This window comes from Heteronotia binoei, chromosome 11, assembly GCF_032191835.1.
Source record: "Heteronotia binoei isolate CCM8104 ecotype False Entrance Well chromosome 11, APGP_CSIRO_Hbin_v1, whole genome shotgun sequence".
Classification (NCBI taxonomy): Eukaryota; Metazoa; Chordata; class Lepidosauria; order Squamata; family Gekkonidae; genus Heteronotia; species Heteronotia binoei.
In genome coordinates, this window is record NC_083233.1 from 81233987 (window position 1) to 81376326 (window position 142340).

Below are 142340 nucleotides of genomic sequence, written 5' to 3' on the forward strand. Positions count from 1 at the left end.
TCTGGGGTAGTGATGATGCTCTGTTTTCTTGGTGCTTGGGGGGCGGCAACGATGGGAGGGCTTCTAGTGTCCTGGCCCCACTTATGGACCTCTTGGTGGCACCTGGGTTTTTTTAGCCACTGTGTGACACAGAGTTTTGGACTGGATTGGGCCATTGGCCTAATCCAATATGGTTTCTCTCATGTTCTTATGTCTGGGGTGGTGATGCTCCATCTTCTTGTAGCTTGGGGAGGGCAACAGTGTGAGGACCTCTAGTGTCCTGGCCCCACTGTTGGACCTCCTGATGGTACCTGGGTTTTTTGGCCACTGACACAGAGTGTTGGACTGGATGGGCCACTGGCCTGATCCAACATGGCTTCTCTTATGTTCTTATGTGACACAGAGTGTTGGACTGGATGGGCCACTGGCCTGATCCAACATGGCTTCTCTTAGGTTCTTCAGTTTGAGGCAGTGATGCTTTGTATTCTTGGTGCTTGAGGGGTAAGAGTACGGAGGGTTTCTGGAGTTCTGGTCCCACTGGTGGACCTTTTGATGGCCCCTGGGTTTTGGTCACTGTGTGACACAGAGTATTGAACTAGATGGGCCATTGGCCTGATCCAACATGGCTTCTCTTAGGTCTGGGGTGGTGATGCTCCGTCTTCTTGTAGCTTGGGGAGGGCAACAGTGTGAGGACTTCTAGTGTCCTGGCCCCACTGTTGGACCTTCTGATGGTACCAGGGTTTTTGGCCACTGACACAGAGTGTTGGACTGGATGGGCCATTGGCGTGTTCCAACATGGCTTCTCTTATGTTCTTATGTGACACAGAGTGTTGGACTGGATGGGCCATTGGCCTGATCCAACATAGCTTCTCTTACGTTCTTATGTGACACAGAGTGTTGGACTGGATGGGCCATTAGCCGATCCAACATAGCTTCTCTTATGTTCTTATGTGACACAGAGTGTTGGACTGGATGGGCCATTAGCCTGATCCAACATGGCTTCTCTTATGTTCTTATGTGACACAGTGTGTTGGACTGGATGGGCCATTAGCCGATCCAACATGGCTTCTCTTATGTTCTTATGTGACACAGAGTGTTGGACTGGATGGGCCATTAGCCTGATCCAACATGGCTTCTCTTATGTTCTTATGTGACACAGAGTGTTGGACTGGATGGGCCATTAGCCGATCCAACATGGCTTCTCTTATGTTCTTATGTGAGACAGAGTGCTGGACTGGATGGGCCATTAGCCTGATCCAACATGGCTTCTCTTATGTTCTTATGTGACACAGAGTGTTGGACTGGATGGGCCATTAGCCGATCCAACATGGCTTCTCTTATGTTCTTATGTGAGACAGAGTGCTGGACTGGAGGGGCCACTGGCCTGATCCAACATGGCTTCTCTTATGTTCTTATGTGACACAGTGTGTTGGACTGGATGGGCCACTGGCCTGATCCAGCATGGCTTCTCTATGTCCTTATCAGGGGTATGTGGCCTAATATGCAAGTGAATTCCTGCTCCAATAAAAGCCCTGCTGAAATCAGTGGCGATCATGAGCTGGGGGTGTGAAGCGGGGGTCATGCATAAAGGTGCGATCCAGAGCCCCTCTGTCTTTCCCCTTGCTTTCCTGAGCAGCATCAAATGCACCAGTGAGTGGGAGAAGCAAAACTGTTTGATGTGTTTCTGGCTGGGGGTCCCAATAGGGTTGTAACGCAGAGCAAGGGCAGCCAAACTGTGGCTTGGCTCTTCCATAGAAATTGTGTGGCTCTTGAAGCCCCCACCACCCCGTTGGCTGGCTTGGAGAAGGCATTTGTCTCTTGACACTTCTCCAAGCCAAGCCATTTAAAGTTGAAGTTGCTTTCTTTCCACCTCTCTCTCGATCCTCCCTCCCCATCTATTTCCTTCCTTCCTTCCTTCTGCCTTCCTTCCTTCCTTCCTTCCTTCTTCCTTCCCTTCCTTCCTTCCTTCCTTCCTTCCTTCCTTCCTTCCTTCCTTCCTTCCTCCCTCCCTCCCTCCCTCCCTCTCCCTTCCTCCCTCCCCCTCCCTCCCTTCCTCCCTCCCTCCCTCCTTCCTTCCCTCCCTCCCTCCCTCCCTCCCTTCCTTCCTCCCCCTTCCTCCCTTCCTCCCTCCCTCCCCCTCCCTCCTTTCCTCCCTCCTTTCCTCCCTCCCTCCCTTCCTTCCTTCCTTCCTTCCCTCCTTCCTCCCTCCTTCCCTCCCTCCCTCCCTTCCTTCCTTCCTCCTTCCTTCCTTCCTTCCTTCCTTCCTTCCTTCCTTCCTTCCTTCCTTCCTTCCTTCCTTCCTTCCTTCCTTCCTTCGATGTTCATGTCTTGTGGCTCTCAAACATCTGACATTTATTCTATGTGGCTCTTAAGCAACTTTGGCCACCCCTGATCCAGAGCAAACCTCAGCTGTAGCTGAGTGGACCCTGCCAAATCAGAACAGTGTTTCAAACGGAATGATTCCCACTGACCGAGCCCCCCCCCCCCATAAAGTCTGCAGCTCTGGTCTTGCAGAGCCCTGCTGGATCAGGCCAGAGGCCCATCTAGCCCAGCTCGCACAGCGGCCAACCAGTTTCAAATCAGAGAATCTGTGCCGCTGCAAAGCTCAGTGGACCAGTTCTCCTCCTGACCTGTTCATGCCAAGAGCTGTAAAGAAGGGCTGTTGGTGTGTCCACCCTTCCTGCCATCACCCAAAGAGACCAGGGCTCAGCCTGCATCGGACGGGCAGTCTCTTCTTCTGACCATCAAGAGCAAAGAGGAAGGAATTTCTCTTTAATCTTCATACCCAGAGAGAGAGAGAGAGATGTCCAGTTTAATGGGCCTTGCTGACTGATGCCTTCTACATATATCCTGCTCTCTTGGTTTTTTTTGAGGAGAGAGCAAATGGAAAGTAGAGTAGCCTGGAACATACAGTGGAAAAAGAAACAAGTTTGCGCAAAGCAGCCAGGGTGTGTGTGTGGCAGGGTAGATGCAAATGTATGTGGGTTGTTTGGGAGGGGGGACTACTGTTTGCAGGCTAGCTGGGGTGGGGTGGGGTGAGGGACTTGTTCCAGCAATTTCTGAATAACAAGTCCCTAGCAATATTTATTTACATTAATTTTAGGCTGCCCTTCTCCAAGGGACACACAAGAACATAAGAGAAACCGCATAGGATCAGACCAATGGCTCCTCTAGTCCATCATTCTGTGTCACACAGTGGCCAAACCCCCCCCCCCCGCCCCCAGTGCTATCAGGAGGTCCACCAGTGGGCCAGGACACTAGAAGCCCTCCCACTGCTGCCCGCCCCCCAGCGCCAAGAATACAGAGCATCACTGCCCCAGATATAAGAACATAAGAGAAGCCATGTTGGATCAGGACAATGGCCCATCCAGTGTAACACTCTGTGTCACACAGTGGCCAACCTCCCCCCCCCCCAAGTGCCATCAGGTGGTCCACCAGTGGGGCCAGGACACTAGAAGCCCTCGCACTGCTGCCCCCCCCCCCATGTACCAAGAAAAAAAGAGCATCATGTGCTCCAGACAGAGAGTTCCATCCAAACCTTGTGACTAAGAGCCACTCAAGGTGCGTGACCTTCTTAAACTGTTCCCACTGCTCCAGGAAACCATTCCTAAAAAGCTCTTCTCCCCAGTCTGGGAATTTCTTACTATTTGGGGTGCATTTTCCCGGGGAGGAAAAGCTAAAAGAGCATTCAGCTTTTTTAATTTTAAAAAAGGCATCGAAGAAGGGTCTTGGCAGAAGGCTGTAGAGTTTGGCGTGATGGTGCAGAGAAAATGGAGAAAGAGCGAGAGAGACTTTTTCTTCCCTCTCGTGTTGTTATAGAATTTGAGTACCTAATAAAACAGACAGGGAGCGGATGAAGGAGAGGTGAAAGGAAGGGATTCTTTCTATGATGCAGAATCGATCTGTTTGACTCAATGCGACCTGATGTCAGATGTCCTCTAACAGCAATGAGGATCCTGTGCATTTAAGAACATAAGAGAAGCCATGTTAGATCAGGCCAATGGCCCATCCAGTCCAACATTCTGTGTCACACAGTGGCCAAATATATATACACACACACACACACACACAATATGGACCTCTGCTCCATATTTTTATCTAACCCCCTCTTGAAGGTGGCCATGCTTGCGGCCGCCACCACCTCCTGTGGCAGTGAATTCCACATGTTAATCACCCTTGGGGTGAAGAAGGACTTCCTTTTATCCGTTTTAACCTGTCTGCTCAGCAATTTCATCGAATGTAAAAGGTAAAGGTAAAGGCTTTCACAAAGTTTTCATGGCAGACTTTTTACGGAGTGGTTTGCCATTGCCTTCCCCAGTCATCTACACTCCCCCCCCCCCCCCAGCAAACTGGGTGCTCATTTTACCGACCTCGGAAGGATGGAAGGCTGAGTCAACCTTGAGCTGGCTACCTGAAAACCCAGCTTCTGCTGGGATCGAACTCAGGTCGTGAGCAGAGCTTAGGACTGCAGTACTGCAGCTTTACTACTCTGTGCCATGGGGCTCTTCCTGTGAATTTAGGGGGAGGTCTTTGTGAGTTTCCTGCATTGTGCAAGGGGTTGGACTAGATGACCCTGGAGGTCCCTTCCGACTCTATGATTCTATGTGTAGTGAGGGTCACTGGCTTAGGTGACTTTAAAAGGCGAGCAGACAAGTTCATGAAGGAAGAAGAAGAGGAGAAGAAGGAGAAGATTTGCACTCCACCATTTGGAATCTCAGAGTGGCTTACAGTCCTTTTCCCTTCCTTTCCCCACAACAGACACCCAGTCATCAGTGTTCCCTCTAAGCTGAGTTAGTGTGAGCTAGCTCAGATTTTTAGCCTCCAGCTCACACCTTTTGGTCTTAGCTCAGGAAAAATGCCTCCAGAGCACAATAATTTATGCTTTAATGCCAGTAGCTCACAAAGTAGCATTTTTGCTCACAAGACTCTGCAGCTTAGAGGGAACGTTGCCTGTGAGGTAGGTGAGGCTGAGAGAGCTCTTTCAAGGACTGCTCTTGAGAGGACAGCTCTGAGAGAGTTATGACTGTCCCAAAGTCACTCCAGCAGCTGCAAGCGGAGGAGTGGGGAATCAAACCTGGTTCTCCCAGATAAGAGCCTGCACACTTCACCACTACGCCAAACTGGAGGGGTCTGTCTGCAGGAATTTGTCAGGATGTCTCAACAGAAGAGCCCCGTGGCTCAGAGTGTTAAAGAGTGTTAACTGCAGTCCTAAGCTCTGCTCACAACCTGAGTTTGATTCCCGGCGGTAGCTGGGTTTTCAGATAGCCGGCTCGAGATTGATTCAGCCTTCCATCCTTCTGAGGTCGATCAAATGAGTCCCCAGCTTGTTGGGGGGAAAGTGTAGATGACTGGGGAAGGCAATGGCAAACCACCCCGTAAAAAGTCTGCTGTGAAAACGTTGTGAGAGCAACATCACCCCAGAGTCGGAAACGACTGGTGCTTGCACAGGGGACCTTTCCTTTCCTCAATAACCTCCATGTTCAGAGGCAGTGGGTGTGCCTCTGAAAGGGGCACCCGCCAGGGGTGGGGGAGGCTTTAGTCTTTAGCACCCCTGCTAGACAGTGCAGTTGGCCTCAGCAAGAAACAGGACAGTGGATTAGATGGATTGCAGAGAGCTGGCATCTACAGATCTGTTCTTGGCTCCCCCCCCCCCCCTCTCTCTCTCTCTCTTTCTCTTTCTTTTCCATTTCTGTTTGTTTTTTCCCCAAAGAGTGCTTAGCCTTTCCTTGAATGAGATTAATTACCTTTGGATTTGTCAATGTAAAAAAAGAAAAAGAAAACCAACAACCCAAGACCACAAGAAAGCAATCCAAAGCAGTTGCTGACTGCTGGAGAAGCCTTTGGTATTTAAGAACGCTGCATTGCAGAGCTGGGGAGAGAAGAGAGCTGGTGGGGGCGGAGATGGGGGGGGGGTAGGGAAGACCCAGCTCCGTGCTGTGCTATGTGCATTGGGCTGGAAGGCGCAGAGCAGCTTTCCCCCTCTGCAAGCCTCAAAGCACCTTTTTAGATTCTCTGTCGGGCCAGTTTTATGACGGCTGTTGCTGAACACTTCCCCTGCCGTACCAGAAATGTGAGAGCCAGTTTGGTGTAGTGGTGAAGTGCGCGGACTCTTAACTGGGAGAACCAGGTTTGATTCCCCACTCCTCCACTTGCAGCTGCTGGAATGGCCTTGGGTCAGCCAGAGCTCTCTTATCTGGGAGAACCGGGTTGGATTCCCCACTCCTCCACCTGCAGCTGCTGGAATGGCCTTGGGTCAGCCAGAGCTCTCTTATCTGGGAGAACCGGGTTTGATTCCCCACTCCTCCACTTGCAGCTGCTGGAATGGCCTTGGGTCAGCCAGAGCTCTCTTATCTGGGAGAACCGGGTTTGATTCCCCACTCCTCCACTTGCAGCTGCTGGAATGGCCTTGGGTCAGCCAGAGCTCTTATCTGGGAGAACCGGGTTTGATTCCCCACTCCTCCACTTGCAGCTGCTGGGATGGCCTTGGGTCAGCCAGAGCTCTCTTATCTGGGAGAACCGGGTTTGATTCCCCACTCCTCCACTTGCAGCTGCTGGGATGGCCTTGGGTCAGCCAGAGCTCTCTTATCTGGGAGAACCGGGTTTGATTCCCCACTCCTCCACTTGCAGCTGCTGGGATGGCCTTGGGTCAGCCAGAGCTCTCTTATCTGGGAGAACCGGGTTTGATTCCCCACTCCTCCACTTGCAGCTGCTGGAATGGCCTTGGGTCAGCCAGAGCTCTCTTATCTGGGAGAACCGGGTTTGATTCCCCACTCCTCCACTTGCAGCTGCTGGAATGGCCTTGGGTCAGCCAGAGCTCTTATCTGGGAGAACCGGGTTTGATTCCCCACTCCTCCACTTGCAGCTGCTGGGATGGCCTTGGGTCAGCCAGAGCTCTCTTATCTGGGAGAACCGGGTTTGATTCCCCACTCCTCCACTTGCAGCTGCTGGAATGGCCTTGGGTCAGCCAGAGCTCTCTTATCTGGGAGAACCGGGTTTGATTCCCCACTCCTCCACTTGCAGCTGCTGGAATGGCCTTGGGTCAGCCAGAGCTCTCTTATCTGGGAGAACCGGGTTTGATTCTCCACTCCTCCACTTGCAGCTGCTGGGATGGCCTTGGGTCAGCCAGAGCTCTCTTATCTGGGAGAACCGGGTTTGATTCCCCACTTCTCCACTTGCAGCTGCTGGAATGGCCTTGGGTCAGCCAGAGCTCTCTTATCTGGGAGAACCGGGTTTGATTCCCCACTCCTCCACTTGCAGCTGCTGGAATGGCCTTGGGTCAGCCAGAGCTCTTATCTGGGAGAACCGGGTTTGATTCCCCACTCCTCCACTTGCAGCTGCTGGAATGGCCTTGGGTCAGCCAGAGCTCTCTTATCTGGGAGAACCGGGTTTGATTCCCCACTCCTCCACTTGCAGCTGCTGGAATGGCCTTGGGTCAGCCAGAGCTCTCTTATCTGGGAGAACCGGGTTTGATTCCCCACTCCTCCACTTGCAGCTGCTGGGATGGCTTTGGGTCAGCCAGAGCTCTTATCTGGGAGAACCAGGTTTGATTCCCCACTCCTCCACTTGCAGCTGCTGGAATGGCCTTGGGTCAGCCAGAGCTCTCTTATCTGGGAGAACCGGGTTGGATTCCCCACTCCTCCACTTGCAGCTGCTGGAATGGCCTTGGGTCAGCCAGAGCTCTCTTATCTGGGAGAACCAGGTTGGATTCCCCACTCCTCCACTTGCAGCTGCTGGAATGGCCTTGGGTCAGCCAGAGCTATTGTAGGAGTTGTCCTTGAAAGGGCAGCTGCTGTGAGAGGCCTCTCAGCCCCACCCACAGGGTGTCTGTTGTGGGGGGAGAATATAAAGGAGATTGTAAGCCTCTCTGATTCAGAGAGAAGGGCGGGGTGTAAATCTGCAGTTCTTCTTCTCAGGCTCGCATCCCTGATGCATAGGGTTGCCAAGTTCAATTCAAGAAATATCTGGAGACTTTGGGGGTGGAGCCAGGAGACTTTAGGGGTGAAGCCAGGAGACATCAGCATGGAGCCAGAAGCAAGGTTGCAGCAAGTGTAATTGAACTCCAAAAAGAGTTCTGGCCATCACATTTAAAGGGACTGCACACCTTTTAAATGCCTTCTCTCCTTTGAAAATAATGGATAGGGGGCACCTTCTTTGGGGGCTCATAGAATTGGACCCCCTGGTCCAATCCTTTTGAAACTTGGAGGGTATTTTGGGGAGAGGCACTAGATGCTATGCTGCAAATGTGGTGCCTCTACCTCAAAAAACAGCCCCCCCTTAGCCCCAGATACCCGCAGATCAATTCTCCATTATACCCTAAGGGAATCGGTCTCCATAGGGGCCAATGGAGTGCCTAGCAGACATTTCCCTCCCCTGCTTTCTGATGACCCTGAAGTGGGAGCCTCCAAACCGGGGGATCCCCTGCCCCTACCTGGGGATTGGCAACCTTACCAGGGACGAGGTGTGTATGCTTTGGAATCCCTCGACAACTCAGTTCTCTGGCAGTTTGCAATTTCCTCTCTCCCTTAAGCAAACGGAACCCATGATTTTCTGCTCTTTCCTTGGCCCAGGAATTTCCCCATAAAATGTGCTTGTCGTTCAGTGCAATTTGTGCGTTGATAAATCAGTGTTTATTTCAGGGGCCACTGGTGTGCCAAAAAGCCTACACCCCAGAATGAAAACATGGAGGAGCACAGTCGTGGGCCAGGCAACAAGCAGCCCCCCGACCCAGAGCTGGTGACCCTCTTAGCTGAGCAGGCCGGGGTCTGGGAGCTTCTGTAGAGCTGCCATGTGGGGAAAGCTGGGGGCTGTCCAGGTGGTGTGGGGAAAGCTGGGGGCTGTCTCCTGGCTCCAGCCCCAAAATCCCCAGATATTTATTGAATTGGACTTGGCAACCCTAGAAGAAAGAGTCACTGCCCCAGACATAATAACATAAGAGAAGCCATATTGGATCAGGTCATTGGCAGGGCAGACCTGAACTATGAAGAAGAACTGTGAAGAAGAGAGCCAGTTTGGTGTAGTGGTGAAGTGCGCAGACTCTTATCTGGGAGGACCGAGTTTGATTCCCCACTCCTCCACTCGCACCTGCTAGAATGGCCTGGGGTCAGCCAAAGCTCTGGCAGAGGTTGTCCTCGAAAGGGCAGCTGCAGTGAGAGTCCTCTCAGCCCCACCCACCTCACAGGGTGGGAGAGGGAGATAAAGGAGATTGTGAGCCACTCTGAGATTTGGAGTGGAGGGCGGGATATAAATCCAATATCATCATCATCTTCATCTTCTTCCATCTAGCCCAACACTCTGTGTCACCCAGTGGAGAAAAACTAGGTGCCATCAGGAGGTCCACCAGAAGGGCCAGAACTCCAGAAGCTCTCCCACTGTTACCCCACAAGCACCAAGAAGACAGAACATCACTGCCCCAGACATAAGAACGTAAGAGAAGCCATGCTGGATCAGGCCAATGGCCCATCCAGTCCAACACTCTGTGTCACATAAGAACATAGGAGAAGCCATGTTGGATCAGGCCAATGGCCCATCCAGTCCAACACTCTGTCACACAGTGGCCAAAAAACTCAGGTGCCATCAGGCAGTCCACCAGTGAGGCTAGGACACCAGAAGCCCTCCCACTGTTGCCCCCCAAGCACAGAGAATATAGAATATTACTACCCCAGACATAAGATCATAAGAGAAGCCATGCTTGAGCAGGCCAATGGCCCATCTAGCCCAACACTGTGTAGCCCAGTGGCCAAAACCCAGGTGCCATCAGGAGGTCCACCAGTGGGGCCAGAACTCCAGAAGCCCTCCCACTGTGGCCCCCCAAAATAGAGCATCACTGCCCCCAGACAAATGGAACACCTGCATTTGTTGCAAGAGGGGTCCAAGTGTGGAGTTGGAGTTTGGAAGTCTGCAGAGATCTACTCGGGGGGGGGGGGGGGAGCCACTGAGCGAACTTTCTGCCTACCCATCCTTCTCAGGGTGGCCTCTGTGGTGTCCCCCCATTTTGTCTGTAAACTAAGTAAGGCTGAGACTCAAAGAGGGGGGTCTCAAAATGGACTGAAGGCTCCCTGTGAGACACAGAAGTCCAGAGTGTTCGGCAAGGTTTTGGAGGCTCAGGTGTGAGACTCTGCTCAGTGGCTCCAGGGCAGACGTGAACTATGAAGAAGAAGACTGCAGATTTATACCCCACCCTTCTCTCGGAAACAGAGACTCAGAGCGATCACAATCTCTTACATCGTCTCCCCCCACAACAAACACCCTGTGAGGTGGGTGGGGCTGAGAGGGCTCTCACAGCAGCTGCCCTTTCAAGGACAACCTCTGCCAGAGCTGTGGCTGACCCAAGGCCATTCCTGCAGCTGCAAGTTGAGGAATGGAGAAGAAGAAGACTGCAGATTTATACCCCACCCTTCTCTCTGAATCAGAGTCTCCGAGCAGTTTACAATCTCCTATATCTTTTCCCTCCACAACAGACACCCTGTGAGTTGGGTGGGGCTGAGAGGGCTCTCCCAGAAGCTGCCCTTTCAAGGACAACCTCTGCCAGAGCTATGGCTGACCCAAGGCCATTCCTGCAGCTGCAAGTGGAGGAGTGGAGAAGAAGACGACTGCAGATTTATACCCCGCCCTTCTCTCTGAATTGGAGACTCAGAGCAGCTTACAATCTCCTCTATCTTCTCCCTTCACAACAGACACACTGTGAGGTGGGTGGGGCTGAGAGAGCTCTCACAGCAGCTGCCCTTTCAAGGACAACCTCTGCCAGAGCTATGGCTGACCCAAGGCCATTCCTGCAGCTGCAAGTGGAGGAGTGGAGAAGACAACTGCAGATTTATACCCCGCCCTTCTCTCTGAATTGGAGACTCAGAGCCGCTTACAATTTCCTCTGTCTTCTCCCCCCACAACAGACACTCTGTGAGGTGGGTGGGGCTGAGAGAGCTCTCCCAGCAGCTGCCCTTTCAAGGACAACCTCTGCCAGAGCTGTGGCTGACCCAAGGTCATTCCAGCAGCTGCATGTGCAGGAGTGGGGAATCAAACCTGGTTCTCCCAGATAAGAGTCTGCTCACTTAACCCTTGACACCAAACTGGGAAGAACAGCATCTGGCCACCAGTGGCTCTCCAGAGCAGCAGCCCCCACCCCCCCGGAAATTGTCCAGGGATTTAAAGGGCCGCTCCAATCCTGGTCCCAAGTGCCGAATGACTCATCTGTTTCCTTGATGCAAAACTTCCAAGCTGTGCAGCTGGTGGAAAATGGTGTTGGATTGCGGGGTGGGGGGGGGGGGAGGTGGGAGGTGGCTGTGATTTGCAGAACTACTGGGGAGGAGGCAGGGGGAGGAGGAAGAAAATGGGATAGAGAGGGAAGCATCTTTTGTGTTGGGCTGGCGGGGGTGGCCGCACTTGCTCAAAGTAAGAGCCACAGAGAATAAATGTCAGATATTTGAGAGGCACAAGACATGAACATCAGATTTTTGAGAGCTGCAAAAGGGAAGGAAGGAAGTCAAATAACAGAGGGAAGCGAGGAGAGAGGTGGAAAGAAAGCAACTTTAAGAGAAGTAATTTAAAGAGATAAAAGCCTTCACCAAAATGGCCGATGTGGCACTGGGGTCTTCGAGAGCCACACAGTATGTGTGAAAGAGCCACATGTGACTCCCGAGACGTAGTTTGGCCACCCCTGTGTCGAACCTTTGGGCACGACTTGGCCTTGCTGAGCTGTTATGGAGGGTGAGAATATCACTCCTGGTTCCCCACTGATGGGGAACTTGGCTGCTCTTGTCAAAAGCTATCTTGAGGCGTCACCTAATTTCCACCTCCTCCATACCTGCCGATGTGGAGCCACAACCACATTAACTGGCTGCTTCACAAACTGTTCCGAGGAGCCCCTCGTTCATAAAAACCTTTGAGACAAACCGAGGAGAGATGTTCTCACCACGTCCCTCTGGATTCGCCCCCCAGTCAGTCAGTCAGTCAGTCAGTCATATTTATTACAATGTCAATCATCCATGTACAGAAGAAAAAAATACAAAACAAAAGTTAAAAATTAAGTTGAAAAGTATCCATTCTTAAATACAAGCAGAGAGAAGTGATGTAAAATATACCAATTATTCAGGTCCAGTATTCAAACGTGGCTAATTTACATCTTCCGCAGCCTCATAATCAGCATACAGAACCTGGCAACTTGATAGGTGATTTTAGGGTTTATGTCGGATAGGAGGTAGCCTAGCCTGGCTTTACTTGTAAGGCCCCCCTGTCTGATCCCTCCCCCTCCCTTCTCCCGGACTACTTATCTGCCTGGTCACTTCCTAATGCTTTTGTCTCCTTTTCCTCACAGGTAGCTGCAAGGCCAAGCCATGACCGACACGGTGGTCGGAACAGCACTGGCCAGTGGAGGTATCAGAACGAGCGGCAGATGGCCCATCGAACCGGGTAAGAAGGACTTGGAGGCTGGTTCGTAGCGTTGTATTGTTATGCCAGGGCCCAGAAAACTCAAAGAACATGATGTTTGTTGGGTGTAATGTTCAGTTTTTGAAGAATCCAAACATCCATTTTTTAAAAATGAAGTTTCTAGTCTTCAGGTTGTAATGATATGCCTGGAAGTTGAAATTGAATTGATAGAGTTTCCGGCTCAACATGAGGAAGAACTTCCTGACAGTTAGAGCGATTCCTCAGTGGAACAGGCTTCCTCTTCGGGAGGTGGTGGGCTCTCCTTCCTTGGAGGTTTTTCAACAGAGGCTAGATGGCCATCTGACAGCAATGAAGAGCCTGTGAATTTAGGGGGAGGTGTTGGTGAGTTTCCTGCATTGTCCAGGGAGTTGGACTAGATGACCCTTGAGGTCCCTTCCAACTCTGTGATTCTGTGAACTTCCTGACAGTTAGAGTGGTTCCTCAGTGGAACAGGCTTCCTCAGGAGGTGGTGGGCTCTCCTTCCTTGGAGGTTTTTCAACAGAGGCTAGATGGCCATCTGACAGCAATGAGGATCCTGTGAATTTAGGGGGAGGTAATTGTGAGTTTCCTGCATTGTGCAGGAGGTTGGACTAGATGACCCTGGGGGGTCCCTTCCAACTCGGGAAGTGGTGGGCTCTCCTTCCTTGGAGGTTTTTAAACAGAGGCTAGATGGCCATCTGACAGCAATGAAGATCCTGTGAATTTAGGGGGAGGTAATTGTGAGTTTCCTGCATTGTGCAGGGGGTTGGACTAGATGACCCTGGAGGTTCCTTCCAGTTCTATGATTCTAAGTGCCTGGCTGCTGAAACCCTGGAAACGAGAGACCTGCATGGATGAGTGTTCATGCAGTTTAAGGGTTGGGATTCTATATTCTAATTGGGCTTTGCCCTTTCCCAAGATGATCTGAGGCTGACTAAAGAATGCAAAACCATGCACAATTTTTCTCAATTTCCATAATTTATACAGGCTAGAGAACTGATCTAATCCCTATGGCAATTTTTTTAAAAAAAATTGCAAGTTGAATTGCACAATTTATACTGAGAAGAGGCAGCATTTTTGGCCTTGGAGAATGGAGGGGAAAGCAGGAAGCAATCAGTCTGGGGAAGATGGACCTCAGAGAGAGAGAGAGAGAGAGAAGAAGAAGAAGAAAAAAAAAGATATTAAGAAGGTATTGGATTTATATCCCGCCCTCCACTCCAAATCTCAGAGTCTCAAAGCAGCTCACAATCTCCTTTACCTTCCTCCCCCACAACAGACACCCTGTGAGGTGGGTGGGGCTGAGAGAGCTCTGACAGAAGCTACCCTTTCAAGGACAACTCCTACGAAAGCTACGGCTGACCCAAGGCCATTCCAGCAGGAGCAAGTGGAGGAGTGGGGAATCAAACCTTGTCCTCCCAGATAAGAATCCATGCACTTAACCACTACACCAAACTGAGAGAGAGAGAGCATAAAAAGTCCTGAGGTTGGGTGGCAGTGAGTAGGGTAGTCACTTTTGGCCTGAGGAATTCCTGGAGATTTGGGGGCATTGCCTGTGGGAAGGGGGCTGCAGGGAGGGATTAACCTAGAACAGGGGTGGCCAAACTTGCTTAATGTAATGGCCACATAGAATAAATGCCAGATGTCTGAGAGCCACAAGACCTGAATGTCAGATGTCTGAGAGCCGCAAGACTTGAGCGTCAGATGTCTGAGAGCTGCTAGACATGAACATCAGATGTTTGAGAGCCACAAGACAGGAAGGGAGGGTGGGAGGAAGCAAATAGATGGAGCAAGAGAGGTGAAAAGAAAGCAACTTTAACTTTAAATGCATTCTCCAAGCTGCCAACTGGCTTAGCTTGGAGAAGTGATTTAAAGAGAGAAATGCCTTCTCCAAGCCAACTGGCGGGGCTGTGGGAGCTTTGAGATATGTATGAAAGAGCCACATGTGGCTCCTGAGCCACAGTTTGGCCACGCCTGACCTAGAATCTCATATATTTTGCCTGCAAAAAGGCCATTTTCTTTAGGGGAACCGGACTCTGTGGTCTGGAGAGAACAGAAGTCGAGGAGCACCAAGAATTGGGTGGGCATAGATTTTGACTCTTGAAAGCTATCTTATTACCCATCTTATTACTCTCTCTGGTGCTCCACTCCATCTGTTCTACTGAAGACAGCGCAGCTCCTCTCTGAAACCAGCTTCGTAGAGATAAGATGTGATTCCAGGAGAAATCTTGGAAGCTGGCAACCATAGCAGTGAGATGTGTTTGGGAAGCAGCTGATCCCTTGAGGGTTGCCGGAATCCTGGAGATCTGAGGGTGGGGACTGGGGATTGAGAGGGGGGGGGGGCTTAAGTGGGGTAGAAGGCCAAAGCATCCACCCTCCAGAGCTGCAGTGCCTACAGAAAGCAGCAGGGAGACAAAAACACAGGGTGAAATGCTATATGCTCTGAATGGTCATATTATTATTAATAGATCCAAGTAGTCAGCCGTGTTGGTCTGTAGTAGAACAAAATAGGAGTCAAGTGGCACCTTTAAGACCAACTTAGTTTTATTAAGAACGTAAGCTTTTGTGTACTCTCTAAGCACATTTCATCAGACGAGGAATCCGGTACAGTGAACAAAGCCACATGTACCTGGTAGTCAATGGTAGCCAGTTTGCATTCTGAGCTACTGACTACCATCTTTGTGTGGCTTTGCTCACTGTACCGGATTCCTTGTCTGATGAAGCGTGCTTAGAGAGCACACGAAAGCTTACGTTCTGAATAAAACTGAGTTGGTCCTAAAGGTGCAACTTGACTCCTGTTTTGTTATATTATTATTAATGTTAGAAACATCTAGAACTACACAAAGCATGGCAAAAATACAAAATGCATAGCACAATTGCAAAAAAAAAAAAAACACTAATAACCAATTAATTCCATACTGCACAGGTAGTATGGAATTAATTGGCTATTAGTGCCTTTTCCCTCATGTTCCTCTCTTGTGTCCATGGTTGTCAACTTCCAGGTGGCACCTGGAGATCTCCTGGTAGTACAATTGAGCTCCAAACTACACCGATCGGCTCCCCTGGAGAAAATGGCTCCTTTTGGGGGTGGACTCTGTGGCTTTTATGGTCTGCTGAAGTCGACCCCACCTCCAGGCTCCACTCCCCCCCTCCCCAAATCTCCAGGTCTTTCCCAACCCAGATCTGGCAACCCTGCTTCTGGTCCTCAGAAAGGCAGTTCCAGGATGGGACCCGCACAGGAGAACTGCAATATGCGCGCGTGTGTGTAAGCGTGTGTGTGCAGCGGCACTCCTTCTCTTCTTGCAAACTCAGTTCTGTTGCGGTTTAATCCCCTTGCCTCTCCTTGTTCCAGCCCCCTAACCTGCTCTGCAGCAGCACTCTGAGTCAATGCAGAACGACTTTGTGTGGATACAGTCGGAAGCACCCCCCCACAAATGTCACTCATGCACAAAAGAGTCCCTTGTAAAATGGAGCCTTTCTAGCCACATTTCGGTTCCCTTTTCTTAATGAAAGCTTTTCCCCAATAAACAAGACATAGTGTCGAAGCCATTTTGATGCTACGCTTGGAAATCTCTCCGGGGAGAGAGAATCAGATCAGAGACAGGCAGAGAGATGGGGGAGACACCGCTGGTTGCCCTTTGCAGATTGCAGCCACAGCACCTCCCCAGTGAATCAGCGCTGCCTACGGTCCCTTAGCAACAGCCTCAGTCCCACAGTGAGCATCACCTGAGGAATGCAAATTCTCTTGAAGGCCCATGGCAGCCCCGTGGTGCAGAGTGGTAAAGCTGCAGTCCAAGCTCTGCTCACGACCTGAGTTCGATCCCAGTGGATGGGTTCAGGTAGCCGGCTCGAGGTTGACTCAGCCTTCCATCCTTCCCAGGTTGGTAAAATGAGCACCTGCCTTGCTGTGGGGAAAGGGTAGATGACTGGGGAAAAGGAAAGGAAAGGTCCCCTGTGCAAGCACCAGTCGTTTCCGACTCTGGGGTATCGTTGCTTTCACAACGTTTTCACGGCAGACTTTTTACGGGGTGGTTTGCCATTGCTTTAGCGGCCGCGTGGCGCAGAGTGGTAATGCAGCAGTACTGTGATCTGAACTCTCTGCTCACGACCTGAGTTCTGTAGCCGGCCCAAGGTTGACTCAGCCTTCCATCCTTCCGAGGTTGGTAAAATGAGTCCCCAGCTTGCTGGGGGGAAAGTGTAAAAGATTGGGGAAGGCAACTGCAAACCACCCTGCCGTCTGTTGTGAAAACGTTGTGAAAGCAACGTCACCCCAGAGTTGGAAGCGACTTGTGTTTGCACAGGGGACCTTTCCTTTCCTTGCCGCTGCTTTCCCCAGTCACCTATGCTTCCCCCCCAGCAAGCTGGGTACTAACACCACTAAAAAATGTCTGCTGTGAAAACATCGTGATGCCACGTCACCCCAGAGTCGGAAACGACTGGTGCTTGCACAGGGGACTACCTTGACCTGTTTTACCTTTACGGTCCCCTAGCAACAGCCCCACTCCTACAGTGATCATCACCTGAGGAACGCAGATTCTCCCAAAGGCCTACAGCCTCCCTGTGGGAGAACTATTCCATCTCTGATGGGCTCTCTGTAGCCCATTAGCAGAGCCGGGCAACCTGACAAGGAGCAAGCGCACTTCCCGATAGGGAAATCAACATATGCATTATTGAAACTATTTGCATTTCCTTCTGCCACCAAACTGGCTCGCGAGAGATGCAGGCGGAAGGGTAAGTGTTCTGTATGTGGGCTAATGATGCTGTCACCCGTGTTTCTGCCTGGCTCTTTGGAGCCTTTAAGTCGGAGCTTGGGGACTCCAAATCCCTGGTGCCCTGGACCAATCACGGGCCCCCTGCTGGTTTGAATGATCCAATGGCATCCTAGCCAAAGTTCCCTCTAAGCTGTGGAGTCTGGTGAGCAAAAATTCTACTTTGTGAGCTGCCGGCATTCACGCGGTGAGCTCCCGCAGAAATTTATTTGCTCTGGGGCCGTTTTTCCTGAGCTGAGACAAAAAGGTGTGAGCCAGAGCCTAAAAAATTGTGAGCTAGCTCACACTAACTCAGCTTAGAGGGAACACTGGTTCCCTTGGAGAAAATGGCTGCTTTTGGGGGTGGACTCTGTGGCTTTTACGCTCTGCTGAAGTCCTTCCCCACCTTCAGCCTCCACTCCCCCCCCCTCCCCAAATCTCCAGATCTTTCCCAACCCAGATCTGGCAACTCTGCTTCTGGTCCTTAGAAAGGCAGTTCCAGGATGGGACCCTCACAGGAGAACTGCGATATGCGTGTGTGTTTATACTTTATTCACTTTATATGCAGTTTACAAAAACCCCAAAACCTGTATTTCCATACACAAATCATAAAATATAAAACAGAGATCAGCAATTTTCCGTTCACCATTTTTCTTTCGTTTCAGACCCATTTTGTCATTCATTGATGATGTCTTGCTTCCATGTTCTTGTAACCATCTATATAGCCTATTCCACTTACCTTTGGCTGTTTGTTGTGATTTTCCATTCCACAGGGCTGTCAGTATATCTAACTCTGCAATGCTTCTCTAGATACTCTTCCATACTAGGAATTTTGAAGTAAGAGCATAAGAACATAAGAGAAGCCATGTTGGATCAGGCCAATGGCCCCTCCAGTCCAACACTCTGTGTCACATGAGAACATAAGAGAAGCCATGTTGGATCAGGCCAGTGGCCCATCCAGTTCAACACTCTGTGTCACATGAGAACATAAGAGAAGCCATGTTGGATCAGGCCAGTGGCCCATGCAGTCCAACTCTCTGTGTCACATGAGAACATAAGAGAAGCCGTGTTGGATCAGGCCAGTGGCCCATCCAGTCCAACACTCTGTGTCACATGAGAACATAAGAGAAGCCATGTTGGATCAGGCCAGTGGCCCCGCCAGTCCAACTCTCTGTGTCACATGAGAACATAAGAGAAGCCATGTTGGATCAGGCCAGTGGCCCATCCAGTCCAACACTCTGTGTCACATGAGAACATAAGAGAAGCCATGTTGGATCAGGCCAGTGGCCCATGCAGTGCAATTCTCTGTGTCAGATGAGAACATAAGAGAAGCCATGTTGGATCAGGCCAGTGGCCCCTCCAGTCCAACTCTCTGTGTCACATGAGAACATAAGAGAAGCCATGTTGGATCAGGCCAGTGGCCCATCCAGTCCAACACTCTGTGTCACATGAGAACATAAGAGAAGCCATGTTGGATCAGGCCAGTGGCCCATGCAGTCCAACTCTCTGTGTCACATGAGAACATCAGAGAAGCCATGTTGGATCAGGCCAGTGGCCCATCCAGTTCAACACTCTGTGAAGAAGGAACAGGAGCTGGGAAGGAACAGGAACTGTTCAGTTGAGGCGAAGGAAGTCTGGACTCACCGAAATCCTAGCGGCACCTTCAATCATTATCTGCTGGGGAAGGGAGAGAGTGCGGAGGAGTTGCAGAGGCCACGGCTCCAGGGCAAGTCTCCCAGCTCCTGGAAACCACCATGGCCCCCCTTCAGCACTCTGGGCTAATTGCTAGGCAGGTCTCCCGTAGGCTGGCTGGCAGAGCGGCAGGTGAACAGGTTGCCCGAGGCCCTGCTGCCTCCAAGGGCGGCTGAGACTGACAGGGGAGTGTTGACGTCAGGCACCGGCTTGGTCCTGGAGTGTCATGAAGCCTTCCGTGCCCAGGAGGGCTCTGGGCCTTGGCGTGGGTTCATTCTGCACTCCCTCACGTGCCTCTGCACTGCGCAGAGCGGAGCGTCCGATGCTTGCCGTGTCCCTTCCCACCCCAAACTCCATCCTCTTCAGGCTCCTCCCCAAATCCAGGAATTTCTCAAACTGGAGCTTCAAGGGGGGATTGGATAGACATCTGGAGCAGAGGCCCATGAGTGGGTATGAGCCACGAGGTATAAATGGGATACTCTGACTGGGAGGGCTTCTGGAGTTCCATCCCAGCTGGTGGACCTCTTGATGGCCCCTGTGTTTTGGCCACTCTAATTTGCTCCCCTCGCTCCCAACTAAGATCAGCATTGGAGGCAGGGGGCTTCGTGTGTCTCCATCTTCTGAAGGGCAGGGGGCTTCGTGTGTCTCCATCTTCTGAAGGGCAGGGGGCTTCGTGTGTCTCCATCTTCTGAAGGGCAGGGGGCTTCGTGTGTCTCCATCTTCTGAAGGGCAGGGGGCTTCGTGTGTCTCCATCTTCTGAAGGGCAGGGGGCTTCGTGTGTCTCCATCTTCTGAAGGGCAGGGGGCTTCGTGTGTCTCCATCTTCTGAAGGGCAGGGGGCTTCGTGTGTCTCCATCTTCTGAAGGGCAGGGGGCTTTGTGTGTCTCCATCTTCTGAAGGGCAGGGGGCTTCGTGTGTCTCCATCTTCTGACGGGAGGCAGGACTTGCTCTGTGGTGGCACCTTGGGCCCTCCCCACAGCAGTTCCCCTCTGACCTAATTTCCTGGAGCCAGGTGGGATTTCTGCTCTGTGCCCAGGCCTTTTGTTGACTTTCATCTCGTGCCCTCAAGTCTTCGCTGCTGCTTTGACTTTTTGGTTTCCATTGTTTTTCAAATTTTTATTTTGCTTTATGGATACCCTGCCTTCGTTCCCAGTGGGGTCCAAAAGTGGCTGTCAGCATTCTCCTCTTCTTCATGTCATCCCCGCAACAGCTCTGAGGAGAGTTGGGCTGAGAGTGAGGGAATGGAAATGTCTGCATTGTCTCCAGTGAGATTTCCATCAGGCTCCCGGAGCACCCCCTCCTTTGCCCTGGACACATTTCATGAACAAATTCATTAAAATCCATAGATTGACTCCTCAGGGACAGACAGAACTTGCAGGGAGAGCCGTTGCAACCTACTAGTTGTCCCACGATGAACCAAAAGGACAGAGTCATCAGCTGCCGCAGACAGAGTATCTCATATAGATGAGATACTCTGTCTGCGGCAGTGATGCTCTGTCTTTTGGTGCTCGTGGGACAATAGTGGGAGGGCTTCTGAAGTTCTGGCCCTGCTGGTGGACCTCCTGATGGCCCCTGGGTTTTGGCCACTATGTGACATAGAGTGTTAGACTAGATGGGCCATTGGCCTGATCCAACATGGCTTCTCTTATGTTCTTATGCCTGGGGCAGTGATGCTCTGTCTTCTTGGTTCTTGGGGTGGGGGCAAAAGAGGGAGGGCTTCTGGAGTTCTGGCCCCACTATGGACCTCTTGATGGCACCTGGGCTTTGGCCACTGTGTGACACAGAGTGTTGGGCTAGATGGGCCATTGACCTGATCCAACATGTCTTCTCTGATGTTATTATGCCTGGGGCAGTGATGCTCTGTCTTCTTGGTGCTTGGGGGGGCAGCAGTAGGAGGGCTTCTGAAGTTCTGGCCCCACCAGTGGACCTCCTGAAGGCACCTGGGTTTTGACCACTGGGCTACACAGAGTGTTGGACTGGGTGAGCCAATGACCTGATTCAACATGACTTCTCTCATGTTCTTCACTCTGAGGCAGTGATGCTCTGTATGCTTGGTGCTTGTGGGGTAACAGTGGGAGGCCTTCTGGAGTTCTGGCCCTGCTGGTGGACCTCCTGATGGCCCCTGACTTTTGGCCACTGTGTGACACAGAGTGTTGGGCTAGATGGGCCATTGACCTGATCCAACATGGCTTCTCTGATGTTCTTATTAAGCAACCCAAATGTTGGTATTTTGGTCCCATTTGTAAGTGCGCCCGGCTCAAAATCCCACTGAAGCTTTTAAGTACCTTTCCCCTCCTGCGGACATGTTCATCGAAGGCTTGCGTTTTTCTATGCTGACCTAATCTGGCTCTATAAAATACGAACTTTCCAAAGGTTTGGCATTTAGTCTGAATAGCCATTGGCAGGGGGTGGGGTGGGCGGAATGGAATAATATGTGTAAACACCGCAGGAGACAGGCAGCTTCTAACATCGCCTCATCTGGTGTCCCTCCCCCCCCCTCATTGTTTTGCATGCTGCTCCGCAGTAGAAAAGAACAGTAAGTACCTTTTCATCCTGCTGTGAATTGCATTTGTGAGTAAAAGGGCTCTACGGAGACGGAATGTGAAGCACTGGGCTGCTTGTGGTTTGGTTGCTGCAGCCGGGTTTGGGAGGAGGGGGCGGGATCGTAGAACAGCTCCTGTTGGGGTGCAAATTGGGATGTTAAAACTGCCCAGGAATATACACCGAGTTGCTGTGATTAGGGCTGCCAGTCTCCGACTGGTCTCCAGAATACAGAGATCAGTTACCCTGGAAAAAAATGGTTGATTTGGAGGGTGGACACGAGGGGATTATACTCCTCCTCGCTGAGTCCTTCCCCACTCCAAACTCCACCCTCTTCAGGCTCCATCCCCCTAAATCCAGGAATTTCCCAAACTGAAGATTCAAGAGGGGATTGGATAGCCATCTGGAGCAAGGGGCAACGAGTGGATATGAGCCGCGCGGTATGGATGGGATGCTCTGCCTGGGGCAGTGATGTTCTGTCTTCCTGGTGCTTGAGGAGCCACAAGCTTGAGGGGCTTGTGAAGATCTGGCCCCATTGGTAGACCTCCAATGGCACCTGGGTTTTAGCTACTCTGTGACACAGAGTGTTGGACTGGATGGGACACTGGCCTGATCCAACATGGCTTCTCTTATGTGACATAGAGTGTTGGACTGGATGGGCCACTGGCCTGATCCAACATGGTTTCTCTTATGTTCTTATGTGACACAGAGTGTTGGTCTGGATGGGGCATTGGCCTGATCCAACATGGCTTCTCTTATGTTCTTATGTGGCACAGAGTCTTGGACTGGATGGGTCATTGGCCTGATCCAACATGGCTTCTCTTATGTTCTTATGTGACACAGAGTGTTGGATTGGATGGGCCATTGACCTGATCCAACATGGCCTCTCTTATGTTCTTATGTGACCCAGAGTGTTGGTCTGGATGGGCCACTGGCCTGATCCAACATGGCTTCTCTTATGTTCTGATGTCTAGGGCAGTGATGCTCTGTCTTCTTGGTGCTTGGGGGGGGGGCAACAGTGTGAGGGCTTCTAGAGTTCTGGCCCTGCTGGTGGACCTCTTGATGGCACCCGTGTTTTGGCCACTCTGTGACAGAGAGCATTGGTCTGAATGGACCATTGGCCTTATCCAGCATGGCTTCTCTTACATTCTTATATCTGGGGCAGTGATGTTCTATCTTCTTGGCATAGGGGTCACGGTGGGAGGGCTTCTGGAGTTCTGGCCCCAATGGTGGACCTCCTGATGGCACCTGGGTTTTGGCACAGAGTGACGCAGAGTGTTGGACTGGATGGGCCATTGGCCTGATCCAGCATGGCTTCTCTTACGCTCTTATGTCTGGGGCAGTGATGCTGTCTCTTCTTGGTGCTTGAGGGGTCACGGTGGGAGGGCTTCTGGAGTTCTGGCCCCACTGGTAGACCTCCTGATGGCACCTGGGTTTTGGACACTGGGCTACACAGAATGTTGGGTTAGATGGGCCATTGGCTTGATCAAGCATGGCTTCTCTTATAATCTTATATCTGGGGTAGTAATATTCTATATTCTTTTTGCTTGGGGGCAACAGAGGAAGAGCTTCTGGGGTTCTGGCTCCACTGGTGGGCCTCCTGATGGCCCCTGGGTTTTGGCCACTGTGTGACACCTAGTGCTGGACTGGATGGACCAGTGGCCTGATCCAACATGGCTCCTCTTACATTCTTATGAGCTGGCAACCCTATGGCTTCCTCAGAGCTGGTTTAGGCCAGCTCCCCTGTCTGCCATAACAGGTCTACATTCCAGGGCTGTCGTAAGATTGACAAGAATGTGTGAGCTGGGAATTCTGTCTTTGGAGTACTTGGGACTTCTAAAAACCAAGTCCAGGTGCCTGGGGCTTTGTGGAAGCATAGTGCCCTCTCCACACAGTGCCTGTTGAAACAGAAAGTTCAGCCAATACTTGCTAGAGGCACACTCTTCTCCTGCATGCCTCAAACTCTTGTCCCAGTGAGAGTAGATTCATCTCAGCCTCTCTAGCCAAGTCTACCTTTTAGGGTTGTTGTGAAGCCGGAATAGAGATGGGGAGGACACACTAGTTGCCCTGAGTGCCTTGGAGAGCTTGTCTTAAAACGAGATGGGTTTTTTGCTTCATTGGTAAGAAGAAGATATTGAATTCATATTCCGCCCTCCACTCCAAATCTCAGAGTCTCAGAGCGGCTCACAATCTCCTTTATCTTCCTCCTCACAACAGACACCTTGTGAGGTGGGTGGGGCTGAGAGGGCTCTCACAGCAGCTGCCCTTTCAAGGACCACCTCTGCCAGAGCTATGGCTGACCCAAGGCCATTACAGCCGCTGCGAGGGGAGGAGTGGGGAATCAAACCCGGTTCTCCCAGATAAGAGTCCGCACACTTAACCACTACAACAAACGGGCTCTCAGAAGAAGGCTGTAGATTAGAATCAGACTCAGAGTGGCTTACAGTCTCCTCTACCTTCTTCCCCCACAACAGGCACCCTGTGAGGTAGGTGGGGCTGAGAGAACTCTGACAGAAGCTGCCCTTTCAAGGACAACTCCTGTGAGAGCTCTGGCTGATCCAAGGCCATTCCAGCAGGTGCAAGTGGAGGAGTGGGGAATCAAACCCGGTTCGCCCAGATAAGAATCCGTGCACTTCACCACTACACCAAACTGGCTCTCTGCCCCTTGGGCTTGGCTTAACAAACACCCCCCCACACACACCTTCAGCCATTCATGTTTTGCTCCAGTGCTGCAGGTGGTGTGCTTTTCTGTTGTGGAGCAGCCAGGATGTGTTCCAGAGGGGTGTGTGTGTGTGATTTCCCCAGAAGCCCACCTGCCCGGGAGGCGCTTGCCTGCCTCAACCTCCCTGCGAGGCGGCCTCCACCTCGGTTGTGCAGCAGAGGCCGGGATTGGCGGCGGAAGAATGGGGCGATGAGATCTCTGAAAAGCCCACCCCGATCCAGCGAGCGGAGCAGCGGGAAGAACAATCAGAGCTATTTTTACGTGCCCTAGTTAGCTCCCCTCACCGCGCCGGCGGCTTTGTTCCCTCCTCCAGCTGCGGATTTCTGCTTGTTCCCAACAGAACGGAGAGGCCGGCGGCAATTTCCCTTTCCCCAAGAAGCCTGCTGCTCACGTAGGAGCTGCTCAGTTGGATGGGCATCTGTTTGAGAGGCCCGCGAGGCGGATGGCCTGGGAGGAGAGCCCGATCTGGCCAGATCTCGGAAGCTAAGGAGGGTCGGCCCTGCCTCGTGTTTGGATGGGGAGACCATGCAGAAAGGCCAGGGTTAGGGTTGCCACTCTCCAGGTGGGTCAAAGCACAACCACCATGAAAACACAAAATGAATCAGCAATAATAGAATAAAGTGTCCAAATAATTTATAAAGATGCCCCAAGTACACAGGAAGTATAGTTCATGAGGGGATGGATTCCACAACAGTTTTCAAGAAGATTCCATGGAGAATGCAAAAGGTCCATTCAAAAGGCTCCTCCTGGAAATTCAATCACAGTCCCCCTCTTGAAGCTGGCTATGCTTGTGGCTGCCACCACCTCCTGTGGCAGTGAATTCCACATGTTAATCACCCTTTGGGTGAAGAAGGACTTCCTTTTATCCGTTCTAACCCGACTGCTCAGCAATTTCTTTGAATGCCCACGAGTTCTTGTATTGTGAGAAAGGGAGAAAAGGACTTCTTTCTCTACCTTCTCTATCCCATGCATAATCTTGTAAACCTCTATCACGTCACCCCGCAGTCGACGTTTCTCCAAGCTAAAGAGCCCCAAGCGTTTTAACCTTTCTTCATAGGGAAAGTGTTCCAAACCTTGAATCATTCTAGTTGCCCTTTTCTGCACTTTTTCCAATGCTATAATATCCTTTTTGAGTTGCGGTGACCAGAATTGCACACAGTATTCCAAATGAGACCGCACCATCGATTTATACAGGGGCATTATCCAGTCTCCCAAAATAAAGGCTCCGAAGGTACAAAGTTCCTTCCTTTACGTGTTTGTCGACTTGATACACCACGTTTCGCAAACAAGCTTCGTCCAAGAGCCATCCTGTAAACTCACAACAATGATGTCAAACTAAGACATATTCAATTTGCAAAAGGCAGAAGCTCAATGAAGTGTTTGTTGACTTGATATATGTGGTATATCAAGTCGACAAACACGTAAAGGAAGGCACTTTGTACCTTTGGAGCCTTTATTTTGGGAGTCTGAATCAACCACATGATGTGAAATGGACTGCGATTGAATTTCCAGGGGAAGCCTTTTGAATGGATCTTTTGCATTCTCCATGGAATCTTCTTGAAAATTGTTGTGGAATCCATTCCCTCATGAAATATACTTCCTGTGTACTTGGGGCATCTTTATAAATTATTTGGGACACTTTATTCTATTATTGTTGAATCATTTTGTGTTTACAAAGTGGTTTTGCTTTGATCTATTTACTGTGTAGCCGTTTTGTTTCCAATCCCCAGGTGGGGGCAGAAGAAAGAAGAATTGCAGATTTATACCCCGCCCTTCTCTCTGAATCAGAGTCTCAGAGCAGCTTACAATCTCCTTTATCTTCTCCTCCTACAATAGACACCCTGTGAGGTGGGTGGGGCTGAGAGAGCTCTGACAGAAGCTGCCCTTTCAAGGACAACTCCTGGGAAAGCTCTGGCTGACCCAAGGCCATTCCAACAGCTGCAAGTGGAGGAGTGGGGAATCAAACCCGGTTTTCCCAGATAAGAGTCTGCACACTTAACCACTACACCAAACTAGCTCTAGGGATATAGGTTGTAAAACCTCCGCGAAAACCAGCCTCCAATAATATACAAAATTATTTACTATAATTGTTGCTTATAAAGCTACTTCTGATGTTGATCATAGAATTATACAAAAATAAATATTAAAGGAACTTCACCCCATCAACCAAAGTCGCTCAAAAAAAACCAAATCAGTGTCCAATTCACATATCTGATGGGTGCAGGTAGAAATTCCAGTGGTGATGCTCTACATGGTAGTACTTAATCCCACGTTTCGCTTTTGTTTTGACGAACTTCCAGAAAAATATTTCATGTTTCCATTGCTGACGCTTGTAATCACTTTCCGACAGTATGGTCAATTTCCATCACAAGCGTCAGCAACTGAAACGTGAAATGTTTTCCTGGAAGCTCATCGAAGCAAAAGCGAAATGTGGGATTAAGTACAATCGCATAGAAGGTAGTCCAGTGGCCAACCGCGTGAAAAACCTCACCACTGATGCAGTGACTTTGTAGGGTTTTTCAAACAATACATGTTCCCTTGTCTTATTTTATTTTGCACTAAACAAGAACACATTTACACACTTACAGTGTGATAGTATTATCACTTCTGGTGGTTTTTGCAGCATTTTCTCCAGGGGGAGCTGATCTCTGCCAGCTGAAGATCAGTTGGAAAAACAGGTGATCTCCAGGCCCCACCTGGAGGTTGGCAACCGCACCCCATAGAGTTGTCAAGGCAAGTGAGAAGTTGTCTGCTATTGCCTTGGTGAAATTCAGTTTGGTGTAGGCGTTAAGTGTGCAGACTCTAATCTGGGAGAACCGGGTTTGGTTCTCCACTCCTCCTCCACATGCAGCTGCTGGTGTGACCTTGGGTCAGTCACAAGTTCTTAAAACGGAGGGCTCTTCAATCCATTGCTCGGCCTGCCGACAGTTCAGTAACCCCAGAGCGCACTTTAGCACACCTGACTGTGGCCCAGTGAATTCTAGGGTTGCCAAGTACAATTCAAGAAATATCTACGGACTTTGGAGGTGGAGTAGGGTTGCCAAGTCCAATTCAAGAAATATCTGGGGACTTTGGGGGTGGAGCCAGGAGACTTTGGGGGTGGAGCCAGGAGACATTGGGGGCGGAGCCAGGAGCCAGGGTGTGATAAGCAGAATTGAACTTCAAGGGAGTTCTGGCCATCACATTTAAAGGGACAGCACACCTTTTAAAATGCCTTCCTTCCATAGAAAATAATGAAAGAGAGGGGCACCTTCTTTTGGGGCTCATAGAATTGAACCCCCTGGTCCAATCCTTTTGAAACTTGGGGGGTATTTTGGGGAGAGGCACTAGATGCTATACTGAAAATTTGGCGCCTCTACCTCAAAAAACAGCCTCCCCAGAGCCCCCGATACCCGCAGATCAATTCCCCATCATTCCCTATGGAAATTGTTCATGGAGGTGCATAATGGCTGTGGGGGTGGGGCTTCCCCCGCCGGCCAGCTGGCTGGGGGAGGGGGGAAGCCTGTAAAACCGGGGGATCTCCCGCTGGGACCTGGGGATTGGGAAGCCTAAGGTGGAGCCAGGAGACTTTGGGAGTGGAGCCAGGAGCAAGGCTGTGACAAGCATAATTGACCTCCAAAGGAAGTTCTGGCGATCACATTTCAAGGGACTGCACATCTTTTAAATGCCTTCCCTCCACTGGAAATTATGAAGGATAGGGGAACCTTGGAGGGTGTTTTGGGAAGAGGCACCGGATGCTATGCTGAAAATTTGGTGTTTCTAACCTCAAAAAATAGCCCTCCCGAATCCCATTCTGCATTATTCTGCATTATTCCCTATTCTGCATTATTCCCTAAGGGAATGGGTCTCCACAGGGAATAATGGAGTGCCCAGCAGACATTTCCCTCCCCCCACCCCGTTTTCTGATGACCCCGAAGTGGGGGGAGGGTCTCCAAACCAGGAGATCCCCTGCCCCCACCTGGGGATTATACAACACACAGAGAGTAACACGGCAAGAAGACAAAAAAAAAAAAATCAAAGGTACATAACGCACCGTAGGTGTTCCTTCAAACATGCTGGCTGTTTGGCCTAATACTTAAGAGAAATTGCTAAGAGGATTATTGCAGCTTGAAGAGGCTTACTGCAGCTTGAAGAAGCCCATGTGAAACAAGGGTTCAGTACGACCTTGTCCTTGGAAATTTGGATTATTGGCCGCGTCTGTGGACAGACATTAAACATCTGGAGTACTACACGAGGATTTCTTGGAATGAGATGGGAAGTTTTACCATAGGATGAAAAGGAGGACCTTTGGGGCTAATGCTTCCTTTTCTATCAAAGTTATGACGGTAATTTATGACGGCGGAATTGTATACGAGTGTGTTTATTTTTGTTGACCTTGTATAATTTGATAATAGAAGCTGGTTTTCACGATGGGTTATGTACCTTTGATTTTTTGCCCACCTGGAGATTGGCAACCCTGGTGAATTCTAATGCGCTTTGAAAGGAGCCACGAAAGCACTGAGGCTGGCCCTGACTTTGGAAGTGGCGCTGCTGCTGCAGCTGCGTGGGCGGATCTCTGCTTCAAAACGGTTGTGGCCCGTTGCCCTTCTCTGGCTGGGTCTGATTTGTTATGATCACGGATGTTCAGTGGTGTGTTTTATTGCTTTTCTGAGGAGTACCTAATAAACTGAAGCATCCAAACGACGATGGTTTATTGATCGGAGGAGGAACAAAAAAAAAGACCTTAACGGGATTCTGCTGCTTCTCTAAGATCCGCCAGATCTAGTTCTGAGAGAGACCCCCAGAATAGCTGGAAAGTGATTTGTGGGAGGCTGCAGGGATAGAAGAAGATAGCCATTGGTGGACTGCTCCAAACGGGGCTTGTAGGTTCAGAGCAATGCAGGAAATCCATCTCTGTCGTCTCTTTTCCTCCTGTGAAGGTGCGCTCTAAACCAGGGATGGCCAAACTTGCTTAATATAAGAGCCACGTGGAATGAATGTCAGATGTTTGAGAGCTGCAAGGCATGAACATCAGATTTTGAGAGTTGGAATGAAGAAAGGAGGGAGGGAGGAAAGAAAGCAAATAGATGGGGAGGGAGAGGTGGAAAGATAGCAACTTAATAACTTTTAATGCATTCTCCAGGCTGCTGGCCAATGGGGCAGTGGGGCTTCTGGGAGAGCTCTCTCAGCCCCACCAGTTTGGGGTAGTGGTGAAGTGCGCGGACTCTTATCTGGGAGAACCGGGTTTGATTCCCCCTCCTCCACTTGCAGCAGCTGGAATGGCCTTGGGTCAGCCATAGCTCTGGCAGAGGTTGTCCTTGGAAGGGCAGCTGCTGTGAGAGCCCTCTCAGCCTCACCCACCTCATAGAGTGTTTTTTGTGTGTGGGGGTGAGGGAAGGTAGAGATTGTGACTGCTCTGAGATTCAGAGTATAGGGTGGGATATAAATCCAATATCTTCTTGGTGTAGTGGTTAAATGTGCAGACTCTTATCTTGGAGAACCGGGTTTGATTCCCCCCTCCTCCACTTGCACCTGCTGGAATGGCCTTCAGTCAGCCATAGGTCTGGCAGAGGTTGTCCTTGGAAGGGCAGCTGCTGTGAGAGCCCTCTCAGCCTCACCCACCTCATAGGGTGTTTTTTGTGTGTGGGGGTGGGGGAAGGTAGAGATTGTGACTGCTCTGAGATTCAGAGTATAGGGTGGGATATAAATCCAATATCTTCTTGGTGTAGTGGTTAAATCTTATCTTGGAGAACCGGGTTTGATTTCCCACTCCTCCACTTGCAGCTGCTGGAATGGCCTTGGGTTAGCCATGGCGCTCGTAGAGCTGTCCTTGAAAGAGCAGCTTTTGCCAGAGCTCTCTCAGCCCCACCCACCTCACAGGGTGACCATTGTCAGGGAAGAAGGGAAAGAAGATTGTAGGGCGCTCTGAGACTGTCCTTGAAAGGGCATCTACATCCCCATCTACCTCACAGGGTGTCTGTTGTGGGGGAGGAAGATAAAGGAGATTGTGAGCTGTTCTGAGACTCTGATTCAGAGAGAAGGGCAGGGTGTAAATCTACAGTTTTCTAGGACAGAACGGGACAAGAAGAGGGCAACTAAGATGGGACCCCAGGCCAGAGCACCTCTCACTTTAGGTTGGACTTTAGAAAGGCAAACTTCGATAAACTTAGAACTATGCTGGGTAAAATCCCATGGTCAGAAATACTTAGGAAGAAGGGGGTTCGGGAGGGGTGGAAGTTTCTTAAAAACGAAATACTGAAAGCACAATCGCAGACGATTCCTGTGAGAAGTAGGGTTGCCAAGTCCAATTCAAGAAATATCTGGGGACTTTGGGGGCAGAGCCAGGAGAACAAGGGTGTGACAAGCATAATTGAACTCCAAGGGAGTTCTGGCCATCACATTTAAAAGGACAGCACACCTTTTTAAATGCCTTTCTTCTATACGAAACAATGAAGGATAGGGGCACCATCTTTTGAAACTTGGGGGGTATTTTGGGGAGAGGCACTAGATGCTATACTAAAAATTTGGTGCCTCTACCTCAAAACATAGCCCCCCCAGAGCCCCCAATACCTGCGGATCAATTCCCCATTATTTCCTATGGGAATCGTTCTCCATAGGGAATAATAGAGAAGAAGAAGATATTGGATTTATATCCCGCCCTCCACTCCGAAGAGTCTCAGAGTGGCTCACAATCTCCTTTACCTTCCTCCCCCGCAACAGACACCCTGTGAGGCAGGTGAGGCTGAGAGGGCTCTCACAGCAGCTGCCCTTTCAAGGACAACCTCTGCCAGAGCTATGGCGGACCCAAGGCCATGCTAGCAGGTGCAAGTGGAGGAGTGGGGAATCAAACCCGGTTCTCCCAGATAAGAGTCCGCACACTTAACCACTACACCAGTAGACATTTCCCTCCCCTCCCACTTTCTAAAGTAGTGGGGGGAGGGCCTCCAAACCAGGGAATCCCCTGCCCCCTCCCTCTCTCTCACACTCAAATACTTACTGGGTCTTGTTCCTGCAGAACTTTACTTGATCTGAAAACGAAAGCAAAACAAAACAAAGGGAGGGGCCGTTCTCCGAAGCCCACGGAAGATCCCCTGCTGGGACCTGGGGATTGGGAAGCTTGTCTGGTGCTTATATCGTATATAGTTGTTTTGCTTCCGATAGCTTCAGAATTCTTACATTTTCTCCCACTTTGACTAGATCAGTTAAAGGCTAACCAGAAGAGTGTGGTTTTACGGGCCTTTCGAAAGGTTTTACGGGCCTTGCTTTCACTTTGTTTTGGTGGTGGGGATTGATTTTAATGGTTTTTAAATGTGGTTTTATCATGTACATTTTAATTTCTTAGCCGCCTTGGTGGCCCTTGTTAGGTCACAAAGACGGCATATCAATTTTGTAAATAAAATAAAAATTAAAAAAAAGAGGAGTGGGCTAGGCTAGAACTTTTCCCCCTGCAAGAAGAAAACAAGCACAACAGGAAGAAAGGGTCTAATCTGGCGCACTCCTTGTAGTGCTAGATCTCTACTTGCAAGGAATCTTTTGCATTCTGAAGTCCCATCTGTTACCAGTAGCTTCAGCTAAGTAGGAGCCTCCAAGTTTCAAAAACAGCAGCATTTTCTGCCCGACCGAGACTTGTATCCTCCCAGCTTGTTCAGCCAAGAGGCCCTTAGGTCAAGAGAAGGCTTTAGTTGGCTGCCAGAAGAGCTAAGGGTTGCCAGAGATTAAGATGCTACCCATTCAATTAATCTATCTGAAGTTTCTCTGGCTGAATAGAATGGAAAAATGCAGGGCTTTTTTGTACATAAACACCTAGTTTCTTTAAATGTAACTAAGTCTTCAGGGCCAAATGGATTGCATCCAAGGGATCTAAAAGAGCTTGCAGATACAATTTCTGAGCCTCTGGCTATTATTTTTGAGAATTCTTGGAGAACAGGAGAGGTGCTGGAAGATTGGAGGTGGGCGAATGTTGTCCCCATCCTCAAGAAGGGGAAAAAAGAGGATCCGGGTAACTACCGACCTGTCAGCTTGATGTCTATACCTGGAAAAGTTTTAGAACAAATCATCAAACAGTCAGTCCTGGAACATTTAGAAAGAATGGATGTGATTACTAAGAACAAGTCATGTCAGACTAACCTGATCTCTTTTTTTGAGAAAGTGACTATCTTGCTAGATCAGGGGAATGCTGTAGATGTCGTTTACCTTGATTTCAGTAAGGTTTTTGATAAGATTCCACATACTATCCTTGTTAACAAAGGATCCAAAGAGTGCTTGCGAATGGTTCCTCATCCTCTTGGAGAGGAGTGACAAGTGGAGTGCCTCAAGGATCTGTTCTGGGACCTGTTTTATTCAACGTCTTTATCAGTGATTTGGAAGAAAGAATAGAGGGAATGCTTATTAAATTTGCCGATGATACTAAATTGGGAGGGGTTGCAAATACAGTAGAAGTCAGAAACAGGATACAGGATGACCTTGACAGGCTGGGAAACTGGGCTAAATCAATCAAATGAATTTTAACTGGGATAAATGTAAAGTTCTGTATTTAGGTAGAAAAAATCCAATGCATGGTTATAGGATGGGGGAGACTTGTCTTGGCAGTAGTATGTGCGAAAGGGATCTAGGGGTCTTAGCAGATCATATGCTGAACATGAGTCAACAGTGTGATGTGGTGGCTAAAAAAGGCAAGTGCAATTTTGGGCTGTATCAACAGAAGTATAGTGTCCAGATCACGTGATGTGATGGTATCGCTTTACTCTGCTCTGGTAAGACCTCACCTGGAGTCATGTGTTCAGTTTTGGGCACCAAAATTTAAGAAGGATATAGACAAGCTGGAACGGGTCCAGAGGAGGGTGATGAAGATGGTGAGGGGTCTGGAGACCAAGTCCTATGAGGAAAGGTTGAAGGAGCTGGGCATGTTTAGCCTGGAGAGGAGGCAGTTGAGAGGTGATAGGATCCCCATCTTCAAGTCCTTGAAGGGCTGTCATAGAGAGGATGAGGGGTCTGGAGACCGTCCTATGAGGAAAGGTTGAAGGAGCTGGGCATGTTTAGCTGGAGAGGAGGTGGCTGAGAGGTGATAGGATCACCATCTTCAAATCCTTGAAGGGCTGTCCTATAGAGGATGGTGTGGAATTGTTTTCTGTGGCCCCGGAAGGTAGGACCAGAAAAAATGGGTTGAAATTAATTTTATTTTATTTTATTTATACCCGCCCTCCCTGCCAAAGCAGGCTCAGGGTGGCTTACAACATAAAATCCCAGTAACAATAAAATTAATAGGTATTAAAAATACACAGTCGGCAATAAAATAACAATGATTAAAACAGTTAAAACATTAAAACAGAAAAACAGACTATTAAGTTGGTGCTATTCTGATGGCGACGGCCTTCTTCCACAGCTCTTAAATACTGGTGCCAGTCAATTGTATGCCAGCCGGAAGAGGACAGTCTTGCAGGCCTTGTGGAACTGCACCAGGGATGGAGAAAGTAGAGAAAGAAGTACTTTTCTCCCTTTCTCACAATACAAGAACTCGTGGGCATTCGATGAAATTGCTGAGCAGACAGGTTAAAACGGATAAAAGGAAGTACTTCTTCACCCAAAGGGTGATTAACATGTGGAATTCACTGCCACAGGAGGTGGTGGCGTCCACAAGCATAGCCACCTTCAAGAAGGGGTTAGATAAAAATATGGAGCAGAGGTCCATCAGTGGCTATTAGCCACAGTGTGTGTGTGTGTGTGTGTGTGTGTGTGTGTATATATATATTTGGCCGCTGTGTGACACAGAATGTTGGACTGGATGGGCCATTGGCCTGATCTAACATGGCTTCTCTTATGTTCTTATGTTCCGCAAGGCCTTCACCTCATCTGGTAGGTGGTTTCAGCAGGGGGCTATGACTGAGAAGGCCCTGTCTCTAGTTGATTTCAATCGGGCCTCCTTCAGCCCGGGGTTACTAACAGATTTTGTGATCCCAATCTAAGTACTCTCTGGGGAACATGTGGGGAGAGACGGTCCCTAAGGTAGGCAGGTCCTTGACAATTAAATCAAAAGAGTTTCAGGCTCAACATTAGGAAGAACTTCCTGACCGTTAGAACGATTCCTCAGTGGAACAGGCTTCCTGGGAAGGTGGTGGGCTCTCCTTCCGTGGAGGTTTTTAAACAGAGGCTGGATGGCCATCTGACAGCGATAAAGATCCTGTGAATTTGGGGTAGGTATTTGTGGGTTTCTTGCACTGTGCAGGGGGTTGGACTAGATGACTCTAGAGGTACCTTCCAACTCTAAGATTCTAAACCTGAAGTGCCTGAGACTTTTAAGAACATCAGAGAAGACATCAGGCCAAAGGCCCATCCAGTCCAACACTCTGTGTCACACAGTGGCCAAAACCCAGGAGCCATCAGGAGGTCCACCAGTGGGGCCAGAACTCCAGAAGCCCTCCCAATTTGGTCATTCTCGAAGCAAGGAGGGAAACTAGGCCTGATTCAGTGAAAAAGCTGGCTGGAGCAAACCTGATGTCTTTTCATAGACAATTTAGATTCTGGGAACATCTATACACACACACATATATATATATTTGGCCACTGTGCGACACAGAGTATTGGACTGGGCCACTGGCCTGATCCAGCATGGCTTCTCTGATGTTCTTATGTGACACAGAGAGTTGGACTGGAGGGGCCATTGGCCTGTTCCAATATGGCTTCTCTTATGTTCTTATGTGACACAGTGTTGGACTGGATGGGCCACTGGCCTGATCCAACATGGCTTCTCTGATGTTCTTATGTGACACAGAGTGTTGGACTGGATGGGCCACTGGTCTGATCCAAAATGGCTTCTCTGATGTTCTTATGTGACACAGAGTGTTGGACTGGATGGGCCACTGGCCTGTTCCAATATGGCTTCTCTGATGTTCTTATGTGACACAGAGCGTTGGACTGGATGGGCCATTGGCCTGATCCAGCACGGCTTCTCTTATGTTCTTATGTGACACAGAGCGTTGGACTGGATGGGCCATTGGCCTGATCCAGCACGGCTTCTCTTATGTTCTTATGTGACACAGAGCGTTGGACTGGATGGGCCACTGGCCTGAATCAGCATGGCTTCTCTGATGTTCTTATGTGACACAGAGTGTTGGACTGGATGGTCCACTGCCTGTGATCCAACATGGCCTCTCTTATGTGACACAAAGTGTTGGACTGGATGGGCCACTGGCCTGATCCAACATGATTTCTCATGTTCTTATGTGACACAGAGTGTTGGACTGGATGGGCCACTGGCCTGATCCAACATGGCTTCTCTTATTTATTTATTTATTTATTCATTCATTCATTCATTCATTCATTCATTCATTCATTCTATGACTTATATCCCGCCCTTCCCATAAAATGGCTCAGGGCGGCTCACAACAAATGATAAAACAATAAACAGAGTGCAAAGTTATTACATTAAAAAAAGTCGAAGCGTTTAAAACCTAAAAACCTTAAAATCTTAACGTTAAAACTATACAGTATATTTCACTGAAGTCTGATAAGCTACATTTATCTAGTCAGGCGTAGGCTAACCGGAAGAGGCTTGTCTTACAGGCCCTGCGGAACTGAGTAAGATCCCGCAGGGCCCTCACCTCTTCCGGCAGCTGGTTCCACCATGTGGGGGCCATTGTAGAAAAGACCCTGTCTCTAGTTGTCTTGAGACGGACTTCTTTGGGCCCGGGGATGGTGAGAAGGTTTTGCATCCCAGACCTCAGTACTCTCTGGGGAACGTGTGGGGAGAGACGGTCCTTCAGGTAGGCAGGTCCCAGGCCATATAGGGCTTTATGTGACACAGAGTGTTGGACTGGATGGGCCACTGGCCTGATCCAACATGGCTTCTCTTATGTGACACAGAAGTGTTGGACTGGATGGGCCACTGGACTTATCCAACATGATTTCTCTTATGTTCTTATGTGACACAGGGTGTTGGACTGGATGGGCCACTGGCCTGATCCAACATGGCTTGTCTTATGTGACACAGAGTGTTGGACTGGATGGGCCATTGGCATGATCCAACATGGCTTCTCTGATGTTCTTATGTGCATAATTGCAGGGAACCTGGCTGAGAGAAGTCCACAGGCTTCCTGCCGAGAATTGGGCCTGGCCTGTCCAGAGGCAAACCTGAGTCTGCCATTTTGTGATGGGTGAAGCAGCCTTTCAGGCCCGTTCCGCTGCCTGCTTCGCGAGCCTGGAGTGCTGCCTGGGTTGCGTTCCAAGATGCTGCCACTTTCCTCCTGCCTTCGCTGCCGAGCGGCATCGCTCTTGTCTCCTGCTGTATTAAGTCGTTTGTGGCAGCAGCTGTCTCCCTCGAGCCGAGGGCTGCCCGCAGACGGAGTGATGGCAGCTGCAGGAGCTGAGTCGATGCGGAAAGCAGTGATCCATCAGCCGATGCTACAAAGGCTGCTTTTAGTAGGCGAGGGGAAAATGAGGAGGGCGCTGAGTTTCCAGGCTCCTGCTCAGCTGAGGGGGCCCGAGGCAGCCAGCACCCCCTCCTTGGCGTTAGTGCTCCAACTCTGTTGGTTTGCCAACCTCCAGGCGGGGTCTGAAGATCTCCTACAATGACAGCTTCTCTGCAGACGACAGAGATCATTTTCTCTGGAGAAAAGGGCTGCCTTGGGGGGGGGGGTGGAGGCTTATGCATTATACCCTGATAAAGCCCACCCCAAAGCCCACCTTCCCTCAACCTCCACCCTCCAAAAAGTCCAGGCATTTCTAAACCCACAGCTGGCAACCCTCTGTAGAGTTGCCAGCTTGCAGTAGAGTTGCCAAGTCTGACTCGGAAAATATCTGGGGACTTTGGGGGTGGAGCCAGAAGCAAGGCTGTGACAAGCATAATTGAACTCTTGAGGGAGTTCTGGCTAGCACATTTAAAGGGACCACGCTCCTTTTAAATGCCTTCCTTTCATTGGAAATAATGAAGGATAGAGGCTTCTTTTGAGGCTTATAGAATTGGACCCCTAGTCCGATCTTTTTGAAACATGGGTGGTTTTCTTTTTTTTTGAGGAGAGGCACCAGATGCTATGCTGAAAATTTGGCGCCTCTACCTAGAAAAACAGCCCACCTAAGCCCCAGACACCCACATATCAATTCTCCATTATACCCTATGGGGACTCTCCGCAGGGTATAATGGAGTGCCCAGTGTCAATTCCCTTCCCCTGCTTTCTTTGGTTTTAAACAGTTTTATTGATAGCATATGGTAACAATATCCATTTATATCATCTCTATCCCTAACCCATATGATATTTTCTAATCCCCCCTCCCTCCATTTCTAGACTCCCGCCGAAGTTATATACTTCAAGTTCACTTATAAAGGTACCTTTAACTATAACAATCTAAATTCATATTCTACCTTTTTTCTAATACTCATTATTAAAAAATTGTCCAATGTCTTTTTCCGTTCCATTCTTTCTCTACATAACCTCTAAATTTCTTCCATTCCCTTTTAAACACTTCCAAATCATAGAATTCTTGTTAGTTTATCCATCTCACTCCACGATAAAACTTTCACAATCCAATCCCATTTCTCTGATATTTTTTCTTGCTTCCACAACTGCGCATACAATGTCCTAGCAGCTGAGAGCAAGTGCCAAATTAAAGTTCTATCTTCTTTTGGAAATTTTTCCATTTGTAATCCCAACAGAAAAGTCTTTGCTACTTTCTTGAAGTCATATCCCAGAATCTTAGATCTCCTCCCCTGCTTTCTGATGACCCTGAAGTAGAGGGAGAGCCTCCAAACCACGGGGTCCCCCGCCCCCAACTGGAGATTAAATACAATCCGAGAGAGGTCACTATAATGGATAACACAACAAAAAAATACAAGCTAGTGACCAATTTACTAAGAATTATATAGAAACCACTCCAAATGTCCAAAACATGTACATTCAAGTCCCAAAGTAGTGTGGTGACAAGCCAATCGATTACTTGTTTCTTTCCAGTCTTCATCAGACCTGGGACCAATGGTGGGCTCAGGGCAGCTTCCCACACAATAAAACAATCAAATCCACCGGGGGCTGATTCCACCAGGTCGGGGCCACGGCTGAAAAAGCCCTGTCCCTGGTCGAGGCAAGCCGGACGTCCTTTGGGCCAGGGGTGGTCAGAAGGTGTTGGCCGGCCGATCGTAGCGACCTCCAGGGCTCATATGGGGAGAGACGTTCCCGCAGGCATGCCGGTCCCAGGCCGCGCAAGGCTTTGAATGTCAATACTAAAACTAAAACTCAGACAGGTTAAAACGGATAAAAGGAAGTACTTCCTCATCCAAAGGGTGATTAACATGTGGAATTCACTGCCACAGGAGGTGGTGGCGGCCACAAGTATAGCCACCTTCAAGAAGGGTTTAGATAAAAATATGGAGGACAGGTCCATCAGTGGCTATTAGCCACAGTGTATGTGTGTATATAAAATTTTTTGCCACTGTGTGACACAGAGTGTTGGACTTGATGGGCCGTTGGCCTGATCCAACATGGCTTCTCTTATGTTCTTATGTTAAAACCTTAAAGCGGATACGGTACTCAATTGGTAGCCAGTAAAGACTGCGCAGCATCGGCCAACTGCTCGCCCGTACAGGCCATTCAGACAGCAATCGTGCTGTTCCCAGTAGAGCAGGGGCGGCCAACAGGGGCGGCCTCTCCAGATGTTTTTTGGCCTACAACTCCCATGCTGGCTGGGGCTGATGGGAGTTGCAGGCAAAAAATATCTGGAGAGCTACCGTTGGCCACCCCTGCAGTAGAGTCACCAGGTGGGGCTGCCAAGCCCTTGGTCCGGGCGGGGGTTCCCCCACCTGGGAGGTTCCCAACCCACTGGCCCACAGTAGGCTGGCCGGGGGAACCTCTCCTGACGTCGCCGCTGCGATGACGTCACCCGGATTGACGTCATTGCGCTGTTACTGTTGTGTGGCGGCCGCTCTAGGCGTTTCTGGGAGAAAACGATGGCTTTCCCAGATGCTGTAGCCATTTGGGAGGGAAAACCTTATGGTACAATAGGTAGCATAGAGTTTTCCCCTCCCAAGTGGCTAGAGCATCTGGGAAAACCATCGAGTTTTCCTGGAAACGCCTAGAGGGCCGTGCGTGTGACATCGCCAGTGCGATGACATCACTTCCTGGTGGTGTCATCGCACCGGTGATGTCGGTGTAGGGTTGCAGCACCAGGATGGGAAACTCCTGGGGATTTGTGGATGGAGTCTGGGAAGGACAGAGCCTCCGTGAGGAACAGTGCCACAGTGCCCCACCCCGAATAAAATAAAACCAGCCATTTTCTCCAAGGGAACTGATTTCTGTAGTCTGGAGAGGAGAAGAAGAAGAAGATATTGGATTTATATCCCGCCCTCCACTCCGAAGAGTCTCAGAGCGGCTCACAATCTCCTTTCCCTTCCTCCCCCACAGCAGGCACCCTGTGAGGTGGGTGGGGCTGGAGAGGGCTCTCACAGCAGCTGCCCTTTCAAGGACAACCTCTGCCAGAGCTATGGCTGACCCAAGGCCATTCCAGCAGGTGCAAGTGGAGGAGTGGGGAATCAAACCCGGTTCTCCCAGATAAGAGTCCACACACTTAACCACTACACCAAACTGGCTCTCCTACTGGAGAAGTAATTCCAGCTCAGCAGACCTTTGAATACCTGTTTCAGGTGTGACCTGTTTGACTCCACTTGTGGGCCCTGGGGAAGCACTGGTGGAAATCTGGTTGCCACTGGTGGAAATCTGTCTAGCTGGACTTTTGGTTCAACCCAGCAGGGCATTTCTTAGGTTCTTCTATATGTCTGGTGAACTCACTAATTGTTTGGGCAGAATAATTATACCCACGTGTTAGACTGGGTTCTGTAGTTCTAGGTAATGGGTTGGATTCTGCAGACCTTTCCTGCTGCTTTTGAGCTTTCTGCAAGCAGCCTTCCCTTTGAGAACTGACAGTATCATAATGCCCCTGTATAAATCGATGGTGTGTTCTCATTTGGAATACTGTGTGCAATTCTGGTCAACGCACCTCAAAAAGGATATTATAGCATTGGAAAAAGTGCAGAAAAGGGCAGCTAGAATGACTAAAGGGTTGGAACACTTTCCCTATGAAGAAAGGTTAAAACGCTTGGGGCTCTTTAGCTTGGAGAAACGTCGACTGTGGGGTGACATGATAGAGGTTTACAAGATTACGCATGGGATGGAGAAAGTAGAGAAAGAAGTACTTTTCTCCCTTTCTCACAATACAAGAACTCGTGGGCATTCGATGAAATTGCTGAGCAGTTGGGTTAGAATGGATAAAAGGAGGTACTTCTTCATCCAAAGGGTGATTAACATGTGGAATTCACTGCCACAGGAGCTGGTGGTGGCGGCTACAAGCATAGCCAGCTTCAAGAGTTCTTAGTACAGTCCTTCCCTTTGAGGACTGTGCTGCTGATGCAGCGGGGGATGGGGACACACCACCATTAGCAGTCCAGGTCTGCAGGATTCAATCCAACGTCTACCTCATGACTTCTGTGCTCTCAACCTACCTTTGTGTGCCTTGCAGGGCCTCCGGCAATTGGTCGGTCCACGGGAACCAGCCGGAGCGCGGGCGGAAGAACGACGAGCTGACAGATGAGGAGAAGGAGATCATCAACAGTGTCATCGCTCGAGCGGAGAAGATGGAGGAGATGGAGCAGGAACGCATCGGGTGAGAAGGGGCCCTTTTAGAGCTGGGCATTGTGGCAGGGCGCTTTTTTTGTTTTGAGCAGGAACGCACTGGAACGCAGTTCAGACTGGCTTGGCCAGTGCAGAGGGATGGCACCTGTCAGCCACGTGCTCCCAGACCGTCTTCCTCTCTGCCGCCTCCAGCCGCCGACAGGCTTGTGAAGAGTGAGAGATGTGGAGCCATCCATGAGCACCCCCTCCTGGGAGAAGCTGGCCTACCACTCCCTACTATGCTGCACATGGCTGTCTCTCTCCAGCCCTGTTGCGGGGGGAGGGGGAATGCAACAAGGTCTCCCATTGGGCTGTGTGAGAAGAACACACATATGTGAAATGCAGCTGTACTCTTCTGTGTCAATATGCGGAAAGCAACCTACTGAATGGGTGATGTCACTTCCTGTGGCATTAGGGGGGGCGTGTGGCCTAATATGCAAATGAGTTCCTGACGGGCTTTTTTTCCTACCAGAAAATCCTGAATTGTGGGAGAGAATCAGGACTGGGGTGGGGTGGGTGCGAATCCCTGTGAAGGACTTTTCGCACAACCCACCAAATCCCGGCAAAGTTGGGAAGATCCATTACGGGATCCCTCCAGGGTGGCGCAGAGTGACCACTCCCTGTGGCGCAGAGTGGTAAAGCAGCAGTACTGCAGCACTGTGGTCTGAACTCTCTGCTCACGACCTGAGTTTGATTCCGGTGGAATCTGGATTCAAGTAGCCGGCCTGAGGTTGACTCAGCCTTCCATCCTTCTGAGGTCGGTCAAAGGAGTCCCCAGCTTGCTGTGGGGAAAATGTAGATGACTGGGAAGGCCATGGCAAACCACCCGGTAAAAAGTCTGCCGTGAAAACGTTGTGAAAGCAACGTCATCCAGAGTCGGAAACGACTGGTGCTTGCACAGGGGACCTTTCCTTTCCTATAGTCTTTAAATGAGCCCCGTGGCGCAGAGTGGTACAGCTGCAGTACTGCAGACGAAGCTCTCTGCTCAGGACCTGAGTTCGATCCTGGTGGAAGCTGGGTTCAGATAGCCGGCTCCAGCTTGACTCAGCCTTCCATCCTTCTGAGGTCGGTAAAATGAGTGCCCAGCTTGCTGAGGGGGAAAGTGTAGATGACTGGGGAAGGCAATGGCAACCCGCCCCCCCCTAAAAAGTCTGCTGTGAAAATGTTGTGAAAGCAACGTCACCCCAGAGTCGGAAACGACTGGTGCTTGCACAGGGGACCATTCCTTTCCTATAGTCTTTAAATGAGCCCCGTGGCGCAGAGTGGTAAAGCTGCAGTACTGCGGACGAAGCTCTCTGCTCATGACCTGAGTTCGATCCTGGTGGAAGCTGGGCTTAGATAGCCGGCTCCAGCTTGACTCAGCCTTCCATCCTTCCGAGGTCAGTCAAATGAGTCCCCAGCTTGCTGGGGGGAAGTGTAGATGACTGGAGAAGGCAATGGCAAACCACCCCGTAAAAAGTCTGCTGTGAAAACGTTGTGAAAGCAACGTCACCCCAGAGTCGGAAACGACTGGTGCTTGCACAGGGGACCTTTCCTTTCCTTTCCCAGGGTGATTAGGAGGTTTATAGCTGTTGTTTGTGTAGGGGGGTGCTGATGTGGATCGGGACGGGTGGGGGAAGGAAAAAGATGAAGCCCTTCCACCTTCCTGGTGTGGCTACATAAAAACGCCCCCTTGAGCATTGCTGTTACCTTGGGGAAAAAATGAACGGGGGGAAGAGCATCAGGTCTGCACGCCAAAGGTCCCAAGTACAGTCCCTGGCGCTGACAACTCAAAGGATCAGGCAGAAGATAAGGTGAAAGGTTTCCATTTGAAACCCGGGAGAGTCTTTGCTGGTTAGTGTAGACCAGGGGTGGCCAGACTGTGGCTTGGGAGCCACTGGCAGCTCTTTCACACACATTGTGCGGCTCCCAGAGGTCGAAGAGGAACTTAATGCAGGCTTACTCTCAAGGAAGCATGCTTAGCATCAGGACCTCAGCCAGCCTCTGAGCGCTGAACCATAGGTAGGTGACTATTTCCATTGTATGTGCAGTGGAGATGGAGGGGGAGACAAACAGGCTTGCAAGCTCTCTTCCACCACAGAGGTCTCCTGGAGACCTAGAGCAGGGAAAGAGAGCGCAAGGGCCGAGGGAGCCACTGGAAAGAGGGACAGAATTAAAGAGGGCAGTGCAAGTTTCATAGCTCTTGTAGGAGCTGTATTTACTAACCTTGGTGTCGAGGCAAGGAGAGATGCATAATGATGCTAACAGTGGCCAGTGGTTTTTACGGTACATGTGTGTTTCCTTCTCCCATTGGTGCAAAAAAAAAAAAATTCCTTAATCTTTCTCTATGCTGGTTCTATGGGGACTGTTATGCCCAGCTTTTGTTTTGAAAAAAGTCTCTTTCTAGTACAGTTGTGTTTGTAAAGTGCATACATGCGTATTTTATCTTTCTGCACAAAGAAAGTATTAACGATTTTAATAAAGACATGTCTGTGATATTTGTTCATGTCTCGGGGCTCGCAAAAGATATTTGTTCACGTCGTGGCGCAGAGTGTTAAGGCTGCAGTACTGCTGTCCTAAGCTCTGTTCTTGACCTGAGTTTGATCCCTGGCGGAAGCTGGGTTTTCAGGTAGCCGGCTCGAGGTGGACTCAGCCTTCTATCCTTCTGAGGTCGGTAAAATGAGTACCCAGCTTGCTGCGGGGAAAGTGTAGATGACTGGGGAAGGCAATGGCAAACCACCCCGTAAAAAATCTGCCGTGAAAACGTTGTGAAAGCAGCATCACCCCAGAGTCGGAAACGACTGGTGCTTACACAGGGGACCTTTCCCTTTTCCTTTCCTGGGGCTCGCAAACATCTGACGTTTTTTCTGTATGGCTCTTACTTTAAGCAAGGTTGGCCATGGGGTGGGTCTAAAGAGTGTGGGGTGAACCCCAGAGTTCGGTTCCTGGGCAGCACTCCATCTGTCCTATACTGGAAGCTGTGAACCGAGGCATGTTAGACCCTGCTAATGTTCTTAGGAAACATAAACAGAAGAATGCTCAATTGCGCATTGTGGATTTATTTGCGGGATAGAAGATGCTGCAGGCATTCTTATCGGGATGGTGGTGGAGGTATGGTAAGGGATCCAGGCAGTGATAGTTTATATTCATGCATGTGGACAAGAGTTTCAGAAATCATCCCCCAAAATATGGATAAAACAGGGCCAGAAAGAAAACAAGAGTTGTCCAGTCTCAGTGAAGCAGACACAATTTAGGTACCTGTTGTGGTCACCTCTTATGTAGCGGGAGTTGGCAGAAGGGACTGATTGGCTGACCAACAATAGCTGTAATTCATGAGGCTGCATGTGAACCGGTGAGGCTAAGAGCGAAGGATTGGCTCTCCATGTTCTTTTTTAAGGCTCTTTTGGTTCCAGCGTGATGCTCCTCGGCCTTTCCTCCTACTTTGTGCCTGGTCTGTTGTGAGTTCCTTGGGGGTCCTTCAGTATCTGTGGCTGAGCTTCAGGTGATATGCACTTCGGAGTTTAAATGTCATTGATTTATCGGGTAAAAGCCAGGTTGTTTTTAAAATGTCATTGGTTGGATTTGTCTACTCGAAAAGCGCTCCAAACAAGGCTTGGTGCTTCTAAAAGTGTGAAATCGACACAATAGGATAGAGACTCTGTTCCAGAAAATGTCAGCAGCTGCAACCCAGTTAGCAGGTGAGGGGGGGAAATTGATCCATACAATGATGCAGCCAGCAGCAATGAAACAGAGAAACTGGCCAGTAAACACCTTCAGAATATATTCGGCACCTCACCTAAAAATCATTTATTTGCCCGGTGCCCAACTTCACGTGTTTCAGGTAGGGCTGCCAGCTCTGGGAAATACCTGGAGATTTTGGGGGTGGAGCCAGAGAAGGGTGGGGCTTGGGGGGAGGAGGGACCGCAGCCTTACAGTCCACCCTCCAAAGCAGCTGTCTTCTCCTAGCAGGATGATCTTGGTCATCTAGAGGTCAAATGGAATAGCAGGAAATCTTCATGCACCACCTGTAGGCTGCCCACCTAGTTTCAAGGCCTGGCCCTAGAACAGGCATGGCCCACCCCGCCCCCCCATCAGCCAGCTTGGAGAAGGCATTTGTCTCTTTGAATCACTTCCCAAAGCTAAACAAGCTGGCGGCTTGGAGAATGCATTTAAAGTTGCTTTCTTTCCAACTTTCCTTCCCTCTCCTCCTTCCTTCCTTTCCTCCTTCCCTCCTTCCTCCTTCCCTGCCTCCCTCCTTCCCTTCCCTTCCTCCCTCCAGCTCTCAAATATTTGACATTCATATCTTGAGGCTCTTGAGCAGAGGTGGCCAACCTGTGCCTTGGGAGCCACCTGTGGCTCTTTCACTCATATTGTGTGGCTCTCAAAGCCTCCATTGCCCTGTCGGCCAGCTTGAAGAAGGCATTTGTCTCTTTAAATCCCTTTGCCAAGCCAGCCAGCAGCTTGGAAAATGCATTTAAAGTTGAAGTTGCTTTCTTTCCACCTCCCCTTCCCCCATCTACGGTATTTGCTGTCCTTCCTCCCTCCCTCCCCTCAAACTTCTGACATTTATTCTATGTGGCTCTTACATTAACCAAGTTTGGCCCCCCCTTCCCTAGAAGAACACAGAAGCCAGCAGCTCCCCCCTCCCCCGCAGCAGCTCTTCGGTTATGTCCTGACTGGCCAGGAAGTTTAGGTGTTTTAGGGCTGCCAACTCTGCCTGGCGAAATTCCTGGAGATTTCTGGAAGGGGGAATTTGGAGAGGGATTTCACCTAGACTCACAATCCAGTCTGTCCTCTAAAGCTGCTGGATCGGGGGCTCTGGTGTTTGGTTGCAATTCCAGGAGAACTCCAGGCCTCACCTGGAGGTTGGCAGTCTTAGAGTGATGCTATAACCCAGTTGGAAAGGACGGGTCCATCTGCTTTATATCCCCCAAAAGCCAAACAAGAGCAACAGGATCACACAGTGAAGCAAGGAAGACCAAAACAACTGTGCCTATAAACTGCAAAATAAGTGCCCTTACAAACTGGTCAATATCATATCATTTCAATCCATTTCATTGCGCTCGAAGGCAATGTGGAAATACAAAAGTATTTATCAATAAATCCTAATTACAAAAGATTCGCTTTCAATTATTCAAAATAGCCGCTTCCGCTTCCGTGTAGTAGCCATTTCCAATAATTTCATTCAACGCAGAGGCGCTCAAGTCCATACACAATTTCTCCTGAATTGGAGATCGATAGACTCTGATCCAGAAACGATGCTATTCTTGCAGAAGAATTGTTCCTTGACATTTCCACTAGCTCTAGAGAGTGTTTCACCGGTCAGTGTCCTCAGGAGTCATTCCATAACATGCTCACACAAATCCGATCTTCGCTTTGCACAAAATGCAGCTTGTATATTTCAGTTCTTTCTGGGACCAGTGCTGTTGCCGCTTCTTGGAGCTGGAGGCATGCGAGTGGTTTAACCTGAGCCATTAGACAGAGCCAACTCCTTTAAAGGACCCAGGAGGTCCTTATTGGTCCACGGCATCCCCTGATCTGTCCTGATTTGGAAGCTGCAATACCACCTTCTGGCCACTCGCGGTGGTGGCAGTGAACATAAGAACATAAGAGAAGCCATGTTAGATCAGGTCAATGGCCCATCCAGTCCAACATTCTGTGTCACACAGCGGCCATATATATATATATATATATATATATATATATATATATATATATATATATATATATATATATATATATATATATATATATATATATATATATATATATATATAAATATAAATATATACACACACATACACACTGTGGCTAATAGCCACTGATGGACCTCTGCTTGGTGTAGTGGTTAAGTGTGCGGACTCTTATCTGGGAGAACCGGGTTTGATTCCCCACTCCTCCATGTGCACCTGCTAGCATGGCCTTCGGTCAGCCATAGCTCTGGCAGAGGTTGTCCTTGAAAGGGCAGCTGCTGTGAGAGCCCTCTCCAGCCCCACCCACCTCACAGGGTGTCTGTTGTGGGGGAGGAAGGTAAATGAGATTGTGAGCCACTCTGAGACTCTTCGAAGTGGAGGGCGGGATATAAATCCAATATCTTCTTCTTCTTAGTGTGGAGAGCCTGTTTGGTGTAGTGGTTAAGTGTGCAGACTCTTATCTGGGAGAACCGGGTTTGATTCCCCACTCCTCCATGTGCACCTCCTAGCATGGCATTGGGTCAGCCATAGTTCTGGCAGAGGTTGTCCTTAAAAGGGCAGCTTCTGGGAGAACTCTCTCAGCCCCACTCGCCTCACAGGGTGTCTGTTGTGGGGGAGGAAGGTAAAGAGGATTGTGGGCCATTCTGAGCCTCTGTCCTTGAAAGTGTAGCTTCTGGGAGAGCTCTCTCAGCCCCACCCACCTCACAGGGTGTCTGTTGTGGGGGAGGAAGGTAAAGGAGATTGTGGGCTGCTCTGAGCCTCTGTCCTTGAAAGGGTAGCTTCTGGGAGAGCTCTCTCAGCCCCACCCACCTCACAGGGTGTCTGTTGTGGGGGAGGAAGGTAAAGGAGATTGTGGGCCGCTCTGAGCCTCTGTCCTTGAAAGGGTAGCTTCTGGGAGAGCTCTCTCAGCCCCACCCGCCTCACAGGGTGTCTGTTGTGGGGGAGGAAAGTAAAGGAGATTGTGAGCCGCTCTGAGACTCTTCGGAGGGGAGGGCGGGATATAAATCCAATATCTTCATCTACCTCACAGGGTGTCTGTTGTGGGGGAGGAAGGGGAAGGAGATTGTGAGCCGCTCTGAGACTCTTCGGAGTGGAGGGCGGGATATAAATCCAATATCTTCTTATTCTTAGGGGGAACCCTGGGCACGATACAGAGGCAGGCAATCACAAACCCCTTCTGAGGCTGATTCCGCCCTGTTTTTTCAGGTTTACACTGCGGCGGGGCAAATCGCGGGTTTGCCCCACGCAAAATGCCGGCGCGGAGCAACTGGTGCGAAATCGCCAGTTTGCTCCGCCCAGAAACGGAAGCCTGCCCCGGAGAAAGGTGAGTGCCGAATCATCTTGAATGTCTCCTGCCACGAAAACACCAGAAGGGATTGTCAAAAGTCAACTGCGATTTGACAGCAAAACGAAGCAAAACACCTCTGCCCCCAGAAGCCTCCTGCCAGATAGAGAAAGGGCGTTTTCTTCTCCTGCTTCCTTGCCAAGAGCTGGGGCAGTGGGGGTGTGAGTGGGGTGTGGGTGCTGAGGTGCCAAGGTGGTGTTGGCAGGCCTGCCTCCTGCCTTCAGGTCCCTCGAGATACGTTCCCTGCTCCCCCTCCCTCCCCGGCTGGGTTCGAAGGGAGGAGAGAGCCGCTGCTTCACTTGACTTATTTCCCAGCCATCAGCTGCTGCACTGCACCATTTCCTACCGGGAGAAGTAAGTGAGAAGCGACTTCTCGGGAGGAGGCCGGGGTTAGTTGCCAGTGGCAGCTGAGTCCCTGCTTTTCCGCCCCTGCCCGTTGAGGTGGAACCTGCAGTGTTTAGTCTCAAGATGCACGTTGGATTTCCAGTAGGGTTGCCAATCCCCAGGTGGGGGCAGGGGATCCCCCGGTTTGGGGGCCGTCATTAGAAAGCAGGGGAGGGGAGGGAAATGTCTGCTGGGCACTCCATTATTCCCTAGGGAGACTGATTCCCATAGGGTATAATGGAAAATTGATCCACGGGTATCTGAGGCTCTTGGGGGGGGGCTGTTTTTTGAGATACAGGCACCACATTTTCAGAATAGCAGCCGATGCCTCTCCTCCAAACACCCTCCAAGTTTCAAAAAGATTGGACCAGGGGGTCCAGTTCTATGAGCCCCAAAATAATCCTTCATTGTTTCCAGCGGAGGGAAGGCATTTGAAAGGTGTGCGGTCCCTTTAAATGAGATGGCCAGAACTCCCTTTGGAGTTTAATGGTGCTTGTCACAAGCTTGCTCCTGGCTCCGCCCCCAATGTCTCCTGACTCCACCCCCAAAGTCTCCTGGCTCCATTGTCAATATCCCCAGATATTTCTTGAATTGGACTTGGCAACCCTAATTTCCAGCTCTCTCTTTCCATCTGGAGCGAGCAGTGTTTGCGTCTTCCATGTTCCAGGCTAAAACAAGTTCTTTCCGTGCAAGGGAGTTTCCTGCATGGGAAGGAAACGCCAGAGAGGTTTTCCTTCCTGCATGGGAAGGAAACTCCGTGTTTGCCTTCTGCTACAAAACAAGAGTCTTGTGGCACCTTCCCAGAAAGGGCGACGCCCACATTCCCAGGGGGCAAATGCCGGAGGCACTGTGTGTGCCCTTTAGGAGGCCTTCGGAGGGTCAGTGGGCAGCCATGTCCCCTGTGCATTCATCTGGAGGGCTCTTGCTTAGGAAGCCTGGGGGGGCCTGATCAGTCTTTATGATGCCATTAGATTGATTCAGGGTTGCCAACCTCCAGGTGGTGCCTGGGGATTTCAAAGAATTCAGTTGGCTCTCCAGACTACTGAGATCGGCTCCCCTGGAGAAAATGCCCACTTTGGAGAGGGACTCGTCATCACATTCCTGCCGACCTCCCTCCCCTCCCCAGACTCTGCCCTCCCCAGTCAGGAATTTTCCAAGCTAGACTTGGCAACCCAAGAGTGGTTTTTATTTTTCTGCTCAAAAGTAGGGCTTTTTTTTGTAGCAGGAACTCCTTTGCATATGAGGCCACCCCCCCCCCCCCGATGTAGCCAACCCTCCTGGAGCTTACAGGATTCTTAGTACAGGGCCTACTGTAAGCTGCAGGAGGATTGGCTACATCATGTGGGCGTGGCTACAAAGGAGTTCCCGCTACAAAAAACTGGGTTTGATTCCCCAGCCCTCCTCCACATGCAGCCTGCTGGGGGACCTTGTATCAGTCACAGTTCTCACAGAGCTGTTCTCTCAAGAGCGGTTCTTGGCCCCGCCTACACCACAGGGTGTCTGTTGTGGAAAGGAAACAGATTGTAAGTCATTCTGAGTGAAGAGCAGGGTATAAATCCAATCTCCTTCCCCTCCTCCTCCTCTCTCTTAGTGACTGATAAATGGCAACACTCACCACCAACTTTTTAAAAACACTGGCCACAGCATTGCCTCGATTCCCATTGGGCGATCCGCCGCCAGGACTCCAGTTCTCGAGGGGCCTGCATGCTCCAGGGCAGTTGGCAGCCAGGAGAAAGCAGGATAAAATATCCCTGTTGTGCAATCAATCAGCATTCACTGGTGACGGGCCCACGTTTTGTCCCACAAGAAAGGGTTTGCACATTCTTCTCAGATACATTTATAGTTCTTACGTCATGCTGCACTGATTTCGTTTTTGTCACCCCCCCCTCTGCCTCCCCCTTTTCCTTGCTTCCTACCAGGCATGTGAAGCTGCAATAACTGAATTATTTCATTAAGTCTGATGAGACGAGGAAAAAACAGCTTCCGTCCCCTGCCTTGGGTAGGTCTGATTCCGCCTCCTTCCCGCCTACCTCCTGAGGCTGCATTGAGCTTTTCTGAGCAGTTCTTCCATGCTGTTTTTTTTTAATGCTGCTAATATTATCTCAGAGCCCATGGCGCAGGGTGGTAAAGCTGCAGCACTGCAGTCAGAGCTCTCTGCTCACGACCTGAGTTTGATCCCAGCGGAAGCTGGTTTCAGGTAGCCGGCTCCAGGTTGATTCAGCCTTCCATCCTTCCGAGGTCGGTCAAAAGAGTCCCCAGCTTGCTGGGGGGAAAGTGTAGATGACTGGGGAAGGCAATGGCAAAACCACCTGGTAAAAAGTCTGCTGTGAAAATGTTGTGAAAGCAACGTTACCCCAGAGTCGGAAACGACTGGTGTTTGCACAGGGGACTACCTTTACCTTAATATTATCTCGGGCAAGAGGAGTTAATTTCTGGTTTGATTGGCTTCCAAGCCAAGAGAGTAAGCATTAAAAGCAAACAGCTGCTGAATGCATTCGCTGTCTTCAGTCCAAATTGTTTTCTGAGCAGAGTGAAGGAGTGACTTGACCTTGCAGAGAGAGAGAGAAAAAAAAAAGCCGAAAATTGGCTGGACGGCCCCATGTTTCCCAAATCGAAAGAGGAACACAGCAAAATTCAATTGAAAGCAAACAAGGCCTCCCACACAGCCTCAGCTGCTAGTGGATCTTGTCTGCTTTCCCGCTGTGGCCGTAAAATTGAATCTCGCATTTAAGAGGGAAGCATCTCATTTTACTCTCCTGCCCCAAATGCTGATAAAAAGGAAGAGGTTCTTTTTCTCTCCTGGTACTGCTGAGTCACTGGGGAAATCCGTCTAGGGGAGGGACGGTGGCTCAGTGGTAGAGCATCTGCTTGGTAAGCAGAAGGTCCCAGGTTCAATCCCCGGCATCTCCAACTAAAAAGGCTCCAGGCAAGTAGGCGTGAAAAACCTCCGCTTGAGACCCTGGAGAACTGCTGCCAGTCTGAGTAGACATGACTGACTTTGATGGACTGATTCAGTAGAAGGCAGCTTCATATGTTCATATATATGAAAGGGACAGTGGCTTAGTGGTAGAGCATCTGCTTAGTAAGCAGAAAATCCCAGGTTCAATCCCCGGCATCTCCAACTAAAAAGGGTCCAGGCAAGTAGGTGTGAAAAACCTCAGCTGGAGACCCCGGAGAGTTGCTGCCAGTCTGAGTTGACAATACTGACTTTGAGGGACCAAGAGTCTGATTCAGTACAAGGCAGCTTCATGGGGAAGGGCTGTGTGGCTCAGTGGCAGAGTATCTTCTTTGGAAGCAGAAGGTCCCAGGTTCAATCCCCGGCATCTCCAACTAAAAAGGCTCCAGGCAAATAGGCGTGAAAAACCTCCGCTTGAAACCCTGGAGAGCCGCTGCCAGTCTGAGTAGACAAGACTGACTTTAGGGATGGATGGTGGCCCAGTGGTAGAGCACCTGCATGGTAAGCGGAAGGTCCCAGGTTCAATCCCCGGCATCTCCAACTAAAAAGGGTCCAGACAAGTAGGTATGAAAAATCTCAGCTTGAGACCCTGGAGAGCCGCTGCCAGTCTGAGTAGACAATACTGACTTAGATGGACCAAGGGTCTGATTCCGTAGAAGGCAGCTTCATATGTTCATATGTCTACATTACGGACGCCATCTCCCAGAATTAGAACTGCAGAGATCATTTGCCCTGGAGAAAATGGCAGCTTTGGAGGCGGGTTCTGTGACATCACATCCCTGCTGAGTTCCCTCACCTTCCTGAACAGCGTCCTCCCCAGACTCCACCCCCCCCCCCGAATCCCCAGGAATTACTCAGCCTGGAATTGGGAACCCTGCTCCAAGTTTCTCATGTGGAAAACAAAAAGCCCTGAGGTGATTAGAGAGTGTGTGTGTGGAGGGGGGGGGGAAAGACAAGGAAGCTGAGGTTGCCAACCACCCGGGGGGAGCCTGGAGATCTCCTAGAATTACAACTGATTTCCAGACTATCAGGATCAGTTCTCCTGGAAGAGACAGCTGCTTTGGAGGGTGGGCTGGATGGCGGGATGCCTCACTCTCTCACCTTCTCAACCCCTGCCCTGCTGTATAGTCTCTGTCAGGCCCCATTTGGGGCAGGAGCTCACAGGGGCAGAACTCTGGAACCTCAACGTTTTATTGTGCTCTTTCTTCCTTACCCCCTCTCCTCCTAGGGATGGTTGCCAAGTCCCCTGCTTATAGGTACCATAGAGTTTCTCCCCTCCCAAATGGCTAGAGCATCTGGGAAAACCATGGCGTTTTCCTGGAAATGCCTAGAGCAGCTGCGAGCAACATTGCCTGTGTGAGGTCACTTCCGCGCGACATCATCGCACCGACGACGTCAGTAGGCTTCCCAATCCCCAGGTCCCAGCGGGGGATCCCCCGTTTTTACAGGCTTCCCCCCAACCCCAGCCAGCTGGCCGGCGGGGGAAGCCCCGGCCCCACAGTCACCGTGCAGGTCTAGAGCTCTGACAGGTTTAGAAACCTGCAAACAGGTCTGTTTTTGAAATGTGTGCCTTTAAAGCTGAGCAGGAAGGATGGGGCTCTCTGGGGTCTCATGCACAGAAGGGGCTCTCCCAGCCTGTGAGATCCTGGGATCCGTAGATGCCATGAATCGGAATCCGTAGATGCCAAGAATCGAACTGTGGACCTTCTGCATGCGGCCACCCCTCCACCATGCTCTCTTGCCAATGTGGGTCTTAGGGTTGTCGGTCCCCAGGTGGGGGCAGGGGATCCCCTGGGTTGGAGACCCTCCCTCCGCTTCAGGGTCATCAGAAAGTGGGGTGGGGGGGGAGGGCAATGTCTGCTGGGCACTCCATTGTTCCCTATGGAGACTGATTCCCATAGGAAATAATGGAGAATTGATCCGCGAGTATCTAGGGCTCTGGTGGGGGATGTTTTTTGGATTGAAGCACTAAATTTGCAGCATAGTATCCGATGCCTCTCCTCAAAACACTCCCCAGGTTTCAAAAAGGTTGGACCTGGGGGTCCAGTTCTATGAAGAAGAAGAAGAAGAAGAAGAAGAAGAAGAAGAAGAAGAAGAAGAAGAAGAAGAAGAAGAAGAAGAAGAAGAAGAAGAAGAAGAAGAAGAAGAAGAAGAAGATGATGATGATGATGATGATGATGATGATGATGATGATGATGATGATGATGATGATGATGATGATGATGATGATATTGGATTTATATCCCGCCCTCCACTCCGAAGAGTCTCAGAGCGGCTCACAATCTCCTTTCCCTTCCTCCCCCACAACAGACATCCTGTGAGGTGGGTGGGGCTGAGAGGGCTCTCACAGCAGCTGCCCTTTCAAGGACAACCTCTGCCAGAGCTCTGGCTGACCCAAGGCCATGCTAGCAGGTGCAAGTGGAGGAGTGGGGAATCAAACCCGGTTCTCCCAGATAAGAGAGCTCTGGCTGACCCAAGGCCATCCAGCAGCTGCAAGTGGAGGAGTGGGGAATCAAACCCGGTTCTCCCAGATAAGAGAGCTCTGGCTGACCCAAGGCCATTCCAGCAGCTGCAGGTGAAGGAGTGGGGAATCAAACCTGGTTCTCCCAGATAAGAGAGCTCTGGCTGACCCAAGGCCATTCCAGCAGCTGCAGGTGAAGGAGTGGGGAATCAAGCCCGGTTCTCCCAGATAAGAGAGCTCTGGCTGACCCAAGGCCATTCCAGCAGCTGCAAGTGGAGGAGTGGGGAATCAAACCCGGTTCTCCCAGATAAGAGTCTGCACACTTAACCACTTCACCAAACTGGCTCTTCTATGAGCCCCAAAGAAGGTGGCCCTATCCTTCATTATTTCCAATGGAGGGAAGGTATTTAAAAGGTGTGCGGTCCCTTTAAATGTGATGACCTAAACTCCCTTTGGAGTTCAGTCATGCTTGTCACACCCTGGCTCCTGGCTCCACCCCCAAAGTCTCCTGGCCCCACCCCCAAAGTCCCCAGATATTTCTGGAGTCGGAGCTGGCAAGCCTATGCTCTCCCCAGTTCTTATCTTGAAACCTGACTTGTTTGCCTCTGCCACAGAGTACCAAGTGCAAAATATGACCTGGCTTTTAGGGATGTAGCTTTAATGTTGATATTCTTGATGTGTAGCCAGCAATTACGGTATAAGAGGTTTGGCTTTTAGCATCGTATTTCGTCTTGAGTTCTGGCTAGTTTCACTGCGTGTGTGCGTGTTCAAGGCTCAGTGGACTGAAGTTAGCCTGTTGTTTCTATAAGTTTGATGACTTATTAAAATCTCCTTGTAACCACATCTGGATCTCGCATGTCATTTTCTTGGACTTTCTGTGAACTTCAGAGCTTCAGGGCTGTAAACACCTCCCCGAGTTCTAAGCCCAAACCTTCAGGAAGTTCCCAACCTGGAGTTGGCAACTGTAGCTTCAGAAGCCTGAATGGGCAAAAAGGCTCCTTCCCAACTTCCCTGAAGTCCTGTGGTTGTGCTGCTGAGTCCCACCGATGTGCACTTTAATGCATAAGAAGTGGGTGCCTAAAAGGCACAACAAGAATGATGATTTTTCAAGTTCAGAGACTTTTTCTCTCTGCTTGGAACCTCAAATTCCTTACCTGACAAATACCACTCATAAGCGACCCCTTCCATCACCTTGCTGCACTTGCCGCCTTAAGGGTGTGTGTGTTTTTTTTTAAAAAAAGTCTTACCAGGGCTTTTTTTTTGTAGGAACTCATTTACATATTAGGCTATGCCCTTGACATCACCATTGTTTCACACAGGGCTCTTTTGGTAGAAAAAGCCCAGCAGGAGCTCATTTGCATATTAGGCCACACCTCCCACCATCACTATTGTTTTACACCGGGCTCTTCTGGTAGAAAAAGTCCAGCAGGAGCTCATTTGCATATTAGGCCACACCTCCCGCCACCACCATTGTTTCACACAGGGCTCTTTTGGTAGAAAAAGCCCAGCAGGAGCTCATTTGCATATTAGGCCACACCTCCCACCATCACTATTGTTTTACACAGGGCTCTTTTGGTAGAAAAAGTCCAGCAGGAGCTCATTTGCATATTAGGCCACACCTCCCGCCATCACCATTGTTTCACACAGGGCTCTTTTGGTAGAAAAAGCCCAGCAGGAGCTCATTTGCATATTAGGCCATACCTCCTGCCATCACTATTGTTTCACACAGGGCTCTTTTGGTAGAAAAAAACCTAGCAGGAGCTCATTTGCATATTAGACTACACCTCCCGCCACCACCATTGTTTCACACAGGGCTCTTTTGGTAGAAAAAGCCCAGCAGGAGCTCATTTGCATATTAGGCCACACCTCCCACCATCACTATTGTTTTACACAAAGCTCTTTTGGTAGAAAAAGCCCATCAGGAGCTCATTTGCGTATTAGGCCACACCTCCCACCATCACCATTGTTTCACACAGGGCTCTTTTGGTAGAAAAAGCCCAGCAGGAACTCATTTGCATATTAGGCCATACCTCCTGCCATCACTATTGTTTCACACAGGGCTCTTTTGGTAGAAAAAAACCTAGCAGGAGCTCATTTGCATATTAGACTACACCTCCCGCCACCACCATTGTTTCACACAGGGCTCTTTTGGTAGAAAAAGCCCAGCAGGAGCTCATTTGCATATTAGGCCACACCTCCCACCATCACTATTGTTTTACACAAAGCTCTTTTGGTAGAAAAAGCCCAGCAGGAGCTCATTTGCATATTAGGCCACACCTCCTGCCATCACTATTGTTTCACACAGGGCTCTTTTGTTAGAAAAAAACCTAGCGGGAGCTTATTTGCATATTAGGCCACACCTCCTGCCATCACCATGGTTTCACACAGGGCTCTTTTGGTAGAAAAAGCCCAGCAGGAACTCATTTGCATATTAGGCCACACCTCTTAGAAAGTTCAGTTCGTATACGTCTGAGTTTTGTTGTTTAAGAGAGTAAGTAATTTTGTCGAGCATGCAAAGTACTTGGATTTTGGTATGCCAGTTTAAAATAGATAAAGGCTTAGAAGACTTCCATTTAGAAGCAATTTCCAGTCACGCAGCTGCACAAAGATATTCAACTAACTCATAATTGTAAAAATGAGGAATTTGAGGTATCCGGAGGTTTAAAACTGCATTTTCAAAATGTAGAGGGAATGAGAAATGAAGGATTTGCCAGATTGTTCTTTGTACCTGGGCCCAAGAGGTTTGGACTGCAGGGCACTGCCACAAGCAATGATGTTGAGTTCCTCTAGCATTACATCCTTTCCAGCAGAGTCTAGAGAGGTTAGGAAGTATGTAAAATAGTTTATTGGGGGTGGTATACCATCAGGTAAGGGTCTTAAGGATTTGGGTCCTGATTTTGATATATGTGGCTTTGAAGGCATGAGATTTCCAAATTTTATGCCAGTGCTTGGAAGGAGTGGGGATTTGAACCCAGGTCTTCCAGATACTAGTTTGACACTCTTCATCCATCACGCTGCCTCTGAATGGCCGTGGTCTTGATCATTGCTTATCGCTGGGACCCCCTCCCCTCCCCTCCCCTGTCTACTGGTGTCTGTTTCCGATTCAGCTCTGTTGCTGTCAGCTGGAATATGCTGCATGAAATGCTCATGATGTTCTGCCAGGTCTTTCCTTCGTCTTCGGGCTGCGATGATAAATATTTAACCACGGAAAAAACGCAGGCAAAAGGTTTGGAGGGCAGCTCTTCTTAGAGATGGAGCAGAAGCCTGCACTTAAGGAGCAGGGATTTTTGGTTCCTAGGAGGAGTTGGAAACCAACAAGCTGGGGGTGGAAGTGGGGGCAGGACCATTGGCTTCCTGGGACTGGAGGGAAGGGCTCGTTCTGGCTCATGTGCTTCTGCCAGAGACACAAAATGGGTGTTAAATGCTCACAGCTGTATTTGCGCATGGACCAGTCCTGGCTCGTCAATTTAGGAAGCACTGGTGCGGACCGCTGAGAGAACGAGCTAGCTAGCCCACCTGCAAATGGCGTCTCTTGTGGTGCTGGAAGCTCCGCCCTAGCCCCAGCCACCCACGGAAGCCCTGCGAGGCCTGTCGCCTGCTCAGAGATGCTACCCAGCTTGTGTGGGTGTGTGCGCGCCTCTGCACTCCGCACGTGCTCAAAGAATTGCCATTTGCCAGCGCTTAGACTTGTGAGGAGTGAGTCTCGTGGCAGGAAAGGGGTTTGGGGTCTGGGCCGAGGGCTACAAGCACCCGGCTGTTGGGGGAAACTCCGGCAAGCGCAGAGCTCCGTTCTCATTCCACGTGTGCCGTTTTAACGTCTTTGTCAGATTTGGGTCAGGCCTGGCAGGAAGGTCTGAAGTTTCCTGCAGGCTTGAAGCTCTGAGAAATCTCTCCGGCAGCCCTCCCTCCCCTCTCTCCCCGAAAAGGAATAAATAATGCATTGACTTTGTGGCAGGCCCAATTCGTGTTTCCTTGGATTCTGAAGTGTCCCCCTCCCCACAGTTGTGCTGCATAGACACTGGAGTCTCCTCCAGCTCTGGGTGGGGAAATCCACTGGCATTTGGGGGATGGAGTCTGGGGAGGGGGCTTTGGGGAGGTGAGGGGCACCAGCAGGGTACAATGCCAGAGAATCCTCCCTCCACAGCAGCCATTTTCTCCAAGGGAACTGATCTTGTTCCTCTGGAGATAAATTATAACAGTGTGGGAAATCTCCAGGTGCCACCTGGAGCTTGGCAACCCTGATAGAACTGGACTCTGGGGCTTCTGGGTTGGGAAATCCCTTGAGATGTTAGGGGTGGAACCTTGAGAGGTGGGGTTGCCAAGTCCAATTCAAGAAATATCTGGGGATTTTGGGGGTGGAGCCAGGAGACATTGGGGGCGGAGCCAGGAACAAGGGTGTGACAAGCATAATTGAACTCTGAGGGAGTTCTGGCCAACACATTTAAAGGGACAGCACACCTTTTTAAATGCCTTCCTTCCATAGGAAATAATGAAGGATAGGGGCACCTTCTTTTGGGCTCGTAGAATTGGACCCCCTGGTCCAATCGTTTTGAAACCTGGGGGGTATTTTGGGGAGAGGGAGAGGCACTAGATGCTATACTGAATATTTGGTGCCTTTACCTCAGAAAACAGCCCCCCAGAGCCCCCGATACCTCCAGATCAATTCCCCACTATACCCTATGAGAATTGATCTCGATGTAGGGAATAATGAAGGGCCCAGCAGACATTTCCTCCTCCCCACCCCCCGTTTCTGGTGACTGAAGTGCGGGATTGGCCTCTCTACTCACCAGTTGCAGCCAACTTCTTCAAAGTAAGACAGATGCGCCATCCCAAGAGGAAGCCTTTCCAATCTGAGCCTGAAGCCCCCGGAGATGGGAAGGCACATGGCGGCTTTGGGGGCGGAGCTTCCCCCCGCCAGCCAGCTGACTGGGGGCGGGAAGGAGCCTGGGAAAGCGGAAGAACCCCCACTGGGACCTGGGGATTGGCAAGCCTATTGAGAGGGCGGGATTTGGGGAGGGACCTCAGTGGGCGGGGTATAATGCCTGTAGGCATTTTCTCCAGAGGCACTATTCCCCATCACCTGGAGATCTCCAGGCCCTCCCTTGAAGTTGGGAACCCTAGCTGGGAAGCAGGCGGCTCTGGCTGCTCTCCTGAACATCTTCTTTAACGGAACTCCTCCCCGTGGATAAGGTCTCCAGAACAACTGGGTCGAGGGGTTCGCAGGATTGCATTCTCTCCTTGGGGCTGGATGATTTGAAAATTGAACATATGAACATATGAAGCTGCCTTATACTGAATCAGACCCCCTCGGTCCATCAAAGTCAGTATTGTCTTCTCAGACTGGCCGCGGCTCTCCAGGGTCTCAAGCTGAGGTTTTTCACGCCTATTTGCCTGGACCCTTTTTTGGAGATGCCAGGGATTGAACCTGGGACCTTCTGCTTCCCAAGCAGATGCTCTACCATTGAGCCATTGTCCCTCCCCTGCTCTCCAGGGTCTCAAGCTGAGGTTTTTCACACCTATTTGCCTGGACCCTTTTTTAGTGGAGATGCCGGGGATTGAACCTGGGACCTTCTGCTTCCCAAGCAGATGCTCTACCACTGGACCGTCGTCCCTCCCCTGCTCTCAAGGGTCTCAAGCTGAGGTTTTTCACACCTATTTGCCTGGACCCTTTTTTAGTGGAGATGCCGGGGATTGAACCTGGGACCTTCTGCTTCCCAAGCAGATGCTCTACTACTGAGCCACCGTCCCATAATTGTGAGAGGCAACTCTGGGAGGAGCCATTCCTCCAGCCTCCAGGCAAGGGACAGGCACTTTGCTCATGTTCTGAAGAACCTGGCTCCAGTGCACACTGCTGGATGGTCATGACTGGATGTTCAGTTTGTCTGGCCATTGTTTCAGACGGAATACAATTATTTTGGAGCACACACATTCGTGCATACATGCGCATACGTTATCTACACGCACACAATTAGCAATATATGCCAAAATCACAAAGTCCTTAAGAAAACGTAAAGGGGGCAGGGTCGATTGGCCAGTGTCAGTGCCCTGGTATTGCTCTTGCGAGTTATTGTGAAGAAATGCGTTTCCTCTTGGGAGGCTGGCAAGGAGCAAAGCCTCTACTCTGCATTTTAACAGTTTTTTCCTTCCTCTGGGCAGAGAACCGGCTTACCTCAGCGCACCTTCGTACAAGTGTTAATAGAGCTGGTGAAAATTGGATAGTCAAGCTTCCCCCTTCTTCAGGCAAGGAACAGAGAGCGGGGAGTGTCGAATTCTAGAGACGCTTGAGGAAGGAACTTTTTGGACACAGGGACCGACTTCCCACTAGCTTTATGCCGGTCTGACGCTCCTCTTCTCAGCGGGGCTTCCGTCGGATCTCACACTATCTGCCCCGGGGCTACTACTAGCTTCGCCTTTTTCAGGCGGCAAGCAGAAACTGGTTTTTAGAGGATCTTGTTTGCTGCGCAAAAGAGGCGGAGTGAGTTGCAGCCCTGGGGCAGATAGTGTGAAATCTGACGGAAGTCCACGGAGAAGAGGAGAGTGAGAGCGGCAGAAGGCTAGCGGGGAATCGGTCACAGGAAAAGCTTCCTTGATCTGGGCTGACCAAAGCCAAGTAGGTAGAGTACCAGAAATGATAAAATCTCCTTGCAAGAGGGAGGTGCTCTTTTTCCCTTGAGTGCTACAACTAGGAGCGCGTAGAGACCCTTCTTCTGGAGAGATGGAGGGAACTTCCAGGTAATGGTGACTCTGTAGAGAATAGAATATCTAAGCTAGAGCCTGGCCTGGATTTTAATACCTGGTAAGGCATGTTTAGAGAAAGGGAGAGAGACTTTGCATTTTTACCAATTTCTTTTGGATTCCTTGCTCAAAGGATGCTTGTGAACTGCTGAAAGTGCGCTGAAAGTATGCTTGTGAACGTTTTCTTTTTTTATGATAGAGGTTTACAAGATTCTGCATGGGATAGAAAAGGTAGAGAAAGAAGTACTTTGCTCCCTCTCTCACAATATGAGGACTCGTGGACACTCAATGAAATTGCTGAGCAGTCGGGTTAGAACGGATAAAAGGAAGTCCTTCTTCATCCAAATGTGGAATTCACTGCCCCAGGAGGTGGTGGCAGCTGCAAGCATAGACAGCTTCAAGAGGGGATTGGATAAGCATCTGGAGCAGAGGTCCATCAGTGGCTATTAGCCACAGCATATTGATGGATCTCTCTGTCTGGGGCAGTGATGCTCTGTATTCTTTGTGCTTTGGGGGGGGGGGGGCGGGCAACAGTGGAAGGTCTTCTAGTGCCCTGGCTCCACTGGTGGATCTCTTGATGGCACCTGGATTTTTTGGCCACTGTGTGACACAGAGTGTTGGACTAGATGGGCCATTGGCCTGATCCAACATGGCTTCTCTTATGTTCTTATGCCTGGGGCAGTGATGCTCTGTCTTCTTGGTTCTTGGGGTGGGGGCAAAAGAGGGAGGGCTTCTGGAGTTCTGGCCCCACTATGGACCTCTTGATGGCACCTGGGCTTTGGCCACTGTGTGACACAGAGTGTTGGGCTAGATGGGCCATTGACCTGATCCAACATGTCTTCTCTGATGTTATTATGCCTGGGGCAGTGATGCTCTGCCTTCTTGGTGCTTGGGGGGGCAGCAGTAGGAGGGCTTCTGAAGTTCTGGCCCCACCGGTGGACCTCCTGAAGGCACCTGGGTTTTGACCACTGGGCTACACAGAGTGTTGGACTGGAGGGGCCACTGGCCTGATCCAACATGGCTTCTCTTATGTTCTTATGGGACACAGAGTGTTGGACTGGAGGGGCCATTGGCCTGATCCAACATGGCTTCTCTTATGTTCTTCTGTGACACAGAGTGTTGGACTGGATGGGCCACTGGCCTGATCCAACATGGCTTCTCTTATGTTCTTCTGTGACACAGAGTGTTGGACTAGATGGGCCACTGGCCTGATCCAACATGGCTCCTCTTATGTTCTCTTGTGTTCTTAACTTTGGATACTGGCAGTGGTTCTCCATACCACATAGACCTATCTGTCTCTCTGTCTCTCTTTGTGTCTCTGTCTGTTTGTTTGTCTATCTCTCTCTGTCTCTCTCTCCCCATCACCTCCCTCTGCCTTGCTATTCATAGTGGTGACTTTGAGCCTTCGGCCAGCCTCTCTGCTAGCAGCCCCTAACCCTACTGAACCCCATCCCCAATCTGCAATGCAGGAATAATAATATTGGCCTCCTATACAGTGTCGTTGGATGAACTGCTGAGCTAATGTATGCAAAATTTCCCTGCCAACGTGCCCTAGAGCAGCGGTGACAGATTACTCCCTCCCCAGATGTGGATTTAGAGGACTGTGCAGGCGCCAGTGGGCTGTGGGGCCCAGTCCTACGGTGAGACGTGCTGTGCCGTGTTGTTCCTGCGCACTGTTTAATCTGGGGCCGTGGGGACGCATACTGATACCTCAGCTTTCCATCCCGCTCTTGTGACCCCAGCTTTTCCCACAGGGCTGATGCTGAGGCGCTGACACATGAGCCTCCTCTTCTGTGTCCCATGAGAGGACTGTACCATGTCAGCAAGGACCCTGTGTCTGAATAGGCTCTGCTTATTAACTAACCGGCACTCCTTAACCTTCGGGGTGTCATTTCTCATCTCTATTTAGGCGTCTCATGAATCGCCTGGAGGACATGCGCCGGAACGTGGCGGGCGATGGAGTCAACCGCTGCATCCTGTGCGGGGAGCAGTTTGGCCGCCTGGGGTCTGCGTGCGTGGTGTGTGAAGACTGCAAAAAGGTAGGAAGCTCCGTCCCACCCACTGCCTTCACACCCCTCCCCTGGCTTGGCCGGAAAAGCCGAATTGCGGTAACCAGGCCCACCCAACTCAGCGAGTGGACCTCGAACTCTGTGCTGACAGATCCTCCGTAGGAAAGGTGCTCAGCTCCCAGGAGGAGAAGGGATAGGCTCCTTGGCCTGTTGTTAGGGTTGTTGCCAGCTCGAGTTTGGGGAATTCCTGGAGGTTTGTGGAAAAGGATGGGAGGCCAGCCGGAGATAATGCTGTAGAATCCACTCTCCAAAGCAGCTGTTTTCTCTCAGGGAAACAGACCTCTGTCATCTGGAGAGAAGATGCAATCGCTGGAGATCTCCAGATCACACCTGGAGGTTGCCAAGCCTAGGTGTTGGGAGCTCTTGGCAGGGATTTCACCCGCGAGGTCTCATTTAAATAACAATATTTGCGACTGTGATCACACACACAAAATAATGCACTTTCAATCCGCTTTCAATGCACTTTCCAACTGGATTTTTTGCCAGTTCATGTGGTAAAATCCAGACCGATTTCCCACTTAATCTTATGCCGCTCTCACTCTCCTCTGCTGCTGGATTTTGCACAAACTGCCCCAGACCAGCGAGTCTCTTCAAGTTCCCGCCGCAGCAGGCAGGATGATAATGATAATGATATTGGATTTATATCCCGCCCTCCACTCCGAAGAGTCTCAGAGCGGCTCACAATCTCCTTTCCCTTCCTCCCCCACAACAGACACCCTTTGAGGTGGGTGGGGCTGGAGAGGGCTCTCACAGCAGCTGCCCTTTCAAGGACAACCTCTGCCAGAGCTATGGCTGACCCAAGGCCATCTCAGCAGGTGCAAGTGGAGGAGTGGGGAATCAAACCTGGTTCTCCCAGATAAGAGTCCGCACACTTAACCACTACACCAAACTGATCCTCTGAAAACCGAGGCAGCTTGTGCGAAATCCAGCAGCAGCCCCGCAGGGAAAAGGAGCAACAAGACCGAAACTAGGTGAGTGGGAAATCGGTCCCAGTTGGAAAGTGCATTGAAAGTGCATTATTTAGTGTGTGACCGATTTCCAACTAGGGCTTATTCCAGGTGGAGAGCCCCTTTGCTCCTGGCGCTTCTCTTCGTTTTTGCACAAGCTGCCCCAGAGCTGTGAGTCGGTGCGCCACTTTCCTGCAGCAAGCGAGATCCTCTTACAAGCAGTTTCTGCTTGCTGTGGAAAAGTGGTGCGCCAACTCAGAGCTCCGCGGCAGCTTGTGCAAAAACAGAGAGAAACGCCGGTGTGTGTGTGTGTGTGTGTGTGTGTGCAAAAGGGCTCTCCACCTGGAACAAGCCCTAGTGGGCAATTGGTCTGTGTGATTGCATCCGTATATGACCAAATAGTTTTCATCTGGTTTCTTTTCAGATTCCTTCACATCTGGGGCATCAATTTTGGTTCTCATTCCCTGTCAGATTTGTAGATTTGTTTGGTTCCCCCTTGAATGCTGTGTAGTTTGGGCACAGAGTTTTACATGTGCCATGGGCATCATCATAGGCCTATAATATAATGGTGATTAATAAGAAATAATGCATGTTTTATTGGGGGGGGGATCTGTCACAAGGAAACAATGAAAATAAGAAATCATAGGAGAAGTCAAATGAAATCGGAGCTCAAACTTCAGTCATGAGAAAGTTGGTGTGTGTGTGTGTGATGAATCCTCTTCCCTTTAAATCAAATCCCCTCCCTATCGAGACGAATCCCCCAACCACTGTGGAAGGGTGCCAGTTTGGTGTAGTGGTTAAGTGTGCAGACTCTCACCTGGAAGAACCAGGTTGGATTCCTCACTCCTCCACCTGCAGCTGCTGGAATGGCCTTGGGGCAGCTGTAGTTCTTGCAGAGTTGTCCTTGAAAAGGCAGCTTCTGTCAGAGGTCTCTCAGCCCCACCTACCTCATGGAGTGTCTGTTGTGGGAGAGGAAGATAAAGGAGATTATAAGCTGCTCTGAGTCTCTGATTCAGCGAGAAGGTTGGGGTATAAATCTGCAGTCTTCTTCTTCACTGGCCCAAACTGTATAAATCGATGGTGCGGTCTCATTTGGAATACTGTGTACAATTCTGGTCACCGCACCTCCAAAAGGATACTATAGCATTGGAAAAAGTGCAGAAAAGGGCAAATAGAATGATTCAAGGTTTGGAACACTTTCCCTATGAAGAAAGGTTAAAACGCTTGGGGCTCTTCAGCTTGGAGAAACGTCGACTGCGGGGTGACATGATAGAGGTTTACAAGATTCTGCATGGGATGGAGAAAGTAGAGAAAGAAGTCCTTTTTTCCCTTTCTCACAATACAAGAACTCGTGGGCATTCCATGAAATTGCTGAGCAGTCAGGTTAAAATGGATAAAAGGAAGTACTTCTTCACCCAAAGGGTGATTAACATGTGGAATTCACTGCCGCAGGAGGTGGCGGTGTCTGCAAGCATAGCCAGCTTTAAGAGGGGATTGGATAAAAATATGGAGCAGAGGTCCATCAGTGGCTATTAGCCACAGTGTATATATATATATGTGTGTGTGTGTGTACACACGCATATATTGGCCACTGTGTGACACAGAGTGTTGGACTGGATGGGCCATTGGCCTGATCCAACATGGCTTCTCTTATGTTCTTATGTTCTTAAACTGGCATATTTGACTTGTGTGAGCAGTCAGGTCTCCCTGCTCCAGTTTTAATGTTTGGGGGGAGGGGAGCCTGCCCCCTTCTTACCTGGCCCTCTGCCCACAAGAGCTCTCCAAGGCTGTCCTTCACCCGCCAGACAGCTCTGCTCCCTCGCCATCCTGAAAGGGAATGCCACCTTGCCAAGTGTTCGGCACAAGGAAAAGATTCTTAATTAAACTAGAAAGCGGACCCCCGCGCACCTGGGTTGCGCAGCACAGATGGCATATGAAAGCTGACACCCCGCCCCCCGTCAGCTGGCAGCGAGAGGGCTTGTCATCTTTTCTTTTGGCCGCCCGCATTTCAAGGTGTGTGATTAGGCTCAGAGCTCTTTGTCAGAGCTTCTTTGGATTCAGCTTTTTTTTGGGGGGGGGGGCAGAGTGGTAAAGCTGCAGTACTGCCGTCGGAGCCCTCTGCTCATGACCTGAGTTTGATCCCAGCGGAAGCTGGGTTCAGGTACCCGGCTCCAGGTTGACTCAGCCTTCCATCCTTCCGAGGTCGGTCAAACGAGTCCCCAGCTTGCTGGGGGGGAAGCGTAGATGACTGGAGTAGGCAATGGCAAATCACCCTGTAAAAAGTCTATCGTGAAAACATTGTGAAAGCAACGTCACGGCAGAGTCGGAAACGACTGGTGCTTGCACAGGGGACTACCTTGACCTTTAAACACAGGCTAGAGCTCTATAGAGCACCCCAGGAGTCTGCTTTTGTTTTGGGAGTTTCGGGGTTTCTCACTGTGTCGGTGGCTCTCTTTTTGGACACAGAACGTCTGCACCAAATGCGGCATCCAGACGACCAACAACCGCCCCCATTCCATTTGGCTGTGCAAGATTTGCATCGAACAGAGAGAGGTCAGTTGGGGACTGCTTTGGGAGGCTGTCCTGCGTCTCTGCGTGAGTCCTTGCGACAAGGCTTGCATGGGGGGGGGGAAGGGGAGGGGAGGCAAGAACAGTTTTCTGAGGTTGAGGAACACAGACCAGATAAATGCTGCAAAATTGAACTATTTCAGCACCGTTACTGCTGAAAAACAAACGCACAGATGCCTTATCATGTCAGTGACAAACATACATCGGCAAATACATACAGATGCCTTATAATGTCAGCACATTGGTCCATCTAGTTCAGTATCCCCTATTCTGATTGGCTGCAGCTTGTATGGAAAAAGATCTTCCCAGTGTCTGTTACTGCAAATGTCAGAAACTGAACCCAGGACCTGAGTGAACTTATGAAGCTGCCTTCTATTCAATCAGACCCCCCTGGGTCCATCAAAGTCAGTCTTGTCTACTCAGACTGGCAGCGGCTCTCCAGGGTCTCCAGCTGTGGTTTTTCACACCTACTTGCCTGGACTCTTTTTAGCTGGAAATGTCGGGGATTGAACCTGGGACCTTCTGCTTAGCAAGCAGATGCTCTACCACTGAGCCAGCATCCCTTTCATATATATGAACATATGAAGCTGCCTTCTACTGAATCAGACCCCCCTGGGTCCATCAAAGTCAGTCTTGTCTACTCAGACTGGCAGCGGCTCTCCAGGGTCTCCAGCTGTGGTTTTTCACACCTACTTGCCTGGACCCTTTTTAGTTGGAGATGCCGGGGATTGAACCTGGGACCTCCTGCTTACCAAGCAGATGCTCTGCCACTGAGCCACAGCCACATTCATGGCTCTCCAGGGTCTCCAGATGAGGTTTTTCACGCCTACTTGCCTGGAGCCTTTTTAGTTGGAGATGCCGGGGATTGAACCTGGGACCTCCTGCTTACCAAGCAGATGCTCTACCACTGAGCCACCGTCCCTCCCCCGTAGAAACATATAAAACTGCCTTCTACTGAATCAGACCCTCCTGGGTCCATCAAAGTCAATCTTGTCTACTCAGACTGGCAGCCGCTCTCCAGGGTCATAGGCAGAGAAGGGCCTTTCCCATCCCTTCCTGCCTGGTCCTTTCCACTGGAGATGCTGCTGGGGACTGAACCTGGGACACCTTAGCATGCCAAGCGACTGCTCTACCACTGGCCCCTTCTATAATCAATGGTGGCCTCGTACTGACTCAGATCCTGGGTCCGTCAAAGTCAGACTGGCAGCGGTGCTTCAGGGTCTCAAGCTGTGGTCTTTCACATCACCCGTTACCTGGTCCTTTTAAGCGGAGATGCTGAGGATCGAACGTGGGATCTTTGGCAAGCCGGTCAGATGCTCTTGCCGGTGATCCGCAGTCCGGGCTCTTCAGCAAAGCTTTCCCCAAGCATAAGAAGAGAGGAAGCTGCCGGAGTCTCTGCCCATCCCTCCCTCATCGGTGGCTCTCCAAGGGTTCTCCCAGGACCCCAGATGCTTTAACTAGTGCAGGGCTTTTTTTGTAGCATATTTGCACCAAACTGGCTCCTGTTCAGGCCCTGGGGGTACCACCAGTTCAGTCCTTTTTTGTAGCAGGAACTCCTTTGCATATTAGGCCACGCCCTCATGATGTAGCCAATCCTCTTGCAGCTTACGATAGGCCCTGTACGAAGGGCCCTGTAAGCTCTTGGAGGATTGGCTACATTCAGGGGTGTGTGGCCTAATATGCAAAGGAGGTCCTGCTACAAAAAAGGACTCAACTGGTGGTACCCCCCAGGGTCTGAACAGGTAGCCAGTTTGGTGTAGTGGTTAAGTGTGTGGAGTCTTATCTGGGAGAACCTACTCTTCCACTTGCAGCTGCTGGAATGGCCTTGGGTCAGCCGTAGCTCTCGCAGAACTGTCCTTGAACTGTCCTCAGTCCCACCCGCCCCACAGGGTGTCTGTTGTGGGGGGAGCAGATATAGAAGATTGTAAGCTGCTCTGAGTCTCTGATTCAGAGAGAAGGCTGGGGTATAAATCTGCAGCCTTCACTGCCCAGTAGGGCCTCCATCCCCTGGAAAGTCAGCCCAGGGTGAGTTCTGCAGCCGAATGTGCACGGACTGGAGAGGTGGTGCTCCTCTCTTGGCTTGATAGCTGCAGGGAGCCGGCTTCCCCCGTGGCCCAGTCCCTGGTTCACGCAGCGGCACATCAGCGGCCCTGCCAGGGTATCGCTGCCTTCCTTTGAGCTACAGCTGAGAAGGGAGGTCTGGCTGGCTTGTTCGTTCCATGCAAGGGCCCTGGAAACAAGCTGCGGTGCTGGAGGTGCCCTGCAAGTCTGGCTGTTGGCTGGTTTTGTGTTTCGATGCTGGGTCATGGGGGCGGGCAGGTTGGGGGAGGTTTCGTTGAGAGAGTTGTGTCGGGGGAAATCTCTCCTGGACGAGCACCCGAAGGCTAGCCCTCTGTCCTGAAATCTGGATTATTGGTTGCAGGGCTCTTTTTCTATTAGGAGCTTCTCTGCATATTAGGCCACACACCCCTGATGTAGCCAATCCTCCTGAAGCTTACCGTAGGTCCTGTAATAAGAGCCCTGTAAGCTCTTGGAGGATTGGCTAGATCGGGGTGTGTGGCCTAATATGCAAAGGAGCTCCTGCTAGAGAAAGAGCTCTGATTGGTTCCCCTAGAAATCAGTTCATGCTCTCCAGAAATGTACAGGGAACCAGAAGCAGACCACCTGAGAGCCGTTGCGTTGTAGTGCTTGACTAGGATCTGGGAGAGCTAGGTTCGAATCCCTGCTCTGCCGTGGAAGCTCGCTGGGGGACTTTGGGCCAGTCACAATCTCTTAGCCCAACCGACCTCACAGGGTTGTTGTGGGGATAAAATGGAGGAAAGGAGAATGACGTCGGCTGTCCTGGGTCCCTCAGAACAGAAAGCCAGTTTGGTGTGGTGAAGTGTGCGGACTCTTATCTGGGAGAACCAGGTTTGATTGCCCACTCCTCTACTTGCACCTGCTAGCATGGCCTTGGGTCAGCCAGAGCTCTCTTATCTGGGAGAACCGGGTTTGATTCCCCACTCCTGCACTTGCACCTGCTAACATGGCCTTGGGTCAGCCAGAGCTCTCTTATCTGGGAGAACCGGGTTTGATTCCCCACTCCTGCACTTGCACCTGCTGGCATGGCCTTGGGTCAGCCAGAGCTCTCTTATCTGGGAGAACCAGGTTTGATTCCCCACTCCTCTACTTGCAGCTGCTAGCATGGCCTTGGGTCAGCCAGAGCTCTCTTATCTGGGAGAACCGGGTTTGATTCCCCACTCCTCTACTTGCAGCTGCTAGCATGGCCTTGGGTCAGCCAGAGCTCTCTTATCTGGGAGAACCAGGTTTGATTCCCCACTCCTCTACTTGCAGCTGCTAGCATGGCCTTGGGTCAGCCAGAGCTCTCTTATCTGGGAGAACCGGGTTTGATTCCCCACTCCTGCACTTGCACCTGCTGGCATGGCCTTGGGTCAGCCAGAGCTCTCTTATCTGGGAGAACCAGGTTTGATTTCCCACTCCTGCACTTGCAGCTGCTAGCATGGCCTTGGGTCAGCCAGAGCTCTGTTATCTGGGAGAACCAGGTTTGATTCCCCACTCCTCTACTTGCAGCTGCTAGCATGGCCTTGGGTCAGCCAGAGCTCTCTTATCTGGGAGAACCGGGTTTGATTCCCCACTCCTGCACTTGCACCTGCTAGCATGGCCTTGGGTCAGCCAGAGCTCTCTTATCTGGGAGAACCAGGTTTGATTCCCCACTCCTCTACTTGCAGCTGCTGGAATGGCCTTGGGTCAGCCAGAGCTCTCTTATCTGGGAGAACCGGGTTTGATTCCCCACTCCTGCACTTGCACCTGCTAGCATGGCCTTGGGTCAGCCAGAGCTCTCTTATCTGGGAGAACCAGGTTTGATTCCCCACTCCTCTACTTGCAGCTGCTGGAATGGCCTTGGGTCAGCCAGAGCTCTCTTATCTGGGAGAACTGGGTTTGATTCCCCACTCCTCCACTTGCACCTGCTAGAATGGCCTTGGGTCAGCCATAGCTCTGGCAGAGGTTGTCCTTGAAAGGGCAGCTGCTGTGAGAGCCCTCTCCAGCCCCACCCACCTCACAGGGTGTCTGTTGTGGGGGAGGAAGGTAAAGGAGATTGTGAGCCGCTCTGAGACTCTTCGGAGTGGAGGGCGGGATATAAATCCAATATCTTCTTCTTCTTCATCTTGGAGAACCGGGTTTGATTCCCCACTCCTGCACTTGCACCTGCTAGCATGGCCTTGGGTCAGCCAGAGCTCTCTTATCTGGGAGAACCAGGTTTGATTCCCCACTCCTCTACTTGCACCTGCTAGCATGGCCTTGGGTCAGCCAGAGCTCTCTTATCTGGGAGAACCAGGTTTGATTCCCCACTCCACCACTTGCACCTGCTAGCATGGCCTTGGGTCAGCCAGAGCTCTAGCAGAGGTTGTCCTTGAAAGGGCAGCTGCTGTGAGAGCCCTCTCAGCCGCACCCACCTCACAGGGTGTCTGTTGCGGGGGAGGAAGATAAAGGAGATTGTGAGCTGCTCTGAGACTCTGAAATTCAGAGTAGAAGGCAGGATATAAATCCGATATCTTCTTTCTCTTCCTCTTCTCCTCCCCATAGGGGAGAAAGGAGGAGCATAAGAGATGTAAATAAAACAATAAATGATGGGGAAGCCTTCTAGCCTCACCTTGTTTCTCTTGAGCTTTTTTTCAGTATGTAGGGAAGAGTTTCTAAAAGGGGGGGGGGCGCAGCAGCTCCATGATTTTGGGGGCTCTTGGTCAAAGCCCTCTCTTTGGCCTGCCTGACCCTGCAACGTGGGAATCCCCTCCTGCTAGCTCTGGGGGTAATCTGGGGGAGGCAGCACGGCCGGGGCTGTGGACCTCCTGCCCCCACTGTGACGCCAGCCCTGCGAGGGTGGGGGTCGTTCTTTCCTCTGGTTCCCCCATTCGGGAGGTGTGTTGGAGCCTGTGAGCCAGGAGTGCATCTCTCCTATGGTCTCTGTCTGCCTCCAGGTGTGGAAACGCTCTGGGGCTTGGTTCTTCAAAGGCATGCCGAAGCAAGTGCTCCCGGAACCGATGCCCATCACCAAGAGCAAGCAGCAAGCTGCGCCCAGCGAATCGGCCCCGCCTGCTCAGGACCCGAAGCCCTACTCCCGCCGGCAGACCCCAGGTAGGTGAAAAGGGAGCACTGACTTGCCTTATGGATCTGTCGTCGATGGTGGTGTTGGTGGAAAGGGCTGTCATGGCGCAGCCAAGTTTGGGCGGTCCCCAGGGTTTTGAAGAGACGGGACATAAAGAGATAGTTTGCCGTCACGGGACCTTTTTTTGTAGCGGGAACGCCTTTGTCTATTAGGCCACCCCCCCCCTGTTGTAGCCAATTCTCCAAGAGCTTACAGGGCTCTTCTTCCAGGGCCTGCTGGAAGCTCCAGGAGGATTGGCTACATCAGGGGTGTGTGGCCTAATAGGCAAAGGAGTTCCTGATAAAAAAAAAAGCCCACAGGTCGCCCTGTCATAATGCCCTTGTATAAATCGATGGTGCGTTCTCATTTGGAATACTGTGTGCAATTCTGGTCGCCGCACCTCAAAAAGGATATTCTAGCATTGGAAAAAGTGCAGAAAAGGGCAACTAGAATGATTAAAGGGTTGGAACACTTTCCCTGTGAAGAAAGGTTGAAACGCTTGGGGCTCTTTAGCTTGGAGAAACGTCGACTGTGGGGTGACATGATAGAGGTCTACAAGATAATGCATGGGATGGAGATAGTAGAGAAAGAAGTACTTTTCTCCCTTTCTCACAATACAAGAACTCGTGGGCGTTTGATGAAATTGCTGAGCAGTCAGGTTAAAACGGATAAAAGGAAGTACTTCTTCACCCAAAGGGTGATTAACATGTGGAATTCACTGCTACAAGAGGTGGTGGCGGCTACAAGCAAAGACAGCTTCAAGAGGGGGTTAGATAAAAATATGGAGCAGAGGACTGGATGGGCCATTGGCCTTATCCAACATGGCTTCTCTTATGTTCTTATGTGACACAGAGTGTTGGACTGGGGTGGCCATTGGCCTGATCCAACATGGCTTCTCTTATGCTCTTATGTCACACAGAGTGTTGGACTGGATGGGCCACTGGCCTGATCCAACATGGCTTCTCTTATGTTCTCTGAATCCCAGACCCAGGAGGCAACATCAAGGGAAGGTCTCAGTCTCTCTTCCCAGTTGTTGGCCCTCCCTCCAGAGGAGCTGGTTGGCCCCTGCATGAGACAGGATGCTGGACTGGATGGCCCCTCCCTGGGGTGACCCAGCAGGGCTCTTCCGATGCTCTTTACCTGGCTTTGGTACTCACTGCAAGAGGCACTCCTGAGCCAATGCCAGGTCCTTGAGCCTGTTCCAAAGCCCTGTGAGCTGTGTGGCTCCCCACCCAAGTCCTAGCCAGGCAGAAGATCCCTTCTTAGATGTGTGTGTGTGTGTGTGGGGGGGGGGGCTTTGGTGGACTGTGTTCCACCTCCCTTTGTTGGCATGCCCTCCCTTGGTACCCAAAAATCACTTGCATCACAATAAATTGTATTCGTATCTCACAAACCACAATCAAAAGTGCAGAAGAATGAATGGAGCCCAGCTCCAGCAAGAATGTCTTCATTCAATTAGTCCCGTTCTGACAGAAGACGAAATGAAGTCCAAACCCTTACAAGAAGGGGAAAAGGCTCAAAAGAACACCGGTAGAGCGTTCCAAGCAAATAGAACGAAATTTGTGAAGTGCAGCTGAGAGAAAGTTATGCGCCACTTTGCTCTTGATAAAGTGTGAACTGCCTCAGGGCGGTTCTTCGAAACGTGCAACAAGTACAGTCGACAGACGCGTTGAGAGACTGAGGTTGGATTTCTCCGGCGAGTGAAGAGAAGCGAGGTGAAGAGTCGCCGCTGTTGCTCCACCTCCCTCTGTGAACGGACTTTCACTCTACTGGTGTTCTTTTGAGTCTTTTCCCCTTCTTGTAAAGATTTGGACTTCATTTCATCTTCTGTCAGAACAGGACTAATTGCACTGAGACATTCTTGCTGGAGCTGGGCTCCATTCATTCTTCTGCACTTTTGATTTGTGGTTTGTGAGATACGTTTGAATACAATTTATTGTGATGCAAGCGATTTTTGGGCCACACAGTCGTGTATTTTTGTTTATTACTTATTACTGTGTTTTGTTTTGACGTGCTCCCTTGGTTGCCAGCTGCTGTAAGGGTAGTGCCATCCAAGAGGGCAGAGCACTGGGCATTGTGCCTGCTGCCAATTCTGATAGCTCCTGCCTGGGAGTGCCCTTCTGTTTTGCTCTGTAAACCCTTTCTTGTTCTGTTTTCCAGGCCAAGGTGAAGCGTCGCCTCCTCCCCCTCCCCCTCCTCCCACTGAGCAGGAATCTTATGGTGAGTGGCCTCTCTTTCTTCGGGGCATGGAATCCTTCCATTACTCTCTCCTCCACCGGCCAAGGGCTGGGAAGGAATCCAGCGGGGCCATGCTCCATTCAGGGAGGGATTTTGACAGACCCAAAGAGACTCCCTAGGAATGTGGTCAAGTGGAGAGCCAGTTTGATGTCGTGGTTAAGTGGGCAGACTCTTATCTGGGAGAACCGGGTTTGATTCCCCACTCCTCCACTTGCAGCTGCTGGAATGGCCTTGGGTCAGCCATGGCTCTCGTAGGAGTTGTCCTTGAAAGGGCAGCTGCTGTGAGAGCCCTCTCAGCCCCACCCACCTCGCAGGGTGTCTGTTGTGGGGGGAGAAGATATAGGAGATTGTAAGCCGCTCTGAGTCTCTGATTCAGAGAGAAGGGTGGAGTATAAATCTGCAGTCTTCTTCTTCTCCACTCCTCCACTTGCAGCTGCTGGAATGGCCTTGGGTCAGCCATAGCTCTCGCAGGAGTTGTCTTTGAAAGGGCAGCTCCTGTGAGAGCCCTCTCAGCCCCACCCACCTCGCAGGGTGTCTGTTGTCGGGGGAGAAGATAGAGGAGATTGTAAGCCGCTCTGAGTCTCTGATTCAAAGTGAAGGGTGGGCTATAAATCTGCAGTCTTCTCCTCCTCCACAATGGTACTTATTCTGGGATGGAGCCTTTCCTCTCCTTTGCCATGCACTGTCCAAATGAATGAGTTTCAGAAGGCGAACCAAACTGAGTCACAAATGGGCTCCCCCACCATTTTTCTAGGGCTTTTTTGGAAGCAGGAACTCCTTTGGGTATTAGGCTACCTCCCCTCCCAAATGTTGCCAATCCTCCAAAAGCTTACTGGGCTCTTCTTTCAGGGCCTACTGTAAGTTCCAGGAGGATTGGCTACATCAGGGGTGTGTGGCCTAATAGGCAAAGGAGTTCCTGCTACAGAAAAAGCCTTGCATTTTTCCATTCTCTTCAGCCCGAGAAACTTCAGATAGATTAATTGAATGGGTGGTATCTCATTCTCTGGCAACCCTTAGCTCTTCTGTCAGCCAACTAAAGCCTTCTCTTGACCTAAGGGGCTTTTGACTGAACAAGCTGGGAGGATACAAGTCTCGGTCGGGCAGAAAATGCTGCTGTTTTTGAAACTTGTAGGCTCCCACCTAGCTAAAGCTACTGGTAACGGATGGGACTTAAGAATGCAAAAAATTCCTTGCAAGTAGAGATCTAGCACTACAAGGAGTGCGCCGGATTAGACCCTTTCTTCCTGTTGCGCTTGTTTTCTTCTTGCAGGGGGAAAAGTTCTAGCCTAGCTCACTCCTCTTTTTTAATTTTTATTTTATTTACAAAATTGATATGCCGTCTTCGTGACCTTACAAGGGCCACCAAGGCGGCTAAGGAATTAAAACGTACGTGATAAAACCACATTAAAAAACCATTAAAATCAATCCCCACCACCAAAAAAAGTGAAAAATAAGAGTTAAAATACATTCAAAATATAAAATGAGCAATGAAAACATTGGTTAGGAAGGAGGGATCATTGAAGGAACACCAAACCAAACAAAAAAGTCTTCAACCAGTGGTGGAAGATGGCAACAAAAGGGGACAGATAAAATATTCCACAATGGGACCCCCTTGAACATATATGAACATATGAAGCTGCCTTATACTGAATCAGACCCTTGGTCCATCAACGTCAGTATTGTCTTCTCAGACTGGCAGCGGCTCTCCAGGGTCTCAAGCTGAGGTTTTTCACACCTATTTGCCTGGACCCTTTTTTGGAGATGCCAGGGATTGACCCTGGGACCTTCTGCTTCCCAAGCAGATGCTCTACCACTGAGCCACCATCCCTTCCCTTGAAATACAACTTCTCCCCATTACAGTGTCCTCTACAGGAGGTTGAGGTACATCCAGAATTGTGTCTCTCTAGGTTTGCTCAAATCTTGTCCAGTTGAACTTTTTTAAAGTCGGCAGGGGAGAAAACAGCAAGTTGGGCTTAATTTAATCGATTCAGATCTTCATTCTGGGAATCTTTTCCCCATTTACTTTTCAGGGTTAGGTCACTGTTCCAAAATTACATCCGAGCCCATGTGCTGATGAGCGAAAGACATTTTTAAAATGCAAATATTACTTCAGCCAACAATTCTTCAAAATAATGTAATGCAAAATGGAAGAGAGTATTCTCGGACCGTCAAGGGAATCTTCTTGAGCCTGCAGACTAGAAATCCGGGGGCTGAAATCCTGGTTCTTCCAAGGCCGCCTCTGCAGCTGTCTTGAGCCCCATTCTCTCCCCCTCTTGAGAAGCCCAAATTGGTGCTTGGGGGGGCCGTCCCCCAGCCCTCCCTGCTGCCATTTGGACTGGATCTTCTGCTATAATTCTGAGCCGGCTGTCAGCTCCTCATCAGGAGGCACTAATGTGGAGTGATTGCCCCATTATTAAAATCTGGATCCGTCTGTAAATCCTACGGAATTGCCTGACACCCCGGGGAGCGCCAGGCGTTGGCTGGCTGATTGATGCTGTCAGAACAGTCATTAGCTTGCTCGTTAGAGCGGCAGATGATCCAGGCAGGCAATGACAGGCCGTGATTTTGCCCTGGATTTCAGCTGTCTGGAAGACAGCTCCAAACTTCCTTCTGTGGAGAGAAAACAAAAAACCTTCTCTTCCTTCCAATACAGGCTTGCAAAATAGCCATTCAGCTGGTCACCTGGGGGGAGCGGAGAATCGCCTCGAGGTGATCCACTGGTGACCTTTTTGTAAACGGGGAAGGGCTTTTTTTGTTTGTTAAAAATGCCCAGCAAGACCTCACTTGCATATTAGGTCCTCCCCCATGACATCACTATTGTTTTGCACAGTTTTTTTTAAAAAAAGTTCAGCAGGAACTTATTTGCATATTAGGCCACCCCTCCCCCGACACCAAGCCAGCTGGAACTGCATTCCTGTGCATTCCTGCTCAGAAAAAGTCTTGAACTGGGAATTAAGTTCTTTGTTTTATACTACTGTTAGCGGCTCCGTGGCGCAGAGTGGTAAAGCAGCAGTACTGCAGCACTTTGGTCTGAACTCACGACCTGAGTTCGATTCCAGCGGAAGCTGGGTTCAGGTAGCCGGCCCAAGGTTGACTCAGCCTTCCATCCTTCCGAGGTCGGTCAAATGAGTACCCAGCTTGTTGGGGGGAAAGTGTAAAAGACTGGGGAAGGCAATGGCAAACCACCCCGTAAAAAAAAAAAAGTCTGCCATGAAAACATGAAAGCAACGTCACCCCAGAGTCGGAAACGACTGGTGCTTGCACAGGGGACCACCTTTACCTTTAAACACAGGCTAGAGCTCTACAGAGCACCCCAGGAGTCTCCTTTTGTTTTGGGAGTTTCGGGGTTTCTCACTGTGTCGGTGGCTCTCTTTTTGGACATAGAACGTCTGCACCAAATGCAGCGTCCAGACGACGAACAACCGCCCCCATTCCATCTGTCTGTGCAAGACTGGTGCTTGCACAGGGGACCTTTCCTTTTCCCTTTGTGCTACTTCTCCTAAGAACCTCTGGTTTTTGGCACGGTGCTGTCGCACATGCTGAGTAATGTGCTTTTTATGCACTTCGGCGATGGTTTGCAAGTGGGTTTTTCTGTTTCACACGGTCCCTCCTGGTTGCAAAGTGCATTGGCAGTAGCTTATTCAGTATGTGCGAAAACAGCTGAAGTGTCACGTGGTGGTTATACTGTTGGATGAGGACTGGGGAGATGCAGCTTGAAACCATCTCTGGGCTACGGAGCCCCTGGGAGGTCCTTGGGGGTGCGGTTTCCCGCTCTCAGCCTTGCCTACCTCACAGGATTTTGGGGAGGAGAAAACGGAGGCAGGCAGAACCATGTGCCGTCCTGTGCGTGAGGGCCATCCCAGAGTTATAGCAAGGTCCCCCCACCCCTTTTCTTGCCACCCGATGTGAAAAGCCCCCCTGTTGCAGCCCCGCCCCTCCAGAGACTAGCACCAGGTGCTTTCCGTGTTCTGGCTCCTCCCAAGCTTTCCACCAGCCAATCAACGAAGCTGGAGGACAGCCAGAGTGGGAAGCTGCCTTGGGAGCCAGTTGGGTGGAAGAAGAAGAAGATATTGGATTTATATCCCGCCCTCCACTCCGAAGAGTCTCAGAGCGGCTCACAATCTCCTTTATCTTCCTCCCCCAGAACAGACACCCTGTGAGGTAGGTGGGGCTGGAGAGGGCTCTCCCAGCAGTTGCCCTTTCAAGGACAACCTCTGCCAGAGCTATGGCTGACCCAAGGCCATGCCAGCAGGTGCAAGTGGAGGAGTGGGGAATCAAACCCCGTTCTCCCAGATAAGAGTCCGCACACTTAACCACTACACCAAACTGGCTCTGGAAAGCAGGGCTTTTTTTTGTAGCAAGAACTCCTTTGCCTATTAGGCCACACCTCCCTGATGCAGCCAATCCTCCAAGAGCTGACAGGGCTTTTAGTACAGGGCCTATTGTAAGCTCCAGGAGGATTGGCTACATCAGGGAGGTGTGGCCTAATATGCAAAGGAGTCCCTGCGACAAAAAAAAGCCCTGACTTTGCATATTAGGCCATCCCCCCTAATGTAGCCAATCCCCCAAGAGCTTACAGGGCTCTTAGTACAGGGCCTATTGTAAGCTCCAAGAGGACTGGCTACATCAGGGGTGTGTGGCCTAATATGCAAAGGAGTTCCTGCTACAAAAAAAGCCCTGGTGGGAAGGATGTGGGTGTTTGGGCTATGATGCCAGGGTTAGTGGGATTCGGCTGACACAGCAGAAGAGCTGGCTGTCTGTCCCTTCCCATTTTGGTGTAGTGGTTAAGTGTGCAGACTCTTGTCTGGGTTTCATTCCCCACTCCTCCACTTGCGGCTGCTGGAATGGCCTTGGGTCAGCCATAGCTCTCGCAGAGTTGTCCTTGAAAGGGCAGCTGCTGTGAGAGCTCTCTCAGCCCCACCCACCTCACAGGGGGAAGAAGATAAAGGAGACTGTGAGCCGCTCTGAGACTCTGATTCAGAGGGAAGGGCGGGGTATAAATCTGCAGTTTTCTTCTTCTTCTTCCCCAATTCATCTAAAAAAACAGTCTCCACTAATTGGGGGAGGGGGGAGAGTCTGCTTGCATGTGGGGAGCTATGTAGGAGTGGGGCCAGAGACTGATGTTTTAAATGAGTAGTCTGCCTATTTGTGACCCCCCCACTGGTGACATCATACCCAGCCCCACCACCCTTCCTCCCCCTTGCCTTAGCTTCCCGCCCTTTCTCTCTTGAACATTTACTCTTCCTCACTTTCTATGACTTTGGGCTCCACAGCCAACCGTCCTCTCAATTCCCCGCTTGCTCCCTCCTGACCCCAATGTCTGGGACTTGCCCTCCAGCGTCAGCGCTTTCCCCTCACTGCCTGCACAACTGGTTGGCAGCATTCTGCTTCTGGCCCATTCTCTCCCTCAGTTAGCATGCCCTTGAATACTCTGTGATGTCACAGCATCCCAGCCAATGGCCAGGCTGAGCATGCAGACTAAATTTCCACCGGAGCCAATTCCTGGTCTTTCCAGGCTCTGCAGCTTTCGAAGATTTTCTTGTGTTTGCAGTCTTAATTGCTGGAAATGAGATTTGTTTGCATTTGCTGTGACAACGGGAAAGTAACTTCATCACTGTTGGCCTTTTTTTTGTGTGTGTGTGCGCGCTATACTTCCAGGCAATGAGCCAACAGCAGTTGCTTCCAGTCGGGGAAATTATCCACAAGTTAACCGCAAACCTGCCGAGGGCAGAATGGCTCCTAGTGGCAGCGAGTACGCCAAGGAGGGCGCGGAAAGCCGAGGCTACTCTGGAGAGACCGAAGCCACCAGAAGCCCTGGAGGTGAGAGAATCCACCAGGGATCCATTTGTGGAAATCGCTGTCCTGCCATCTTCTCCAGCATCTTGTCAATCTACTCTGTGAGCTTCTGGTTTCCGTGCTAAGGCAAACCAAGGTCCCGTGAGAATGGAAGGCAAATCATTTTAAGCTACAGTGAGCCTAAAGCATCCCTTTTGTGGAGGAAGCTTCCTGCTGTATCTCTGTATGAGTCCCCTCTCTGGCCTTATGCCCCCCTAACAAGTGGCCATTAGAGCTGTGGGTAACATTGCCTCATCTCTGTATCAGGTGTGACTGGAACACTCCTGATAAGATGGGATCCGCAGATGTAGCTACTCTGTGGAGGATACCTGTTGAGTCTCTGCAAGAGGCTGGGCTTGCTCAGAGCGGTGACTCATGCAGAAACAGGAGATGGGCTCCTCCATGGCAGAGTCATCCTTACATTCAGGACCAGCCCTAGACTATCTGGCAAGGTAGGCAAAGCTAACTTCTGGTGTCCTGCCATCCACACTGATAACCAATTTTCAAAAACAGATGAATTGAGGAGAAAATGAAAAGCACAAAACTTGAAATTGCTCCTTGACCTGGATAGCCCAGGTCACTGAGTCACGTGGGGGGGGCACCCGATTTGGCGTCCCCATAAGACTGGCGCCCTAGGCGATTGCTTGGTTTGTCTAGTGGCAGTGCCGGCCCAGCCTACATTGCTAATGGAGTTGTGGTTTTCCTAACATGCAAGTTTCAATCATGCTCTACGTCAGGTTGCTTCTGCCTTTGCAAATTCTTATCCAGAGTATAGTGTAAGCCAAGATCTATTGTGAGTGCAAGCTGTTTGCCCTTGCGTGGCTCAGTTTTGTCGTTTACACGCGACACTGGAAGCTGACAGCTACCGTTGATGCAAAGCTCAGAATCTGAGCATGTAAACCTTGGGGAGAGACGGTGGCTCAGTGGTAGAGCATCTGCTTGGTAAGCAGAAGGTCCCAGGTTCAATCCCTGGCATCTCCAAAAAAGGGTCCAGGCAAATAGGCGTGAAAAACCTCCGCTTGAGACCCTGGAGAGCCGCTGCCAGTCTGAGAAGACAATACTGACTTTGATGGACCAAGGGTCTGATTCAGTAGAAGGCAGCTTCATATGTTCATATGTTCCGTTTCATCTGGAGGGTGCTGTCTGGAATGGCAAAACCGACCGCAGCTTTTAGAAAACAGGAACGGGATTCCCCAGACTGAGCAGTTTGCAAAACTGCACCACTGTCTGTCTCCTTGCACCTTCAGTGAGGGAACCAAGCAGGACAGCAGAGAGGCACGCGGCTCCGATTCGAATACAGTCCTAACAAGCGGGTCTCGCTCTTGGAAGTTTTGGAAATGCGGCTGTGAAGAACGGTGGGATTGGAGGCAGAAGCAAGAGATTCTCAGGCACTGGGCCACTTTTCTTGCCTGCATTAATTTCCATCGGGGAGCACGTGTGTGTGTGCAATTTTGGATCCTGTTGTGGATGAGGCTGCCCAAGAGCAGCAGAGCACAGAAGGGACTCTGCATCAGGCCTTGCCAATGGAAACCAGACAGGTTTGGGGCCACAACAGGGACGGGGCGAGAGAAGTCATCGCAGCTTGGCCTCTGCCCTTTCCAGCTCTTGAGGTGGGGCTCCTGTCCAAGCCCCCGTTCTGCACCCCCACTCAAAAAAACGGGAGGCAAGCGATCTTGGGTATGAGGAAACCATCCCCGCTCCAGAGCTGTACAAATTGTGCCCCTCCTGCCCGCAGGTGTGAATTTTGCGGCAGCAGAAACCTCCGGGCCGCTGGGCTTCAACTTGTGGGAGGAAGGGAAACAGGTGCATTGCCTGGGGGGTTGCCAATCCCCAGGAGGGAAACCAAGCGTAAACTGTGAAATACTTAACGAAAAAAGAACACAACTGAATTAAAATGCTGCTGCTCCAGATATAATTCCACAGGAAAAGTTTCTATGTTTTCAACATACTTTTTCAGTCATGTCAAACTTTATGGCTTCCAATGTTCATACAGGAACTTTTCAAGTGTGAAGTTGAAGTGGGTGTGCAGCAAGCCTCTAACAGGAACGCGCCTTTTACTTCTGTTTCGGGGTATATCTCACTGTATGTGTCTTATCTTTTGCCCGCCCCAGAACCACTAATTTTGGAAGGGGTGTTGAAAGACCTGAGTCAGATTGAGGTGTCAAAAGAGGAGGTCCTACAACTGATAGACGAATTAAAAACTAATAAGTCACCGGGTCCGGATGGCATACATCCGAGAGTTCTGAAAGAACTCAAAGTTGAACTTGTGGATCTTCTAACAAAAATCTGTAATCTTTCATTGAAATCTGCCTCCGTTCCTGAGGACTGGAAGGTAGCAAATGTCACCCCCATCTTTAAAAAGGGTTCCAGAGGAGATCCAGGAAATTACAGGCCAGTCAGTCTGACTTCAATACCGGGAAAGTTGGTAGAAACCATTATCAAGGACAGAATGAGTAGGCACATTGATGAACACGGGTTATTGAGGAAGACTCAGCATGGGTTCTGCAAGGGAAGATCTTGCCTCACTAACCTGTTACATTTCTTTGAGGGGGTGAACAAACATGTGGACAAAGGAGACCCGATAGATGTTGTTTACCTTGACTTCCAGAAAGCTTTTGATAAAGTTCCTCATCAAAGGCTCCTTAGAAAGCTTGAGAGTCATGGAGTAAAAGGACAGGTCCTCTTGTGGATCAAAAACTGGCTGAGTAATAGGAAGCAGAGAGTGAGTATAAATGGGCAGTCTTCGCAGTGGAGGACAGTAAGCAGTGGGGTGCCGCAGGGCTCAGTACTGGGTCCCATGCTCTTTAACTTGTTCATAAATGATTTGGAGTTGGGAGTGAGCAGTGAAGTGGCCAAGTTTGCGGATGACACTAAATTGTTCAGGGTGGTGAGAACCAGAGAGGATTGTGAGGAACTCCAAAGGGATCTGTTGAGGCTGGGTGAGTGGGCGTCAACGTGGCAGATGCGGTTCAATGTGGCCAAGTGCAAAGTAATGCACATTGGGGCCAAGAATCCCAGCTACAAATACAAGTTGATGGGGTGTGAACTGGCAGAGACTGACCAAGAGAGAGATCTTGGGGTCATGGTAGATAACTCACTGAAAATATCAAGACAGTGTGCGTTTGCAATAAAAAAGGCCAACACCATGCTGGGAATTATTAGGAAGGGAACTGAAAACAAATCAGCCAGTATCATAATGCCCCTGTATAAATCGATGGTGCGGTCTCATTTGGAGTACTGTGTGCAGTTCTGGTCGCCGCACCTCAAAAAGGATATTATAGCATTGGAGAAAGTCCAGAGAAGGGCAACTAGAATGATTAAAGGGCTGGAGCACTTTCCCTATGAAGAAAGGTTGAAACGCTTGGGGCTCTTTAGCTTGGAGAAACGTCGACTGCGGGGTGACATGATAGAGGTTTACAAGATAATGCATGGGATGGAGAAAGTAGAGAAAGAAGTACTTTTCTCCCTTTCTCACAATACAAGAACTCGTGGGCATTCGTTGAAATTGCTGAGCAGACAGGTTAAAACGGATAAAGGGAAGTACTTCTTCACCCAAAGGGTGATTAACATGTGGAATTCACTGCCACAGGAGGTGGTGGCGGCCACAAGCATAGCCACCTTCAAGAGGGGTTTAGATAAAAATATGGAGCAGAGGTCCATCAGTGGCTATTAGCCACAGTGTGTGTGTATATATAAATTTTTTTGCCACTGTGTGACACAGAGTGTTGGACTGGATGGGCCGTTGGCCTGATCCAACATGGCTTCTCTTCTGTTCTTCTGTTCTTATCATTTATCACTTGCGCACAGCACTCAGGCTGTTGAATTATTGATAGTTCACTTATTGTGTAGTATATCTTTAAGTTATTCTTATTTAGTTTATAAGTTTTTGTCTTTAAAATTTTGTAAATAGATTATTAAGTTGTGTTCTGAGTCTTTTTCGTTAATTATTTCACAGTTTATGCTCGGTTTCAGACTTTCACTGTGATACTCTAGGCAACTCAATCCCCAGGTGGGGGCAGGGGATCCCCCGGTTTGGAGGCCCTCCCCCCCTCTTCAGGGTCATCAGAAAGCGGCGGGGGTGTGTGAAATGTCTGCTGGCGCTCCATCATTCCCTATAGAGACCGATTCCCATAGGCTATAATGGAAAAATGATCTGTGGGTACCTGAGACTCTGGTGGGGCTGTGTTTTTAGGTAGAAGCACCAAATTTTCAGCATCACATCTGCTGCCTCTCCTCAAGATACTCTCTAAGTTTCAAAAGGGTTGGACCAGGAGGTCCAGTTCTGTGAGCTCCAAAGGAAGGTGCCCCTCCTTCATTATTTCCAATGGAAGGAAGGCATTTAAAAGGCGTGAGGTCCCTTTAAATGTGATGGCCGGAACTCCCTTTGGAGTTCAATTGAGCTTATCACAACCTTGCTTCTGGCTCCACCCCCAATGTCTCCTGGCTCCACCCCCAAAGTCCCTAGATATTTCTTGAATTAGACTTGGCAATCCTAAGGTGAGCCGGAGGTATAGCCATGGAGGGGTGGGCACGACCCTGCCTCTGGTGTTGACCAGAGACTGTGCTGGAACTTCCAGCACCAAACAGGAAGCCATTTCTCAAAAGGGGGCTCTCGTTATCGGGCTGCTTCCTTCTGCGTCCTGCTTTCCTGCTGAACAGCCGCATTAGTATTCTGTTCATCCTATATATACCTGACCTAGATGCGTTATTTAATGGGAAGAGAGAATTTCTGTACTGCCTCTCAGTGTGTCAGGATTCAGGCTGGCCAATTGCAGCTGGATTCTGAGGCTGGGGGCTTAATTGGGGGTCCCAGAGCTTGACTTCGGATGCTCTGGCACGTGCAAAGCAAGAGCAACCCTGGGCATGCCTCTGACCATGTGCAGAGTGTTTTTTCTTCTTCAAGTGACTGCAACTGAGGCAGTTAGGATGAAGGGACAAGGTTCTGAGCTGGAGGGTGTGGCAAAAGTCTCTTCGTTTCCCAGGTGAGCCCCTCTGGCCAGTGGGATATGGTCACCATCTTCAAGTACTTGAAGGGCTGTCCTATAGACTGAGGATAGTGTGGAATTGTTTTCTGTGGCCCCAGAAAGTAGGACCAGAACCAATGGGTTGAAGTTAAGTCAAAAGAGTTTCCGGCTCAACATTAGGAAGAACGTTCTGACTGTTAGAGCGGTTCCTCAGTGGAACAGGCTTCCTCCTCGGAAGGTGGTGGGCTCTCCTTCCTTGGAGGTTTTTAAGCAAAGGCTAGATGGCCATCTGACAGCAATGAAGATCCTGTGAACTGAGGGGGAGGTGTTGGTGAGTTTCCTGCATTGTGCAGGGGGTTGGACTAGATGACCCTGGAGGTCCCTTCCAACTCTGAGATTCTAGGTTTTTAAGCAGAGGCTAGATGGCCATCTGACAACAATGGAGATCCTCTGAATTTAGGGGGAGGTGTTTGTGAGTTTCCTGCATTGTGCAGGGGGTAGGACTAGATGACCCTGGAGGTCTCTTCCAACTCTAAGATACTATGATTCTAAGAGGAGGTGGTTTTCATACCCCACTTTTCTCTGCCCGAAGGAGTCTCAAAGTGGCGGACAATTGCCCTCTCCTCCTCTCCCTGCAACAGGCACCTTATGAACGATGTTCCCTCTAAGCTGCAGAGTCTTGTGAGCAAAAATTCTGCTTTGTGAGCTACTGGCATTAAAGCTTTGAGCGACTAGCATTAAAGTTGTGAGCTACTGCATCAATTGTTGTGCTCTGGGGTCATCCTTCCTGAGCTAAGACAGAAACGTGTGAGCTGGAGGCTAAAAATCTGCGTGCTAGCTCACACTAACTCAGCTTAGGGGGAGCACTGCTTGTGAGGTAGGTGGGGCTGAGAGAGCTCCAAGAGACCTGTGACTGGCCCAAGGTGGCCCAGCAGGCTTCATGTGAGGGAGGAGTGGGGAATCAAGGCCAGATTAGAAGCCACCGCTCTTAGCCACTAAGACATGCTGAAGAGTGGGCTTCCCCCTTGTAGCCCCAAAGGAGAAATCCACCCTCAGCCTTTCTAACATTTTTATTAGCCCCCGTGCCGGGGTTCAGGGTGTGAAGTGCCTGTTTTCAGGGCCAAGGCCAAACCCTGAGACATGCGAAGGAAGAGTGTCTTAAAGTTCCCCTGAGCAGGTACAAAGTGTATTCTCTGAATGTGCTTTTAGGAGCTGCCTTGCAGAATACCTGCCAGAAGCTGGTTGGCTCACAGCCTTCCAGTCCTGCTTTCTCCACGAAACTTTTTGAGTCCTTCCCCCTTTCTGAGAGTGAGCCCGGACTCCTTCTAAGGAGCAGGGAAACCCACTTTTCCTAGTTTATTCCTGGAGAGCCAGTTTGGTATAGTGGTTAAGTATGCGGACTCGTATCTGGGAGAACCGGGTTTGATTCCCCACTCCTCCACTTGCACCTGCTAGCATGGCCTTGGGTCAGCCATAGCTCTGGCAGAGGTTGTCCTTGAAAGGGCATCTGCTGTGAGAGCCCTCTCCAGCCCCACCCACCTCACAGGGTGTCTGTTGTGGGGGAGGAAGGTAAAGGAGATTGTGAGCCGCTCTGAGACTCTTCGGAGTGCAGGGTGGGATATAAATCCAATATCTTCATCTACCTCACAGGGTGTCTGTTGTGGGGGGTGGGGAAGGTAAAGGAGATTGTGAGCCGCTCTGAGACTCTTCGGAGTGGAGGGCGGGATATAAATCCAATATCTTCATCTACCTCACAGGGTGTCTGTTGTGGGGGAGGAAGGCAAAGGAGATTGTGAGCCGCTCTGAGACTCTTTGGAGTGGAGGGCGGGATATAAATCCAATTTCTTCATCTACCTCACAGGGTGTCTGTTGTGGGGGAGGAAGGGAAAGGAGATTGTGAGCCGCTCTGAGACTCTTTGGAGTGGAGGGCAGGATATAAATCCAATATCTTCATCTACCTCACAGGGTGTCTGTTGTGGGGGAGGAAGGTAAAGGAGATTGTGAGCCGCTCTGAGACTCTTTGGAGTGGAGGGCGGGATATAAATCCAATATCTTCTTCTCCCTTGGCTGTCCTAAAATCCCAGTTCCTGGGGGCTTGTAGAACTCTGGAAGCGACTGATTAAGGAATTCAATCATGTGTCAGTGGACAGATGGCCTTCCTCAATTCTGCAAGCAGTAAGAAGCCCCAGAAATGCCCGGTGTGTCAAGGAACGCAGCAAAGAATTTCCAAAGCAAAAGGGGAAGAGTGTCCAGCTAGACTTGAACTTCCTGCATGCATTATTCTGAGAATGAAGCCCCCCAACCCAGTTTGCCACAGCTCTGCTGCAAAGATTTCCCCTCAAATGCTTTCTGCTGCCGCCTTGTGGAACAATGTGGCTTACTCCATCTGGGGAATTGTGAGCTTGGCCTTCCATGATTCTCTTTGCTTTTTTCCCTTGTTTAGGTGTAAGACGGGCCAATTCTGTCCAAGGTTCCAGTGCCAGGCCACCTCCTCCGGCTTCGAACCAGAGTCCATCCGCCCAGCTGGCAGACCAAGGTGGGTTCACTGCCAACCTCCTGACTTGGGTAGGATGCCTCTGCTCCCCCACCCCCCCGGCTTTGATCTCCCTCCACCTTTTACAGAAGGCTTTTGGAGAAAGAGACCAACTGTTCCGTAGATCCCCAAACCTGGGATTAAGACTGGATTAAAGCAGTTGATAAAACCTGTGAATAGCAGCAAATTAGCATACAGATGATAAAAGAGTTAACAAACAGATGCAAAAACGGAGTGAATTAGCATGTGTAATGGGATAAGAAGCCGATATCTCTGTTAAGCCCTGGGGGCTCCATTGCCCTGCGTGTCGTAAGTCCGTAGTCGTGATCTGCACGTGAAGCATTGAACCTCACGGTCCTTTTCCCTGGGCCACTTCAACTCAGAAGAGCAGGTGAAATCCCACAGCTGAATGTTTTTGGATGGGTGGGGAATCTCCCCTGCACATAGAAAACTAGCAGTTCAGGAGGAAAGTGAGCTGAGGTGCCTTCAGCGCGATTGAATTTCTTCTTTGTTTCCCTAGGTGGTCTGTCAATGGCTCCCTCTCAAGCAGACCCCACTTTTGCTACTCCTGGGGCCACCCGGGATGACAGAGCAGGGCCAGGGTACTCAGCACCTGTGGCCAGAGAGGAGAGGCCAATGAGGCAGGTGTCACCGTATAGCCAAGCCGCTGTGCCAGCTGCTCCACCACCTTCCCGACAGCCTCCTCCAGAGGAGGAAGAGGACGAGGCCAACAGCTATGACTCCGATGAAGCAAGTAGGTCAGGGGTGTCGAACCTGGAGGGCTGGATCTGTCAAAAATGAAACCTTGTTGGACCGGGTTGTGCGTGTCATAAAATGTAATGCCAGGAAGCATTAAATAAGAGATGCCTTCTTTGTATCTTTCCTGTGGGGTCAAGGGAACTGGGCAAGGAAGCTCTGACTTCTTCCCTTCCTTCCTTCCCAGGGAATGAGGAGAAGGAGCCTCAGCCAATGGAAGGAAGAGATGCTTGGCTCAGTAGCTCTTCTATGTGATTGAGACAGTCTGGCAAAGCAAGCAGTGCCTCCCCCCCTTCCTCCCCAAGGGAGGAGCCTCAGCCAATGGAGAAAATAGAGGCTTTGCTCTGTAGCTGCTGTGCGATTGAGGAAGCCTGGCAAAGCAAGCTGTGACTCAGAAGGAAGCAAGAGAGAAGGAGAAGGAAGCTGACTTGTTTGCGGGCCTGATAGGAGCCCTCTGGGGGCCTAATCTGGCCCCTGGGCCACATACTTGGGCCACACCCCTAAAGTAGGTAGTCTCAAGTCATGCTTGCAAAGGCAGCCTGTGCTGCCACCTCCCGATCCTTGGACTGTCTGGGGGTGGAAAATTCTGCTTGATATTGGAAGATGATGAATGTACCAAATGTTGAATCTAAGCCCCTGGACTACTGGGTGAATGTTAGACCCAGAGCCAAGGAAAAGACAAGTAGAGTTCAAGATCTTTATTTCAGCTTCATGGGCATATACACGCATTGTCAGAACTGACAAGCCCGCCAGTTCTTCCAACTTATAAACCTTTGCCCAAAGCACGCCAAGCTCAAGCGGGGGGGGTTTTGTGTGGGGTTTCTGTTAAGCTCTCATCACCACAGATGCCGTTATCAGTTCTCGGGTCGTATCTCCTCCTGTTCGCGGCCTTGGTTACATAGCAACTAGCCAACTCCCAGACATACCATCCTCCCTTCTGATAAGCAACAAGCAGCAACTACATCAAAGCAGCATAGCTAGCACAAGCACAGCATTGTATAGCTGGATACATGTGGCAAGAGGAACAAGATGGAGTGACCCTTGACAGTGACTAGCTCAGCTTTTGCATTTTGAAATTTCAACAGCTGTCGTCCAGGGTTTTTCAAATTGATTTATGCAGCTACAAGGACTAGACCCAAAGGGTGATTAACATGTGGAATTCACTGCCACAGGAGGTGGTGACGGCTACAAGCATAGCCAGCTTCAAGAGGGGTTTGGATAAAAATATGGAGCAGAGGTCCATCAGTGGCTATTAGCTTCAGCATATTATTGGAACTGTCTGGGGCAGTGATGCTCTGTATTCTTGGTGCTTGGGGGGGGGGGGGCAAAGTGGAAGGGCTTCTAGCCCCACTTGTGAACCTCCTCTTTTTTGGCCACTGTGTGACACAGAGTGTTGGACGGGATGGGCCATTGGCCTGATCCAACATGGCTTCTCTTATGTTCAGGGGTCCCTGACCTTTTGAGCCTGTGGGCACCTTTGGAATCCTGACAGAGTGTGGTGAGCGCAACCCCAAAATGGCTGCCACAGCAGACGGAACTAGCTGCAATATGGCTGCTGCAGCTTCCCTTCAGTCACAGAGCGAAGACCAGGGCTTTTTTTGTATCAAGAACTCCTTTGCGTATTAGGCCACACCCCCTGATGTAGCCAGTCTTGGAGCTTACAGCAAGCCTTGTACGAAGAACCCTGTAAGCTCTTGGAGGATTGACTACATAAGGGGCGTGTGGCCTAATATGCAAAGGAGTTCCTGCTACTAAAAAAGCCCTGGCGAAGACCTTTGTGCTGTGGGGGCAGCTCCTGCCAAAGTGACATTTTTTCAAAAGCTGCACAGGTAACCAAACTTCCAATGGCCAATCAGAAGCCTTGCGGGCTGAAAGCTCCATCAGCCCCACCCACTTTCTAAAAGCGCTTGGTGGGTGCAAGGAAAGGTGCCAACGGGGACCATCGTACCAGTGAATACCATGCTGGGAATCCTGGAGTAGAATTGTCGTTTTTGGAAACTGGAAATGGAAAATAAGGCTTCTCTAGCGCTGCATGCTGTGCCAGTGTCTGAATTCTTTGTCTTGAGCCCTGTCCTCTTTTGGACAGTTCCTGCCTGCCTTTGGATTCTGTTCTCCTGAAATGTTTTTGGTTTCTCTTGCAAATGCAGTTGTTTTCTAATGAACTTGTGTCCTGGAATCCGGGGAGGCTCGCAACTCCTTCCTGGGGGCCCACTAAGTGCTTTTAATGGCTGGTAAATAAGTAATTGGGGAAGGAAATGAATTCCGTGAGCCGGTTTCTCGCTTTCTCGTGGAAAAATAACGAGCTGCTACCCCGAGACCGAAAACTCCACACCGGAGGATTTGCATTATTCATGGCAGATGGAAGAGCTGGGAGGCATCTTTGTGCAGCCAACCTGGTGCCCACTGCGGGGGGGGGGGGGGGAGAGGGGGGCTCTGAGGTGATCGGCAAAAATTGGAACCTGAAACCAGAAGAAGCCTCTTCCAGGCCTCTGTTGCATCAAGACGACTCATGCAGCCCAATAGGGAAATCCCTTTGCAGTCAGTCTGGGGCATACAAAACCCCCATGGCTATTGCATAGAGTAGCCCCACTTGCTCTGGGGCTATATAGGGTTGCCAGCCTCCAGGAACAGGCTGGAGACCTCCCAGAATTACAGTGGGTCTCCAGACGACATCATCCATCCATCCAGTCATCCATCCATCCATCCGTCCGTCCGTCCATCCATCCATCCATTCGTTCAAACATCCATCCATCCATTCGTTCAAACATCCATCCATCCGTCTGTCCATCCATCCGTCCGTTCGTCCATCCATCCATCCATCCATCCATCCATTCGTTCAAACATCCATCCATCCGTCCGTCTGTCCATCCATCCGTCCGTTCGTCCATCCATCCATCCATCCGTCCATCCATTCGTTCAAACATCCATCCATCCGTCCGTCCATCCATCCATCCATCCGTCCATCCATCCATCCATCCATCCGTCCATCCATTCGTTCAAACATCCATCCATCCATCCATCCATCCATCCATCCATCCATCCATCCATCCATCCATCCATTGTCAAGACATTTATTCCGCTTCTCCTGGAGAAAATGGCTGCTCTGGAAGGAGGACTGCTGGGGTTGCCAATCCCCAGGTGGGGGGGGTGTTCCCCAGTTCAGAGCCCCTCCCTCACTTCAGGTTCATCAGAAAGCAGGGGCAGTGAGGTGGGAGAAGTGAAATGTCTGCTGGGCACTCCATTATTCCCTACGGAGACCGATTCCCTTAAGGTATAATGGAGAATTGATCTGCGGGTATCTGGGGCTCTGGGAAGCTGTTTTTTGAGGCAGAGGCGCCATATTTGCAGCAAAGCAATTGCTGCGTCTCCCCAAAACACCCTCCAAGTTTCAAAAAGATTGGACCAGGGAGTCCAATTCTGTGAGCCCCCAAAGAAGGTGCCCCTATCCTTCACTATTTCCAATGGAGGGAAGGCATTTAAAAGGTGTGCGGCCCCTTTAAAGGTGATGGCCAGAACTCCCTATGGAGTTCAGTTATGCTTGTCACACCCTTGCTCCTGGCTCCACCCCCCCCAAAGTCCCCAGATACTTCTTGAATTGGACCTGACAACCCTAATCCTTCCCCTTCCTAATCCCCACTCTCCCAGGCTCCACCCTCAAAACTTCCAGGTATTTCCAAATCTCTTCAGACTGGTAGGGTCTCTCCGGGTGGAGAAAGGCCCACCTGAACTCCTGCAGCTGGAGATCCTTAAGCTGGGAATGTGGGATGGAATCTGGGCTCTTGTTTACACCTGAAGCCCCTGTTTCGCTGCTCAGCCTCGGTCTGTCCGCTCCCCCCTTGGCCCTCCAATCTTAGCTCTTTACTTCCCACCCACCTGTAGCAATCAAATAGCAGGTGGGGAATTACTGCTGACCTCCAGGCGACAGGTATTATTTCCCAGGGCTTTGTTTTGTAGAAAAAGCCCAGGAAGAACTCATTTGCATATTTGGCCACACCCCCTGATGCCACCATTGTTTCACACAGGACTTTGTTTGCAGAAATAGCCCAGCAGGAACTCTTTTGCCTATTAGGCCACATCCCCTGGCATCACCATTGTTTCACACAGGGCCTTTTTTGTAGAAAAAGCTCAGCCGGAATTCATTTGCATATTAGGCCACACCCCTGATGTCACCATTGTTTCACACAGGGCTTTTTTGCAGAAAAAGTCCAGCGGGAACTCATTTGAATATTAGGCCACACCCCCAACATCACCGTTGTTTCACAGAGGGCTTTTTTGTAGAAAAAGCTCATCCAGAATTCATTTGCATATTAGGCCACACCCCTGATGTCACCATTGTTTCACACAGGGCTTTTTTGCAGAAAAAGTCCAGTGGGAACTCATTTGCATATTAGACCACCCCCCCTGAACTGCGTTCCTGTGTGTTCCTGCTCAAAATAAGCCCTGCCATTTCCTTTGGAGAAAATGGCAGCTTCAGGGGGTGGGCTGTGTGGCATTCCACTCTATGGTCCCTCCCCAAACTCCACCACGCACATGCTCCGCCCCCAAACCTCCAGGAATTTTTCCAACCCCGTGTTGGCAACCCAGCCAGGGATTCGGCTTGTATGATCTTCCTCTGCAAAGCACACAGTGCGTTCCTTGCACTCTGTTATGGCTATTCGTATTAGGACTGTTACATTGTGCTGATTAATTGTTTAGATGCACTGATTAAAAAGCGTTTTCGGTGGCTAAAAAATTCCTCTCCCTCCAATTAATCAGGCAGTTGCATTTTTATAAATTAGCTTCAGTTCCAAGTGCTAATAAAAAAAGGCAGACTCCAAATGCCAACTTCGAAGCAAATATGTGTGCTTGTGTGTTTACGAGAGACTGAAAATCTGCTTTATTTATGGAAAGGAGGCAAACGGCCTGCTCAGAGGAAGTATTGCTCCCCCCCCCCTTTAGAGCTATTGTTCTTTCTTATATGCAGGTTTAATTGATAGCATATTTTAATAGCTTTATTTTAAAATCTCAATTTAAATGAAAAATGCCCAAGGCTTCAAAAACGTGATATAATTTTTTAAAAAAATCACACACAAATGAAAGAGATACAGTATTCAAATAAGACCAGTAAGTAGTAGTTTCCTATTAAAGCACTAGCAGATAATTTGTTTAAAGAACACTGTGGATCCTAGAAGCAAAACAGATAATTAAAAATAATAAAGCAAGCCAAAGAAAAGATAATAAAAGAGCCGCAGAATAAATAGAAAGCGCGCTAGGAGGAAATATCCAATTAGGAAGACAGTGGCCCACCACCTCTGCTCATTTCTTGCCTTGAAAACCCCTTGAGGGTTTGCCAGACGCCAGTGGTGATTTGGTGGGACTTAATTACAATTAGTTATCGATTGAAAAGATCTCTGACCCTCCTTTCAAGGTCTCCAAAGTGCCTTACATACAGGCATTTAAACAGTATAGTCGGAAGGCTCAGGAAAGATACATGGAAGAATTCAGGAGAGCACTGATTTTTCTCAAGGATTCCAACCCCCCCCCCCCCCAATCTTTCTAACATAAAAACTGAAACATTTGGGGAACGTTGGAACAATCCCTAGGGAATATTTTCCATATAAAATGCACGAAACATGTTTTGAGACAAGGCTTTACTCAGAATGTAGCAGTCCCGTGGCGCAGAGTGGTAAAGCTGCAGTACTGCAGTCTGGGCTCTCTGCTCATGACCTGAGTTCGATCCCGGCGGAAGCTGGGTTCAGGTAGCCGGCTTGAGGTTGAGTCAGCCTTCCATCCTTCCGAGGTTGGTAAAATGAGTACCCAGCTTGCTGGGGGTCAAGTGTGGATGACTGGGGAAGGCAATGGCAAACCACTCCGTAAAAGGTCTGCTGTGAAAACGTCGTGATGCGACGTCACCCCAGAGTCGGAAACGACTGGTGCTTGCACAGAGGACTACCTTTCCCTTTTTCACTGTGATGAATGGATCCCTGGGTGTCTCAGATCCTAGTCTGAGGCTCCAATCGTGAACCTGCAAGGGCTTTCAAGGAGATCTTCTTTAAACGTGACTAATTGTGTTCGTCATTGATATGCTCTTATCTGTATGATGATGATACGCTATCGAAGAATTCGATGTTGTGAAGTTTCACTCAAGAGCTGGCTATGTTGCGGGTCCCTTCTATGTCTGTGTGAGAGATGGTTTCTGTCTAAAGGATGCACTGCCGGCTTTTGTTGGCCAAATGTGGGAAGGTGGTACCTAAATGCAGTGTGTGCTCTTTAACTTTCATTTCTTACCTCTTGGATGCACTAAAGGGATAGAGCGCAGAGCACGTTGCAGCGCCCCTCCCACATTGGCTGTATTTACAAATTTGCTTGTCGGAAACGAAGCCAAATAAAGTTTTTAAAGGTCAAGGTAGTCCCCTGTGCAAGCACCAGTTGTTTCTGACTCCGGGGTGACGTTGCTTTCAAAACGTTTTCACGGCAGAGTTTTTACGGGGTGGTTTGCCATTGCCTTCCCCAGTCCTCTACACTTTCCCCCCAGCAAGCTGGGTGCTCATTTTACTGACTTCAGAAGGATGGAAGGCTGAGTCAACCTGAAGCCAGCAACCTGAACCCAGCTTCTGCCAGGATCGAACTCAGGTCGCGAGCACAGCTTAGGACTGCAGTACTGCAGCTTTAACACTCTGCGCCATAGGGCTCCTTGCTTTACTTTTTAAAGGTAAAGGTAGTTCTCTGTGTAAGCACCAGTCGTTTCTGACTCTGGGGTGATGTTGCTTTCACAAAGTTTTCACGGCAGACTTTTTACGGGGTGGTTTGCCATTGCCTTCCCCAGTCCTCTACACTTCCCCCCAGCAAGCTGGGTGCTCATTTTACTGACTCCGGAAGGATGGAAGGCTGAGTCAACCTGAAGCCGGCTACCTGAAACCAGCTTCCGCTGGGATCGTACTCAAGTCGTGAGCAGAGAGTTCAGACTACAGTACTGCAGCTTTACCACTCTGCTTTTGCTTAGTTGCAAATGATGCATTTTACATTGTTCCAACAGTAAAATATATTTAGGGTTGATAACAAAGTATTACTTCCTTATATTTCAGTTTTCCCTGAATGTACGGAAAAAAGATTTTTTTTTTTCATACCTTCAGGGGAAATTGAAATATAAGGAATTCATATTTTACAGAAATTTTACATTTCGAAGAATGGTATAAGGGTAAAATACAGGATAAAGCAGAATAATATGATCTAGGACAGGGATGGCCGTAGCTGCTTAATGTAAGAGCCACACAGAATAAACGTCAGATGTCTGAGAGCTGCATGACATGAACATCAGATGTTTGAGGGAAGGAAGGAAGGAAGATAGATGGGAAGAGGGGAGGGAGGGAGAAGTGGACAGAAAGCAACTCTAAATGCAGCGATTTAAAGAGAGAAATGCCTTCTTCAAGCCAACTGACGGGGCTGTGGGGGCTTTGAGAGCCTGAAGCCAGCTGGGGTGACCTTGGTTCAGTCACAGCTCTTTCAGAGCTCTCTCAGCCTCCCAAAAGAAGTCTAGCTCACCGCCTAGTGGTGGATAATGCTTTGAGAGCCACACAATGCGTGCGACAGAGCCACATGTGGCTAGGAATATTTAATCAACAGCTGCCGCTAAATAAATAATTGAGTAACGATAAAGTTTTCAATTTTTCTGCCCCTTCTGCTTCTTGGTTCTTTTGACATCGGCCCCCTTTCCCTCCCTCCGCCCCAAGCATGCCCCTTGCCAGGCCCATAGGTAGGATTTTAAAAGTTGGGGGGCACATAATGGCTCCCCTCCCCTGGCCACTCCCATGAGTCAGAGAACCTGCGACGGCCCTTTAATGGGGGAGGGGGCAGTGGCTGCTCTGGGTCACCCTCCTGTGCAATTTAAATTATGGGGAGAAGAAGAAGAAGATATTGGATTTATATCCTGCCCTCCACTCCGAAGAGTCTCAGAGCGGCTCACAACCTCCTTTCCCTTCCTCCCCCACAACAGACACCCTGTGAGGTAGATGAAGATATTGGATTTATATCCTGCCCTCCACTCCGAAGAGTCTCAGAGCGGCTCACAATCTCCTTTCCCTTCCTCCCCCACAACAGACACCCTGTGAGGTGGGTGGGGCTGGAGAGGGCTCTCACAACAGCTGCCCTTTCAAGGACAACCTCTGCCAGAGCTCTGGCTGACCCAAGGCCATCCCAGCAGGTGCAAGTGGAGGAGTGGGGAATCAAACCCGGTTCTCCCAGATAAGAGTCCTCACACTTAAGCACTACACAAAACTGGCTCTCTTACAATCACCTTCTCTTTCTCCCCCACAACAGACACCCTGTGAGGTGGGTGGGGCTGAGAGGACTCTCACAGCAACTGCCCTCTCGAGGACAACCTCTGCCAGAGCTATGGCTGACCCAAGGCCATGCTAGCAGGTGAAAGTGGAGGAGTGGGGAATCAAACACGGTTCTCCCAGATAAGAGTCCGCACACTTCACCACTACACCAAACTGGTGTAGGGGTGGCGCAGCCCCCTGCCTCTCAGCTGTCACACCCATGGTGGTGGCAGGGGGAGGGGGAGGGAAGGTCAGGGGCACCACACAGGAAGTCAGAGGACAGGACCCCAAAGGCCCCCTGTAGCTACAGGCCTGCCGCTTGCTGCCTCTAGCCCTTCCTTTCTGTAGTAATAATAATAATAATAATAATATTTTATATCCCGCCCTCCCCGCCGCAGCAGGCTCAGGGCAGCTCACGACGTATAATAAATACAAAATTACAATATAAAACATTGTATCAGTACAGTATATAATTTCCTAATAAAACCATTGTAATTAAAGCCATCAAAAGTTAAAAACTAACATTTTGCAGGTGCTACGCTCTGGATGTTCTCCTCTTGTAATTTATGATGGCCGTATGTATTAGACTAAAATCCACATTAAGCGAAGGCCCTACGGAATTGACTAAGACTCCGCAGGGCCCGCGCTTCATCCGGTCGTTGGTTCCACCAGTGTGGAGCTGCGATCAAAAAGGCGCTTTCTCTCGTACTCTTCAATTTGGCCTCCTTCGGCCCGTGTCCCTCAGCAAAGTTGTTGGTCTCTAAAGTGCTCCTAGGCTCGAATACAACGGTTCTACTGCAGACCAGTCTGGCTGCAAAAACCTTTTTCTCTCTGTTTCTGTCTTTCTCTGCAGCCACTTTGGGAGCTTTGGAATTCAGCCTCTTGTACGACCCGGAGAATAGCTCTTTGCACTGCGCCATCATCAAGGCGAAAGTAAGTTTGGCTCTTCCAGGTGTGGCCCGGTTCCTGTAAGGGGAGATCTGTCTTGAGATCCCACACTCCTCTGTCTGAAGCCAGTTGGGGTGACCTTGGGTCAGTCACAGCTCTTTCAGAGCTATCTCAGCCCCCCCCCCCCAAGAAGTCTAGCTCACCGCCTAGTGGTGGATAATGCTAAAAGAGCTGGAACTTCAAGCCCTTTCTTACATGCCCAGGGAAATGCTGATTGCCACTTTGAGGTCCATCAGCATTTTTTCTCCAGGCCAGTTTGGTCAGGAATCCTGGAGGCTTTTTACCCTCTTCTGAGCCTGGAGCAGGGGTCACTGGGGGTGTTTGAGGGGAAGTATTTGTGGATTTCCTGCATTGTGCAAGGCGTTGGACTAGATGACCCTGGAGGTCCCTTCCAACTCTAGGATTCAGGTTGCCAGACAATCTTAGGACCTCCTGGCTATACTACAAACCAGGGTGACCAAACTGCAGCTGTGGAGCCGCATGTGGCTCTTTCACACATATTGTGCGGCTTTTGAAACTTCCACTGCCCTGTCGGCCAGCTTGGACAAGGCATTTCTCTCTTTAAATCACTCCTCCAAGCCAAGCCAGCCAGCAGCTTGGAGAATGCATTTAAAATTAAAGTTGCTTTCTTTCCACCCCCCTTCCCTCCACCTCCCCTCCCCATCTATTTTCCTTCCTTCCTTCCTTCCTTCCTTCCTTCCTTCCTTCCTTCCTTCCTTCCTTCCTTCCTTCCTTCCTTCCTTCCTTCCTTCCTTCCTTCCTTCCTTCCCGCAAGCATCTGATGTTCGTGTCTTGCGGCTCTCAAACATCCGGCGTATATCCAGTGTGTCCCCATAGAGCACTCCCCAGAATCCTTTGCAACATGCAGGCTTTTCTTGGGCTTCTCAGTAGAGATGTCCATGTATGTTGAAAGGTACTGCTGAAAGGTACCTTCAAAACTCTTCTTAAAAATCAGTTTTCGGAAAGTGTCCTAAGTCAGCCATTGCCGGGTTGGTTCAGTCCTGTCCTTTTCTTTGAGGAATGATTGACATGTCCCCATTTTTTCCCTGCCAGGGGCTGAAGCCAATGGACTCCAACGGGCTGGCTGATCCATACGTCAAGTTGCACCTGTTGCCAGGGGCCAGCAAGGTAAAGGGCGATGCAGTGTCTTCGGCTGTGTGCTGCTCTCATCCTCCTGGCCTTTCTGCTATTGATGGGGGGGGGGCAGTTCTGCACGGCAGTGGGGGGGGGGGGTCTTCTGGAGCCCTGCAGGAGCTCCTTTGAGATCAAGTGTCAGAACTTGAAGAACTTCAAACAACTCTTATTACTTTGTTGCAAAAGTATAAGATATTTATTGAGAACTGTGTTCGGTGAGGTACAAGTTGAGTCTGATAAGGGACTCTCTCATGGACACATTCTTTAAGGGGTTGTAACAGAAACAATAAAACCATTTCTCACACTCTCGGAGACAGTGTCTGTTCTCAGGGTCCCTTATCTCCGTGTAGGAGGAAGGAGCCCTGCTGCGCTGCTCTAGCAGGCCATCTTCAAAGGACACCTGCAGATGTTTTCCAGAGGCTATCTGCCACCCTTCAGTGGTTACAGTTTGTTTGAAATGCAAGGCATTTGGTTAGTAGACTTTATTGCAGGGACATGTGTTAGTAAACAGTTACAATATGGAGTCGGCTAGGCTAAGACTACCAGGCTCAGCATACACTACAGATACAAGTTCTGACATCAAGGTTGCCTGGAGACCTCCTGGAATTGCAACTGATTTCCACACTATAGAGATTAGTTCCCCTGGAGAAAATGGCTGCTTTGGAAGGTGGACTCGGTGGCATTGTACCTGACTGAGGCCCCTCCCTCTCTAAACCCCAGCTTCCTGAGTCTCCAGGAATTGCCCAGCTCAGAACTGGCAACCTTAGAAAATGAAAGGGCACCCAAATATCTCAAGAGATGCTTCAGCCGGTGCACAGTCTCCTGTGGGAGTAGGGACTCGTGTGGAAACCTGTAGGAAAACCCTTCAACCTTCCAGGACATCCAGTGGGTGATCCCCAAGTAGCTGTTTCATTGTAAAGGAACTTCAGGAGCAAATGAGAAAGAGAAATTGCTGAGTTGCAACACTCTGAACAATGGACTCCCCAGGACTTAACAGAGATATTGGTTTCTTATATCACTACATATGCTAACCTCATTCAGCCCTTACATCTGTATTCTCACCAATCTCCCGGAAGGGCTGTATGTCCTCTCTGTTTTATTTCTTATTTGGAATAATAGATCAGATTAGTAATTACAGTGTAATGTAATGGATAGTAGAAGGTAATGCAATTTGGAAGGGTAGATTGGAAATAGCTGGCAGATAAAAGCCATGGCTCTTCATTAGGGAGGGGGCCAGGGAAGGCTGCTGGTGTGAAAACTGACAGCTGCAATTAGGATGAAACGGCAAAGAAAGATGACCTAAAGAAGGATTTTTTTAAAAAATTAAAAGCATCAGCAGTGAATAAATGGGGGAATGCCCTGACTTGGATGGCCCCGTCTTGTTCGATCTGACAAGGTAAGCAGGTTTGGCTCCGACTAGTAATTGGATGAGAGACCTCCCAGAAAGTCCACAGTTGCTACGCAGAGGCAGCAATTGGCAAATCACCTCTGTGCATCTCTTGCCATGGAAACCCCAATGGGGGTTGCCACAGGCAGGGCTTTTTTTGTAGCAGGAACTCCTTTGCCTATTAGGCCACACCCCCTGATGTAGCCAGTCCCCCAAGAGCTTCCAGGGCTCTTAGTACAGGGCCTACTGTAAGCTCCAGGAAGATTGGCTCCATCAGGGGGGTGTGGCGTAATATGCAAAGGAGTTCCTGCTACCAAAAAGCCCTGACCACAAGTCAGTACTTTCCCCCACCGCCACCCACCAAATGGGGAATGGTGTCCCGGAGCCAGTATGGGAGAAAAGTTCTTCACTGGGTTCAAGATAAGATCCTGAAGGAAGGATGTCTTGTGATCTCTTTTCCAGTAGCCAGGAACTCCTGGTGAGCCAGGCAAACGGGCCGCTTCTGCCACACCCTCGAAGCGCATTAAATGGCCCCAGACGGGTTTAACGTTAGCCATCAAATGGTACCCCCAGTTTGGTGGCTTGACGGCAGGGCTTGCTGAGGTCTTTCAGATTCTCTCTGTTCGCTTCTCTCTGTCTGAACGGCTCCCTTCGGTTTGGCAGTCCAACAAGCTAAGGACCAAGACGCTGAGGAACACCCGGAACCCCACGTGGAACGAGACGCTGGTGTACCACGGCATCACCGAGGAAGACATGCAGCGGAAAACACTCAGGCAGGCAAAGGGTCCGGGGGGAGGAATGGCAGCGGGGCGGGGGAGGAATGTTGTCTCATAACAGGGTTCCTTTTGCATTCAGGAGCACCTGAGAGACAGATGAGATTTTGGGGATAGGGGCTTTGAAGCATCAAAGTCCCCTTTGTCAGGCAGGGGTCCGAGGAAGACTCCCGAAAGCTCATGCTCCGAAAATCTAAGGTGCTGACGGCACCTGAATGACCCCCAGGCTAGTTCGATTGCATCAGATCTTGACTGCTGAGCAGGGTCAGTTCTGGCTAGTATTTGGATGGGTGACCTCCAGGGGGAAAGAAGATGACTGTGGACTGATGCACAACAGCTTTTGGACTTTCCTCAAGTCTAAGCGAGAAGCTCTTTTGATTGGCGCAAGAAGGACTTGTATTTGTTCAGATTTGTTCTGCGGGCGTGTAGATTTGAGTTATTTTCCCTTGGCACAATCTTTTGAATTAATTATTTTCTTAAGCACTTATATGAATTAAATACCGCAGCCTTTTGTATTTTCATAACCTTGTGTTTATCAGGGCTTTTTTGGGGGGTGGGGGGAAGAACTCCTTTGCATATTAGGCCACACTCCCCTGATGTAGCCAATCCTCCAAGAGCTTACAGTAGGCCCTGTAAGAAGAGCCTTGCAAGCTCTCGGAGGATTGGCTACATCAAGGGGGTGTAGCCTAATATGCAAAGGAGTTCCTGCTACAAAAAAATTCTACAGTTGGTTAACTCAGTTCTACACAGTTAAATTTGGTTATTAATAGGGCTTTTTTGTAGCAGGAACTCCTTTGCATATTAGGCCACCTTTGCATATTAGACCCCTCTGATGGAGCCAATCCTCCTGGAGCTTACAGAAGGCCCTGTATTAAAAGCCCTGTAAGCTCTTGGAGGATTGGCTACATCAGGGGGGCGTGGCCTAATAGGCAAAGGAGTTCCTGCTACAAAAAAAGCCCTGGCTGTTTAACCTTCCAGGTCAGCTGTGACTTGATAGCTTTTCCCACTACCACCGCTACCACCAAGAGAAGATCTTGGGGGACTTGAATCTGGCGGTTCTCCTGCAGACCCTCTAAAGCAGGGTCCTTTTTTGCAATGGCTCTGTCCCTTCTCCCTCACAGGATTTCCGTGTGCGACGAGGACAAATTTGGCCACAATGAATTCATCGGTGAGACGAGGGTGGCTCTGAAGAAGGTGAAACCCAACCAGAAGAAGAACTTCAGCATCTGCCTGGAGAGAGTCATACCGGTACAGGTCGCTTCTCTGCATTTATTGGGCTGTTGAGACACGGTGAAGGGGGCTTTACCCCGCCGCCCATTCCCCCAGTGGTGAGGCTTTTCCAGAGCTCAAGGGGTGTCTTTCCTCATGGTAGAAGTCCACTGGGTCACCTCCTAAAGCTGCTTGGCAGCGGATTCAGAACGGGAAGAATTTCCCCGGCATCTCCTTAACTTGGGGGATTGACTGCCGCAAGGTGTAGTGGTGGGCAAATTTATAAAAGAGAGGTCTATTAAGAGCAATTATTATTATTATTATTATTTATTATTATTATTAGTTTATTTATATTCCACCCATTCCCCCATGGAGGCTCAGGGTGGAGTGCATCAACATAGACAATAATAATATCATAATAGAATTACAATAAAATCACAATAAAATCAGTTTCAGTAGCTAGTTAATAGTGCAGCAGGATGGTATAGTACAGGGGTGGCCAACGGTAGCTCTCCAGATGTTTTTTTGCCTTCAACTCCCATCAGCCCCAGCCAGCATGGCCAATGGCTGGGGCTGATGGGAGTTGTAGGCAAAAAACATCTGGAGAGCTACCGTTGGCCACCCCTGGTATAGTAAGATGGTACAGCAGTGTGGTACAGCGGGGGGGGGGGGGGAGGGAACTGATCTCACAAGTAGATTCTGGCCGCCTCATCCAAAAGTCTGGCGGAACAGCTCGTTTTACAGGCTCTACAAAAGGCTAACCAGCCAAGTAGGGCCCGGATCTCCATAGGGAGCTGATTCCACCAGGTCGGGGCCGAGCCGCTGCAGGTTTTCCTGGGTGAAACATCCGCCCTGGACCCATTTCAGCCGGGATGGAGATGGTATTAGTCGCCCTAACAGATGACCTAAGACGGCATCTGTCAATTAGCAATGATAGCTAAATAAAGCATCATGCTTAGTGGCAGTCTACCTTGGACTGTCAGATGCTTGGGGGAAAATGGTGTGTGTGTGTGTGGGGAGGGAGGGTTGGTATCACCACCATACCTTGACTGGGAGTCAATGTGGTGTAGTGGTTAAGTGCACGGACTCTTATCCGGGAGAACCGGGTTTGATTCTCAGCATTGTTCTGCTCAACAGCCGTTTCTGTCAGAGCTCTCTCAGCCTCACCCATTTCACAGGTTATCTGTAGTGGGGAGGGGAAGGGAAAGAAGACCAAAAGCTGCTCTGAGACTCCTTTGGGTAGCAAAGGGTAGGGTATAAATCCAATCTCTTCTCTTTTTCTTCTCCCCAAGGGACATATGCCCCTGGCCTGGGTTGGGGGAGGGGGGGCGGGACTTGGGTTTCATCCATTAAAAAAAATTCTTATCCGACATCTGACAGAAGAAGAAGAAGATATTGGATATATATACCGCCCTCCACTCCGAAGAGTTTCAGAGCAGCTCACAATCTCCTTTCCCTTCCTCCCCCACAAGAGACACCCTGTGAGGTAGATGAAGATATTGGATTTCTATCCCGCCCTCCACTCCAAAGAGTCTCAGAGCGGCTCACAATCTCCTTTCCCTTCCTCCCCTACAAGAGACACCCTGTGAGGTAGATGAAGATATTGGATTTCTATCCCGCCCTCCACTCTATCCCGCGGCTCACAATCTCCTTTACCTTCCTCCCCCCACAACAGACACCCTGTGAAGTGGGTGGGGCTGGAGAGGGCTCTCACAGCAGCTGCCCTTTCAAGGACAGAGGGGCTCACAATCTCCTTTACCTTCCTCCCCCACAACAGACATCCTGTGAGGTGGGTGGGGCTGAGAGGGCTCTCACAGCAGCTGCCCTTTCAAGGACAACTCCTATGAGAGCTCTGGCTGACCCAAGGCCATTCCAGCAGGTGCAAGTGAAGGAGTGGGGAATCAAACCCGGTTCTCCCAGATAAGAGAACTTCACCACTACACCAAACTGATTGGGCTACCTTGGGTAGGAATACTGTGCAGGGAAACCCAGCCTAAGGATGGCCAGACTTGACACAAACACCTTAGGGGATTTTCTTTTAGGGCTGCAATGTTTACTAAATTAATAAGTTAGCCCAGTTGTGAGAATCTTTTGGACAAATAAAGATGGATGCAATTTTTAAAAAGAATTAAGATTTCACGGTTTAGGGTGACAAAATGCTCCCTCGGATGTGCGATGCTGCCACAGACCTGCAGTCCCTCTTGTCCTAGCAGCCCTTCTCCGGGGGCCCAGGCAGAAAAGGCCCTGCCCAGCACAGGGACTGTGGCTTCTGCCTCTTCCCTGCCTTTGCCCTTCTCTCTCCAAGGATGCTTGTTGCCATAGGCATTGGCCTTCAAAAGGCAGGGATTTTTCTTCTTTAGAAAAGGATCTGGATTTATGTACAAATGTATGCAAATGTAATTGATCAAGGAAGATTTGTTTTGATCAAGCCCTGATATGTGGAGCCCTAACATACATTGGGGAGGGGCTGTAGCTCGGTGGAAAAGCATCTCCAGTTAAAAGATTAGGTATCTGTTGCTGTGGAAAACTTCTGAGACCCTGGAGAGCTGCTGCCAGTCTGAGTAGACAATACTGGCTCTGATGGACATAGGGTCTGATCAGTGCTGGTTTAAACTCTGTGGAAGCCCCAGGCAGTCAAAATCTCGGGGGGGGGGGGAGGGTGGTCCTTAGAATCATACAGTTGGAAGGGACCTCTAGGGTCATGTAGTCCAACCCCCTGCACAAGGCAGGAAACTCACAAACACCTCCCCCTCAATTCACAGGATCTTCATTGCTGTCAGATGGCCATCTAGCCTCTGCTTAAAAACCTCCAAGGAAGGAGAGCCCACCACCTCACAAGTTGGAAGGGTCCTCCAGGGTCATCTAGTCCAACTCCCTGCACAATGCAGGAAACTCACAAACACCTCCGCTAAATTCACAGGATCCTCATTGCTGTCAGATGGCCATCTAGCCTCTGTTGGAAAACCTCCAAGGAAGGAGAGCCCACCACTTCCCGAATTGGAAGGGACCCCAGGGTCATCTAGTCCAACCCCTGCACAAGGCAGGAACGTCACAAGTACCTCCCCCTAAATTCACAGGATCCTCATTGCTGTCAGATGGCCCTCTAGCCTCTGTTGAACAAACCTCCAAGGAAGGAGAGCCCACCACCTCCCAAGTTGGAAGGGACCCCCCAGGGTCATCTAGTCCAACCCCCTGCACAAGGCAGGAAACTCACAAACACCTTCCCCTCAATTCACAGGATCTTCATTGCTGTCAGATGGCCATCTAGCCTCTGCTTAAAAACCTCCAAGGAAGGAGAGCCCACCACCTCACGAGTTGGAAGGGTCCTCCAGGGTCATCTAGTCCAACTCCCTGCACAATGCAGGAAACTCACAAACACCTCCCGCTAAATTCACAGGATCCTCATTGCTGTCAGATGGCCATCTAGCCTCTGTTGAAAAACCTAGAAGAGTGGGAAGGGTTCCCCAGGGTCATCCAGTCCAACCCCCTGCACAAGGCAGGAAGCTCACAAACACCTCCCCCTCAATTCACAGGATCCTCATTGCTGTCAGAGGGCCATCTAGCCTCTGTTTCAAAACCTCCAAGGAAGTGGGGAGGGGAAGGGAAAGAAGACCACAAGCTGCTCTTGCAAATTATCTCAGCGTCAGGGTGCCTGCCCCACCACCTGTTGACCCCCCCTCTGCAGCCTGCAGGCACCTTCTTAAAAGCCCCTTTGTCAAAGCTGTGGGGGAGAAGCAACCTGGGCGATGACGCCAGCAGCAGCCTCACCAGGCAAATCGGCCAAAGGGCGGCTCAGTTGCTGGCTGCATGTGCAGGCTGGGAGGGCTGCAAGCAGGAGGGAAAACTGGATGGTGGGGAGCCAGCCCATGGCCCCTAAAGGCATGGAGGCCCCTAGGCCAGCGCCTACTTGGCCTAATTGTTAATCTGGCCCTGGGTCTGATTCGGTTGAAGGCAGCTTCATGTTCTTTCATGCATACATTTCCCCCATAGAAATATCTGGGCCCTTTGAAACGCAAGCAGTTTTTTAAAAAGGGGGTGGGGAGCAGAGAGCGCGGTGGGCGCACGGGCGCGGGGTTCCTTTGGGGGAGGCTCACCAGTTTTCCTAAGCTGCCTTCTGCACGTGATTACAGCAACCCTTTCCCCCCACCCCCCTCTCCTCTCCCATCCCATGCCAACCCACAGATGAAGCGCGCAGGGACCACCGGCTCCTCCCGAGGAATGGCCTTGTATGAAGACGAGGTAAGCGGTCGCGCCTTCGCTGCGGAAGGATCCTGTTTGGTTGCCCAGGACGGGAGTTGAAAGAGAGGAGCAGAAAACCGAAGCCAAGGTTGAATGCTTTGCGCAGGGCTTTTCTTATAGCAGGGACTCCTTGGCATATTAGGCCACACCCCACTGATGTAGCCAGTCCTCCTGGAGCTTACAGGGCTCTTCGTACAGGGTCTGCTGTAAGCTCCAGGAGGATTGGCTACATCAGGGGTGTGTGACCCAGGGGTGGAATTCTAGCAGAAGCTTCTTTGCCTATTAGGCCACGCCCCCTGATGTAGCCAATCCTCCAAGAGCTTACAGGGCTCTTCGTACAGGGTCTGCTGTAAGCTCCAGGAGGATTGGCTGCATCAGGGGTGTTTGGCCCAGGGGTGGAATTCTAGCAGAAGCACCTTTGCCTATTAGGCCACGCCCCCTGATGTAGCCAATCCTCCAAGAGCTCACAGGGCTCTTCGTACAGGGCCTACTGGAAGCTTCAGCGGGATTGGCTCCATCAGGGGTGTGTGGCCTAATATGCAAAGGAGTTCCTGCTACAAGAAAAGCCTTGAGTGGGTGTTCTGGTTGCATGCTGTGTAGCTGATTGTTCCCCACCCTGGGCCTTAGCCTGGACCTATCTGGAAGTGGGTGTGAATGAACCTGATCCCCAAACGTTCTAAGATTGCCCTAGACCCATGGCCTTCCTCCCTCTGGTCTCTCCTAATTCCTTCAAATGACCTCTTTTCTATTGCTCCTTGGTTACGTCGGCCAGCTGCCTCATGTCCCCCTTTCCTCTTAGGTCTTGCTTCCTTCCCCAGCCATTCTGTGACATCACAGCAGCTCAGCCAATTGCTGCTCGAGCCATCGCTGCTTCAAGGTGGCTCTTGGTGCTCTAAAGAGAGCAGGTTAAAACCCAGGATTCTTAATCAGGGTAGCGATCAGCCCAAGGCACTGTTCTTCAACTTAGACGACTGTAGGGACCAGAATGGGCCCGCGTCTTCTCCAGTTCTCAGGTGATCTGGTGGCTGTGGAAGGGTTAAATTTCCCCTCGCCTCCCTGCGTGGCCCCAGCCTATACGAGCCCACTTGCGGAGAGGGGAGGATATAAATCTAAGGTAAATAATTTTTTAAAAAACATATGCTTGAAATGAAATCTTTAAAGATGCTGGAAAGATCCAGCCGAAGCTCTCTTCTGCTCTTTGGCCCAAAGGGCTGTGGGCTGCCGCACATAGTTTATGGAGAAATCTAGGATTAGTGGGATGCCAAAAGGGATCGCAGTGCGAGCGGCACAGCAGTCGGCTCACTGGATGCGGATCGGACCGGAGGAATCCTGCAGTGCGATTCTCTCTCCCCTCCCCTGCAGTTATCTTCTTGCGCAGGGCGCCCTCCCGTGGTCTGCTTTCTGTTTTGTCACCACTGGGGAGGGCTCTCCAGAAACGCAAGCGCTGATGCACGCTCCGTCACTGCAGTGCCAAGTCATCATAACTTGCCAGCGTGCGAAGCCCCGGTCAGCCGCCAAGGAAGGAACATCCCCGCTGCTCCCGGCACGATGCTGTTCTGGGAACAGCGGTTGCTGTGCGAGGGGGGTTCATTGGTGAATGGGGTTGCCAATCTCCAGGTGGGGGCAGGGGATCCCCCAGTTTGGAGGCCCTCCCACCGCTTCGGGGACATCAGAAAGTGGGGTGGGGGGCAGGAAAATATCTGCTGGGCGCTCTGATGCAGGGGTGGCCAACGGTAGCTCTCCAGATGTTTTTTTGCCTACAACTCCCATCAGCCCCAGCCAGCATGGCCGATGGCTGGGGCTGATGGGAGTTGTAGGCAAATACATCTGGAGAGCTACCGTTGGCCACCCCTGTGATAGGGTATAATGGAAAATTGATCTATGGGTATCTGGGGCTTTTTTTTGGGGGGGGACTGTTTTTTGAGGTAGCAGTCCCAAACTTTCAGCATAGCATCCGGTGCCTCTCCTCAAAAACCCCTCTGAGTTTCAAAAAGATTGGACCAGGGGGTCCAATTCTTTGAGCCCCAAAAGAAGGCGCCCCTACCCTTCATCATTTCCAATGGAGGGAAGGTGACCCTAGTGGCGAATCACCAGTTCACACAGTGCATTGAGGCATGGCGAACTTTGCATGTGAGGGGCAGACCAAAGCGTCTTCAGAAAGAGAGGAGGAAAAATGAACCTGGTCACAGGCAGGGACCATGGATGGTGTGGTGGCTGGAGAGAATTTTCCCTGCCTTGCTCATGACACTAGAGCTCAGGGCCCCCATGGTCTCCTCAGTAGGGCTGACAACACGGCTGAAACTCATCTCAGCAGGCTCCTGAGTAGGGTTGCCAATCCCCAGGTGGGGGCAGGGGATCTCCCGGTTTGGAGACCCTCCCCGCGCTTCAGGGTCATCAGAAAGCGGGGGGAGGGGAGGGAAATGTCTGCTGGGGACTCTGTTATTCCCTATGGATTCCCATGGGAAATAATGGAGAATTGATCCGTGGGTATCTGGGTGTCGAGCGCCGATATTTCTCAATAACCGAGTCCTTTGTTTTTAATCAAAAGTAGGTTTATTGTTAGAAACTCAGGAGCTTTACCAAGGACACAAGCCTTGGGAGTAATGGGGTACAAACAATTACACAGTTTCTATATAGGATATCATCAAGGGTTGCACTACAGGTGCATACTTGAGACACGGGTTCAAAGGTTACTAAGCAACTATCTATTTTAGTACTAAGGAATTTTAGGCTATTGGAAACATCAAACCTTCTCACACTTCTTTGGGGAGAGATAAGGGTTGTCTGTGTGAAACCGTGGGAGAGTGCGCTTGACACTGGGGCTCTGCGGGAGCTGTCGTTTGAGGTAGAGGCACCAAATTTTCAGTATACCATCTGGTGCATCTCCCAAAATACCTCCCAAGTTTCAAAAAGATTGGACCGGGGGTCCAATTCTGTGAGCCCCCAAAGAAGGTGCCCTTATCCTTCATTATTTCCTGTGGAAGGAAGACATTTTAAAAGGTGTGTGGTTCCTTTAAATATGATGGCCAGAACTGCCTTTGGAGTTCAATTATGCGTGTCACACCCTTGCTCCTGGCTCCACCCTCAATGTCTCCTGGCTCCACCCCCAAAGTCTCCTGGCTCCACCCCCAAAGTCCCCAGCTATTTCTTGATTTTGATTTGGCAACCCTACTCCAGGGCCACATGAAGGTCTCTGTCTGCCCCTGTTGCTTGCTTTGTCTGGTCGATGCTAGACAGTCACGGCGTCTGAATCTGGCTTCTGTGTCTTGGAAAGCAGAGTCTGTTCTCTCTCCTCCCCACCTTTCTGCTCTCTGCAGATGGATCCCGGGAACAACGTGGAGGAGCGAGGGAAGATCTTGGTGTCCCTCATGTACAGCACCCAGAAAGGAGGCCTCATCGTCGGCGTTGTGCGCTGCGTCCACTTAGCGGCCATGGATGCCAACGGCTACTCTGACCCGTTTGTGAAAATGTAAGCTGGGCTTTAACCCGACCAAGTGAGAGGGGAACCCGTCTGGGGAAAGCTGGAATTCTCAGTTGAGGCTGCAGAAGTTCTCTAGGTTGGCTTAGACACACCTCAGAATCCCCATCCCCGTCACAGCTCCCTGTCAAGCCTCGGTATTTCTCAATAAGCAGTCTTTTGTTTTAAATCAAAGCTGTTTTATTGTTAGAAACTCAGAAGCTGTACCAAGGACACAAGCCCTTGAGGACTTTGGGAACAACGTGGAGGAGCGAGGGAAGTGGGGGTTCTTCCGCTTTCCCAGTGGGGGTTCTTCCGCTTTCCCAGGCTCCTTCCCACCCCCAGTCAGCTGGCCAATGGGGGGAAGCCCCACCCCTAGAGGACCATGTGTCTTTCCACCTCCGGAGGCTTCAGTCATTAAAACCAGTCTAATAAATACAGTTATTCGGCGGTATAGATCTTCCAACCGCATTGGCGGATCTTAGTAACCGATCTTCCTAGCAGTCCACGTGGGCAAGTTTAAAAAGGACGGTCTTGCAGGCCCTGCGGAACTGATCAAGGTTCCGCAGGGCCCGCACCTCCTCGGGGAGTCGGTTCCACAGGGTAGGGGCCGCGATTGAGAATGCCCGTGCTCTAGTGTTCTGGTATTTAATCTCCTTCGGCCCAGGGATGGTCATTAGATTTTTCCCAACTGACCTCAGTGCTCTCTGGGGTTCATATGGGGAAAGACGGTCCCTCAGGTTTTAGAAAATCTTCAACAGTGGTATAAAAAACAGAACACAACATACAATAATGCATATATTCATGGTATAAAAACCATCCAAGCACCACCATTTATTTTCATGTATACTCCATGGTTCTCCCCAGGAAGACCCAAAGTGGTTCCTGCCATCCTGCTTGCCTCCATTGTATCCTCTGTGATGCCAGAGAGCCCCCCCCCTCCAAAGCAGCCATGTCCTCTTGGAGAACTGCTCTCTCTAGCCTGGGAATGAATTGTAATTTCTGGAGATTTCCAGGCCCCACCTGGTGGTTGGCAAACCATCCTCCCTGCATGGCTGCTTTTGAACTGGGAAAATGCTCCAGAGATCTGGTCCCAGCCTTCTTGGCAGCCTGTCCACCTTGGCTTTTTTTGTCTCCATAGCGGAAAAGAGACCCTTTTTTGCATTCTCTTGTTCTCAGTTGCTTGAAGCCCGACATGGGGAAGAAAGCCAAGCAGAAGACGCAGATTAAAAAGAAGACTTTGAACCCCGAGTTTAACGAGGTGAGGCTGGGCAGAGGGGTGGGTGCCTTTCTCCCCGCGCCTGGTTTTCAGAGACCCTGGTTAGCAAAAAGACCCTGACTGAACAGGAAAACCAAAGGACTGACTGGGATATCGCAGTCCAACACTATTCCCCAGGGGGTTTTTCTTGGTAGCAGGAACTCCTTTGCATATCAGGCCACACCCCCCTGATGTAGCCAATCCTCGAAGAGCTTGCAGGGCTCTTCTTACAGGGCATACTGTAAGCTCTTGGAGGATTGGCTACATCAGGAGTGTGTAGCCTAGTATGCGAAGGAGTTCCTGAAGCAAAAAAAGCCCTGCTGTTCCCTTACCTTTCACACAGTTGCTTTTCCAACACCAAACCTCGGGATTGCAGCTTCTTTGTTTGCATGTCACTGTGAAACAGGTAAGTCCTTTGTAGCTGGCATTTTTTGCAGTTCCCTTTTTGTTACCTATCCTTTGTGAATATCCCTTTGTTGAAAGAGTATGAACCAAACATCCTGAAAGAAAGCAGGAACCTTCTGGCCCTAAAAGAGCAGTAGGAAGGCATGGCTAAGTCCTGTTGCAACCCAACCCCTCCGCCGTCTGAGCAGGGACTTCTGAGTTGGTGCCCCATTATCATGCAATACCCACCCCCAGAAGGTCTCTTCAGCCCTTATACTTTTCTCTAAGTTTAACACTAAGCTTATTCTGCCAAGCTCTCTGCCTACTGCCTTGGTCTTCAGAGTTTGCTTGCTGATCAGTCCAAGTTTGCTTTTGACTTGCTTGTTGCTTTGGTGGATGACGTTTTGCTTTTTCAATTTAAAAAGCCAGTTAGTAAATTAATGGGCAAACGTTTGTGTTTCACAGGAGTTTTTCTACGATATCAAGCACAGCGACCTTGCCAAGAAATCACTCGATATTTCAGTTTGGGATTATGACATCGGCAAGTCCAACGACTACATTGGTGAGGATTGAAAGCCATCGATGTCAGAAATGAATGCCAAAGTGAAGCGTAAAACCAGGGCCTGCTTGCATTGGTGACCAAGGTGGGGCTGACGTTTTGCCTCTGGGAAAACCAAAATCCAACAGCTCTGCTCTGCTAATAGTGGCACTTTCCCCCCCAGTGCAAGGAGCTTTATTGCAAGAATCTGTTCCCCTGCCTACTCCTTTATATGCAAAGGAGTTCCTGCTACAAAAAAAGCCCTGGATTTCTGCAAAACATGCCCACAGATTGCTGTGCAGCAGGACTTTTTTTTGTAGCAGGAACTCCTTTGCATATTAGGTCACACGCCCCTGAGGTAGCCAATCCTCCAAGAGCTTACAGGGCTCTTCGGACAGGGCCTTCTGTAAGCTCCAGGAGGATTGGCTACATCAGGGGGTGTGTGGCCTAATATGCAAAGGAGTTCCTGCTACCAAAAAAGCCCAGCTGGGCTGTCGTATTTATACACTCCCACGCTTTGGCTGGGATGCTGAAAAAATGGGGGCGGGGGTGGGTGGGTGGGAGCGCCACCGTGTTGATTGGTTTCATACGAAGCTAAGATTGCGCAGTGGCCAGGAAAGGGAATTGGGTGTGCGAAGCCAACAAAGAGAGGAGGTTTGTTTTGGTGAGGGACGGGTGATGGGGTGGGTGTCTGCACACTCCCGTTTTGGAGAAGGCACAACAGACAGATGGTCGGGATGACTCATCGAGTGTCACAGGATTGTTTTGTTGTTTTAGCTGCAGCTGATGAGCACGATGACCTCTCTGGGTTATCCTCTCCTTCCCTCTCTGTCCCCACATGTGGAATTCACTGCCCCAGGAGGTGGCGGCGGCTACAAGCATAGCCAGCTTCAAGAGGGGATTGGATAAAAATATGGAGCAGAGGTCCGTCAGTGGCTATTAGTCACAGAGTATTATTGGAACTGTCTGGGGCAGTGATGCTCTGTATTCTTGGTGCTTTTGGGGGGGAGGGGCAAAGTGGAAGGGCTTCTAGCCCCACTTGTGAACCTCCTTTTTTTTTTGGCCACTGTGTGACACAGAGTGTTGGACTGGATGAGCCACTGGCCTGATCCAACATGGCTTCTCTTATGTTCTTATGTGACCCAGAGTGTTGGACTGGATGGGCCATTGGCCTGATCCAACATGGCTTCTCTTCTTCTCTTATGTGACAGAGCGTTGGACTGGATGGGCCACTGGCCTGATCCAACATGGCTTCTCTTATGTGACACAGAGTGCTGGACTGGATGGGCCATTGGCCTGATCCAACATGGCTTCTCTTATGTTCTTATGTGACACAGAGTGTTGGACTGGATGGGCCACTGGCCTGATTCAACATGGCTTCTCTTATGTTTTTATTTGACACAGACTGTTGGATTGGATGGGCCATTGGCCTGATCCAACATGGCTTCTCTTATGTTCACATTCAGAGGCAGTCAGCCTCTGAAGAACAGGGCCAGGAGACAGGAGGCAGCATCACGCTGGATGTGGCTGGACCTCCAGAGAAACTGGTTGATCCCTTGTGAGATGGGAGGCTGGGCTAGATGGACCCTCCCCGGTCTGATCCAGCAGGGTTCTTCTGATGTTCTTCTCAGCGGAAGGCCTGGGCATCTCTGCCCTGTTTGTTTGGCCCTTCAGAGGAACTGGTTGGCCACTGTGTGAGACAGGACACTGGACTAGATGGACCCTCACCGATCTGATCCAGCAGGGCTCTTCTGAGTTCTTCTCAGGGGAAGGCCTCGGCCTCTCTGCCCTGTTTGTTTGGCCCTTCAGAGGAACTAGTTGGTCCCTGTGTGAGACAGGACGCCGGACTAGATGGACCCTCACTGGTCTGATCCAGCAGGGTTCTTCTGATGTTCTTCTCAGGGGAAGGACTGGGCCTCTCTGCCCTGTTTGTTTGGCCCTTCAGAGGAACTGGTTGGCCACTGTGTGAGACAGGACGCTGGACTAGATGGACCCTCACTGATCTGATCCAGCAGGGCTCTTCTGATGTTCTTCTCAGGGGAATGCCTCGGCCTCTCTGCCCTGTTTGTTTGGCCCTTCAGAGGAACTAGTTGGTCCCTGTGTGACACAGGACGCCGGACTAGATGGACCCTCGCTGGTCTGATCCAGCAGGGCTCTTCTGATGTTCTTCTCAGGGGAAAGCCTCGGCCTCTCTGCCCTGTGTTGAACCTCCAGAGGAACTGGCTGGCCACTGTGTGAGACAGGAGGCTGGACTAGATGGACCCTCCCTGGTCTGATCCAGCAGGGCTCTTCTGATGTTCTTCTCAGGGGAAGGCCTCAGCCTCTCTGCCCTGTTGTTGGCCCTCCAGAGGAACTGGTTGGCCACTGTGTGAGACAGGAGGCTGGACTAGATGGACCCTCACTGGTCTGATCCAGCAGGGCTCTTCTGATGTTCTTCTCAGGGGAAGGCCTCAGCCTCTCTGCCCTGTTGTTGGCCCTCCAGAGGAAGTGGCTGGCCCCTGTGTGAGACAGGAGGTCTGATCCAGCTGGGCTCTTCTGAGGTTCTTCTCAGGGGAAGGCCTCGGGCTCTCTGCCCTGTTGTTGGCCCTCCAGAGGAACTGGTTGGCCACTGTGTGAGACAGGAGGCTGGACTAGATGGACCCTCACTGGTCTGATCCAGCAGGGCTCTTCTGATGTCCTTATGTTTTCTCTCTCTCAGGTGGGTGCCAGCTGGGCATCACAGCCAAAGGTGAACGCTTGAAACACTGGTACGAGTGTCTGAAGAACAAGGATAAGAAGATTGAGCGCTGGCACGCCTTACAGAACGAGAACCACGTGGCCAGTGATTAGAAGGCTCCCCTTGCATCCGCCCTCCTCCACCAACCCCACAGTAGATTCCCGCCATCTTGTCTTCCAACACATTTGTGTTCCTTTTACTCTTGGGAAAAGAGACCCCTGTGAGCTCCTTTCCAGGAGTGGCCTCTCTCCACCACTCTCTTGCCAAGGATATATGGTTCTATTTTTTGTTTGTGTCATGATCCATTTTTACTGCCCTGCTCCCCGGGCGGGTTGATGTACAGATTTTCGAGCAATAGCCCAGCACTGACAAATTTTTACTTTGGCCTCTGCTTTTTTGGCAGCTGAACGTTAACTACCCTTCCCCTTTCTGCTTTCCCCCCTTTCAACGAACCCGAACCTCTCCCTTCCATTCCCTCCGGTTTCGATTTCTGCATGTGGAACATCCTCTTGCTCCACTCATCCCCCCCTCCCTCCCTCCCTGTAGAAAATGAAATACTTTTAGCATCGCTATCGGAAAATGCACGGCTACGGTCCTTCGATCTGGCTGCTTTGAGCATGGAGGCAGCGGGGTAAAACACGGCAAGCGCGGGACGGCTTGAGCTTCTCCAGACTCAAAACTCTCACCACAAAGAGCAGCTCTGCCTGGGTGCTGATCCTTAACACAATGCAGCACCTGCCTTTTTAAGCCTGCGTTTTCGCCTGTGGCTTGATGCCCGTGCCGTAGATGCCAGGGTTTCACTTCTGAGCGGTGTATTTATCACAACGCCTGGCACTCCTCACAGCGACGCTTCAAGCAGGAAGGACCAGGCCTCCTTTCTCCCTCTGGCTGGCAACTAGATTGGTCAAAAAAGCCAATCGAAAGCCAAGCTACCCTCTACCCCTGAGCTGCCACGCAAACACTGTTCATCCCAATGGTGCTTGTCTAGGAGGCATTTCCGCTGGATCTTCTCCTCTTGAGTTTTTATTTCATATCAGGGACGGCCCATCCACTAGGCACAGCCTGGCAATTGCCTAGAGCACCACTGGTGGAAGGACAGTATCCAGCTCTGTTGCCCATAGGGAGCCCCAAAGCCTTGGGTCGGCCCTGTTTCTTATTAGGGAAAGGAAAGTTGACTTACTCTTGAAATCTGGGGTGGCCTTGGACATCCGGAGCTATCAGAGAGAGAGGAAGGATGGAGAGGTGGTGCTTCCGCTTCCATCTCTTGCGTGCAGAGTTCGAATGTTGCGACCCTGTCCCTTGTGGTTCAGGCCAAAGGAGCGGGGCTTTTTTTTGTACAGGGACTCCTTTGCAAATTAGGCCACACACTCGTGATGTAGCCAATCCTCCTGGAGCTTACAATAAGCCCTGCGCGAAGAGCCCTGTAAACTCTCAGAGGATTGGCTACATTGGGGGCGTGTGGCCTAATATGGAAAGGAGTTCCTGCTACAGAAAAAAAAGCCCTGGAAAAGAGCAATGCCATCTTGGTTGCTTTTAGGTCAGGCAGTCCCAGGTGACCACTGGTGGTCTGTGGCTCTTCTAGAGGCTTTCTAGCTGGGCAGGTGGAAGGAAATCCCCCACAATTCTCTGCTTCAGCCAGACCTTGGTGATGTGGCCTAGGACAAACTCTCTTGAGGTGCGAGCTGTGTGGTGGCTCAAAGCCCAGCGGGCATCTCTCATCTTTTTTTTTTTTTTTACGTTCTTCTTGTTGGAATATGTAGTTCTCGTGAAACTTCAAACCTTGGCCCAGCCACTTTGTATTTATGTTGTCCCAAGATTTCTGAAACCTCTGCTGCGCAGGGGGTGGAACGAGTAACACTCACGCTACTTCATCCGACTGGCGAGAGTCGTCTGGTGCCTCGGAAGCAGGGATTCCCAGGCAGGGGAGGGCCTGTGGATTGGTCCAACACTAGGAAAGTAACCGGTGGGCTACTGTGGACTTTAACGGCAAGTTAAAGGGCCGGTCCATCGCTGGCAGTGGCCACTCCCTCTGTGAGCGCGTGCCTTCTTGCAGAGAGAGGCAGCCACAGGGAGTAACTCTATACCCACCTGCCTCAGTGCCAGAGTGCCAGTCCTTCCGGCATGGCAAGGCACACCTTGCAGCGTGTTGGTTTCCTTCTGCGGCTTGTTCCGAGCACAGCCGCGATCAAGTGTCTGACCGTTCTCGTAGTGGTGACATTAGAGCCGCCCTGGCCCTCTTTTGAGAATCTAATTGTGCCTGTCATTTGAGGAGGGCACATGTTCTGAACAAATGACCTGGATGTTTTGTCTGTCCTGAGTGGAAGTGTCAACAAAGTGTTTGTTTTGTCTGTGGTGACTTGTGATGTCTTGTCCTCCCAGGGGGAAATAGAAAAGAGGAGCCGAAAGCTTCTCCCTCCCACCCCTCCCACTTTAACCAAGATGACCTTTTTGGGTTTCTTTTCTAAATCCTCCTCTTGAGAAAGTGGCCAAGTGCATCGCTCAACTGAATGACCTCAGTCAATAATTTCATTGCCAATACCGCGAGATCCAGCACACGACGCATCTGAATTGATTTTGTGACTTCTGGGTTGTTCCTCATTCTATTTCCCAATCTTCCTTTAAAAAAAACAAAAAGCTAGACTTTGAAAACAATTGCGAATATTTCTTTCTTTAGTAGGCTAAATGTCTGTTTGATATAGACTAGGCCAGGTAGTACTTTCTCTCATTCCCTTTCTCAGCGGTGGAATTCTAGCAGGAGCTCCTTTGCATATTAGGCCACACACCCCCTGATGTAGCCAATCCTCCAAGAGCTTACAAGGCTCTTTTTTGTAAGCTCTTAGAGGATTGTCAACATCAGGGGTGTGCGGCCTCATATGCAAAGGAGCTCCTGCAAGAATTCCACCCCTGCCCTTTCTCAAAAGTGGGTCCAACTCAATGAGGTTCTGGAAGATTTCGTGTCAGATACTCCAGGGATCCCCATCCTTTTTGAGCTCACAGAAGCCCTTGGCATTCTGGCACAAGATGGTGGGTGTGGCTACAGAATGGCTGCCACAAAAATGTCTGCTGCAGGAGGTGGAGCCAGACACAAAATGGCTGCCACAGTTTACCTTCAGTAAATCTCCAGTGGCCAATCAGAAGCCCTGCTGGGCAAAAGCCTTACCTGACCCTGCCCACTTTCTAAAAACAATTCCAAGAAAGAGAAGAAAACTGGAGTCCAGTAGCACCTTTAAGACCAACAAAGTTTTATTGTTGGTCTTAAAGGTGCCACTGGACTCCAACTTTGTTCTGTTGCTTCAAACCAACGTGGCTGCCAATCTGGATCTACTTCCAAGAAAGGTGTTGGCAGGTGCCATGACACCTAGGGGTGCCCTGTTGGAGACCCCTAGTGTAGACCCAACATTCCCCCCCTCTGATGTGCAGTCAAGCAGGGCCACGTCGTGGAAGGGAGTTGCACTGGCCTCTCGCACACTCCAGTCCTGACCCGAAATGAAGCCACGATGTCTCCGTGTGGGTGGAAACAAGCAGGTGAGTGCCTATATGATTCCCGTAATGAGGCAAATGGTAACACTGTGGGCTGTTTTACGTTGGGACGGTGGTGTGGAGCGTGAAGGGTTAGCCCCTGTGTCCAATTGGAGGCCTAGCCATGGCTGCTATTTATAAAGAGAAAAAAATGCTTGGGAGTTTCCCAGCATCATGTCCAGTAGCGCCCTCACACAGCTCTACCTGTCATGGCTCCTCCAACAGAACTCTGGGAAAAAGGAGCTATTGGGATGGCTGGGCAGCCCATTGTGGGAGCTGTGCGGTACACACGCATCTCCAGTGAGTGCAGAGAGTCTCATTCTGTCCTAGCTAGCACCATCTCTTCTTTCTCAAAAAACTGTCAAACAGGGTGAAGACTGTTTCAAGTCTCCTCACAGGCAGATGCCTCTCGTGGTCCTCTTTTGACAAAATTGGTCGTGCCTGAGGAGGAGTTTCTCCTCGTCTGTTTTCGTACCTTCTTCTTCTCCGTCCCTCATGCCTCCAAAGAGATTCTGGACATTGGTTGTCTCAAAAGACTGCCGTGTTCATTCTGTAACCCGTGACAGTTTCCCCCTAACAGTACACACATTTTCTGCGCCATTTTCTTTTCTTTTCTTTTTTTGTCTCCCTCTCGGCAGTTTGTGACTGTTCGGAATACGACTTCCTCTCTTCTTCCTTTGTAAACAAAGCATGCACATAAGGATTGAGAATGGTGCAAAACCTTCCCGCCCCCCCTCCCCGGCTCCTGACTGCGACCCCCTCCCCCTCCTCTTGACAATCGCGTTCTGTCCAGCATGCAGTGAATTTCACAGGGAAAAGAAATGAAATGTCAGTTTACAGCTATTTAACAGCCAACGTACCACCGAAACTAGAAAAAGCCACCTGATCTTCCACTGCATGCAGGTGTATACAAAGAAACAAACCCTTCTTTCTTCATGTCATAACTAATAAACAGAATACTGAGAATTATGGGGGGACCCTCACTCTGCCTGTCTCGTCTTAATTCATCAATATACTGAGAACAATTGGTGGTGGGGGGGGGGGAGCCTCACTCTGCCTGTCTTGGCTTAATTCATTGGCCTCTCCAGAAGACACACACACAAAGGCAGGAAAGAAATAGTAGGTCTGAGGATCGAATTGATAGCACAAGTGTGGACTTAGGTCAGTAGAAGAGCACCTGCTTAGAAGAAGAAGACCATAGATTTATACCCTGCCCTTCTCTCTGAATCAGAGTCTCAGAGCGGTCACAATCTCCTTCACCTTCTTCCTCCACAACAGACACTCTGTGAGATAGGTGGGGCCGAGAGAGCTCTCACAGAAGCTGCCCTTTCAAGGACAGCTCTGCGAGAGCTATGGCTGACCCAAGGTCATTCCAACAGGTGTATGTAGAGGAGTGGGGAATCAAACCTGGTTCTCCCAGATAAGAGTCCACATATTTAACCACTACGCCAGACTGGCCTCTTTTTAAAAAAGGTTCTGGCTTCTATTTAAAAAAACAAAATTCTTAAGAACAATATGGTCATACTCTCAAGATACAAAGAATTGCAATGGAAATAAAAATAAAGCCCCTATTTGACCAATCCACTCAATTTTTCAATGATTGGCTGCCAAATTCACTCAGTCTGCTATAAATCTCTTCCATTTCTCAGAACCGTCAACGTAATCAATTGATTTGAGCCCAGTAGCATCTTAATCAGTTGATATATCTCTTTGGTTTTTATCTATCCGCTCTTGGATTGGGGGGGGGGGGGCTGATAACTCTAGCAGCCGTAATTAAATGTAAAATAACACTAAGTAGGTTTTTGGGAAGCAAAGGTATATGGTTTAATGAAAAAGCAATAGAAAAAGGAAATCACCCTCCCAAGCTAAATTTCATTGCTTCAATAAAATAATGCCAATAATCTTTAGCACATGTGCAAGCCTACAACGTATGATAAAAGTCAGTTGTCAGAAATTTACAATACCGGCATAAAAGAAGAATTCTTATAGATTTTTGCTAACAGTTTTCAGGCTCGGTCGAAGGCATTTCTAGTTAGCAAAGTGGGAAAAACCATTGCATAAGACCTCAGAGGCATTGCCGGTCAGAACACATCATACTAGGGTAGATGGCTTGACTCAGGGTTTTTGTTGTAGCAGGAACTCCTTTGCATATTAGGCCACACACCCCTAATGTAGCCAATCCTCCAAGAGCGAACAGTAGGCCCTGTACGAAGAGCCCTGTAAGCTCTTGGAGGATTGGCTACATCAGGGGTGTGTGGCCTAATATGCAAAGGAGTTCCTGCTACAAAAAAAGCCCTAGTTGACTCATATAAATAGGGTTGCCGGTAGGGATGGGCATGAACCAGCTCCCAAATGAAAATTCGCCACAGATTTTGGCCGCTTTGTGGTTCGCGAATGCAAGTTTGTAGCAGGTCAACCAACATGAACTTTCAAGCGGTTCGTGGCAGTTCGTGAATGGATACATTTCCATATAGGCTGTCTCCACTCAATCAAATTTTAACCAGACTTCAAAGCAACAGGAAGGGCCGAGGCTTGGAGAGCATGTAGAGGAGCATCCGGGGGAAGTCCCCTGCGACTTTAATCTCCCTAGCTTCCCCAGAAGCCATTCTATACAGTCCTGAACCTGGGCCTATCAAAATGACCTGAGTTCCCATGAAAGCACTTTCCCGCAGGCATGTTCTTTGGAGGGGGGGCAGTATAACTCATGCCCTGTAAATCCAATCCTCCAGATTTGGAGGGCCAGTAGAGAAGAGGCAGCTGGAGATTCCCCTGTGAGTTTGGTTTCTCTAGCATGCTGGGGCCCATTCTACTGTCTCGGGAAGCTCACAAACCGAATCGGTTCATTTGGTGGCTAAAAGTTCATGACGGTTCACGGTTCATGAACGAGGCACATCACAAACTAAACCAAACTGCATTTTCCCCGTTCATGCCTATCCCTAATTGTCAGCTCCAGGTTATCATAGAGTTGGAAGGGAAGATACAGACCATCTAGTCCAACCCCCTGGGAAATACCTGGAGATTTGGATGCGATGACATCACTTCTGGGTGATGTCATCACACCGCACGCACGAGGGACAAGGCCCCTGCTGCAGAGGCAGAGGGACTTGGCCCCCCTACCGCAGTCTCTTGGGCAGCTTGACCAGAGAGCAGGGGCCATGGCTCAGCTAGTAGAACCTCTGCTTGGCATACAGGAGGTCCCAGGTTCAATCCCCGGCATCTCCAGTTAAAAGGAACAGGCAGGAGGTGATGGGAAATATCTCAGCCTGGTAGCTTGGAGAGTTGCTGCAGACATTACTGACTGTGATGGACCCATGGTCTGATTCGGTATAAGTAGGGCCAGCCCTGGACTGTCGGGCACCCTAGGAAGGCTAACTTCTGGCAATCCCCCCCCTCGCGCCTGCACTGCTAATGTCACTGAGTCACATGGGGGCACTCAATTCCGCACCCCCAGAAAGCCAGCGCTCTAGGCAATTGCCTAGTTTGCCCATGGCAGGGCCAGTGCTTGGTATAAGCAGTTTCATGTGTTCTTAGCAGAATGAGTAAACCCAAACAGGTCTTGGGTGTAATTCTCCAGCTGCTCAGCAGACGGCAGAAGAAGCCCGGATATGCCAAGCTGGCCTGGAAAGCAGTTTGGGCCAGCTAGCGCACCAGACTTCCGCAGAGCCAGGAACTGCGGGAGGGAAGGAGGCGCTCTTGGCTGGGGAGACTTTGCCTCAGACAAGGGCCATCCTGTCATGTACTTTGCTACACAACTGCACACATTTTCTCCCCTGGGCCTTCCAGCAGCGCACACCGAAGAGTGACTGGAGGCAGGCAAACTGAGAAATGTACCTGTCTCCGGATGCGGCTGCTGTTTGTTTCATAGCCTCGCCCTGTCTGCCATTACTCAGGTGCAAGTCCCATCCCCTCCCTCCTCCCCCCCCCCCCCAAGATTATTTCTGTCCTGCATTTAGTTCTGCACTTCCTTGCAAAAGCTGAGTTCAAGCCATGGGGGGAGCTGTGAGGGGAGGGCCGCTTGGGGGCTTCAGAGATACCATCGTTTTCTCATGAGCATTTTGGCCATGGAAGGAAAGAAGGGGTCCCTCACCTCTTGAGGAGCATGCCACAGGGCAAGACTTTGAACCCTCCCCTTTGTCCCCCAGAGAGCACCTCCTGTCCCCATGTGCCCAGTGCCTCCCTCACCCAAGTAATCCTAGCCTCGTTGGTGTAGCTGCCAGCTTGGTGTAGTGGTGAAGTGCGTGGACTCTTATCTGAGAGAACTGGGTTTGATTCCCCACTCCTCCACTTGCCCCTGCTGGAATGGCCTTGGGTCAGCCATAGCTCTGGCTCTCTCAGCCCCACCCACCTCACAGGGTGTCCATTGTCAGGGAAGAAGGGAAAGGAGATTGTAGGCCGCTCTGAGACTGTCCTTGAAAGGGCAACTTCTGGGAGAGCTCTCTCAGCCCCAGCAGTTTGGTGTAGTGGTTAAGTGCGCGGACTCTTATCTGGGAGTACCGGGTTTGATTCCCACTCCTCCACTTACAGCTGCTGAGTCTCGCAAGCATTGTCCTTGAAAGGGCAGATTCTGGGAGAGCTCTCTCAGCCCCACTTACCTCACAGGGTATCTGTTGTGGGGGTGGGGGGAGGTAAAGGAGATTGTGACCGCTCTGAGACTCTGAGATTCAGAGTATAGGACGGGATATAAATCCAATCTCTTCTTCTTCTGGGGAGGGGGGCTTCCAAAAGCAAAGGTTGCAGTAGGGTTGCCAAGTCCCCTGCGTTCTCTATGGTACCTATTGTACCATAGAGTTTCCCTTCCCAAATGGCTAGAGTGTTCGTAAAAACCGTGGAGTTTTCCCGGAAATGCCTAGAGGGGCCGCTGTATGACATCGCAGGTGTGGTTACGTCGCTTCTGGTTGACGTCATTGCACCGCCGTTGTAGGGGGAGGTTCCCCCCGCTGGCCCAATGTGGGCCGGCAGGTTGGGAACCTCCCGGGCAGGAGAACCCCCACCTGGACCGGGGACTTGGCAGCTCTAGGCTGCAGCCTTTGCCCCAGCGGTTCTTACTTCGTAAAATAACCCCGCCCCCATTCCGTCTTTTCCATATCACCTGGTAGATTCATTTCCCAGTGGCAGGCATTATTGGGGGGGGGATCTTTTAAAAAATCCCCTCCCCACCGCACATGCTGCTTCAACAGTTCCCTTCTTCACTAATGAGATTTGGCCCTTTGGCCCAATCAATGGCTTCTCATCTCGGAATCAGCCAAGCCGGTCGTCACGGCCAATAATTCACAGCTTTAGTTGCTCCGAAATCAATACAGATTTAGTCTTTGCTGAGAGGGTGTTTAAAGTGTGTGTGTGTGTGTGTGTGTGTGTGTGTGTGTGGTGCAGTTTAGGTGTGGAAGCTGATTTCTTGCAGGCTTTAGAGGGAAGGCCGAGCAACTCAAGGGGTGAACCCCAAGAGGTATAATTTGGGATCTAGATCTTGGGAGGAAGATGTCTCCTCCCCCTACATATAGGACCCCTCCCGAAAAGATGATGCATCCTTGCCCTATTACAGTGCCCCTTTGATAAAGCCACAGGACTTAGGGATGCCAGCCTCCAGGCGGGGCCTGGAGATCTCCCACTTTTTCAACTGATCTCCAGCTGGCAGAGATCAGCTCCCCTGGAGAAAATGGCTGCTTTGGAGGGTGGACTCTAGGGCATTGTACCATGCTGAGGCCCTTCCCCTCCCCAAACGCTGCCCTCTCCTGGGTCCACCCTCAAAGTAGGGTTGCCAACCTCCAGGTGGGGCCTGGAGACCTCCCACTTTTACAACTGGTCTCCATCTGGCAGAGCTCAGATCCCCTTGAGATAGGGTTGCCAATCCCCAGGTGGGGGCAGGGGATCCCCCAGTTTGGAGGCCCTCCCCCCCTCCCCCGCTTCAGGGTCATCAGAAAGCAGGGGGAGGGGAGGGAAATGTCTGCTGGGAACTCTGTTATTCCCTATGATTTATTCCCATAGAAAAACATGGAGAATTGATCCACGAATATCTGGGGCTCTGGGGGGCCTGTTTTTTGGGGTAGAGGCACCAAATTTTCAGTATAGCATCTAGTGCCTCTCCCCAAAATACTCCCCACGTTTCAAAAAGATTGGACCAGGGGGTCCAATTCTATGAGCCCCAAAAGAAGGTGCCCCTATCCTTCATTATTTCCTATGGAAAGAAGGCATTGAAAAGGTGTGCAATCCCTTTCAATGTGATGGCCAGAACTCCCTTTGGAGTTCAATTATGCTTGTCAAAGCCTTGATCTTGGCTTCACCCCAATGTCTCCTGGCTCCACCCCCAAAGTCTCCTGGCTCCACCCCCAAAGTCCCCAGATATTTCTTGAATTGGACTTGGCAACCTACCTTGAGAAAACAGCTGCTTTGAAGGGTGGGCTCTGTGGCCTTGTACTCTGCTGAGGCCCCTCCCCAAACCCCGCCCTCTCCTGGCTCCACCCCCAAAGTCTCCAGGTATTTTCCAACACAGACCTGGCAACGCTACCATAGGTAGAAAATCAACAGGTGTTGCCCTCCATTCATGTTTTGCTCCTGCAGAACACACCTGTTGAATGGGACTGGCAGCCCCGGGGACTGGTTGGTCAAGGAAGGGAAGAGGCTCATCGGTGAAAATTATGCTGAATGCAGTTCTCAGATCTGAGCTGCAGTCCCGCCCCGTAGCAACCCAGCAGGTGACCGGTGCCTGTGAAAATATACAGCCGTGCAATTAGAAGCCAGGTAAAAGAGTTGACGAATTTTGAAACCTCGGAAAAATAAATAACCACAGCTGCTTCCCTCCTGTTTTTTTTTTGCAGCATAAAAATGGGTCCGTAAGTTATTCTCCTCAGAGAGCGTAGCTTTCAGCTGCGCTCATAAATTCAGGGTTCCAATTGACTCCTTTTCTGTTTATCAGCGGCGACGTTGGGTTTTTGAAGGTGAACGGCTGTTGCAGTTGGAGGACTCTGCGCACACGGGGAAGGACACAGGCTTTTGATTAATCATGTGCTGAATATTAACCGGGCACAATACGGATTTTATTGGAAATGGATTCCTGAGAGAAGGTTCCGCTCGAATGGCTGCTTTAGAGAAAGGGAATCCTGTCTCAGGGGCTGCAGTGTTTGGGGGGGCTGCGTTCACAGTGGTGTGACCGGTCAAGTGCCTTTTTCAGGACTCCGCAAGAAAACAGGACAATTAAAACCCTCCGGATGGCAATGGGGAAATGAATGCACGTCCACGCTTGAAAATCCATCCGCAGGAGAAGGCATTTTGTGTGTGTGTCCTGATCAAGACAGGGAATCCATTAGCCAAAGCCCATGTCATTTCCTCAGTTGCACATGGTTGCGGAGTGTGGTTGTGAGAAGAATCCACTCTGATTATGCTCAGAGAAGCTCTTGTTTGTTATTAACGAGAAACACGAGCAGAGCAGCCTGCTCTTCCTCAGGGGTCTCCCATCCAAGTACTAACCACGGTTGACCCACATGGTTCGTATTTGGATGGTGTTTGTGAGTTTCCTGCCTTGTGCAGGGGGTTGGGCTAGATGACCCTGGAGGTCCCTTCCAACTCTATGAGTCCATGACCCTGCTTAGCTTTTGAGATCCAGTTCAGCTGGGCTATTCCGGCTGCTTGTGAAGCTACGAAGGTGTTTTAAAACAAAGTCATATATATATATATTTAAAACAAGACCCTGCCTCCAAAAGGGGCTTCTTGAGCCCAGGTAGCTCCATTTCATTTTCGTTGCACCTGCTGGAGGGGTTGGCTGTTGCTTCCACCACTCTTGAAAGCTTTTTTGCTCTGGCTTAAGAAAAGATATTGCACAGCTTCTGCGTTTGGTCAAGTGGTTTTTTTGGTTCCATCTATAAAGAAAGAAGAAGAGTATGCCCCCCCTATACAAACCCGGAGAAGGCTGAAGTTGACCATTGCCCTGAAGGAGGCACAAAGAGGCTGTTGAACATCAGGGGTGCAGCTGGAGAGGGGGATGGAGAAACTGGCAAAGAAGAAGAAGAAGAATTGCAGATTTATACCCCGCCCTTCTCTCTGAATCAGAGACTCAGAGCGGCTTACAATCTCCTCCCCCCACAGCGGACACCCTGTGAGGTGGGTGGGGCTGGAGAGGGCTCTCCCAGCAGCTGCCCTTTCAACGACAACCTCTGCCAGAGCGATGGCTGACCCAAGGCCATTCCAGCAACTGGAAGAAGAAGAAGACAGATTTATACCCCGCCCTTCTCCCTGAATCAGAGACTCAGACTGGTTTACAATCTCCTTTATCCTTTTTCCCTGCAACAGACACCCTGTGAGGTGGGTGGGGCTGAGAGAGCTCTGACAGAAGCTGCCCTTTCAAGGACAGCTCCTGTGAAAGCTATGGCTGACCCAAGGCCATTCCAGCAGCTCCAAGTGGAGGAGTGCGGAATCAAACCCGGTTCTCCCAGATAAGAGTCTGCACACTTAACCACTATGGCTGACCCAAGGCCATTCCAGCAGGTGCAAGTGGAAGAGTGGGGAATCAAACCTGGTTCTCCCAAATAAGAGTCCGCGCACTTAACCACTACACCACACTGGCTCATAAGGAGCTGATGGGATTTATCCCCCTCCCATGGTTGTTTTGGGCCCCAATTAGCCAAAGGCCTAAGCATAAGTTCTCTTGAGAAGTTTAAATTATAGGGCATTTAAGTAAAGCACATTGGATTTAATGCAACTTTTAAACGAGTACCAGATTCTTTTTCTGCCTGCTCGGAAGCTCTCAGAAGGCAGGGCCCAATTTTGCAATTTGGTTATCTGGAAATATGCCTGCACATTTCCCTTTTTACCATTGCAAGCAAAGGGACTGTGTCAGGGCTCCCCAACCTTTTCTTTTCTTTTTCATTTGGTTCTATTATTCTGCAGCTGGGATAGCAACCACTTTTATTCCAAAACGTTTCTAGTTATTCTTGTTTGCAATGATTTTTTTTTACAGTAAGCCATGCATAGTTTATTGAAGTATTTGATCCTGCTTCTATATAACTCAAATAATACACAGCATACCATATATACCATACATTAATACATCACATGCTTCTTTCCCCCCTTTTCCTTTTTATTTCCCTCCCCCGCCCCTCAAAATGACCAGTAATAATACCTTATTTTATATCTGTAGCCGTAAGCACACCTTTGGGAGTTTAACCAATATATCATTATTGCCCCCCTCCCGCTTTTAAAGTGTTAAAGCCACAGTACTGCAGTCCTAAGCTCTGCTCACGACCTGAGTTCGATCCCTGGCGGAAGCTGGGTTTTCAGGTAGCCGGCTCGAGGTTGACTCAGCCTTCCATCCTTCTGAGGTCAGGAAAAGGAGTCCCCAGCTTGCTGGGGGGAAAGTGTAGAGGACTGAAGAAGGCAATGGCAAACCACCCCATCAAAAGTCTGCCATGAAAACATGACAGCAACGTCACCCCAGAGTCGGAAACAACTGGTGCTTGCACAGGGGACTACCTTTACCTTTTTATCCATTCATATAAATAACCATTCCATTTGTCTATAGTCCATTTTGCAGCATCTTTCCAGCCAAACGCTATAACCGCATGGATGGGTCCCCAACCTTTTCGATCCTGCAGGCACCATTGGCATTCTGGCAGGGTGCTGGGTGCAGACACAAAATGGCTGCCACCACTGCCCTTCAGCCACACACCAAAGCTCCTTGAGCTCTGGTGGTCTCTGCTGCCAAAGCAACGTTTTTAAAAATCTGCACCATCAAATCTCCAGTAGCCAATCTGAATCCTTGCTGGGCAAAAGCCCTCCTGGCCCCACCCACTTTCTACCAACATTGGCCAGGAAAGGCGCCAGTTGGCACCAGCGTTCCCTCTAGGCAGAGTTAATGTGAGCTAGCTCACGGTTTTCTAGCCTCCGGCTCACACCTTTTTGTCTTCGCTCAGGAGAAATGGCACCAGAGCAAACTGATGTATGGAGTAGCACACACCTTTTAATGCCAGGAGCTCACAAAGTAGAATTTTTGCTCATAAGACTCCACAGCTTAGAGGGAACATGGGTTGGCACCATGGCACCCCTGGACACCGTGTTGGGAAACCCTGAACCACATGTTCCAAATGCTGACTCCAAATTCCTAGCCCAGCATTTCAGTTCTGTTAGAAATCTCTGTGACAAAATCTGGTGGTGCGGATTTTCAGGTCTTCGTGGGGCAGTGATGCTCTGTATTCTTGGTGCTTGGGGGGAGGGGGGGGCTTAGTGGGAGGGCTTCTAGTGTCCTGGCCCCACTGAGGGACCTCCTGATGGCACCTGGTTTTTTGGCCACTGTGTGACACAGAGTGTTGGACTAGATGGGCCATTGGCCTGATCCAACATGGCTTCTCTTATGTTCTTATGTCTGGGGCAGTGATGCTCTGTATTCTTGGTGCTTGGGGGGCGGGGCGGAAACAGGGTAAGGGCTCCTAGTGTCCTGGCCCCACTGATGGACCTCCTGATGGCACCTGGTTTTTTGGCCACTGTGTGACACAGAGTGTCGGACTGGATGGGCTATTGGCCTGATCCAGCATGGCTTCTGTTATGTTCTTATGTCTGGGCAAGTGATGCTCTGTATTCTTGGTGCTTGGGGGGGCAACAGGGTAAGGGCTCCTAGTGTCCTGGCCCCACTGATGGACCTCCTGATGGCACCTGGTTTTTTGGCCACTGTGTGACACAGAGCGTTGGACTGGGTGGGTCATTGGCCTGATCCAACACGGGTTCTATTACGTTCTTATCCTTCCTGTCTCCACATTTCAGCCTTAAAGCTCAGGCATTGCCATAAAAGAGAAGCTTTGATAAAAAACAAAGAACTTGGAATGGTTTTTGGGAGGTGTCACTTGCTGGGCAGAAGAGAGAAGCTGCACACGGCGAAAAGCCTCCTTGTCTATGTGCTGGTGAAAGATCCAGGTGTCCCGAGTCCTCCTTGGCATCTGGTTGTCCTGGAGACGGAGGGGAAAGTTGTAAGTGGTTGCCAAGCAACCACCAATGACATCCCCTTTCCTGCTTCCAGTTTTCAACAAGGAAGGCTGTGTCTCCCCCCCCCTCTTCCTCCGCCTTTGAGGTCCAGCTGGCCTTTCATGCTGTGGAGCATAATTTTGGGGTGGTGTGTGGGTGGGTGTGGGGTCCCTGAGCCCCCTTGTGAAGAGCTACTGACTGAGCTCCAGCGCAGTCTTAGAGACCACCTGAGGAGGAAGTGGTCGGCTTTCCCTTGTCCACGTCTTCGCTGTCCACTAAATAATTCAGCCCCTGAGCCTTCCCACTGAGAACGGGGCAACATGGTCAGAGTCAATTTAGGTATTAATTTTTAAAGCCAAGCGGTTTAAAAAAAGAACGGCCCAATAGAAGGCAGAGACAGAAAAAACGACGGCTTCCGTCAGGCTTACGACAGGGAGAAATGCATCCAGTTAGGCGTATTTTGAAAGGGTTCCATGAGTCTGTGTTGCTTTTTAAAAAATTACAGATGTCACATTTGCAGCGTGAATCACAGCATGTTCATGCAGAAGTCAGCCAAGCTGCATTCAACAGGGCCCGTGCAGAGGTCTGGCTGCGCTGGGTGAGTCTCCTCGGCCCGATGCCAGAGGACAACAGTCAGACTGCCTGAAATGCCAGGAACTGCTACAGTTCACCACCCCCACCCCCGGCAAGGAGAATTCCCTCAGTCCTTGGGGTTGCCAACTGCCTGGAGGGAAAATGGGCTGTTAGTGACTACCAGGAACACCTTCAGCTGTTCATTCCCACCCTTTAAACTTTTGCTAAAGGGACATGGTATTCAAAGCGATGGTATTCCCAGTAGTAATGTATGGCTGTGAGAGCTGGACCATAAGGAAGGCCGAGCGAGGAATAGATGCTTTCGAGCTGTGGTGCTGGAGAAGAATCTTGAGAGTCCCTTGGGCTGCAAGAAGATCCAATCAGTCAGTCCTAAGGGAAATCAACCCAGACTGTTCCCTGGAAGGTCAGATGCTGAAGCTGAAGCTCAGATATTTTGGCCACCCAATGAGAAGGGAGCACTCCCTGGAGAAGATCCTGATGCTGGGAAAGGCAGAAGGCAAAAGAAGAAGGGGACGGCAAAAGAGGAGATGGCTGGACAGCGTTACTGATGTAACAAACACGAATTTGAGCAGACTTTGGAGGATGGTGGAAGACAGGAGGGCCTGGCGTTCCTTGGTCCAGGGGGTCGCAAAGAGTCAGACTCGACTGTGCGACTGAACAACAAAGGGACATGGGGTTTTTCTCCAGGAGTATTTGACAATCCTATGGTATAGCCAGGAAGGGAAGATGGCATGGTATAGCCCAGGGCCAGTAGTTGGAAAGGAGAGCACCAAGGAAGATTCTGCAGAGGCTCAATAGGTTCCATAGAGCTTTCCCCTCCCAAATGGCTAGAGTTTTTCCGGAAACGTCTAGAGTGGACACCGCACGATGTCGCAATGACATCACTTCCGGGTGACGTCATCATGCCGTGCGCACAACACGCACATGAAGAGGTGCTTGGCAACCCTACCCCCCATCCCCCACTGGTGGCTGGGGGAGGGGAATCAGAGGAAGGAAAAAAAACCCTCCAGGATCTCTGGACCACCATCCTAGCACAGTGTGTTACTTAGTTTTCTAGTCATGTGAGGGGGAAAAAACCCTCTGCAAATCTTTTTCTTCTCCATCTGCATTCCAGTCCTTGCATGAAGTGGCTGGCAGATGCACAACTGACCATTGATGGACCCACTGGTGGACCTGCTGATGGCACCTGGGGTTTTGGCCACTGTGTGCCACAGAGTGTTGGACTGGATGGCTTCTTTTATGCTCTTCTGTCTGAGGCAGTGATGCTCTGTATTCTTGGTGCTTGGGGATGCACAGTGGGAGGGATTCTAGTGTCCTGGCCCCACTGATGGACCTCCTGATGGCACCTGTTTTTTTTGGCCACTGTGTGACACAGAGTGTTGGCCTGATCCAACATGGCTTTTCTTATGTTCTGTCTGGGGCAAGTGATGCTCTGTATTCTTGGTTATGGGGGGAGGGGGGAACAGGGTAAGGGCTCCTAGTGTCCTGGCCGGGTTTTTTGGCCACTATGTGACACAGAGTGTTGGACTGGATGGGACATTGGCCTGATCCAACATGGCTTCTCTTATGTTCTTATTTCTGGGGCGGTGATGCTCTGTACTCTTGGTGCTTTTTTGGGGGGGGCGACAGGGTGAGGGCTTCAAGTGTCCTGGCTTCACTGGTGGACCTCCTGATGGCACCTGTTTTTTTTGGCCACTGTATGACACAGAGTGTTAGACTGGATGGGCCATTGGCCTGATCCAACATGGCTTCTCTTATGTTCTTATGTGACAGAATGTTGGACTGGATGGGCCATTGGCCTGATCCAACAGGGCTTCTCTGATGTTCTTATGACCCTTATCCTTTGGTCATATTACAAGATGGTAATAGCCTCTGTTTGGTCATTTTAGCTTCTTGGTAGAGTTCAGGCTTGATATTATCTAGAACCCATCAATCTGTCTTTTTGGCAGTCCATAGTATCGGTAAAACGCTCCTCCAACACTGCCTTTCAAATGGGTGTAAGCCGATGCGATCGCTAGGATGAGGTATCTGGTGACCGCCGTAACAGGACCAGGGTTGCAGAAATCTGAAACAAAGCATAAGTAATAGACACGCCATGTTGCACAATGCAGCAAATGGTATTACATAAGTAGAAGACAATGAAGGGAGAGGGTGATACATACAGTAGACAGATAATATGTCCTGATCGCAGGCCCCTTCCCTTCTATACAAGCACCTTCCTGAACCATTTCACTGTAATAGAGCTGTGTTTCCTTGAGACAACGGTTAAAGCAGGTGGTCCTGAGCCTGTTCATGGTTGGGATAAGCCAGGTTTGAGTTCTCCAAGTCACTGGATCCTTTAGGGTTGCCAAGTCCAATTCAAGAAATATCTGGGGACTTTGGGGATGGAGCCAGGAGACTTTGGGGGGTGGAGCCAGGAGCAAGGTTGTGGCAAGCATACTTGAACTCCATAGGGAGTTCTGGCCATCACGTTTAAAGGGACTGCACACCTTTTAAATGTATTCCTTTCACTTGGAAATAATGAAGGATAGGGGCACCTTCTTCGGGGGCTCATAGAATTGGACCTGGAGGTCCAATCCTTTTGAAACTTGGGGAGTACTTTGGGTAGAGTGACTGGACACTATGCTGCAAATTTGGTGCTTCTACCTCAAACAACAGCTTCTCCAGAGCCCCAGATACCTGTGGATCAATTCTCCATAATACCCTATGGAAATAGGGAATAATGGAGTGCCCAGCAGACGTTTCTTCCACCCCCTCTTGCTTTCTGATGATCCTGAAGTGGGGGGAGGGCCTCCAAACCAGGGGATCCCCTGCCCTCACCTGGGGATTGGCAACCCTAGGATCTTTCCAATGGACTCCCACTGCTCAAGGGAACAAACTGACACCACAGAAAGCAGACAGCAGTCTTCTGCTCAAACAATATAGGTCTACATTTTCAAAATTATTGCAAAATAATACCAGTATAATCAGGTCTTGAATTCAGCAGGCGCTCACAGGAGCACAGCTCCGGAACCTTTCTGATAGCCCCCCTCTTCCTCCCCACCTACCTTGTCCATTGGATAGTAGATGCAATCCCCGGATGAGGAGAGCGGGCAGCCAGCCAACCACCAGGGGCTTTGCCACACCCCCAGCAGCCCTCACGAACCCTTGGAGAAGCCCACACCACCCTTTCTCTACTTCTGATGTGATTTTGGACAGTGGGTGGCTTGCTGGCCTTTTGAATTGGGGGGGGGGCGGCCAAGGAGAGCCCCAGGTGAGCAAGGCCTGCTTGGGCTAGGTGGATCTCTAGCCAGCCCAAGGAGGCCTCGCTTGCCCAGGGCTCTCCTTTCTTGCATCGGTTTGCTTTCGGCTGCTGGGGGGTGGCGGCATATGTTCATGAGTTATGCCAATGAGTACCACCACCTATTTTTCTACAAGATGACCCCTGAGCATAATAATACCAGGTAGCTGATGAAGCGTGCGTGCACACAAAAGCTTAGACCCAGAACTGAACTTTGTTGGGCTTAAAGGCATGCTGTGGAGCCGGCCTTGAACCTCAGTGAGAAAGGTGGGCTACAAATAGATATCTGTTCTCTTTGTCTTCATGTCATGTCTGGGGGGTATCTTATTGACATTTGGACAGCATCTCCTTTGTCTCCCCTTCTCCATTTGGCCCTGTTCCCCTTCAGCCTCTGGCCAGCTTGCCTGGAACTGGATGAGAGCCTGATATAAATGTTCTCTCCTTGATGGCAAAAGTGATCTTTTCTCCTTTCCTCTGGGAGCAGAAGGGTTGCAAGAACACTCCCCATCTCCCTACTCCTTTCGCCTGCCAGGCAGCCATCAACTGTTTAGCTGGCTTTAAAGGAAAAGGAGGAAAGGTCCCCTGTGCAAGCACCAGTCGTTTCCGACTCTGGGGTGACGTTGCTTTCACAACGTTTTCACGGCAGACTTTTTACGGGGTGGTTTGTCCTTGCCTTCCCCAGTCATCTACACTTCCCCCCCAGCAAGCTGGGTACTCATTTGACCAACCTTGGAGGGATGGAAGGCTGAGTCAACCTGGAGCTGGCTATCTGCGGAAGCTGGGTTCAAACTCAGGTCGTGAGCAGAGTTTAGGACTGCAGTATTGCAGCTTTAACACTCTGCACCACGGGGCTCTTCAAAAGGAAAGGTCCCCTGTGCAAGCACCAGTCGTTTCCGACTCTGGGGTGACGTTGCTTTCACAACGTTTTCACGGCAGACTTTTTTACAGGGTGGTTTGCCATTGCCTTCCCCAGTCAACTGTGCTTCCCCACCCCAGCAAGCTGGGTACTCATTTTACTGACTTCAGAAGGATGGAAGGCTGAGTCAACCTTGGGCCGGCTACCTGAATCCAGCTTTTGCTGGGATCGAACTCAGGTCATGAGCAGAGAGTTCAGACCACAGTACTGCAGTCCTGCTGCTTTACCACTCTGCGCCACGGGGCCTTAAAGAGCCACCCGTTATTTGCAAACTGGGGGAGCCGGCCTCTGTTCCATCCTTTTGGCCTTCAAGGTGCCCACTGGACTCAACCTATGTTCTGCTGCTTCAGACCAACGCGGCCGCCCACCTGAATCAGTAAGAATACCAGTCATGGTAAGTTCAGTCCCATTTTTAGCAAGTAACTTACTACACACAGGATTTTCAGTCCGTTTAAACATGTCAATGGGTCGGGGGCAACTGAAAACTTCACCTGTTTTCTTTTGGCTATGGGTATAGACAGCTTCAAGAGGGGATCATTGGATAAACCTATGGAGCAGAGGTCCATCAGTGGCTATTAGCCACAGCATATTGTTGGAATTCTGTGGGGCAAGCGATGCTCTGTATTCTTGGTGCTTCGGGGGCATCAGTGGGAGGGCTTCTAGTGTCCTGGCTTCACTGATGGACCTTCTGATGGCACCTGGGTTTTTTGGCCACTGTGTGATGCAGAGTGTTGGAATGGATGGGCCATTGGCCTGATCCAACATGGCTTCTCTTCTGTTCTTATGTCTGGGGCAGTGATGCTCTGTATTCTTGGTGCTGGGCTGCGGGGGCACAGTGGGAGGGTTTCAAGTGTCCTGGCCCCACTGATAGACCTCCTAATGGCACCTGGGTTTTTTGGCCACTGTGTGACACAGAGTGTTAGACTGAATGGGACATTGGCCTGATCCAACATGGCTTCTCTGATGTTCTTATGTGACTCAGAGTGTTGGACTGGATGGGCCATTGGCCTGATCCAACATGGCTTCTCTTATGTTCTTATGTGACACAGAGTGTTGGACTGAATGGGCCATTGCCTGGTCCAGCATGGCTTCTCTTATGTTCTTATGTGACACAGAGTGTTGGACTGGATGGGCCATTGCCTGGTCCAACATGGCTTCTCTTATGTTCTTATGTGACACAGAGTGTTGGACTGGATGGGCCATTGCCTGGTCCAGCATGGCTTCTCTTATGTTCTTATGTGACACAGAGAGTTGGACTGGATGGGCCACTGGCCTGATCCAACAGGGCTTCTCTTATGTTCTTATGTGACGCAGAGTGTTGGACTGGATGGGCCATTGGCCTGATCCAACACGGCTTCTCTTTTGTTCTTATGTATCTCAGCAAACTTCTAGCTGGGCTCTGTTGCTAACTGGGGGCTGCATTGGTGGGATCCTAACCCAGCAGCCTTTTTCTTGGGCCCTTCCAGGAAATCAATGGACAAAGAACTGCTGCCCTCCAGAAGTGTTCTGTGTGGCAGGGAAGGCACCAGTGTGATCCCCAAGGGCTTGCATGACTCCTTTGCATGACAAAAGCCCAGATTCAGCCAGATGCTGAGCAATTGCAAAATTGGGGGGGGGGGGGGGGGAGGGAGAGGAGGTCTTTAGCCTTAGCCTCAGGAAAGCTTGGCAACCTCCAGGTGGGCCATGGAGATCTCCTGGAATCACATATCCAGAACTCTTCCCGTGGAGAAAAGGGCTATGTCATAAGTCAGTCTATGCTCAGTGAGATCCCTCAGATGAAGAGCTGCCTGCAGCCAGCTCTCAGCCACTAATTGAACATCCAGCTGCAGCTGACTCTGAACCAGAAGGAGAACAACAACAGAGCGGTTACCGGCTGATTAGCATCACAGCCTACAGCTGAAACTGAACTAGTGAACAAGTCTTCAGAAGCCACTCCCAGCCCACCTAGCTCACCCACACCCTTATAGCATTGATGCTGCCAGAGATGCTTAGAGTTGCAAGAGAGGGGGAGGAGGAGAAGAGGTGCTAGACTCCTGGCCTATTGTCAGCTGTCAGTTGAAGAGAGGAGAGAGTAGTTTCAGGATGACTGCCAAGGAATTGGCTGAGAATTTAGGTCCTAAAATTCAGCAGGGAGAAGCAGCAGGTTGTGGATGCAGCAAATATACTTTGCTACAGGGCTACCAGCTTTGCTGCGATTGGACCTCTGCAACATTGAACTGGTCCTGACAACTGGCTTTTCTGGAGCCCCTGACCCTGGACTGGATTTGCTGCCTGGAATGTCTTGACCTTAGAATGGACTTTGGTAAGCCTGCTCCCTGGAACCCCTGCTGTTTGGACTGGACTCTAGTCATCCTCTGCAACCTTGCCTGGGACCTGCCTTCAACAATCCAAACAAAAGAGACAGCTGTGCAAACAGATGCAACCAACACAACCCCAAAAAGGCACACAGCCGTTGATGCTGCAAATAACTTATGCACTCAAACACTTATACAAAATGCTTGGTATTTTCATAAATACATAGCTCCCACGTGCTGATTTGTTGAAAACACTTCACACATTGCATATAAAGCTCTCATTTCATCTCACACAAACCCTTAAAGATACATGAACAATGAGTTCTGGAGATAATTATCACTGGCTCCTTAGAGTTACCAGTGACTGGTTCAAAGTCCAAGAAGAATCCAGAGTCCCGTTTGGTGGAGGTCTTGCACGACAGGACACCGGTAAGACTCCGTTTCCCAGAATTGCTTCCTCAGGCGCATTCGTGCTCCAAACTACCTGTTCCAAGGGACTAATATTGCCATTAATTTTAGCACATCGCTCGGTTTGAGCTCAGCACGGACAGCTGGTGTACCTAACGCTCAGCGATGTGCTAAAATTAATGGCGACTAGGGGACCAGGAACAATGGGAAAAGGGAAAAGGAAAGGTTCCCTGTGCAAGCACCAGTTGTTTCTGACTCTGGGGTGACGTAGCTTTCACAACGTTTTCACGGCAGGCTTTTTACGGGGTGGTTTGCTGTTGCCTTCCCCAGTCCTCTACGCTTCCCCCACCTCCAGCAAGCTGGGTAATCATTTTCCGACCTCGGAAGGATGGAAGGCTGAGTCAACCTCAAGCCGGCTACCTGAACCAGCTTCCGCTGGGATCGAACTCAGGTCGTGAGCAGAGGACTCCGATGGCAGTACTGCAGCTTTAACACTCTGCGCCACGGGGGGTGGGTGGGTGGAGGGACAATGGGAAGCAGGATCCAAATCCCTGCTTCCCCAGACCAATTGCCAGCCCCTTGTTGGTTCAAATGACCCAATGACATTCTAGCACATGAGCTTTGGAGCGTATATAGATGGCCCAGTTGGTCCAGTTCAGCAGTCTTCGTCTGCCTAGTGCCATGCTGTGATCACTAATAAAGAGCTGTGATCAACTGCAACTAAGTCTTCTCATGCATCCTACTGAACAAGGAGTGAATGACCAGCCGATTCATAGAAAAACAGAGCTGGAAGGGAACTCCAGGGTCATCTAGCCCATCTAGTCTCTGCACAATGCAGGGAATTCACAGCTACTTCTCCCCCAGTGACCCCTGCTCGATGCCCAGAGGAAAGCCACAAGCCTCCAGGATCCCTAGGTCAATTTGGCATTGACAAAAGTTCTTCCTGACCCCAAAGCGGCACTCGGCATTTCCCTGGGCATATAAGAAGGGCCATGAGAACTGAACACTGGCCCACCCCTTCCTGCCCTCCCTCTCAGGGTTTGCAGAGCGAGAGTCACAGAATCAGCATGTCTGTCAGCAGGGGTCATTTTGTAGAAAAATAGGTGGTGGGGCTCATCCAGGGATTGTGATGCAGCTGCACCTACTATTCAATGGACAAGGAGGTGGAACTCTCAGAAGGAGGAGGAGGAACTCTAAGAAGGAGGAGGTGGAACTCTCATCTGTTTTCCTTCCTTCCTTCCTTCCTTCCTTCCTTCCTTCCTTCCTTCCTTCCTTCCTTCCTTCCTTCCTTCCTTCCTTCCTTCCTTCCTTCCTTCCTTCCTTCCTTCCTTCCTTCCTTTGTCTTGTGGCTCTCAAACTTCTGACATTTATTCTATGTGGCTCTAATGTTAAGCAAGTTTGGCCACGCCTGGACTAGGATTTGGGAGACGTGGGTTTGACTCCTCACTCATGCCATGGAAGCTTCCTGGGTGGCCTCAGGCTACTCACGCTCTGCCAGCCCAGCCTGCCTCACAGAGTTGTTGTTAGGTGAAGATAGAGGAGAATGATGTCAGCCATTTTGGGTCGCAGATGGGGAGGGAGGCAGGATAGAAATGGATTAAATAAAGGCCAACAGGCCTTGGTTTGGTAGGGAAGGAGGGCTAGAGGGGTGTGGCAGAGGGTTGCAGAGTGTGAGGTGGGGTGCATCCTGAGGGGGAGGGCAGGCCCATGCATCTGGGGCAGCCAGGACTGCACATGACCAACAACTTGTAAGAACAAACACCCAGGGGTCTTTTTTGTAGAAGGAACTCCTTTGTATATTAGACTACACACTAGGGTTTCCAAGTCCTCTTCGTCTCGGAGTGGGGGAGTTTTGTGCATGTGTTCATGCAATGACGTCACCCGGAAGTGACAACGCAATGGTGATGGTGCGCAGTGGCCACTCTAGGCATTTCTGGGGAAACTCTATGGTTTCCCCAGACGCTCTAGCCATTTGGGAGGAAAAAACTCTGTGGCACCTATTGTACCATAGAGTGTTCCCTCCCAAATGGCTAGAGCGTCTGGGAAACCCGTAGAGTTTTCCCGGAAACGCCTGGAGTGGCCGCTGCGCACCGTCACCATCGTGATGACATCACTTCTGGGTGACATCATTGCATCGGCGATGTAGGGGGAGGTTCCCCCCGCTGGCCCATTGTGGGCCGGCGAGTTGGGAACCTCCCGAGTGGGGGAACTACCACCTGGACCGGGGAGTTGGCAATCCTACCACACAGCCCTGATGTAGCCAATCCTCCAAGAGCTTCCAGTGGGGACTGTAAGAAGAGCCCTGTAAGCTCTTGGAGGATTGGCTACATAAGAGGGGTGTGGCCTAATATGCAAAGGAGTTCCTGCTACAAAAAGAGCTCTGTGCCCATGGGATCATCTTCCAGTCATGAGTCTGCCAAGGAGGCCAGCCAGCCAGAGGGCTACCTTCTGGTTTATTATGGCATTGTGCAGAGTTCAGGCAGTCCAATTTGGTGGTGATTCCAAAAGTACCAGCGGTTTCCTGGGCTGGAGCAGAGCAGAGGGCTCTCAGCTGGGTCAGAGCCAGAACCGCCAGGTAGCTGGCCCCGTAACAAGGCCTTTTGTGAGTCTTCCAGGGTTTTCTCTTCCTCACAAAGTTCTGGAGTTATTAAAGCTGTTTCTCTTCTGCAACCTGGCTAAGCCGTTTACGGAAAGCCTCTGTCATTAGGTTAATGATTCTCAGTAAATAATTCCATATCCAGGGCCCGGTTAATCCCCCAAATGGAACATTTAATGTTGACGGCCTCAACCAGAAGCCATTACGCAATCCTCGCTGGGAAGGCTCCGGTTCTGAAGGGACGGCCGCACTTCCGTTAATTGATGAGGGATATTTATCATGGCTAAATCCCGGTTCGACTCATTTGTGTCATGGAGCTGCTCGGCTGAATGGCGGAGAGACCTCCTCAGATGTTTGCGGAGTGTTTGGTTGTGAGGGACTTGGCTCACCAAATGATCCATGCGATTTTCCTCTTTCCTTGTGCTGAAGTTATAGGTGCGCATTTGCGAATCTTGTATGTGCCCCATTAGTGAGCTTCAACTGGCATCTGAATGCTGTCAGAGCACCCTCCGTGGTGACACAAAATATTTTGGGGGCCAAAACAGGTGACCAGTGACAAAACACAGAATCGAAAAGGGACACATGAAACGGCCTTCTACTGAAACAAGCTGCTGGTCCATCAGAGTCAGTCTTTTCTACTCAGACAGGCAGCAGCTCTCTCCAGGGTCTGAGGCAGAGAAAAGTCTTTCCTGTCACCTCCTGCCTGGTCCTTTGAACTGGAGGAGGTGGGGATTGAACCAAGCAGACGCTTCGCCAGTGAGCCGCAGCCCCTCTCCGAAAATGAAATCAAATGAAAATTAGGATTACATTACAACCAGATGGGCTGATGTTGGGAAGATGAAACTACACAAGCCGGACTCTTGGTCAGCTTCATCAAGAGTCTCCTTCTGGCATCCTCTAGTGATTACTGGAGAGCCAGTTTGGGGTCGTGGTTAAGTGCGCGTGGACACTTATCTGGGAGAACCAGGTTTGATTCCCCACTTCTCTGCATGTGGCTGCTGGTGTGACCTTGGGTCAGCCACAAGTTCTCTCAAAAATACAAAAATACAAAATATTGTGCACAAATACTCTTAACTGGTGTAAATAAAGTTCTATTATAATGAAATGAACAGCCTACAACAGTGGGCATACATTCATACAGTATAAATAGAAATAGAAAACAACAGTCTCAAAACAATATTCCAAGGAGGACCCCACACAGTCACAGAGTTTTCAAAATGAGTACAATGACTCAAAAATAAAGTTCCACAGGAGTCCCTCCGTTGTTTGTTGACTTCTGAAGGACAAATTCTAGCCTTCACGCAAACCCCGGATTTGATTGCGTTCCGCTGCTCCTGCAGCTTCCTCGTAAGTCAACTGTAAACAACAAAAGTGACCGATAAAAACCACCCTAAACCCAAGTGATTTTAACAAAAACATACAGATACAGTAGGTAAAACAACCTGAAAAATCCAGCCAAGTTCTTTCTCAAACGCCCATTTTGATATCTTAATTTGCAGCTTGGGCTGCCAGAGCCCACGGCTTTTTTTAAAGGGACGGACACAGCTGTTGTTGTTTAACCATTTAAAAGAGACCACACCACACTCTCCAACATACCCAAGAAACACCAAACATTATATATAACAAGAGAAATCATTGTGTTGGTTAAGGCCAGAGGGTTCAATGGTGTTTAAACGATGTATCCACCGTGCCTCTTTTTGTAACATGGTCCTTTGTAAATCACCACCTCTACTATCACCAATTTTCTGAATCACAAAGAATTTTAAGGCTTCTAAGTTATGATCAGTCTCAGTAAAATGTTGAAGGAGAGGAACACCAGGAACTTGATGGCGAACCCTTGAGATGTGTTCCAGAACACGTGTCTTAATAGCCCTACGGGAACATCCTATGTACATTTTAGAGCAATCTCCACAGACCAGGGCATAGATGACCCCTTTAGAGTCACAATTAGTGAAACCTGTCAATTTAATGGTTGTTTGGGATCTAGGATCCACATACTCTTTTATTTGTAGAGAGTACTTGCACGCTTTGCAACCCTTGCAACGGAAATGACCAGGGGGCAATCGAGAAGACGTCTGTGCAGTATTCAAATCCGTATGTACCAAATAGTCCCTTAGATTCCTAGATCTACGGAAACCAATTATAGGTGGGGAGGCACATCCTGCAATGCTGGAAACAATACCCCAATGGCGCAAAATGATGTTTTTAATCGCTAATGCCTTCGGAGTATATTGTAATGAACAAAATAATCTTTGATTTTCCCTAGCCTCTCCATTCTGTTTGTTCGTACGCTGAAGCATAAGGGAACGTCCTTGTTTGGCAGCCCTCGTCTCCGCCCCTTTGATGACTGTTTCTGGATAACCCCGTTCCTTAAACTGCACTGTCAGTTGATTACACGATTTTTTATACTCAGTGACTGAGGTGCTGTTTCGTTTCATGCGTAAGAACTGCCCATAGGGTATATTATTCCGCAAAACGGGAGGATGGAAAGAGTCATAATGTAGATACCCATTCTTAGCCACCGCCTTTCTATGGTTCTTAATAGCTAGAGTATTATTGGCAGTGCGATACACCACTGTGTCCAAAAATACAATGGTGTCAGGATCTCTATTAAAGGAAAACTTAATGCTAGGGTGACAAGAGTCCATCCATTCAACTAAACTCTCCAATCTTTCTGCATGTTTCATAATCAAAAAGATGTCGTCCACAAACCTAACAAAAAACAATATGTCTTCAAAGAAAGGGTTAACGTCACTGTTACAATAAAAATCATTTTCCAGCACAGCCATAAACAAACAGGCAATAGATGGCGCCAGAGCGCTGCCCATCGCAACCCCTTTACGTTGCAGAAAAAATTCTTGGTCAAAACGAAAATAGTTATTTTCAATAATCAGGTCCACTAGCTCCAACAAAAAAGGTGTCGGTGGATCCAAGTCCTCTCTCTGATCCAAATAACACTGAGCTGTACTTCTCAAATCCTCAAAGGGAATATTAGTGTATAATGATTGAACATCCAATGTTACTAATGAGGCATCTGCAGGGATATAAAAATCCTCAATCTTAGAGACAAAATCTGTCGTGTCTCTAATAAAACTGGGAATCTTACAAACAAAAGGCTTCAAAAAGTGATCCACAAATTTAGATAGGGGTTCTAGTAACGAACCCTTTCCTGACACAATTGGACGACCAGGAGGGGGTCTGATTTCTTTATGTACCTTCGGGAGGGCATAAAAAATAGGTACTTTAGGGTGGGGGTTATCCAAAAATTCAAACTCTTTCTTGGAGATATACCCCATTTCTCTAGCGTCTACAAGTACCATCCTCACCAATTTAGATATTCTTTCAGTTGGATCAGTGTTAAGACGTGTATAGTATTCCACATCCGATAATAATGAACCTACCATCAAGAGATAGTCCTGCCTATCCTGAATCACAATCCCACCTCCTTTATCAGCTGATTTAATTACAAGATCGGGATTATCAGATAGTTGGGATAAGATGTCCCTTTCATATTTATTCAGATTGTTGAAGTAAGGGTTTTGTTGACGCTCTAGTTGTTCAAGATCCTGAAGCACCATTCTCTCAAAAACAATAATTCGTGGGTCATCATTAGTAGGAATAAACAAAGACCTACGTCTAAAAGGTGTCCTCTGTTCACCCCCCCCCTCATCTTGTCCAAACATATGTTTCAATTTTAACAGGCGACATAATTTAAATAAATCAACTCTAGTGGAAAAAGAGTCATAGTAAGGAGTGGGAACAAAGCTAAGACCCAGGTTCAAAACCCTACGCTCATCATGAGAGAGATGGTGGGATGATAAATTTATAACTAAGTCCGATGTCTCCCCCTCCTTCCTGATGGTCCTCTGTAAAAATCCCGACCCTCTCTAGATCTGCTTCTTGTGTTCCTATATGGTCTATAACGATCAGTATCATCCTCCTCTCCAGAAGTGTAGGTAGAATCATCAGCCTCTGATTCTAAATCAGAGAAACGTCCTGCCTGGTCTGCCCAAGAAACTTTTTTCTTTAGAGTAGTATTAGTTTGCCACCAGTTATAAACCTTTGACTCACTATAATCCTTCTGGTCCCTTGCAAATTTTTTCACTTTAACTTCTCTTAATTTCTTCTCAAAAGCCTTAACTTT

General features: G+C 50.1%; 1 protein-coding gene across 1 annotated transcript; it reads left to right on the forward strand.

The window, feature by feature from the left end:
- The first annotated feature begins 12329 nt into the window (after positions 1-12329).
- RPH3A (rabphilin 3A) lies at positions 12330-114018 on the forward strand. Its single transcript, XM_060249352.1, has 18 exons — positions 12330-12381; positions 40551-40694; positions 62165-62294; positions 65738-65824; positions 70816-70972; positions 73143-73202; positions 78879-79040; positions 86463-86555; positions 87073-87306; positions 96459-96538; positions 97607-97681; positions 99738-99847; positions 100969-101095; positions 105239-105295; positions 108613-108764; positions 109932-110013; positions 110860-110956; positions 113631-114018. The coding sequence occupies exons 1-18, from the start codon at positions 12365-12367 to the stop codon at positions 113759-113761; spliced, it is 1995 nt and encodes a 664-aa protein (XP_060105335.1). The 5' UTR covers positions 12330-12364; the 3' UTR covers positions 113762-114018.
- Positions 114019-142340: the final 28322 nt, after the last annotated feature.

Coding starts and splice junctions, on each gene's coding strand:
- RPH3A (XM_060249352.1), top strand. Junction 108,765..109,931: donor TCTGACCCGTTTGTGAAAAT/GTAAGCTGGGCT, acceptor TCTTGTTCTCAG/TTGCTTGAAGCCCGACATGG. Junction 110,957..113,630: donor CAAGTCCAACGACTACATTG/GTGAGGATTGAA, acceptor TCTCTCTCTCAG/GTGGGTGCCAGCTGGGCATC.